Genomic DNA, 144000 nt, shown 5'->3' with positions numbered 1-144000 from the left:
GCTGGGGGCAGAGTTGGGGCGGGGCCGGGGCCCGTGGAGTGTCCTCTTTTTGGACACTTAAAATATGGTAACCCTATTCTAGGGCCAAGCTCCCTCCGTAGTGTGTCCCCCCCCCGCTCTATGGAAGATGGGGTAAGTGGGGTGCAGGGGGGAGGGGGAGACACCCTGATATTAGCCCTCCTCTTCCCCCTCCCCCTCTATAGAAAGCGGGAGTTTCTGGGAGCAGCTCCAAGGCAGAGGGCAGGAGCAGCACATGGCAGTGGGGGGAGGGACACAGCTGAACTGCAGGCAGCTGCTGCACAGAGAACTTAGGGCAGTGAGGAGCTGATACGGGGAGCTGATATGGGGGCTGCTGGTCCACCCTGGTTCCAACCACCCCCAGCTAGCTGCAACAGGCTGCTCTTCCTGCAAGCAGTGGACAAAACAGGTGGCTGCCAAACAATGTTAGAAGGAAGCATTTCACATCTTTAAACAAGCATGTTCCCTAATTGATCAGCAACTTAACATCGAAACAACGTTAACCGGGACAACTTTAAGTGAGGAGTTACTGTACTTCCTGTAACAACTTAGCACTCAAGCTTCTTTTCCTTTTGTGATTCCTAACCCAAACCAGTTAACACTCCTGAAACACCCAAGCAGACATATTCTTAAGTCAGTGTGTGTTCCTTCTGGGATAGTGGCCTTACTCCAGTGCTGTTTCGCTGCTTGTCTGACAGTACTGAGAACACCTGCCACCTGGGTTACATACCTAGGGATTAGTACACCCTTCAGTAACATCAGCCCCATCCAGTAATTTTAGCAGATGATCTCATACCTGAACTTCATATATGGCATGTACACCATGGATAACCGTACACTAGTTCTATAGGTTATCCTGCCTAAGGGAGGCAGGACATCCTAGTTCTATCAACTGGGTGTCTACAAAAAAATGCCAACACATCTGTCAGTATATGGTGAAGACTTTGCAACAGTTTGTCCTACTATGGGTGGTAACGGTGGGGTGCAGATCTTATTTATCTCCGGCAGGTCACAAGCCTCTCAAAACAACTCAAAGTTTTGACCCTAGTTGATACAGAAGAAGTGAGGCATACCATACTGGCAAACAAATTGCTCAACAAGTATCTTAGCAATTGTTTGTATTTCTTGATTGGGTAGTGGATAAGCTTCTGCCAACTTGGAGAAGTAATCAGCTATTACAAACACATACAGACTGCTCTTCTAAGATACCAGGATACCTATAGTCACTCTGTTGAGAGGACAGATCCCAAAAATGGAAAACATATTGCTTGGCGTGTAGCACTAGCCATTTTATGGACCCTGCTGGCATAGAACTTCACCTACTCTTTAACAGACCTGCACCAACTGGGCCAGTAGTACTGACTCTGGACCCTTGGGACTAGCTTCACTATTCCCAAGTTGTGACACGGTGGTGCCTAGGGCAGCCCTCACTAGAAATGACAAGGTCAGGGCAGGCTGCAAAAGTGAGAGCAGGTACTCCCAAGACTGGTAGGTAACACTGAAGTTAAACTCAGGACTGAAGACAAAATGGAGATGATGCAGCAGGCCTTTATAGTCCTTCTGCCATGTTTCTGGTACTTCCTTTGTTCCAAACACAAACTCATAGCACATGGCATTGAAAAGCCTTAGAGATCTCTCCATAGGCAGGCCCAACAGCTAATACTGATAGCATATGTGCTATGCCAACCTACTATTTGTAATATTGTATTTTGACTTAAGTAAGCTCCACAGACAGCAGTCCTGAAAACCTATTAGACCTTTCAGAATGGGTAGACAGACCCAGAGGGGTATGTTGATACAAAGATGCCTGACTGGACCTACACCTGGAGCAAGAGTTACTGATCTGGAAGTTGAAGGCATTGGAGTAGAAGGGCAATCACGCTTAATTAGTGGTCTGAAAGGGACTGGGACCTGTCATTTTGAAGATATTACATAGTAACAAGATTGGGGGACACTTGTGTGATGCTGTATGGACTATGTGGGACACTTTATGATATTGTTCATGCCAATATTATAAAACTGCAAGGAATCTAACCAAATATGTCATGTGAGGTATCTGCGAAAATGTTATAATCGGCCAGGTATGATAATCTTGTTTATATGTTTGTATCACCTTTGTATTATGATATAGATATGTATAGTATATCTGTATTCCAAACTTGGCCTGTGTTTCTGGGTGACACCACCGGATAGATTGGCATCAGCACTAGGCCTGCTTGATGGCCCATCGACGGACATCCGATGTACAATGATCCTATTGAAGGAGCCAAGGACTACAACTTATGACTAAGGCTACGTTTTAGTCATGGGTATTTTTAGTAGAAGTCACAGACAGGTCACAGGCAGTAAACAGCCCATGACCTGTCCATGACTTTTACTATATGCCCCTAACTAAAACTTGGGCAGGGGTCCGTGGGTGCTCTGGGGGGTGGCTGGGGGGCACTGTGGGTGCTGGGAGGGTGGCCTGGGACCCCTGCTTGTGCTGGAGGGAGGTGGGCAGGGGTGGGCAGCACCACACGGCCTGGGACCCCCGCTGGTGTTGAGGGGAGGGAGGGATGGCAGGCTCCCTACCCAGCTCCACATGTCCCTGCAGCTCCTAGGGGAAGGGAAGGGAAGGCCTGGAGGGCTCTGTGCACTGCTCCCACCACAAGCAGCTCCCGTTGGCCTGCAACACCAGTGGGGGTCCTGGGCTGTGTAGTGCCAACCCCCCCCCCCCCCCCCCAGCACCCACAGTGCCCAAACAGGACAAGTTTGGAATACAGATTTCTGGTAGACAACCCTATTTTAGGCCTTGTCTACATCACACAGTTTTGTCAACAAAAATCAGCTTTTATCGACAAAACAGTTGAGGTGCGCACACCGAAATGCTCCTGCCACCAATGTAACTTCCCTGCTATGCTGATATAATAAAACCACCTCAATGAGACACATAGGGCATATGTCCGCAGGAGCCATGAAATTGACAAGAAAGCCAACTCCCAGCTCCCCAGCCAGGCTCTGCTGGGTCTCTGCTCCAAGCCGGGCTAACACACAAGTTCCTGGCTTGGGCTGCCTCGCAGGCTCCTCACTCCTGCCTGGAAGAGCCCTGAGCTGGCCGAAGCCGCATGCCCGGAGGAGCCCCAGGCTGGCTGAAGCCACCCACCTGCAGGAGCCCCAAGCCTCCCCTCTCCATGCCTGTAGGAGTCCCGGGCTAGCTGTAGCTACATGGTGCCTCCCCTCCCCGGACCCAACCCGCACAGGGGAAAAGCGTCTGTGAGAAGACGCTTTTGATATGCCCCATGCAGGTTCCAGGTTGGCTGAGGAGTCAGGTATGTGCCTCCTCAGCCACCCTGTAACTTGCATGGGGCATAATAAAGCAAAAACTTCAGCGCCAACCCCCACAACTGGGGGTCTGGCGGCCACGGCCTATTATAGAGTAGAGCCTACCTTGGCCTATTATACCCGCCGCCCATATGGATTCTGGGTGTGGCTCTCCTTGCCAGAGCAAAGAAGCCCCTGGTGGCTCCTGGCTGGGAGCGCGGAGGTGAGAATCCCCGCGCCGCTGCCCCTGGCTGGGAGTGGGGAGGCAAGAAGCCCTAGTGGGCAGCTGGGCTCTCAATTGGCTCTTATGTTGGTGGAAGAGCTCCTGGTGAGAACACACACCACCGACAGAAGGAGGGTAGTGTGGACATCAGCCATTGCAGTAATTAATGCAGTGGCTCTAAATTGACCTAACATAGGTTGACTTAAGATTATAGTGTAGACATAACCTGTGTCTCATGCACATATTTCACATCTTGTTTACCACTGAGATGGATTTGGATTTTACTCTTACATTTTTCACAGTTAAACTCAAGACATTCTTAGCAAAAGTCTACATATTCTGCATTGAGAGGACAGCAATTACACCGCTACCTCAATATAACATGAATTTGGATATAACGCGGTAAAGCAGTGCTCCGGGGGGGTGGGGCTGAGCACTCCGGTGGATCAAAGCAAGTTCAATATAACGCGGTTTCACCTATAATGTGGTAAGATTTTTTGGCTCCCGAGGACAGCGTTATAGTGAGGTAGAGGTGTACAAGAAGAATCAGAATTACACTGCTTAAGATCTTCAACTGCTCCTCTGCCAACAAGATTTACTCTTCCCTCCGAGACTCAAACTGTCACAATTCTTTTCCAGCTGGAATTCCACTATTATAAATCAATCAGTGTTGCTATTTAGCAAAATAGATTTCTAACACTTCCAGAGAGTACTAGAAAGTGATGAATTTTACTGGAAACTGCCAAATGATTGCTGCTATCTGCATTTCACAAAAAGCTTACAATAATACACATCTTTGCAGTCCAGTAAATAGAGGCTATAAGAATTGTTGGTTCATATTTCCACCATCAGCAAGTAGTTTCCCTAAAATTCGTAGGATAAAAGGAGGACTATTACTGAAACATGTGTTAAATTATCTTCCCCTAAGGTTGAATGAATTATTTTTTTTTATACATTTATTTACAAAATAAAAAGTTAGTCAATAGTACACAAAAATTAATTTCATCTGTCTGAATAGCTTCATATATAGGGATAGCTCTTGCACAATGTCAAGCCAAACCATGTTTTTTTGTTTTGTTTTTTAAAGCAGCAGCAGTTGTGACATACACAGTACAATTTGATGTGGAACACCATTTGATATTTTAATATTATGAAGATAATGCCATTACACAACACTCTGCACTATATTTTAGCTAGTTACTTCAAAAGGTTCCCTATGTCACTCTAGCCAGTCTGTGTGCTCAAATTCAGCTGGACTTTTGAATATAGCTGTAAAGTTATTTCCATCTTTTGATTGCCATTTGCCAATGTATTTACACTCCTGACATATGGAATTCTCCCCCCCCTTTAGATTGTGTTTTATACAATTCAAACTCTGAAGATGTGCTTCTTTGCACACAGGCCCTAATGTCCCAAAATACATATACTCAATCAGGAGGGATTTGGGTGACTCTAAGAATACTTCCACCACCACATCCATTCCCACACCCCAGAAAAGGTTTAGGAGAACAGATGAGCCTTGCATTGAGCTGAAGTTGAACAGATTGAGTCTGTTCTCTGCTGAATTAATGGGGAAAGCAAGTTCTACAGTCAATGACACCTATCTGAAAATGGCCTGACTGAACCCCTTTATGATTAACCAAGGAACTGAGAGCTTGAGTGCCTGAGATGATCTCAGCTGGCACGGTATTATAAAAGGACAGAGAACCTGAGGTAACCAGACCCAACCCAATTAAGTGTTTTTATAGATTAAAACCAGCACCTTATATTGCTCTCAGCAATGTTGCCTTCTGTACCAGCTGAAGTACGAGTGCTCTTAGTTTAGAGAGGCAAGATAGGTGAGGTAATACCTTTTATTGGACCAACTTCTGTTGGTGAGAGATAAGCTTTCAAGATCCGTGTAAGCTCAAAAAACTTGTCTTTTTCACCAACAGAAATTGGCCCAAGAGATATTATCTCACCCACCTTGTCTCTCTAATATCCTAGAACCAGCATGGTTACAACACTGCTCTTAGTTTAGCAGTTTAATTCTGTGCAAGCAAATTGCAGTAATCCCAAAATGACAAAGCTATGGATCACTGTGGCAAGATCCACATCCAGAAGAAACAGCAGCAACCTTCTGGACAAGCATAGATAATACTCTTGGTCACTGCCACTGTGCCGGTACCTGGTTGTCAAAAAATCAGCAAAGGATCCAAAAGAACGCTGTAGGGGAGTGGTTTACCTTTCAAGTGTCAGTCATACATCTGCACCTCAGTTTCCCTACTAGTCCGGCCTTGTAGGCTGTCATGATGCTTTTGACCCAGCAGTTAAAAGTTCAAAATCCACCAAAAACACAATCTTTCAGTCTTCCCTGCATTCAATAGCTAGCTCTTCACTCCTAATTATGCAGGGCTCTCTCCAAAGGCTATACAGTAGCTGAGGCAGTGTGAAAATACAACACAGACTTTTTGGTGACCTTTCTGTGTTAAAGTAGTCCACTTTGCCCCTCGTCAGGCTCTGTAGTTTGTTACCTGGGCTCAACAATTCCTTTGCCCTATTGGAGCAGGGCTAAGGGAGGATGGAAGGAAATCCTGGGACTCAGCCCCTCGCTAAATGCAGGTGTCACACCCCAATGCCACTCTGCTTATGCCTGCCTGTGTCTCTTCCTTCTCACATCACCCCTTCTCTGGCTCTTTCTACATCTTGTCCTGCTCTTAGGCTGCACCTGGCTCCACTCCACTGCCACCACCCTTGTAGCTCTTTCCCAACTCTACGTCTGTCATTGTGGAAAGACCAAACTAGGTCTTATTTCCATCCCAGCCTGCTTCAAACTCAGTCCCAGGCTCACCGTATGTAGTCCCAGCAGAGACAGGATTTCTCTCTGGAACTACGTTTCCTAGAGTTCCTCTGCCTTTGAGGGCCAAATCCCCACCACCAGCTGGGCTCATGGCACCCATTCTTAAAAGGGTCAGCATGCTTCAATACAAAATTCCAGATTACTCATTTGGTTAATAGGTTTGCTTATTTGATTTGATGAAGCATTGGATAGCTATACCGGTGTTTCTCAAACAGTGGGTTGTGGGCCCCAGGGGAATCACAAAAGGCAATCTGGGAGGTTGAGGCACTGAAAATGTTATTAGTCATGCAAAGAAAATCTCACTCCCTGTCCACCTTTATCCTTCAAAGTCAAGTATTCTCTGTCAACTTCTCGAAATACATACACTAATTATATAGGCTTATAACTGATACTTTTTACTCTCACTTTCATAAGTAAATACAAGGAGGTAATGAAAATATTTTACTTTGAGTAAGTCGTCACCAATCTGAAAAGTCTGAGAAATACTGAGAACCACAGCAACAGAAAAAGTGCTCTTAGGTAATCAAAACCAAGAGGCTAGCTTCTGGGAATATGCTTTGTCAAGCAGATTAATGGATCAACCATTAACTTGAGAGTGACTTTGTATTCTGGTTGACAAAAAGTCCAAACTACCAGATAAGAAAAACTGCTGCCATAAAAAAAATTGTCAGTCTACTAAACAAAGAGAAAAAAAACAAGCTATTTCCATGACAATAGAATTGATTGTATACACATCTTCTTCTTAAGACATGTCCATCAGTCACCACAAATGGGAAAAAATGTAACAGAAAACACAAAAAAGCCTATCTTACTTACCTACAATCTATAATTAAAGCTCAGGGATTTTTTAACTCCAAGTTTAAATATTTTTGCTTAAATGAGACGTGCAGGGAACAAAGCAAAAAGAAGAATACAAAACCTTTCAATGTGCACAAATAAAAACATCCATATTTAGACACTTTAGTGGGGTCAGTATCCAAATACATCAACACAATCAGCACCCTAAAATCACTCAATCCAAGTATGGAGAAGATCTCTAGTTTACAGCGTTTTTATTCTCAGCAACAGTTTAACACACGTCAACATACTGCATATGTACATGAGCAATGGTTCTAATACACAAAAATATGGCATGCTATGTACATGAATTTAAACTCTCTATGCTTTTATCATTATCTGAGGGACTGAGACAGAATATTGCTCCCAAATATGATCAGTTAACTATATCTCTTCCATGAAGTTTTACAAAGATTCTTTCAGTCTTTTCAAATGATACAAAAGGGTTTTGTTTTTAAAAAGGATAAAATATTGTCCACATTTTTGAAATTTCATACAGTCTTAAACAGCACAGCTGTTTTTCCACATTAACAGTGGCTTGCTAGAACATTGAAGAAATGGAAAACTTCATCTTTATCCAAGACTGCCACTTCAGTTGAACATTCGGTACATTTGACTGGATGATATACTTCCTCCTCTTCCTGATTTGCTTGCACAGTGGTGATCTCGTTGCTGTGTTTCATTTTCTTATGCCCTTTCTTTATCTTCTTGTTCACTGGGCCTTTGTATTTTAGAACCTCTTCTTTGTTAACTGAGCAGTTCATCACAAACATTGCTCTGTACTGTGTTTTGTAGGATTCATGTCTAGGAAGAAGAGAAGAAAATGCAATGGTCATATTCTCTGATAGAATTCTGCTTCCACAAAACTGGTTAACACTGCTGAAGGTAGGATTGAAGACAGGAAACACCAAATCAAAGGACTAGCAGCCTGTCAAAAGTGAAGTCTTATAAACAAAATAAAAATCACAACTACAAAAGCCAGGAAAATGTAGCGTTTCTTTAGTTTTGAAGTTAAGCTGTTAAATAAATAAATGCTTATTTTGATGAGCATCCCTGAACTACATAGCTATATTACTATGGAATCATGAATGATGATTTATGGCTAAAAATGGGACAAAGATTAGAAGCCAGAATTTGAATCATCATTTGCCCCAACATGAAATATTCAAAATCATTTTAAGCCTGTCATTTCTCATGATTCAGATCAGTCCAAAACGAATTTTGTTTTTCAGAAAAATGTTTATGAACCGCAAATCTCATGCCAATGTAAATTTAGTATCTTAAATTGTTAAATATGTGAGCTAATATATTTACCCTAGAAAGATCAATTCATATCCAACCTGCAGGACAGCTTTCAAGGAAGGGGTGAAAACACACACACACACACACACACACACAGTTTGCCTGTTTCCATCCTAATAAAATTCTGTTTTACTGTTCCTCAATTCATCTCCATGCTGTATGTTCCCAACTCTTTCCTGCTAAAATGATCCCAAATCTTTGCATCTGTTATTCAACCATAAACCTGACCCAGACATACCTCGCTTCTCTCATTCAGTTTTGGCTTTCAAAGACCTTCTCAGTATGAACAGTGACTTCCTCCATTTTAGCCAAGCAGTCCTTTCAAAGCCTGAAACACCAGGCAACTGCCATTAAGGTAAATAGATAAGAGAGCTCAACACTTCTCAGGACTGGGCCTTTGTGAACATCATTATACGGTCTCTAAAATCTACATCTCAAGAAGAGTGTGCAACTTTTGTATGCAGCACAGAGCCCAAAAGGAGACCAAGTGAGAAGTACAAAGTGTAGCAGATGACAGCCAACGGTTCAGAGAGGAAGGTGTTAATTTCCCCCCCCTCTCAAATTTGTGTTTTTGTTAAGATTTCTCTCTTCAAAATCTGGGATAAGGTGGGTACAAACTCAGTTACAATATTAAGAAAATTAACTCCTAGTGTCAAGGACATAAGACTAGGCACCAAAGATCATTATAACGCTTAGGATAGTGAAGTCCAGATGAGTTAAAAATAATTTGAACACTCCAGGAAATTGTTTTGGGCAAGAGCAGAGGCATTTTCCCGCAACCAGTCAAACATGAACCCAGTACCTTCATCTCAATGTTCTGTATTCGCTCTGGAATACTAGTTCACTGTGACCCAATATTCTTTCATATCATCATCATATTGCTAGGGATATTTACTAATCTGGTTGTGACTACCACTTCCCCCCATATTCAAACTCTTGCTTAGCTGAAAAACTATCAACATACCACAAAGACTGAGTATCATTTGAGTATTTGATCATTTATTCATTCAGAGGTTGAGCCAAGCCGCTAACAAATTGACTGAAAATACAGCTGACTGACTGGTTTGCAAAACAGACAGGATCTTTAAGATTAACACTTCTGAAAAGCATTAGATATAGTGCAAATCACTGTCTCATAAATATTCAGTGCATCTGCAAAACACTCTTCTACGTATTGCTTATTTCCATACTGGTCCCACCCCGATCTCTGTACAGAAAAATTCTAGATTTGCTACTGCTGATCCAAGGTGAAATATAATTGCATGCATGTGTTGAATCCACACCTTTACTTCCATAATGACACATCTGCTCTGTTTAAAACTAATAAGTGTAAATTACATATTTCACTGCAGCTGAAAATAAGACATTACAGAAAGATCACTTCATGTTTATGGTTCAGTAATTACCTCTGACAGTCAAAGCACAATGTAGTCATGCAAGCAGGGCAGTTCAAAACAGCATCACTGTTTGGAATGGCTGGAGGTTTGGACTGCTGCTGCTGAGTTCTTCTTATATTTTGGTACCTTCCAAGAAGTAAACAAACAGGTGAAGATATCCATCCCTACAGGTTAGGCATCTAGACTGAACCTTAAAGCTATATTTACAACCACACCCCCGCCTCCCCACAGCAAATGTTTGATACCTCCTGGAACCCTGCTCTCCCAATCCAAATTTGCTCAGGATTTTGAATCTTAACTGAGTGTGGATTTTTGGATCATGATCCTTTGCTCTGCATGAAGTAGGGTGCATTTTTTCTAGGTATAATCACCACAAGCCATTTAATTCTGCTTTCATCAGTTCTTGTTAAGCTGCAGAATCTAGTTTTCCTGCAGTCCAAAGGATTTTTACTTCAAACACACCCCCAAAATCCCACAGAAAAGAAGCGCCAGGCTCTTTCAATTTTATCCAAACACTCTTTTTCTGCCTCACTAAATTCCAAGCCTGTCAAAAACAAAAATGCATTCACACTAAACACTGACCTATAGCTAAACAATCTGGTGATCAAAATAGGCCAGGACATAAAAAAAAAAATATTAGATGTCACCTAATCCTGCAAGGTCACTGTATGTGGAACGCCCTTTGACTTCAATGGGAGTGCTACACATGGGTGACTTGCAGGATCAGGCTTTTTTTTTTTTTATAAAAAGAATAAAAATATAAAGCAAATGGGGTGGTAATAAAGAAGCACTTATAATCATTACTTTCTCTGGTGAAATTTGCAGGGTCAAATCCTACTAGAACTCCCATTAAAGTCAGTGGGAAGTTCATGTGGAGTAGGATTTGGCCCTAAGTAAGTACCTACAGGTTCAGAGCATCACAAAAAGGGACCTGTAAATGTGGATAAGTGAACACTGTATTAAAACAAGCTTTTTTATTTCATATACTTAAAATGAAACTCTGAATCAACAAAACAACTTTTAGACATACTGCCTTTATAGCACAGTCTTCTAAATTACTCGGCATATTTAAGAATATTTTTAAGGGTTAAAATGTTTACAGCTGCTTACCCTCGTCTCTGAGAGTCCACCCACTCTTGGTCTCGATCATCTTCTTCTGGATCATAGAGTAGCTCATCGTTAGTAGGAATCCGGCGCTGCTGATGTCTCTTTTTTTTCCTGGCCGCCTGTGTACCTGGGAGATTTGTGCGAACATAGTTGAACTCTACCTCCCAAATAACATGATCCATTGAACGGAGAACTATTATCTATTTCCGGGGTCCACAACCTTTTTCTTTCTGAGCCCCCCACTCTCCAACATGCTATAAAAATTCCATGGCCCACCTGTGCCACAACAACTTTTTTTCTGCAAATCCAGTAGATTAAAAGCCGCCGGCAATCTGGACAGCATGCAGGGCAGTTGCCCAGGGCCCCATATCACAGAGGGCCCTCACGAAGCTAAGTTGCTCGGGCTTCGGCTTCAGCCCTGGATAGTGGGGCTCAGTGAGTCTAACGCTGGCCCCTCTCTGGTTTATTTTGGTGGATCCCCTGAAACCTGCTTGCAGCCCCACAGGGGGCCTGGGACCCCTGACTGAGAACCACTGATCTATTTAACTAATTAACCAAAGTGACAGTTTCTACTTCATTTTTGCTGTGCTACAATCACAAATAATCCCCATTAAAACAAAGACTTGGATCACTCTCTTCTGCAGAACACTGCCAGAGAAGGATTAATGCAGAACCAGGCTATACAAATTACCACCTCTTTTTCAGAATTTTGATGGTGGTGTGAGATGACCTACATGCCCCCAACCTAACCACCTGCCCTCAAGACCCTCTCCAGCCACAATCCCTGACTCTAGGGAGGACTCTTCAACGTCTGGAGCAGGGTATATTGCTGTAGAGGTAGCCAACTCTTTCCTCAGTCATTTACCTACTTTATCTTCATCCTCCGAATCAGAGTCAAAATAAATGTCGTCATAGTACTTTGTAGTGGTGACTGTTCCAGCTTGTCCAGTACTTGAGGAAGTACCTATTTATGAAATTATAACCAAATAAAATAAGAAAGCACCAGAATTAGCCATCATGAGCCCAATATACAGAAACAGACTATATCTCTAAGAGTGAATTCAGGACAAGGGATCACCAAAGGCACATTCTCTGTAACTGTTTGAAAAAGCAACTGCGATCCCATTCTTATGCACATGTGTAACTTTACCCTGCGAGTAGTCCCACTGAAATCAATGCATGGATAATGATATGGTTAGTTTAATATTTAGAAGATTTAATAGCACTTACATAACAATTTATTTAGAGGTAAATTTAGACACATTAGTTGGGAACCTGTCTAAATTGAGACATATCACTTTACACCAGTAACCCACTAGCTGATGTGTCTAACTTTATCTTGAAAATAGTGTTATGTAAATGCTATTAAAACTCCTAAATATTAAACTGATCGTACGATGCTCCATGCACTGGCTTCGATGTGACTCTACACACTGCATAAAGTTACACACACTGAGGTCTTTGCAGGATTGGGGCCTAATTTATAAAATGTACCTACATCATCTTCTCTAGGCACAGATATACCAATCATAAAGCAACTAATGGACATAATGTCAGCTCAAAAGGATGGTCAGAGTATAGTCCGGGGTGAGCCATCATTTGCAAATGATGGAACTCTACCCAGGAAAGTGTTATATGGCCTCTTTGGTAATACAAAGATAATTAACTGGAAACTATGCACAGGTTCACTTCTGTCCAGTTAACTGAAAAAACAAGATTTACTTTGCTGAAATGTCTGCAAATCAAAGATCCTGTTTAAAATGGACCTTTTAATAGGTGACTTGGGAAGGTAATTTTGTAACAGGAACAAAGAAACACATGTTCTCCTCCACAGTAAGAAACTAATCCCCCTGGCCACTATGTCACTCTGAATCTTAAAGAACAGAAATATATCTGAGGGAAGCATTCTGGAGATGGACAGCTTTGGCTATTCAGAAGCAGCTTTTAGTCCTGCTGTGAGAGAGATAATTATACTCCCAGTTCATAGACTAGCTTTCGAAATATTTATCATCAGTGTTCTGTCAAGAGGCTAAGGTTTAAAATCTTTTTTTTTTGCCTGTTAACACATTTTGATTTTAACTAGTTTCAATCTGATAGCTTTTTGAGAAAATAATGACACTGTTTGAAGTGCATGTTATTCACCCTAATTGATTACATTCAAATATACTCCTCCTAACAGTACCAATTTCCCTTAGAAAAGCACAAAATGGAACTGAACATTGTTTGCTATAACACGATACATTAACCAATACCAACACTTTAAAATTGTGGCACACCCAGGGACTGAGGTTTACTAAGTTCAACACATCAAACACTATTCCTTTCCTTCTGAGAAGGGAATCCTTGTAGCTGCTTTGGATGCCTTAAAAAGCATCTGATTTTCACTTAAGAAGTCTTCTGAACATTACAAGTGCTCAGAGAGAAAGCAAAGCTTTAAAGCCTACAAAAGCAGCTGTGAAAATTGCTTAAAGCCACTAAGGTTAGACCAGCACCACTAAGCTTAAAAAGTGGCTGTGTATCTAAAATGCTAGTCAAAGACTAGAAACATTTATTCTGTGACAGCCATGGTAAACCACAGATGTGTAAAAAGCAACAGAAGGTCCTGTGGCACCTTTGAGACTAACAGAAGTACTGGGAGCATAAGCTTTCGTGGGTCAGAACCTCACTTCTTCAGATGCAAGTGCTCCCAGTACTTCTGTTAGTCTCAAAGGTGCCACAGGACCCTCTGTTGCTTTTTACAGATTCAGACTAACACGGCTACCCCTCTGATACTTGACGCCACAGATGTGTGTGTCTTGGAACAAATATTTGTAGCATGTCCAGATTAGCATTTGCAATTCTGTTAGTTAACACAATTTAATCAGCAATCAATTCACTCAAGTTAAAACAGAATCACAAACTCTACTCTAGAAAAACCCTTTAGTGTAGCTTTACTCTCCAATTAAACTCTTCTAGCTCTGGGGGCTCCTGGGCAGTAAGCAATTTCTTTTTCACTTTGTAACATAAGTAGTAGTTTATTTTTACTTCTTTCCTCTCCATTGCCAGTAGGTGACCACTTCCTAGAGCCCCATGTCATAGGGGCTAAGTCCCATATGTCAGAAGTGGCGGCTGACAGCTCTCAAGATGATCTGCAGCAGATGGAGGGAATCTGCTGCAGATGGAGGGAATCTGCTGCCTGTTGTTCCTTCTATGAGCGGGTGATCCAAATCCTGGCAACATCAGGGAGCCACTGGAGGCAGGGGGAGAAGTACAGCGACAGCCTCCCATGTACATGGAGGAAGGGCAGGATGAGAACAGGACTGGAGATCCCCTAAAAAGGAGCAGTGGACCAAGGAAGGCAAGCCACTAAATGAAAGAGCAGAAGCTCAGCAAGACCAAGAAAGGAAGAAAAGTCCTGGAAAGTGTGAAATGCCCCATTCATCTAAATGAGCATTGGGATATTGATAGTAGTTTAATTTAAATGGCTAGGTGAACTATTTAATTGCTGATCATTTTAGCACAGATGTCCAGCTATGATTATCAGTGAACACACCCATAATCAAACTGAAGGGTCAAATAATGCATTAACTCAGCCACCCTATAATTGACTATTGTATAGAAGAGCAGATACTAAAACAAATATATTTACCTGTTTCTAGTGACTTCCACTTGCCCTCCATAGTTTTCATGGTGCAGTTTAGTTCCGCCTCCATTTCCTTTTGGAACTCATCTTCACTTGAAGATTCACTTTCTCCAGTAAGGCACTCCCTTATCAGTTTGCGCTTCTGATCGGGAGTGCCATATAAAAGCACATCCACTTCATCTTCTGAGCTATAGGATATTTAAGTATTAAAATCCATTATTATTGGCTTAAAATATCAACCTCTCTATTGATGCAATAAAAATATCTTTTGAATTGTTCTGAAGTATTGGAACAAGTTATCTGTCTAATGACTAGACATATTTTACCATTTTAGTTGGACAACTGCTCCATTTTGGCCTATATACTAAGGCCACAATCCTGCAATTGACAGTGAAGTCAGTGGGTCTGTGGGTAAGCACAACAATCTACCTATGCATTGTAAAGTGGAGTCTTAAATATTTCAGTTTAAACAAAAAACTACTCTGATTGTAAGTTTAAAAAAAAAAAAAAAAAACAGCAGCAAGCTTTGAAAAAAAGTCCTAGAAAATTATGTTTCCTTTAAAAGAGGAAATTGCATTTGAGTGAAATCATATACTATTCACCATAAATTACAGCCTGCCTCCCTTCCAGTATATGCCCCTTGTGCTTCATTTCTTGGCAATGCACAGCAGCAGTGCAATAAGAAACTTTTTTGTGTGGTGACACAGTGTGGGAATGAAGGAGTCAACAGTGCACAAGACCATTTTCAAGAAGTCTTTATGAGAATGTAAGACTTGTGTTCCTGTAGTGTTCTTGCAATGAACCATGTATGCTTACTTACACTGATGCAATCACAATGCCAATAAACCTATAAATTTAGTTTTCAAGGTGTTACAAGGCACTAGAATAATCCAAAACAAACACTGAAAATAAAATAAAGTAGGACTAGAAACTGAAATGGGAATATAGATAAGCTTGGCAGAATTCTATTTTTAAAAGAAATAATTTCAACAGCTAATATGGATATGTACTTTTAAACATTTTTCAATGGAGACATTCACAGTTGTGCAAAACTATGGGTTTTAAGGGTTTATTATCAATTTCAATTTTTACAGTGGCAAGAAATGATGGAGGGATCAGATTTGAGATTGAAAGAGGTAAAGCGTCATACGCAGGTTGTTTCGGCAGAGCTGTAAACGAGAACTTTATGCAGCATTTGTTACATCACGTTTTATGCTCATTAAGGTGGGACTCTAAGAAGTTCTCCTGCAGCAGCTCGCACACTTTGCCTGCCTGTACATTCCGGCTATTATCAATGGAAATACTTTACGCTGGGCGTGTGGGGGCCGCAGTCTGGAACTTTATTAGAAGAGGAGAGTAAAGAAGCAGAGTCTTCGCGTGACTCCTCCGAGTCCTGCCCCGGCACTGGCCTGTCTCTGCCTGCGTCAGTCATGGGGACGCCAGGCCCAGTCAGGCTCTGCGGGGGGCTCTCTCAGCGCCCCCTCCCCGGGTCGCTCGGTACCTGCTCTGCCCCGGCTCCTCATCGCTGGGCTCCTCGATCACGTAGGGATCATCGTCCTCCTGCAGGCGGCTCATGGCGACACCCAACCAGCTCCCTCTCTGCTCCGGCCGGCCGCTCCGCTCGGTGCGGCGGCAAACTCGGTCCCCAGGCCCGGTCCGCCCGGAAACCTGCTCCGCCGCCCGCTTCCGCTCCTGCGTCCCGGCCTTGCTAGGCCCCCGCGAGCGCTGCGGCCGCGCCCAACAGGCCCCGATCCCCGGATCAAGGAGCCCGCCCACCTCCGCCTGCCTTTTATGCCAAGCGCACGAGCCAGCACGGGAGAGCCGCGCACTGATAGTGGCCAGTGCACAGGGGGACGGTGCAAGCCCAGTGCCAGTTAGTGCCATAAACTGCCCTTTACAACGGCGCAACATCCCCTCCTCCCTAAATCCCTCAGCGCTGTGAAAAACTTCACGCTGTGGCTAGGTCTAGGTCTAGGTCTACACTATCCGCCTGAATCTGCTGGTAGAAATCGATTTCTCGGGGATCGAATTATCGCGTTCGTCAGGACGCAACAATCGATCCCTGAATCGACGCGCTTACTCCACCAGTGGTCCAGGGGGATCCACGGAGGTCGATTTTGCCGCCGTCCTCACAGCGGGGTAAGTCGGTGCCGATACGTCGAATTCAGCTATGCTATTCGCGTAGCTGAATTTGCATATCTTAAATCGACCCCCCCCCCTGTAGTGAAGACCTGCCCTGTGACCCCTGGAGTTAGGCCGATTTAACCCGCTGTAACGGGCAGAATTCTTCCATATCAACCTACCTACCAACCACCTCCTGGAGGAAATGGATTAACTACAGTGATGGAACAAACACTGCTGGTGTTGTAGGAAGTTTAGAGGTCCTATTTTAACTATTTACTTTGTTGTTAACAGTATATGCTTTGTACTCCTTTTCTCCTATAGTCTGATTATAATTATGAGCGCCTCAGAATACAAACATAAAAGGCATGATCCCTAAAATGAATAGAATATTATTGTAGACACAACTGGAAATAATTATATGCACCAGTAGTCACTGGAAATGTTGATTTTCAAACTTGGAAGCTAAACAATCCAATACATGATGCAAACAGCATTTTCAGCATCAGCTCCTCTTTAAGGGCTTGTCTATATCAGGAATTTATACCTGCGTAGCTACATATCTGTACAATCCCCCAGTGTAAATGGCTGCATCAGAGTAAAGGAAGGCTTGCACTATGCATCTTACCCATGTTTGAAACCACTTCTGTCATGAGACCCAAAAATGATACATCAGTATGAACCCGTGTAGGAAATCTAGTTATTGGCATATTAACTCACTTCTGTCTGGATCTCCAACACAAAACCCCACTTATCCAAATCCATACTGCACTGCCAATTGTCCACAAAGCAACACAAGCAGCAATTCCAAGACTTTGGGAGTCATGAAGCAGATAACAAGGTATAGACCAGGGGTTCTCAAACTTTTTTTTTTTTCCCCCACAGACCACTTGAAAATTGCCGAGGGTCTCGGCTGACCACTTAATGATCTTTCCAAATGTTGTTTGTACTCTTAGCTAACTCTTGTAAAATGCTTTGGATAAAAACGCTATATAAAAAAAATTAACGTTTTTTTGTTCTACAACTATTATCAGTAGTCTTAACTTTCTAATGCGATGGATGTGCCCTCTCTCCCCCGCGGCAGCAGCCCCCGAGCTGGGGCTGGGAAGGACGGGGGTCTCTTCCTGGCAACTGCAGCCCTGGAGCTGGGGAAAGTCACCCTTCTCTGGCTGCCATAGCCCTGCACGTCCTAAATTCCCCCAACCCCCTCTTCTCACCCTACTGCCCCCTCTCACCTACCTCCTGAGGCCACCAGCTCACCTTACATGTGCGTCTTCTCCAGAGTCCAGGCACATAATAAGAGGACCCATGCCTGCACACACCATAGAATGGAACTTGCAGACCATAGTTTGAGAACCTCTGGTATAGACACAACAGAACCACAGTTCTGGAAAAAGACTCATGGTTCAAATCACTAACCAAAGACTCAGGCCTTGTCTACACTGGCAAGTTTCTGCACAGTAAAGCAGCTTCTGCGGTGTAACTACCACTGTGTACAGACTGCCAAGCCACTTAGTGCGCAGAAACTGCACAGTTGCAGCGCTGTAAAAAACCACCCCAATGAGGCGCGTACAGCTTTCTGCGCTGGGGCTACACCCTGGTCGATTACAGTGCTGCAATTGGCCCCCCCGGAGGGGTCCCACTGTGACACATGGCTAGAAAGGGTTAAACATCCTGCACAATAACCCTCAAAAGACATGTGGGGAGATGTGTGTGTTTTTGTGTATTTACATATGTATGAGTATGGTTGACAACGTAATCAAGTCCCTGTCTATGCTGTATTCTGATAATTCAGAGATCAAAAGAACATCCTAGCACAGGGGTCGGCAACCTTTCAGAAGTGGTGGGCCGAGTCTTCATTCATTCACTCTAATTTAAGGTTTTGTGTGCCAGTAATACATTTTAAGGTCTCTTTCTAAAAGTCTATAATATATAACTAAACTACTGTTGTATGTAAAGTAAATAAGGTTTTTAAAATGTTTAAGAAGCTTTATTTAAAATTAAATTGAAATGCAGAGCCCCTGGCCTCGTGGCCAGGAACCAGGCAGTGAGAGTGCCACTGAAAATCAGCATGCGTGCCATAGGTTGCCTACCCCGTCCTAGCATTTAAATAAATTGTAAACACGGGATCTCTCTGTATTCATCTCTTTTTGAAATGTATAGCAAATAATCTGTGAATGGTGGAGGAACAAGCAAAATTGCCTTAAGTTAATTCTATAGCTAAGTACCAGTGAGGACCTCTTTCAAAGTCATCCTAATTACCTTTTGTTCCCGGAAGAACTCCCAACTTATCAAAGAGGACATGAAATTGTATAAAAGATCCTTGGGTTCTGATTCTGTCATCAGATTTGCTTAAGCTTCATCAAGGGACATTTGAGTCGCAAGACTGAGGTCTTAGTTAGGGTGGTACGCCCTGACTATGATATTTGCACATTGGACTATAACCTATGAAGTGAATTCTAAAGGAACTCTTTGCAACTACAAAGCTCACCATCTCTGCTATGAATCTAAACCTCAATGAATTGAACTCATGGTTGTATGTATATTGATCTTTTAACCATTCTCTCTTTTTTGTTTTTTGGATTTCTGAGTAACCAGTAAGGTAATAAAGAAGCTGTTGTATGGTGGCTTGGTAAATCTAAGTATTGGAATATCCACCAGCTTTATGCAGAGTGTCTTCCCCATTCTTTGGGGTTTACCTTAATTGAATGACTCAGCTGGCCCCAGCTGAGACCCCAGTCACATGCACAATGCCTGTTCTTGCCTTTCTGGTCATCAGTCTCAGCACATCTTTCCAGGTGACCATGCCTGCTCCATGTACCAGGCGATCCTCTGTACTCTGAGCTGCTGGACCTCATCAGCATTTGGGGGAAAGGAGGCTGTCCAGGCCCAGCTGCGCTCCAGCCATTGGAATTATGATACCTACGGCCAGATCTCATGATTCAGGACAGAAAGGGGCCATGACTGGGACACACTGCAATGCAGGGTCAAAGTGAAGGAGCTGCAGAATGGCTTGGGCGGCAAACCGCCGCTCCAGTTCCACGCCTATGAGCTGCCGGTTATACAAAGATCTGGACGCGATATTCGCTGGCAACGCCACCTCCACTGCAAAGGTCACTGTGGATACTTCAGTGGCTCACATGCCAGTCAATAGTGGACCGAGCCAGGAGGAGGAAATCTTGAACAAGGATTGGGACCCAGAGGCAGAAGACGACTCGGAGGTCAGAGATGCATGCAGCCAGGAGCTCTTCTCTGCCTTAGAGGAAATGCAAACAGGAGAGGAGGCCCCTGGGAAAGTGGCTTTGATTTTAGGAAATCGCTAAGGCAAGTTGTTGGGAGCATGAAGGTTGCAGAAAGCAGGCGTGTGTCTGTATGATGTTGCTTGACTCCCTCACTTCATAGGAATCTGCCTCAGAGATCTCCACAAAACTCTCATGGAGACACTGGGCAATCTGCTATCACAGGTTCTTTGGCAGAGCTGCTTTGTTTCTTGCACCATTAAGGGTAACTTTCCTGCACCACTCTGCCGCGGGGGGGGGGGGGGGGGGGAGGGAGACCATTGCTGCACACAGGCGAGCTGCATAAGGGCCAGGGCGGAAGCCGCAGTCTTAGAAAAGACCCTTCCTTGATTCCCTGTTCACTCTCAGCAGCAAGATATCTTCCATAATGAACACAGCCTGTGGAAAATACAATAATGATTATAAGGCCCCCCCCTACAGTGCTGGCTCTCCCCAAGAGCCACGTGCCCAGTGTGCCGTACGGTCCTGGAACCTGATTTTTCCTGCCGCTGTGGTTACTCACCATTTGGGGGGTCTTGTGGCTCATGTGTGCTTGCCTGGGGTCAGCCAGTTAGAGACAGGTATGTGAACAATGGCTGTGTTTTAAAATCACTGAATCCGTGGTCTCTGTGTTGCAAACAATACTGCTTCTGTAAATGCTCTGCATTTTGGCTTCACAGATATGACCTTGGGAGTTCAGCCTCCCTCTTTATCGCTGGTTGAACCACTGTGCAGAATTAGAAAGCGTCCACGAAGAACTAAAGAGGACTTTCCGCATGATGTCATGATGCACTCCGTGGCCGAAAAACAAAAATTGAAGGAGTGGTGGGACAGCGAGAAGAGGGACCGACAGGAGAATGCAACACACCAGAACGAAGCCACGGAGCAGCTCTTAAATTTTATGGAGTGCCAAGCGCACACGCTCCAGGCACTATAGCACTGCAAACCGAGCAGCTCCACGCCAGTCTTCCCCTGCAGCCACTGTCGCAAAACTCTTTCCCAGGCGCCCCCCCACTTCCCCAAGACGCTGCCTCCTCCTGGGGCCCTCCCTTTCCCCATCCCCCTCAGTGCTGATGTGCTGTTTTGTTGGTCTCTCTCCTCCAGTTGATTTTTAATAAAAGAGTTGTTTTGGTTTGAAAGCAATCTTTATTCCATTAATTGAAAGCAAACAGAGGCCTTTCAAAGCAACAGGCACTTTTCGTAAACCTTCATAGTGCATTGTTTGCATCAATCACAATCACCTACTACCATTACAAGCATTGGACTCCCAAGCATAGCAACAATTAGTGGCTTTTAGCTTCAAATTGCTGCCTCAAGGCACCCCTGATCCTTATGACCCTGTTCTGTGCCCCTCTAATAGCCCTGGTCTCTGACTGTTCAAATTCAGCCTCCAGGTGCTGAACCTCAGCGGTCCAGCCCTGAGTGAAGCTTTCACCCTTCCCTTCACAAATATTATGGAGCGTACACCACACGGCTATAAGCATAGGAATACTGCCATCGGCCAGGTCCAGCCTCCCATATAGGCAGTGCCAGCGGGCCTTTAAACGGCCAAAAGCACAGAACAGTCATTTTGCACTTGCTCAGCCTGTTGCTGAACCGCTCCTTGCTGCTGTCAAGGTTACCTCTGTATGGCTTCATAAGCCACAGCATTAAAGGGGTAGGCAGCGTCTCCCAGGATCACAATGAGCATTTCGACTTCCCCTAAGGTGATCTTCTGGTCCGGGAAGAAAGTCCCTGCTTGCAGCTTCCTGAACAGGCCAGCGTTCCGAAAGATGTGCGTGTCATGCACCTTTCCAGACCAGCCTGCGTTAGTGTCCATGAAATGCCCACAGTGATCCACAAGTGCCTGGAGAACCATAGAGAAATACCCTTTCCGATTAATGTACTCGGTGGCTAGGTGTTCTGGTGCCAGAATTGGAATATGCGTGCCATCTATCACCCCTTCACAGTTAGGGAAGCCCGTTTGTTCAAAGCCATCCACAATGTTATGGACGCTACCCAGAGTCACAGTTTTTCGGAGCAGGATGCGATTAATGGCCCTGCACACTTCCATCAACACGAGTCCAACGGTTGACTTTCCCACTTCGAACTGGTTAGCGACCAATCAGTAGCAGTCTGGAGTAGCCAGCTTCCACAGTGCAATCACCATGTCCTTCTCCAATGGCAGGGCAGCTCTTAGTCTCGTGTCCTTGCGCCACAGGGCTGAGGCGAGCTCTCACAGTCAAATGAATGTGGCTTTCCTCATCCGAAAGTTCTGCAGCCACTGCTCATCATCCCAAACGTGCATGATGATGTGATCCCACGAGTCAGTTCTTGTTTCCAGAGCCCAAAGGCGGCATTCCACTGTGGTCAACACCTCCGTGAATGCCACAATCTCGTATCGTAGCTATTACACGTGGCGAGATCAATGTCAAACTACTCTTGTCTTTGTAGTTTAAGGAATAACTCCACTGCCACGCATGACGTGTTAGAGAAAGTGAGCAGCATATTGGTCAACAGTACAAGATCCATTCCTGCAGTCCGAAGAGGCAGGACGCGCAGTACACAAACCATTGAAAGATGATGCCAAATGTGGAAGGAAGCACAGAGATTTCTGGGATGTGAAGCAATGCATTATGAGGCATTGTGACAGGACCCAGGAGGCCCCACGACCCCCTCCGTCTTCCCACAACTCTTAGCAGCAGAAGAGGAAGAGCTGCTCTGTGGGATAGCTGCCCAGAATGCACCGCTCCGAATACCGATGCAAGTGCCACAAGTATGAACACGCTATTGCGCAGGCAGCTGACAGCGTGAACACACATCAGCGGTTTCCCTTCAGCACTCCCTGAGTGGCAATGTAACTCTGCCAGTGTAGACATACCCTAAGGATCCAAAGTCAGTAAGAGTCACAGCCCAAAATTTTGGTCAGGGGAATGTGACCCTCCTCTGTCATTCCTGCCACTCCTTCATGTCCAAATTGTTGTTTTTGGGGTTGTTTTTTGTTTGTTTTTTTGAGACAGAGCTACTTGTGTTTAACCAAGAAGGGGCGAATTACAACACTGTCTCTGACTGCCTCCCCTGCTTTCTAAACTCATGCTTTTGCCACTCCTCTTCCTCTTTCCTACTAAAAAAAACGAACTCTCTTTAAAAATTACTTTCCTCTAGAATGGTAACCAAGTCTGAAACAATGTTTAAGTGAACTAGACGGTACCAGCAGATAGATAAGCTAATAAACCTTCAAATTTAAGTGAGAAGAGTTATTGGAAGAGTCTAGCAGGAAGCAGGGTCAGTCCAATCCAACAATTTGCTTCAGAGGACGAGTGGAGAAAATGCTGATCAAATTAACCAGATTTGCTACAAATGCCTATTTAAATTATTATAGATGATACAATGACTGCATAGTTTTAGAAAAAAAAATCACTGATTTCACAGTTTATTTTACAATAATTGGGATTAGTCTACAAGTTAAGGCAAACATACTAATGCATTTGCTTTTCCTTTTAAATCATAATTATAAAGATTACATAAAGTTCTCCAAAATTTCTAAGAAATGTTCATTATTTGGAAAAAATCATTAAGATGCTTGACACCAGGACATGGAAAAACTAAGACAATGCATACAATGCTTTATAACAACAATATTCAAACATCTAATGGCAATATTTAATCCATTTGAACAATGCATTCAAATAGGCAACTTCAGAAATTACTTACAAAGGTAAATAAGATTGGCAGCCATACCATAATACTATTCATAACATGAACATAATTATATTGGCTACTTTCACAAAGAAACAGGACATTTGATTTCTGAACAATGAAAGCATACAATGATTAAATAAACGTGTGTGTGAATACATGTGCATAAATGAGTATGCTGTTGCTTCATATAGTCTGGAACTGCTTTCAGGAGTCTTCACTTTTTCAGATAAGAGGAGCTTATTTATGCATACTTTGCCAACTGATTTCTCCGGTGAGATGTAAATCCCTATAAAAGTCATGAAAACAAAATCCAGAAGAAGGCAGCCCTTGTTAGTGGATGGACAGAGTGTTTTATGTGTCTCCATTTAACACTGCCAGGCAGCTCTGCAGCAGCTGCAAGTTACCCTGTAGAAATAAAGAAAAAGACGACCACATTTCCCTATTTTCTGAGGTATAAAATATTTTTAAAAGAAGATAAAATTACTTATTTATTAAGCAGCATGGATAGTTATAAAACATTTGTAAAATATTTTTGTTTAAGCAATTTTCATCTTTTAGAAAGATCTGTTGAACATAGCAAGCCGATCTCAAGGAACTGCTAATCAGAAATTTTGAGATCTAGTACACTTTCTGAATTTGGTTACTTTAAATAACTTCTCCACTACATCTCATGTCCTTCCCATACATATCTCAACAAAAGTCTATTTGTGATACAAAACACAACAAATTCACCATAGAAGTCTGTCGTCGTCCTTTCTTTTACAGTTAAATTCTCAGTTGTGAAAGGATGACTGAGATTTGTGTGGAAGATATTCTTTCAGATACCCCTCACTCAAAAAAGACAGTAATACTACTATTGTCAGATTATTCCCATAACAAAATTATTCAGGTAATACATTGTATATAAGTAAAAATAAGCTAGACAGGAATTTCTTTGAGATATTTATCTTGGAGCAATGCAGAAAAACAGAATCAATTAAATGCCCTAAACCAATGATTTAAAGGGTGGTCCTATCCTAAAAAATTACAAAAAGTGGCACCTTATTCCTCAGACATGTTCCATGTGTGTTATCACTTTGGTAGTGACAAAATAAAAAACTAACTTGTTAGCACTGCAGAGAGAGCAGCTATAGGAGAGTGGTTATAAGAACTATTAATCAATTTTCAACTGCAAGGCCAAATCTATCCCTAGTTGTACAGATGTAAATAAAAACAAATTGGCGTGCAAAATCTTCATTACTAGTGATGTAGAAAGCAACAAACAACTTGAGTTTGTACTCCAATCTAAAACTGAAGAGTATCAGCAAGAAACAGGAATTGGTAAGAATGATCACTCTAATATTCCATCTAGTTCAATACAAGATGGACAGACAAAACCCCATAATGCACAATTATACCATGGAAAATGCTTCTTGATCCCAGTTAGTAATGAACATATACCCTATCAAGCATGTGAACTGATAAATTTTATAGTTTTAAATTCTGTTCTTAGTCAAATCCAAGTCTTTCTTGGTAACTATTTGCTTCTGTAACCTGTAGCAGTGAGTTCCATCACTTTATATATGATCTTAATTTCAAATTTGATTTTTAATATAAAGAAGCTTTTGATATGTAAAAAAAAGCTCTACTGCTTCTGTTTAACCTATACGATGACTAAAATTCTTGCACCTCTCCAAAGTAAGCAGTTCAATTATGTATAAAATACTTCATATAAAAAAAAAATAATCTCACAGCCATCCCACACTGTTTATTTTGTTTCCTTTGCCCTTCTTTGGAGAAATGGAACAATCATGTCAGTTAAAACTCCAAACACCAATCTTGTCTGATCCTTTACCCCATCCATCCTCCACTCACTGGCAGCAGTCACCAGTACTCCACAAGAGAAACTAAGGCTAGGTCTACACTACCCGCCTGAATCGGCGGGTAAAAATCGACCTCTCGGGGATCAATTTACTGCGTCCCGTTGGGACGCGACAGTCGATCCCCGAATCGACGCTCTTACTCCACCAGCGGAGGTGGGAGTAAGCGCCGTCGACGGGAAGCCGCAGAGGTCGATTTTGCCGCCGTCTCTACAGCGGGGTAAGTTGGCTGAGATACATCGAATTCAGCTACGCTATTTGCGTAGCTGAATTTGCGTATCTTAAATCGACCCCCCCCGTAGTGAAGACCTGCCCTAAGTTTTTCCTGTTGTATATATGAATTACACCAACACAGTGTTTTCTTATATCCATCCTTCCAACCCAGGTAAGGTGCAGGGAGAAATCACCTATGTTGCTAAGTCATAGGGACCCAGGAGTCTGAGGCTCATGTTAGTAGACTGATCATGGCAAAGGTTGATCTTTGCCCAATGCTGGAAAGGTGAAAGAGGTAGAGTGGAGCCTATAGTATGCTGGAAGAATAGACAAAATGTGTGTGTACTGTATATGGATGGCAATACATGAGAGATTGTGGTCTCTGGCCTGCAACAGGTGGATCTAGTTGCCAGCCTGGTATATGTAAAACATGTAAAAATAGAGGATTTTGGATTCCAGCCCTTCTACTGAATAATTAACAGGCAATCTCTCATCAACATGGGGAAATTATGTAGGAAACTCATTAGCATTAATGTTAATTAAATCCATGCATCAGTGGGAAAACAGATCCATTCAAGTTTAAGGAAATCCCAACACTGCCATATTAGAATGCATAAGTCACGTCTGACAAGTGGTACACTACTTAACTTTTCTGATCTGTGGTGATGGGCATTTTTTCCCCTTTAAGAATAGAACAAGTTTCATATACTAAGAACAGAACAAGTTTCATATACTAAATCTTTCAGATACTGGGTGGCAGATGAGGAACACATCCCTCATAACCCCTATGTTTGGAGAAGACAACAAAAACCTGTATTATTGTAAGGCATACATGTCAAAACTGGGTTTTGTCCCACCTTACATCCACATTTGAGTATCTAAATTTAATTGCCAGATCAGGATTCTGTAATGAGTTGTTGATTGAACTATGTAAGCTGCACTTAAGTTGCATTGTTTATCCTCACCAATTCCAGAGTATGATCACCACCTTGTTTATGAACTGTAGTTCAAGTTCAACGTTACAGAACTAAGATAGTTTTAAAGTGGTAACCAGGTTTACATGTGATTTTCACATGAGATAGCCAAACATTAAATACAGACTTCCACACTTACAGCTCAAGAACGTCTATATGCATAATATATTGAACTTGCGAACCAAGTGAGTTGCGAGAGTTGCGAATCGAGTGAGCTGCAAACAGAGGGAGTTTGCCTAGGAATCGAGCTATGATGAGTGTCGCACTGGGGGGCTGCGTTGTGAGATGGTGGGGTGAATATCTGAGTGTTTGTCTGCTGTGACCATTTATCTGACTGGTGCTAGTTGCAGGGACTGTTTGGGTGTTTGTTTAAAAAGTGTGACTGTTTGACCATGTGGGTTGTTTGTTGGAACAGCATTTCATAGTCACTATCACTGTCCTGGTCACGTGGTCGATAATAGATCCCTACTGTTATATTCTTATTAGAACATGGAATTACTATCCATGAGATTCTATGGAACATGTGGATTCATTTAAGATTTTTACTTCATTTGATTCTACATTTTCTTTCACATATAGTGCCACGCCGCCCCCCCCCGGCATGACCTATTCTGTCCTTCAGATATATTTTGTACCCTGGAATGATTGTGTCCCATTGATTGTCCTCACTCAACCAGGTTTCTATGATGCCTATTATATCAATATCCTCCTTTAACACGAGGCACTCTAGTTCATCCATCTTATTATTTAGACTTCTAGCATTTGTGTACAAGCACTTTAAAAACTTGTCACTGTTTATTTGCCTGCCCTTTTCTGATGTGTCAGATTCTTTTTTATGTCATCCATCTGCCATCCAGATCTGGAAACTCGAGAAGTGTGCTGCTTGGCTGGAGCTAGAATTCAGGATGTGACAGAGCGTCTGCCAAGACTGATCAAGCCCTTGGACCACTACCCCTTCCTACTTCTCCACGTGGACACCAATGATACTGCCAAGAATGATCTTGAGCGGGTCACTGCACACTATGCGGCTCTGGGAAGGAGGATAAAGGAGTTTGAGGCGCAAGTCATGTTCTTGTCCATCCTCCCTGTTGAAGGAAAAGGCCCAGGTAGGGACCATCGAATTGTGGAGGTAAATGCGTGGTTGTGCAGGTGGTGTCGGAGAGAGGGCTTTGGATTCTTCGACCATGGGATGTTGTTCCAGGAAGAAGGATTGCTAAGCAGAGATGGGATCCACCTAATGAAGATAGGGAAGAACATCTTCGCAGGCAGGCTTGTTAACCTTGTGAGGAGGGCTTTAAATTAGGCTCACCAGGGGATGGAGACCTAAGCTCTGAGGGAAGTGGGATACTGGGAGGAAACACAAGGAGGAGGGTGCAACAGGGAAAGCCTCCTGATTCATACTGAGAAAGAAGGGCAATCGTCTAGTTATCTTACGTGCCTGTACAAGAAAGGAAGAAAGGAAAGCAGCAGAATACAGACCCTGGACTTCAGAAAAGCACATTTTGACTCCCTCAGGGAACTGATGGGCAGGATCTCTTGGGAGTCTAACACGAGGAGGAAAGGAGTCCAGGAGAACTGGCTATATTTTAAAGAAGCCTTATTGAGGGCGCAGGAACAAACCATCCCGATGTGCAGAAAGAATAGCAAATACAGCAGACAACCAGCTTGGCTTAACAGGGAAATCTTCGGTGAGCTTAAATACAAAAAGGAAGCTTACATGAAGTGGAAACTAGGACAGATGACTAGGGAGCAGTATAAAAATATTGCTCAAGCATACAGGGGTGTAATCAGGAAGGCCAACGCACAATTAGAGTAGCAGCTAACAAGTGTTGTGAAGGGTAACAAGTAGGGTTTCTACTGGTATGTTAGCAACAAGGTGGTGGTCAGGGAAAGCGTGGGATCCTTACTGAATGGGGGAAAGCAACCTACTGACAGATGATGTGGAAAAAGCTGAAGTACTCAATGCTTTTTTTGGTTTGGTCTTCACAGACAAGGTCAACTCCTAGATTGCTGCACTGGGCAGCACTGTATGGGGAGGAGGTGAGCAGCCCTCAGTGGTGAAAGAACAGGTCAAGGACTATTTAGAAAAGCTGGACATACACAAGCCCATGGGGCAGGATGCAATGCATCCGAGGGTGCTGAGGGAGTTGGCTGATGTGATTGCAGAGCCATTGGCCATTATCTTTGAAAGCTCGTGGCGATCAGGGGAGGTCCCAGACGATTAGAAAAAGGCAAACATAGTGCCCATCTTTAAAAAAGGGAAGAAGGAGAATCTGGGGAACTAGAGACCGGTCAGCCTCACCTCAGTCCCTGGAAAAATCATGGAGCAGGTCCTCAAGGAATCCATTTTGAAGCACTTGAGGAGAGGAAAATTATCAGGAACAGTCAACATGGATTCACCAAGGGCAAGTTATGCCTAACCAGCTGATTGCCTTCTATGATGAGATAACTGGTTCTGTAGATATTGGGGAAAAGCTGTGGACATGATATCCTTTGACTTTAGCAAAGCTTTTGATACGGTCTCCCACAGTATTCTTGCCAGCAAGTTAAAGAAGTATGCATTGGATGAATGGACTGTAAGGTGGATATGTCTGGATCGTCAGGCTCAATGGGTAGTTATCAATGGCTCAATGTCTAGCTGGCAGCTGGTATCAAGCAAAGTGCCCCAGAGATCAGTCCTGGGGCCGGTTTTGTTCAACATCTTCATTAATGATCTGGATGATGGGATGGATTGCACCCTCAGCAAGTTCACGGATGACACTAAACTGGGGGGAGAGGTAGATATGCTGGAGGGTAGGGATAGGGTCCAGAGTGACCTAGACAAATTGGAGGATTGGGCCAAAAGAAATCTGATGAGGTTCAACAAGGACAAGTGCAGAGTCCTGCACTTAGGATGGAAGAATCCCATGCACTACTACAGGCTGGAAACCGACTGGCTAAGTGGCAGTTCTGCAGAAATGGATCTGGGGATTACAGTGGACAAGAAGCTGGATAGGAGTCAGTGTGCCCTTGTTGCCAAGAAGGCTAACGGCATATTGGGCTGCATTAGTAGGAGCATTGCCAGCAGATTGAGGGAAGTGATTATTCCCCTCTATTCGGCACTGGTGACGCCACATCTGGAGTATTGTGTCCCCCCCTTTTTTTTTTTTTTTTTTTGCATACAGATGTGGTCTCATCTCAAAAAAAAAATATACTGGCATTAGAAAAGGTTCAGAAAAGGGCAACTAAAATGATTAGGGGTTTGGAACAGGTCCCATATGAGGAGAGATTAAAGAGGCTAGGACTTTTCAGCTTGGAAAAGAGGAGACTAAGGTGGGATATGAGAGAGGTATATAAAATCATGAGTGTTGTGGAGAAAGTGAATAAGGAACAGTTATTTACTTGTTCCCATAATATAAGAACTAGGGGCCACTAAATGAAGTTAATGGGCAGCAGGTTTAACAAATAAAAGGAAGTTGTTCTTCACACAGTTAACCTGTGGAACTCCTTGCCTGAGGAGGTTGTGAAGGTTAGGACTATAACAGGGTTTAAAAAAGAACTAGATAAATTCATATAGGTTAAGTCCATTAATGGCTATTAGCCAGGATGGGTAAGGAATGGTGTCCTTAGACTCTGTTTGTTAGAGGGTGGAGATGGATGGCAGGAGAGAGATCACTTGATCATTACCTGTTAGGTTCACTCCCTCTGGGACACCTGGCATTGGTCACTATCAGTAGACACGATACTGGGCTGGATGGACCTTTGGTCTGACCCAGTATGGCCATTCTTATGTTCTGGGCTCCCCCCCCCCCACTACAGAAAGGATGTAGACAAATTGGAGAGAGTCCAGCAGAGGGCAACAAAAATGATAAGGGGGCTGGGGCACATGCCTTATGAGGAGAGGCTGAGGGAACTGGGCTTATTTAGTCTACAGAAGAGTGAGGGGGAATTTGATAGCAGCCTTCAACTACCTGAAAGGGGCGGGGGGGTCCAAAGAGGATGGAGCTAGGCTGTTCTCAGTGATGGCAGATGACAGAACAAGGAGCAATGGTCTCAAGTTGCAGTGGGGGAGGTCTAGATTGGATATTAGAAAAAACTATTTCATTAGGTGGGTGGTGAAGCACTGGAATGGGTTACCTAGAGAGGTGGTGGAATCGCCAACCGTAGAGGTTTTTAAGGCTGGCTTGACAAAGCCCTGGCTGGGATGATTTAGTTGGTGTTGGTCCTGCTTTGAGCAGGGGGATGGACTAGATGACCTCCTGAGGTCTCTTCCAACCCTAATCTTCTATGATTCTATTAATTTACTTTCTCGCAGTCACAAGCTACACAAACCTGCATAGTTTAGAACTGTCTGGAGGTTTTCACTTGTCTAAAAAGGTACCACAGAAACAGCTTTACCTTCTACTGGCAAAGGAGGGTAACAATAATTTAAAATTCAGTTTTCCCTTTAGATGTATATCTGGAATTTACATAATCCCCTTCCAAAAATTTAGTTCCAGAGAGGGGGCACGAGGCCTCAGTCACTCCCCATCTCACTGATTCTGAGAAAGATAAGGCTTTGAGGTACAGTGGACATTATTTACAAGTCTACAGAACTTTTCATGAAAATAAGTTCTTATTCATAATTCCAGCATTTGGGAGGAAGGTTTAAACAAACAGCTTCTGGTATTCAGTCAAATAGTAAGGAGATCGAAAGCCTGCCCCATAATTTTAATAGAGTGACATACCCTTAAAGTTTTACTGGTCCCACCACTGACTTTATCAAAATAAGCCTTAATATCAAAGCCTCCTACCTACTTCATGAAGCGTCATTACTGGGGTTTGTTTTCTCCCCTCTCCCCCACACCATTTTAACAGTTCCTTAAAATGAAAATCCACCAGAGCCAAAAAAAGGATCTCTTATTAAAAGTGTTATTTGGAGGTCTGAAGCAGGTTTTTACCAGCATTCCATTTTGCCAGTGACTGTATGACGTATGCCTATTATGACCATTCCAGAGATAGCAATCTAAAATCTGAGAGAGGCAAAGGCAGCTTGGTCAGAACATTTCCACTTTGAATAAGCATCTCTTGACCACAGCCAAAACTATTTATATGATCATTTTGAAGTTTTAAGTTTCCTTTGGATTGTCCTGAAGTAGTCAACTGCAATCATTTGATTCAACAGATCAGAGGAGTATCTAAAAATTTAAAGGTGGTCAACAGAAGCTTAAAGGTAAATAATATAACTAACTACAGTATCTTGCTTCAGCTTTAGTTTCTCTTTCATATTCTGTCACATTGTTAAAACAAAATTAGATTATGCAAGGGCATCATGAGTTATAATAATTTCCTGAGACCTAAAAGGAATGCAAAGTGCATTAGCATTTTGTGCCACCAGACAGACCAACAAGCACTAACAAGCTGAATAAAAGAATTGAATTAACTAACTTAATCTAAGAATTGGTTTTATTTCACAACCATAGATCAAGTTGATCAGAATTTTCTATTATGCATTCCCTTGCTCCATTAGCAACGCTGTCTGCAGATCACATCTCTAAAATACAGGTATTATGAGCTTTGCAATATTTGACAAAGTAGGACTTGGATACTATCCAAAGGAGTAAATAGAGTGCTAGAGTTGAGAATGGAAAACAGAGCATTAGGTCAAAGACAAAGTGGAGTCTGAATTTATCAGTTTTTTCAAAGGTCTGAATCTGTGGCTAGCATCAGCATTACTGTTCCCTGGAAAGAATGAATGGAAGTGAGGAAATCTGGGTAACTAAATCACTGGAGAGGGAAGGAATTTGCAGCATATATTAAAGCAAATAGTACAAAAGGAAGTACTACAGACTCATGACTACGTACAGATTCCAAGCAAACGGTCTATGCTTAGAATTCTAAGTTCTTATAGACTAAAATAAGAACTCAGTATTTGGATGCACAATGTCCCCGATTCCCATCTCTGGTAAATTAAAAGCTAAAATTTTACACCATTCCCAAAATACACAGCATCTTTTGGACAAAGTGAAATGAGGACATTCAGGGCACTCCCTGGGTTTCTGTGGGTGACAGAGGCCCACTGCTGCCAAATGGCTGTTTAATACAAGCAACTCCTGTCTGAGACCTGACAAATTTACCACACCACTCACTAGCACAAGGGTTGGCAACCTTTCAGAAGTGGTGTGCCGAGTCATCATTTATTCACTCTAATTTAAGGTTTCGCGTGCCAGTAATACATTTTAACGTTTTTAGGTCTCCTTTCTATAAGTCTGTAATATATAACTAAACTATTATTGTATGTAAAGTAAATAAGGTTTTTAAAATATTTAAAAAGTTTCATTTAAAATTCAATTAAAATGCAGAGCCCCCGGACTGGTGGCCAGGACCCGGGCAGTGTGAGTGTCACTGAAAAATCAGCTCACGTGCCGCCTTTGGCACGCATACCGTAGGTTGCCTACCCCTGCACTAGCATATCATTTTTCAGAGATAGTATGTGAAGTCTCTACTGAAAGCTTGTAACCTATCGATAACCATTGCGAGATGTGTGTATGAGTAATATTTAAAGGAATAATGTAACTACATTGAAAGTTATTCCTTACTGTCTTCAAGCAAAAGTGAGTCCCCAGGGAATAACATGCTCTGGGAGGGCCCATTAAAGCAGGAAGGAGCTGTCTCCCTCCCTGGCTAGCAGAGTACGTACTGTATTGCTCAGTTGTCTACCTTTGCACCAACCCAGAAAAGTCAACGGAAAATCATCAAAGAAACTATAATCATGAAAACCACTTGAAGTGAAAAGGAACAACGGGACAGTGAAGGGATTGCCCTCTCTGTGAATAAAGATAAAAGACTGATTCAGTATGGGGGAGGGCGGGGGAAAGGAGGACACTCTAGACCCATTCACTGAGGAGGTACCTTGATAAGCAGGGTTGCTTCATGAAAGGCTGTGTCCTAGGCCTTGGCTACACTGGCAATTCACAGCGCTGCACTTGTTGCGCTCAGGGGTGTGAAACACACCTCCCCCCCTCCCCCGAGCGCAGCGAGCGCAGCACTGTAAAGCGCCAGTGTAATCAGCGCCTGCAGCGCTGCACGCTCGCACGCAGCGCTGCAAGCTATTCCCCTCGGAGAGGTGGAGTACTTGCAGCGCTGCGAGAGAGCTTTCGCAGCGCTGGCGGCGCGACTACACTCACGCTTCACAGCGCTGCCGCGGCAGCGCTGTGAATCCGCGAGCGTAGTCGAGGCCTTAGCTACTTCGGGCTAGCAAGCACTGTAAAAGACTGAACTTTGAAAATCTACTTTATTAGATAGGAAAGGTAACTATTAATAAGTTTAGGCCTTCGTTTGCATTTTATGATTTTGTTTCGTATGTATCCACTTGTTTCCATCACTCACACTTGTTCCTATTTGAATCGCCATTCTTTCTTAAGTTTCCTTTTGTTTTACTATAATTGAACTCAAGTGCTATGTGTGATACAGGAGCGGTGGCCTAACATGACACTAGTAAACTGGGGGACACTGTTCCTTTGGGAACAGAGGATCTGGGATTTCTGTGGGTATTCGGTAGTCAGAGACTAGATACCACAAGGAGACACTTGGGCTTGGTCTACACTACCCCCCTAATTCGAACTAAGGTACGCAACTTCAGCTACGTGAATAACGTAGCTGAAGTTCGAAGTACCTTAGTTCGAATTAGTTCGAACTTACCTTGGTCCACACGCGGCAGGCAGGCTCCCCCGTCGACTCCGCGGTACTCCTCTCGGCGAGCTGGAGTACCGCAGTCGACGGCGAGCACTTCCGGGTTCGACTTATCACGTCCAGACTAGACGCGATAAGTCGAACCCAGAAGTTCGATTTCCAGCCGTCGAACTACCGGGTAAGTGTAGCCAAGGCCTTGGAAAGGACTTGGGAGCTGGGGTGCATCTATCGTCAACATGCAGAGTTGGTATAACCCAGAGGAGAGTGCTTGAGTGGCGGACAGGCTGGCTGTGTGAGGGAACTAACATCCAGCTGGCAGAAGAAAAACTCCCTTGCACTGGAGGCAGAGGGTAACAAGGTGACTCTCAGTCCTGGGTGCCCCAAGAAGCATCACACTCAAACCAATATAAAAAGAATTTTTTAAAAAGGCTAAATGTGAAAGCCATCTGATGCATAAGAATTAAGTGAAGCGTCCCACATATTCTAGTACATAAATACATATTCTGAGTTTAGTTTAAGATGGATGACAAAAGGATAAAGTAATGCAAAGTTTACTTAAAAATTACATTTTAAAAAGCCATTTCCCCTCTCAGCATTAAAAGGGCATCCAAACTGAACTGTTTTACATCAAACTGAAATATCCAAACCAATTTAAACAAAAGTTGCATGGATGTACATTTTTATAGATCTACATACACTCTTGAATTTCAAGGGTCTATGCCTAATTTCAGCCTAAAATATTCAAAATAGATCCCCTCAGAAATAAGGTTTTAATGGAATCTGTGGCAAGTACAGACAACGGTAACAGTTGAATAATGTGAATTCTGAAGGAACAGATGGTTCAAGATAGCTTTTCTGGAAAATCCCTTGGCATAAGACATTATAGCCACTGTCTGCAGCTTTGTCAAAAGTAGTAAGCTATTATCTCCATAAAGACCAAAAAATAGTTGCTCAAATGCATTTAAATGACATTTAAGGACAGTGCACTTAGGTTCTTTTGGGGAAAAATAATTCACCTCCTTAACACCATTTAGCATGTTCAGTAAATTATCTGTAACTGAAGTTTCTTAGTCAACATCCTATGCCATTGAACTAAAAGAAACCAAGGCTCAAAGGTATATTCAAGAATCTATACACAGATCTTGCCTCAATGTCTTGCTCAGTGACAGACTTCCTGTATGAGCTTCAGGCATACTTTCATACCTCATTGGGGGGACTGAAAGGATAAAATCCACTAATAATGGAGAAGGAAACTCAGGTACTATGCTAATGAGAGTCATACCGGTATCTAGACAGATACTATAGGCAGCGATACTATAGTCAATGCATGAGATTTTCTATGGGATAGAGATGTTCAAAAAGCACCGAAGGCACTTAGAAGCACAAGTCCCATTGAAAGTCTGTGCCTGCACCCCTATTCTCCATAGTTTACAACTTTATAAAAGTTAGCCTTTCAGCTGAAGCTGCGTATGCTTCATATCAGGCCGACTGAACTTTTTGGAGGTGGAGAGTACATTACATAACTCAGAAATGACCAAACTGATCTTATGCAAGTATATACACAACATGGAAAAACGCTTTGTATTACCTTAGCATGCTTCAGTTCCAATTCTGCAAGTTCCACTAGATTCTTTCGGAATGCAGCAACTCTTCTTGTTTTAAAGTCTACAAGTTCTGTAAAGTATAATTTAGGATTCCATTAAAAACAGTGTCAGTGCATTCAAGCATTACAACACTTTCCTCTTAGGATGGGGCGGGGGGGAAAGAGGGGAAATCACAAGTTTAAGACTAAGACCACAACTTGGACTCAGAGCTATTGCAGCACTGTTAGGGTATGTCTATATTGCAATTAAAAACCTGCGGCCAGTCTGTGCCAGATGGCTCAGGCTCAGAGTGTTCAGAGTAAAGGGCTATTTAATTACGGTGTAGACGTTCAGGCTCAGGCTGGACCCCGGGCTCTCCAACCCTATGAAGTGGGAGGCTGCAGCCCGAGCCCGACATCTATTCTGCAATTAAACAGTCCCTTAGCCAAAGCCCCTCAATCCTGCGTCATCTGTCATGAGCCTGCTGTGAGTGTCTAACTGCAGTGTAGACATACCCTTAGAAGAAGCTATTTAAAGTGTGATTGTGCTGGCTTCTCTTAACCATAATTTTCATATATGTGAAGCTCTTTTGGAGTCAGATAGCAGCGTGTCCCTTTAAAAAAAAATTAAAATATTAAATTTAAAGTAGGGCTGTCGATTAATTGCAGTTAACTCACACGATTAACTCAAAAAAATTAACTGCGATTAAAAAAATTAATCGCGATTAATCGCAGTTTTAATCGCACTGTTATATGATAGAACAACAACAATTGAAATTTATTAAATATTTTGGATGTTTTTCTACATTTTCAAATATACTGATTTCTATTACAACACAGAATACAAATTGTACAGTACTCACTTTAAATATTTGTATTAAAAATTATATACACTGTAAAAATGATAAACAAAAGAAATAATATTTTTCAATTCACCTCATACAAGTACCATAGTGCAATCTCTATCGTGAAAGTGCAGATTTTTTTCTTACATAACTGCACTCAAAAACAAAACAATGTAAAACTTTATAGTCTGTAAGTCCACTCAGTCCTACTTCTTGTTCAGCCAATCGCTATGACAAACAAGTTTGTTTACATTTATGGGAGATAATGCTGCCCTCCTTATTTACAATGTCACCTAAAAGTGAGAACAGGCATTCGCATGGCAGTTTTGTAGCCAGCATTGCAAGGTATTTACGTGCCAGAATGCTTAGCATTCGTATGCCCCTTCATGGTTTGGCCACCATTCCAGAGGACATGCTTCCATGCTGATGACGTGCATAAAAAACATAATGTGTTAATTAAATTTGTGACAGAACTCCTTGGGGGAGAACTGTATGCCTCCTGCTCTGTTTTACTGCATCTGCCATATATTTCAGGTCATAGCAGTCTCGGACGATGACCCAGCATGTTGTTCGTTTTAAGAACACTTTCACTGCAGATTTGACAAAACGCAAAGAAGGTACCAATTCAGAAATCTCAGATAGCTACAGCATCTCGACCCAAGATTTAAGAATGTGAAGTGCCTTCCAAAATCCGATCGGGACGGGGTGTGGAGCATGCTTTCAGAAGTCTTAAAACAGCAACACTCCGATGCGGAAACTACAGAACCCGAACCATCAAAAAAAAAAAAAAAAAAAAAATCAACCTTCTGCTGGTGGCATCTGACTCAGACGATGAAAATGAACATGCATTGGTCTACACTGCTTTGGATCGTTATTGAGCAGAACCCATCATAAGCATGGACACGTCCTCTGGAATGGTGGTTGAAGCATGAAGGGGCATACAAATATTTAGCCTATCTGGCACGTAAATACCTTGCAATGCTGGCTACAACAGTGCCATGCGAACGCTGTTCTCACTTTCAGGTCACATTGTAAACTAGAAGCGGGCAGCATTATTTCCTGCAAATGTAAACAAACTTGTTTGAGTGACTGGCTGAACAAGAAGTAGGATAGAATGGACTTGTAGGCTCTAAAGTTTTACATTGTTTTATTTTTGAGTGCAGTTATTTTTTGTACATAATTCTACATTTGTAAGTTCAACTTTCATGATAAAGAGATTGCACTACAGTACTTGTATTAATTGAAAAATACTATTTTATTTTTACAGTACATTTATAATAAAAAATAAATATAAAGTGAGCACTGTACACTTTGTATTCTGTATTGTAATTGAAATTGACATATTTGAAAAATTGGAAAACATCCAAAAATATTTATGTAAGTAGTATTCTATTTTTGTTTAACAGCGCAATTAATCGTGATTAATTTTTTTAATCACTTGACAGCCCTAATTTAAAGATTAAATTCATTCTTCTCTTTTCCCTCCATCACTTGCCCCAGAAACTTGCCTTCACTCATGAGTGAAAGCAGGCATGTGAAGGGTTCTGCAGAGAATACCAGAGCAAAATTAACTTGAAGAACAGATGAGGCAGGTAGCCTAAAGACAATGTGCTTGTCAGAACACTTCAGGGGCTAACAGGATCTTTGGAGAAAGAGCCACCAACTTTGGCAGATTTATAAAGCCAAAGAATTTTAGCGACTGATGCGGATGGGGAAGCAAGGTGGGTTCTAAGGGCTAATTTAGGACAGGGGATGCTGACTGGGTCAGAAGACCATTTCCCTAGGCCAACCTTAACTCAAAGGGGGAAAAAGACTTGCAGAAAGGAGGCAGCACACTGAACAGTCTCTTCTCCAAAGGAGGAGCACCTTTCACCCACCAAAGCTGCTTCATTTGGGACAGAGCTCCAGTACTAGCATCCCCAGCAAAAAATTCCCCTCACTGGCTCCTCTGTTTCTGACCTATAATCACCTGCAATGAGATGTGGCAGTCAATGAAAATCAGCACTGAAGTGGCTAGGCAGAGTTGTGTAAGGCCATTTCAACAGAGCTTGACAAAATTATATTTGTCTTCATTATCTGCAGCCAGTTTTATGCATGTCAAAACAAATGACAACTTAGTTACTTGTATCTTGATTTGAGGAAATTCAGCCATTTAAGCATCATATTGGTACCAGAAAGACCATTAGTCTTTAATATTGAAGGAAAATACTGTTAAATGTCCTCAGATAAGTCACAAATAAATACAGATTAACAGCAGAGGAAATTCAGAGCAGTAAACATATTCTAAATGTTTGAAAAATTGAGGCTATTCAAGAAAACAGATTTTTTTAAAAGTGCAAATATAATGTGTGATCAAAGATTGCTCAAATACCTTGTTTTGCTGATTCAGATATTTTTTCAAATTTCTGACAACATACTTGCTGAGTGGTTTCAGCTTGCAGCACATCTTTATTTTTTGCTCTTGCTTTATCCAATGCCTTATTAGCATTTTCATAATCCACTAGTGACCTAGATCTTCTATATAGGAGATCCTGCAAAAACGAAGTATAAGACTGTATAAAATCTACAATTACCTACTGTTGGATATCTTCAATTTTAGCCCTCAGATCAGAGCGTAGACTACCTTGTCTCAAGATTTTCATTTTATTCCTGCTTGTTAAGATTATTCTAACTTTAGTCATGTGAATATAGCAAAACAGATCCTTCCACCCCAGCAACAAAAAGGAACATAGAAATTCCCACATCGGATCAGACAAGTGGTCTCATCTAGTCCAATATTCTGTCTGACAGTGGCAAACACTAGAAGCTTCAGAGGATGTTGCAAGAAACTCCGGAGAAGGCAGGTATGGGGAATTCCATGTCCTCCCAGAAGATTAGAATCAAACTATTGTTTAGAAATAGTACTAGCCTTGTAGGAGCTGGATTTTATAATGTACTATGAGAATTAATGTATGATTTGATTTCATCTGGTCAGCCACCCTTTTTTGAATAGCAGAAAGGAATGACAGACCAGAGCAATCCTTATGACTAATTATGGTCATCCTTTTGTTTTAGAATAAGTTATAGAGCTACCATGGTTTCCTATATGTATTACAAATTAGGAAGTAAGAGACAGGATTCTCTATTGTGTCTATGTTAAGTAGATTAGAGGAACGTTGAAGGCCTGGGTCTCAATGTAAATTGTCTTGGTTATTGATTGTAAAATTTAGCAAGGTTTAATTTGCAATGCCCTGTTGCTCAATATAAAATACTACTGTTTGTATTCTCAATCTGTTTGTGTGAATGAGGAATGTATGCATTAGAAAAAGAAAAGGTGTGAAGGTCATTGTTATAGCCAGAGTCAAGGAAGAAGGAGTGAAGAAACTTAAAAGTACATCAAAGAATCATCAACACGCATCCATAATGAAGGGCAGATTGACGACCCTGAGGTAAAGGCTGGCACCCCTAAAGACAATTGATTAAATCGGAAGAAAGGACAGGATGACCCTCTCGGAGGTGTATTGGAATGTTTACGCCAATTAAGAAGTAACCGGTCACAAAGTGACAGCAAAATCCATAGGCTTCAACAAAGAAGAAAACCTATAAGAACAGGGTGCTTTGCCATAGGACTTTGGGTTCGTCTTGCCACGCTCCAAGAGCATCGGATCGCGACCGATAGAAATTCGCTCCTCTCTGCGACCAATCTGGCTGGCCACTAGATTGATCCAGACTCTGGACTAGTAACGATAATCATCACTGCGAGGGAGAGGGAGAGAGAGAGTGTGTGTGTGTGTGTGTCTGTGTCAAGCATATGCTAACTGTGGTATTCTCAATAAATGCTGTGGGTATTTACCTTCCTCTAGAAAGATTCCGTGTGCTTTGTATGAGCATAACAGCCTTCTGTATTAAAAGAATGTAAGCAGCCTCCATCACCACCACCACCACCTTTTTCTGAATGTGGACAATTTTGTAAACTGCTTCTTCAGACTGTTAGAAGGAAAACAGTCTCCTCCAACACAAAGCAAACAGTTTTGGAACCAACTTTGCCTATAATAAAGTTTTATTTAAATTTGTTGTTTTAATTTCAATGATTTTAGAGTATATGAAACAGTTGTCAAACTGTATGACTAATTTTCAATTAAGCGCAACAGTTAGAATAGTTTGTGAATTATAAGTAATTTACAGAATTTTTCAGTCACTCCTTCATTGCTTCTAAATCCACAAATGATATTTAGCCTTGCAGATGGGAGCAAACAAAATTTTAACCACCATTTTCTTAAGAATGAAGATCCAATGTCATACTGGGGGAGGAGGGCAAAAATTCACAGGCTGGAGATTTTAATATTTTTCCTAATCCACTGAATTAGTGTAATTTACATTCACTTAGGTGATCCCGAAATAGTGCACTACTTGAAAGAGTATCTCATTGAACATAAAGCACATATTCACCTTAGCAGCTTGTGATTCCCTTAAATAGTATTTCAGAAGGTCAGAAAGCTTAAGGTCTTCATCTGCAGATACCCGTGCCTCTATTTTCTGGAAGGGAAAAAAAAAAGTGATATGCCCTTCTCAAAACATCTGGACTCCAATTTTTCATTTGTTTGATGCAAGTACAGATGCAAATACTCGCAAAGCAATAGTGCATGACGCACACAGATATTACCACTTTCAAAAAAATCAAGGTTTTTAGCATAATGTGCTAGTTATGCCTGTTTATAGGAATGTGCTAGGTATGCCTGTTTGTCTTATAGGAAGCCAGTTTTTAACAGGGACGTTGTTCCCACTTTCAATGGCATTTATTGTATACTGAAAAAGGTAGAGAAGTTCAACCAGCCTTAGAGGAAAATACACATTCTCATCATATGATCTCAACAGAACATCAAAATTCTGTCTTAACTCCATAACAGCTATTCAAGTGCAGATACTCTTCAAAGAGACCAATTCCACTGTATGAACTGTCTGGAAAGATCAACCAGTTCTGTACAGTTGCTGGCACCTACCTTCATCTCCGACATCTATAGTGTTAAAATGTTATTCTCGTAACACATCCAGCTTTGACCAAATCAGTAACTGTGTTCAAAAGGTGCACTCATGAAGTTGAATCTCAGTGATGAGAAGGCAATAAACTGATTCAACAGTCTTTGAATAAAATATGTACCTAATACAGTATTGCTGTACCCGTATGTAGTTAACAGAACAGAGTAAATCATTTATCTGAAGAAGCATTCCTGATTCGGAAAGTCTTCATTATTCCATATCTGCATAAACCAATAGGTTTTAAAACATTCATGTTTACTAGCTATTTACATAACTAATTTGCTGACCTCTCAAATGATTGTTACTCAAGATCCCAACTCAATATTTTTTAAATTTCCTTTTCCATTAGTGTCCTTTCCACTCAATCTACTGCACTATACTCTTATTCCTGATAGCATTCTCATGGGATAGTATAACTTGGAGGCAATCTTCCTGTATGCTCTTTCAAGTGCAAGTCTTTTAAAATCACTTGTGTTGCAGTAAGACAAAAACTTTGAGCACTTCTTAACATTTTGGAGGACTAGCTCCCCTTACCTGGCAAAACTAATGTCAGGCCACAAGGTAGATAAACTATATTCTTTGAAGAGCTCTGTGTAAGCTTGTCCCTTTCACCAACAAGTGGTCCAATAAATATTACCTCGCCCACCTTGACTCTCTTTTACCCTTTCACACAGTCTACAAAGTCATTTTGAATGTAGTTTTATTTAAAGACTAAACATTTACTTTAAAAAGCAGTTTGAAAATCCTAACACACTATCTTCCTCCTCACCACTGCCCAATGCTCAAATACTTATAATAAAAAACTCATAAGCTGATCAAAAGACTACTGACTCCAAGATACTAATTGTCAATATCATGGCACAAACTGGGATATATTATTACAAACAGAAGTTTACATCTAAAAATTGATTTAATGATACATACCCTTGTTTTGTCAAATAACTCTGATACCTTCAGAAAAAACCTGGGAAGGAAACAGATACGTATTATGACTTTAATGGTTTTCAGTTCAATTGCCAAACAATGATCTAAATAACCTGATCACAAAACCAAGATTTGGTACTGCACTGGTGTATAGTATTACCAGAACTGAGGTGAATTGACAAATCTCTGTACGTTACCTTCATATATAGCTCCTTCCTGCAATAATGCCAAGTACAACTGATATGCTTAAGCCTTCATTTTCACAAGCAAGTTTCACAGAACATTTTTTAAATTGCCTATGTTTAAGTGTGCAGAGTCCAAGAGTACAATTTAGTTCAGAATATCGAAAGACCATTCAACGTATTGGACACAATTACCAAAAGCTTGAGTGAGCACAAGTCTCCATATGGATGCATACTTCTTGTTTTCAACTCTAGGGAAAGAATGGGGATCCACAATGATGCCACTTTTCATGATCGCTCTGCTGTGACTATGACAAAGCGTGCATATACCCAGATCTTAGACATGCTCTTGTCATGCCTTACAATCTGCTTGCTATGCATATAGAAATGGTCAGGGAAGAGAAATAAACCATTCTTTTGGATGTTATTCTTTCTTATGGACTCATTCCATTTCGATAACTGAATAGACATCCACCCTGGGTAGCAATCTGTCCCATAATTTAATCACTTTTAATAAAAATCTTACTTGCACATATCTGTGGAGTCCTGCGTTCCTAATGTATATAATGAAGAACCAATTCTATTACAGTCATCTGCAACACCTAGAAAGAAAAAAGGACTTAAGATTAAAATAAATCTGTTAGTCTTTAAGGTGCCACCAGACTCTTTGTTGTTTTTGTAGATACAGACTAACACGGCTACCCCCTGGGACTTAAGATTGAATATTTCTCTCTACTCTTGTATGAATATTATTTCAAGAAGCACAAGTTATTTTTTCAAAACTGAATGCTTTTCTAAAAGATATGCTCTAGTTCAATCAGGAGTTATGGGCTTGATGCAGGAATTACAAGATGAAATTCTGGGAAGCAGCAGCCCCAGCTCCCTAGCTCCATGCATTGCCTCCACTCTGCTCCAAGCCCCAGTTCTGCAGCTCCATTGGCTGGGAACTGCAGCCAATGGGAGCTGCAGGGGTGGTGCCTGGCTGCCAGCAGAGGCAGCATGTGGAGCTAGGGAAGCTGAGGGAGGGAAGCCCCCTCCAGGTAAGCAGCAGCCCCAACCCCAAGCCCACCCACACCCAAACTCCTGCTGCTGTGCAGCAGGGGGCCCAAGACTGCCCCAGCAGCAGCCAATGCAACTGACCCAGGGATTGCCCAAGCGGCTCCTGGGCCAGCCAGACGGGGATGCTGCAGAAGTCACGGAATCCGTGACTTCCGTGACAAACACTATATACCACGGTGTGGACACAGCCTGCTTTTCACTGCAGCATGTAGCTACACCTACCCTACATACCCCCACCAGTGGTGTGCCTTTCAGCTTTCAGATATTTGACACAACTGGAAATTTCTTGACTCACTTTACCTTGAGAATATAAGAACGTTAATATTATTCTTGTTCTGATGGTACTTCATTACAACAGATTGCAAAAAAAGATATAAAAAGTTTGTAGCATAGACCTTGTATTAACAGATTGATTTTTGGACCACCTTCCCTCTGACTCAGTACTGTATATCAGCCTATAATAGCTTATATAGCAGAGTAATATTCAGAAATTATGTATTTTAATCAATCTAAATCAGTGGTTCTCAAACTTTTTTTTTTTTCACGGACCACTTGAAAATTGCTGAGGGTCTCGGCGGACCACTTAATGATCTTTCCAAATGTTGTTTGTACCATTAGCTAATTATTGTAAAGTGCTTTGGATAAAAGCACTATATAATAAATAATAATAATAATAATAATAAAAGGGTTTTTTGTTCTACAAATAAAAGCACACAACTCGTATTTTAGTATCAGTTGTCTTACCTTTCTAATGTGATGGATGTGCCCTCTCTCCTGCCACAGCAGCCCATGAGCTGGGGTTGGGAAGGAGGGCCATCTCTACCTGGCAACTGCAGCCCTGGAGCTGGGGAAAGTCGCCTCTTTCTCTGACCGCCGCAGCCCTGCATGTCCCAAATTCTCCCCACCCCCTCTTCTCACCCCACTGCCCCCTCCCACCTGCCCCCTATTCCCCCCAAGGCCACCACCTCACCTTACATGTGCATCTTCTCCAGGGTCCAGGTACCTAATTCGTGGAGCCACGCCTGCGCTTGGTCCATGAATTAGGGGGGTGGCCCTTCATTCTCTCATATGCAGCCGCCCAGGTGTGCACCTTAGAGGGAACTATCTGCGGACCACCTGAATGGAGCTCGCAGACCACTGGTGGTTGGTGGACCACAATTTGAGAACCTCTGGTCTAAATGATATTTTAGTGTAGCTTAACAGCTGGAAGTGAGACACGACAACTCCCCTTGCGACACTCCAGCTCTCTGGAGATCACTAGTAAGCACTCCACAGACCACGCTTGAGAATTTCTGCAAGATTCCTGAGGTCCATACTCTACTCCCCTAGAAAGAACTTTGAAGGAACCATCAGTCCCCAGGCTCCATTTGATTGGACTGGCCACTACGATACCTCAGAGTCTTGAGAACCATGTGTTTCTCAACCATTAGGATCTATGAACCTTTGATCTCTTGAGTTTGGTCAGTCTCTTGCTACCAGACCCTCATATTTTTGTGGTACATTGGAAATAAAATTAGGAGAGTTACAGATCCTGTCCTGGTCCTAGACAGGTAATAACCACGGGCCTTCTTGATGTCATCTAGTATGGCATCTAACCTCTGCTAGATGTGAGTAAAGTTTAGTGAAAAATACAAGAAAGTTAAGGGTCTAGTTAAAATGGAAACTTGAAACCACTTTAGACAGGAATTTGTAGTCAGGACACAGGGCCATTCTTACGGAACATAAGTCATAAGGGCCTGGATCTCACTAGCAATCTGGGCTCTTAACGCAGCTATGCAGAATGCAATCTTCAGAGAAATTGTACGAAGACAAGTCTGACAGGAGTTTGAACCAGGACCTCCATTAGCTTCATAAGTACCGGTTTCAGATCCCATTAACAAAAGTGGTTCACACAGAAGAAGGATTACATGGAGCAAGTCTTTGGCAAACTGCATTACTGCAGGGTCAGCAAAGGTCAACAGTCTATGCACTAGAGAGTGGAAAGTTGAAATGGCAGACAGATGAAGGGTGGTAGCTCATATTTTTGACATATATGTAGCAGAAGACCCAAAATCAGAAGTAATGGAAGGCCATTTTGGATCTACTCTTTTCTGACTTGCTCAGAAGGAAAATCCCTTCCATTTCATCAAGTAGGTTTTCCTGATCAACGGCTTCCTGTTTTCCAATATAACCTCTTGACTTTGACAAAATACTCAATCTAGTGTTCCCAGAAATCCAGAAGTCTAGCTGTCAGCCTAAGAAGAGAATCAGAATCTGGGTGAAGAATCTTGCCCTAATTCTGAGACAAAAGTTCTGGTCAACTGGGATGCAAGATTTGCAGTTCGGTTCTCAGTTCTAGGACAATGGAGAACTGAAATTGCATAACTCAGGCTGGAACTAAACAGCACCACCTTGGGTTGCAAGTCTCAAACAGTGAGCTGAGGTAAGCACCTCAACACACTCCACAGATGTCAATTACTATTACCAAGGGAGGCATATGGAATTGTCCTCTGGCAAGAAAGCTCGGAAATCCAATCCCCACCTTTGTGCTGGGATTAAAAAGGACTCTGTTTATGTGAATCCCCAAGAATACTGTGCTTTTCCTAGGGCAGAAGACACTCCCTATGAAGACCGAACTCTTATAAGCCAATCACAGTTTACAGCAAATATAGATGTCCTTTCCCCAGTTCTTCCCTGAGAAAGTGCTACTTTGAGCTACTGCAGAGGTGCGGCTGTCACCAATCTTTACATCTTTAACATGGGCAAAAACAGGGACTTCACCCACTTTTGCGAGGCCCGTAAGCAGTCACTTCTTGCAAAGGGTCTTTGACATTACAGTGCCCTTTTAATGCAGATTCTACCAGACTCCACAGCTTGCTCCTTAAGTCTCTTCCAACAGCAGTTTAAAGATGACCCTACTAATCTTTTCAAGTTTCATAAGAGAAAGCAAGATAGATCAAACATCTATTCAAATTGTGACCGTCTCCTAGTTACCAGACATTGCACATAACCCTCAGTGACCAGTGTCAAAGTGTTTTATGAAGCGCAAGGCTTGAAAGGCCTGCCTTCCTAGTCACCTCACCATGGTGCCATTGTGTCAGCAGACCCTAACAAAAGGGAAAGAAAAACAAAGATAAAACAGAACCATACTGAAAAAGGATGGTATGGTAGTGCAAAAGAGCTGAGCCCCGATGACACTTGAAAAAAATATGCAAACACTGGGGGAAAAAAGAGCTACTCTTAAAAAAAATCCTATTTAATTGTTCACAAACAAAAATACCTAGAGAGGATAAGGACAAACCAACCCAATGAGGGATGCATCAAGAACACTGAGCTGTGCCATCCCTCTGCTCTTTTAGCAGTCTGAAGGACACAAGTGGGTCTATGCCTGCTTTTATGCCCTTGGAATTCACTGAGTGGAAGAGGGTGGGTGCACACATGGCCCCAACAAACACTGCTTACTAGAAGTTTCCAAGCTGATTAATACCAATGGCACCTTCCAAGACTGAAGCTGGGCAATTGCAGAAGGAGAAATGTATTTCCTTCCTGAACTTAAGGTCGCCAATAGTCCCCAAATTTTGGCATGCCAAAATTTCCCAAACCTCTCCACTCCCCTACATATTATGACTGCCACTTTTGGTTGAAGCAGCATAGATGAGTTTGAGGTTGAGTAAAGAAATGTAATTTCTTGTGTGGCACAAACTGAATCCAGGTAACTGCAGGCAGATCTAAAGTTCTCCCCACAGGTTTATGACAGAATTTAATCATGAATGTAGCTGTACCACCCACCTCTGCACTTTAAAATTCATAAAATTTAACTAAAGGTTAAATACATGTTTCAGTTATCCCCAAAAGAGATGGTATGAAGACTCAAACTGTCTCCAGTGCAAAAGCAGATTATTCTAATTCCAATTGGCCTAGTATAGCATTAGCCATGGGGAAAACGGCACTCTCTGCAAACTTGTGTTTTGGTGCCCCAGGCCTCCGCTGCCTCCCCCGATCCACCATTCATTGCCCCAGCCCCCATTGCTTCCCCCGCCCTACTCCACATCACCCCTGGCCCCCGCTGCCTCCCCAGGCCCCGTTGCCTCCCCCCACGATTGCCCCAAGTTCCCTTCCAGGACCTTGCACTCCAGGCCAGCTCTGTTCCTTGCCACTTGACCATGGCGTCCACCCAAGCATTAGTTACACCCAGAGATATATTATTCCAAGATCTGATTAGTCTTTGGTCCACCAATGGCTATTAGCCAGGATGGGCAAGGATGGTATCCCTAGCCTGTTTGCCAGAAGCTGGGAATGGGCGACGGAATGGATCACCTGATGATTACCTGTTATGTTCATTCCCTCTGGGGCACCTGGCATTGGCCACTGTTGGGAAGATACTGCCCTAGATGGACCTTTGGTCTGACCCAGTAAGGCCACTCTTATGTTTACTTCTGCTTGCATAAAGACATTTGTACTCCCTGAGAATTTTACTCTTCCTTGCATGTGAGGCAAGTTATCAATGGAAGGTCATTGCAAATCACAAAGAAATAGAAAATTTTCTAGTGTGTGCTACAATTAATGGGGCTCCCCCCCCCCAGAGAGCAGAAACTCACTTTTGTGTGATCTTGTCATTTTATCAGATTTGCCAGAAGCATCTTTAACTCGGTTATGGTATTCTACAAGGAATGTTCTTTCATGTTCAAAGAAGTCATCTACATCCTAAAATACAAAACAGTATTTAGAACACCGATTCAGCTGTCTATAATAATGACACATAAAATTTAGTATACAATCATGACTGTGTACAATTAAATACTTTATAATACGTGTAAGTGAACTCTGTACTTATTTTGTAAAACACCCTATATGAAAGTCAGTTTCTATTTCACTAACCTGCCAAGTCCTGCAAGATTTGATGTTTGCCTGCAATGTTTTAGGCTTTATGATAATAGGTGTTGCACCTACCTAGAATCCTGAACACATGGTTAGCAGACAGGTGAAAGAAAAACTGATTTTTAAGAGGTGGTGTTTCATAATGCATTTGTAATTTACTAGGGCGGTTGTAATAAGTACCTTCCACCTCTAAGTCACCAGTTCTATTATGACTCAAACCAGCAGTGAAGGAGAAGGTTCATTACCATCCATCTGGTTAGTGAAATAGTTAGATATCTGGTCTCAGCTGCAGTATTGCATCCAGTTCTGGGCACCACACTTTGGGAAAGACGTGGACAAATCAGACAAAGTCCAGAGAGAGCAACAAAAATGATTAAAGATCTAGAAAACATTACCTACGAGGAAAGATTAAAAAACTGAGTTTGTTTTGTCTGGAGAAGAGAAGACGGAGGGGGGATACAACAGTCTTCAAGTATGAAAAGGTTGTTATAAAGAGGAGGGTGATAAATTGTTCTCCTTAACCACTAAAGACATGACAAGAAGTAATGGGCTTAAATTGCAGCTAGGGAGATTTAGAATAGACAGTAGAAAAAACTTCCTAACTGTAAGGGTAGTTAAGCACTGAAACAAGTTGCCCAGGGAGGTTGTGGAATCTCCATGATTGGAGGTTTTTAAGAACAGGTTAGAAAAACACCCATCAAGGATGGTCCAGATCAGTGGTTCTCAATAAGGGGTACGTGTATTCTTGGGGGTATACAGAGGTGTTCCAGGGGATACATCAACTGATCTAGATATTTGCCTAGTTTTACAACAAAAAAAAGCACTAGCAAAGTCAGTACAAACTAAAATTTCATATGACTTGTTTATACTGTTTTATATACTTTATACACTGAAATGCAAGTATAATATTTATATTCCAATTGATTTATTTTATAATTATATGGTAAACATGAGAAAGTAAGCAATTTTTCAGTAATAGTGTGCTGTGACACTTCGGTATTATGTCTGATTTTGTAAGCAAGTAGTTTTTAAGTGAGGTGAAATTTGGAGTATGCAAGACAAATCAGACTCCTGAAAGGGTAGTCTGGAAAGGTTGAGAACCACTGGTCTAGATCAGTGGTTCCCATACTGGGGTTCGTGAACCCCTGGGGGGGTTCGCAAAATGTTACAGGGGGTTTTCAGGAAAAACATTCCCTAATGGCGGACAGAGCTGTCCCTAGGGACCCTGGGCAGCACGGGTCACCAGCCCAGAGCTCCTGGACTTCCAAGAGCTAAGCAGATCAAAGCAAGCATATCTATCACACTGAGGAGATTTAAACTTCAAGACTCCTTATAAGAAATGGAAACGGAGGTAGATATTTTTTTGCTGTTTTTAAAATTAAATAGACAGCTAGTATTGTTTTTAAAATTATTATGAAGAACAAGTTTACGCTTCGTTGTGACATGCGTTGTTTGCCTGGACTGCTCAAGACCTGAATGTTTGTGTAGGAGGAACTCTTTGAGCTGGCTTCTTAAATACCTTCCTGCTGTTTCACATCTGATACTCTTTGATGAAACCTAGATGGACCATTGTTCTGACCCCATACAGTCATTCTTATGTTCTTAACAAAAGCAGGTATCAGAGTTATTCATTGGGGGAGGGAAATGGCCCTTACCCATTCCACCCCCCCAACACACATACCCACCAAAAAAAAGGCTGGAGAAGGGATAAAACAGTGAATGCCCTCCCTGTGAAGCAGCTAGATAGTTCTGGAAAGTGATTGGGGTAGGGGTGGGAGGAGATCCAAAGCCTCTTTCCAGCAGGCAGACATGCAACTTTAAGGGCATGTCTTCAATGCCGGGGTAAGTTGACCCAAGTTACGCTACTCCAGCTACATGAATAACGTAGCTGGAGTCAACGTAGCTTAGGTCAACTTACGCCGGGGTCTTCACTGCACTGCGTCATCGACAGAAGACGCTCTCCAGTCGACTTACGTTATTCTTCTCTGAGAGCTAGAGTACCGGGGTCGACTGAAGACCGTGTTGCCACCGATTTAGTGGGTCTTCATTAGACCCACTAAATCGACACCTGCTGCATCGATTGCAGCAGCGTCAATCTCCCCATAGTGAAGACAAGCCCTAAGATTACAATTCCTACTATCCAGAAGAGAATAATATGAATGATGAAACCTCCAGAAAGGGTCTTCTCAGTAGTTAGTGTTGCAAGAGGCTAGGCATCTTATCAAGTTGCTACACCTGGGCTTTGCTGGTGCGGCCCCAAGTCCCTCCACCTTCACCTCTTTTGTATCTACCTCTAGCAAGTGTATAATACATTTGTGAAGCTCTGAAATGTACTTGGCATGCATTTGGTGTTTGTCTCCTTTTGTAAACATATTTGATTTCAGTTCAAAGAGATACAGTTTCAAAAAATTACTAAACATTTTATTAACATTGCTAGAGATGAATCACCTTTACTCCTGAAACAATGACACCATCTGCTGATTTAACCATGTTTTTAAAGAAGTCTTCAAGTTTCTCTTTCTTGTTTTTCCCACGAACACTCAACTGAAAGACAAGTTCACATCTCAAGTTAGCATGTTCTCTGAAGACAATAAAAGCAGTGAATTCATTTTTGCACTTAAAGGAGCTAGAAATTATAGTAGAAACTGCAAGTCTTGTATCAAGTTGATTTCTGTTTGCCTAGCAGTCCATTGTATAAATAATGTGGACGATGCACCAAGTATCACTACGACATTTTGAATTGTACTAGTTATTGACCAGACTTCCTTTAATATCTAATGTGAGTTTTGGGAAAACATGCAACTCCATAGTATTTGGGAAGAATACTGAATGTATCTGTATCATTTCAACTACATTCATTCTCAAATGTCCTCATTTTTTACACACAATGAAAGGAAGCTACTGACAAGTTAGCTAATGCCACTAGGTTCTGCTCTTCCTTTGCTGCTTACAATTGCAAATTACTTCATCTTCAGGAACTTCTAATCCAATTCCTCCATGCTTCCACTGAAATCATCCTTCCCACACCATCTCCTCACATCCTTTCTGTCCACCTAACTTTCCAGATCTGTGTGGCCAGAATTCCTGTACCAGCTGTGCGTCTTCTGCAGCAAGTACTGAGTTGACCTTCTATATATCAAAGAACCAAAAGTCATGTTTCAAGTTAACAAAAAAAAAAAATCAATTACCTGAGGTTTGGTTTTAATTTTATTTTCAAATTTTCAACATTGAAGGTAGTGCAAGATATATACACCTCTACCCCAATATAACGCTGTCGCGGGAGCCAAAAAGATCTCACTGCGTTATAGGTGAAGCCGTGTTATATCAAACTTGTTTTGATCCGCCGGAGTGCACTGCCCCGCCCCCCCGTAGCGCTGCTTTACCGCGTTATATCCGAATTCATGTTATATCGGGTCACGGTGTAGTTACAATTAGTTATTTTAAAAAGTAATTGAGGCACCACTATTTAGACAATATACACCATCATCTCAGAAATAGGTTTTTAGGCAAGTTACAATACATAACAGCGTCCACTTCACTAGCCCAATATTAGGATTCCAATTCCAACGCAGTATGAAGACAGCTTGTATTGGTTACTTCTCCATATATCTAACTAGTTTAGCGATCATAAAACTATTCTGCTTCTCAGAGATTTTTGTCATCTTGGCATAATATTTAACAACCATGTTAAGCTACAGATTATTCCTCAGTATAACAGAACCTTTTACCCATCATAATTTTTAATCAAAGAGTTACTGTTGGAATCCTGTCTTGATGAGAACTAATCACACTCAATTTTACAAAACCGTGATAATGGCAGTTTGTTTCATCATGCTCTCTCTTTCAAAACACCTGAAATCAATCAAGAGAATGGGTGAGAAAATATCTTCTTGAGCCATAGCAAATGGTGACTGATTAAAAAGTGTTGCTAGCCTTCCATAAATATTTTTTATGACCGGGCTACAGTTCAAAAACTATAAATTAGGTCCTGAATACCAATTTCCCAGATGGCAGAAAAATGAACTTTGACAGGGCCAGCTAATTTAATTTCTTAAATTCTAAATCCAAACAGGTTTGATTAAGGAATCACTGTAAATTATTTCGGGAGATAAGTGTTCTACCCATTTTCAATCGTATCATGAAAGTACATCTTGATTACTTTTGCTATTGAATCAGTTTTCAATACTCACATCCTGATTATATTCCAAGAAGACATGGAAATTTAAATCTTTTCTCAAGATAGGATGTGCTGCCACACGACACAAGAACACTTCATGCATTGCAACTGTCTTCTTGAATATTGCCAGATACTCACTGGAAACAAAAAACAAGTACAGTGACTACACAATAAAGAATAAAAATTCCACCTGAAACAATTAATTTTTGATTAAGCCAACTGCGGAAATTAGAAACATCCTCGTACACAGACAAAACTAAGGAGTGCTAAAATATTTTACCCTAACCTTTGATGTACTTGTTGTTAGTACATTATGTGGTATTTAATGTGTGCACTAAGAAGGTAATGTTAATACATGGAGAAAAATTTAATCCTTTATCATATTACATAAGCAGACATATAGAGATAAATACAACAAATATTACAGGTCCTTTAAATGAGGATACAAATTCCATCTCTATGTTAGTTCCACTGGAAGTATAACCCCATTTAGCCTTCCCATAAACTAACAAGATGCAAAACTGTACAACACAAGCAATCACATAGCCTATTCTGAATAGTCCTTCCTCTATCGCCATCTTGCCTGTTTGCTCCCCTCAACTCATTTGTCTGTATTTTGTCCATTTAGCTTGCAAGCTCTTTGGATCAGGAATCTTATTCCATGTCTAAAGTGCCTAACACATGTTGGGTTCTATATACACGGATCTTTTGCTTAATTTCACTTTTAGAACAGTCGTAAAATTTAGTACAGTAGAACCTCAGAATTACGAACACCTCAGAATGGAGGCTATAACTCTGAAATGTTTGTAATTCTGAACAAAACATTATGGTGGTTCTTTCAAAAGTTTACAACTGAAGAGTGACTTAATACAGCTTTGAAACTTGACTATGCAGAAGAAAAATGCTGCTTTTAACCATCTTAATTTAAACAAAACAACCACAGAAACAGGTTTCCTTATCTTGTCAAATCTTTTTTAATTCCCCACCCTTTTTCTTTTAAGTAATTTATGTTTAACACAGTACTGTACTGTATTTGCTTTTTGTTTTGTCTCTGCTGCTGCCTGATTGCATATTTCTGGTTTCTAGTGAGGTGTTCTTAACTCTGAGGTTTTGCCATATATCAAAAGCCAAGTTAAGTCAGTTGCCCAGTTCAACCAAACTAGGTTTTAAGGCAATAATTGAAGCTTAGTTTATGGTGCAAACAAAAGATTAATCAGGAGGAGGAGCATCTACTCTTATCAATACTAGTTTACTACAGTTTATTTTATTTTATAAATTCAATTAACTGACATGGTTAGTAAACTGCATTGATTGTACAGAGATAAGAGGAAAGGGGCTTCTTTTATTCCCCCTCAAGTTAACAATGAAATGGCTTAGATAATTGACACACTTGCTTCCACTACGTGCAAGGAGGGATCATAAGATTTACATACCAGCAAACCAGCAGGATCAGTGTTGGGAGGTGTTTGATCTCTGTGAGAGCAGTAGTCATTCAGTGAAGACAAAAAAGAAGGATGCAGAGGATGGAGGTGGCAGTAGAAGAAACCCCAAGGTTTCTGTGTTATCCAACCCCTAACCAGACCACAAAAGAATCATGATCAGGGCCGCTGGAAAATCACAGATTCTTCAATATTTATTGTGCTCTGCTAATTTCCAGTTTTCTGGCGTATGAAGTACAAGTGTATATTTCCTCTGCTGTCAAACCATCTCTTGCACACCAGTCTAATACAGTACTTTTAATACACTAGCTCACAGCAGCTGGATGCTGAGAAGTGCTAATTATTTTCTTGCCAGTTCAGTGTTTTGGAGAGAAGTAATCTAGTAGCAGTGTAAATATACACATGAAAACTGAAATCAGGAAGGGAGGAGAAAGAGCAAAGAGGTCCATGGATGAGATAAAAGAAAGGGGATGGAGTAAGGAAAAAGACTTTCCTATATGACTCAACACAGAGTACTAAACCTTACAACAAATCCTCCAATCACTATCAACTGCATAACCAGGGAAGTCACTATTTCCAAGAAACTCTCCTACTGTAAAATTATGTATTCCCAATAAAAAAAACATGTCAGGCAGTTACCAAATTTCCAGTTCTGCAGAACAGAAGTTTGATAATTGCACATTAACAACTAACTACTGTGGTTGTACAAGGTCCTATTAGTTCACACAGATGTGAGAGCTCTTCTGCCACGCCTATGTCTGTCACTAATAGTAACTAAAGCTAGAAAGTAAAATTTGCATTTTTAGTTATTACTAGGGCACATGCAAAGAAAGCAGCTCAGTCCATATTCATGGTGAAACAAAAGGTTTATACAAGTACATAGTAAAAACAGAAAAGCAATCAAAGTCTGATTGAAACTGCCTTCATAAGTGATCTGTAAAGGAAAAGGTTAGTTAAGATCTAATACCTCACCTCTACAGTTTATTTTTGAAGGATTCTTTGTAAAAACAAAACAAAAAAAGCTAACTTTGTTTTCCATTTTCAGTGTGTATTTTTATTACCCTTTTATACAATTCCTACAATTCTGGGCAATAATTTCTACAATTTTCCTGATGGCTCTGATCATGATCATTATGATAACACTGGTTACGTGGTAACTGTGGATGCTCAAACCTGCATCTTCCGGAAGGGATCACTGTTGTGAAATGATTAGAAGCATGGAATAGCAGAGAGCACTAAAAGGCCATTGAAACACACACACACACACACACACAGAGCACTGAATAAAATATACATACGCTTCCAGTTCTTGTTTCATCTTGGTGAACTCTTCCTTAGTCATCGATCCTTCTCCTTCTCCAAGTTTCTGTAGTTTTTCCCTTGAAGCATCAAAATCAGGCCTAGGGGGTGCCGGTGGAATCTGTGAAATGAGTCAGAGTACTTTTGAATTCCTCACCTTCTTAGTCAAAGCTACAGCCCTTCAAATAAGGGCACAGTAATGCCTTGTCTACACTACACAGTTTTATTGACAAAAGTCGGCTTTTGTCGACAAAACAGTGGAGGTGTACACACTGAAAGACTCTTCCCGCCGACGTAACTCCTCTGCTATGCTGACATAATAAAAATCACCTCTATGAGTAGCATAGAGCTTTTTGCGACACAGTTAGAGCGATGCAGCATCAGTGTAGACACCTCAGCTGGTTATGTCACCTTAACTGGCCTCCAGGTGTCCCACAAAGTCCATCATGACCGCTCTGGCCAGCGGTTCAAACTCTGCTGCCCTGAAGGTACACAGATATGTGCCCCTCCCCTGTTTAAAGGCCCAGGAATTAGTGAAATTCCTCTTCCTGTTTGCTCAGTGTGGACAATTTATACAGCATCTTCCCAGCTGACCATGCTGGCTTTATGCAGCTGATGCTCTCCCGCATGGAGCACACTAGAGCTGTTGGATCTGCTGAGTACATGGGGAGAGGAGGCGTCTATGCAGTCGCAGTTTTGCACCAGTCAGAAATTTTGAAAGCTACGGGCTGATTGCTAGTGGCATGCAGGAGAAGGGGCATGAAAGGGACACACAGCAGTGTCATGCTAAAATCAAGGAGATGAGGCAGGCGTACCAAAAGGCAAGGGAGGCCAACCATTGCTCTATAAGGAGCTGCATGCCTCCTTGGTGGCGACCCCAACTACATCACCAAGAGCCCCATGGATACTTTGGAGAGCAGCCAACGGACTCGACCCCAATGAGGAAGTGGAGCTGGAGGACGATGTGGAGTACTGGCAGGGTCGTCCAGTGGTGCAGCAAGTCAGGACCTCTCCGCCACTCCAGAGAGGTCTAGCCAGTCCTAGCACTCCAGCTCTGCATCCTGCATGCCAGGAGAGGGGAGCTCCAGTAAGTGCTCATTTTGCTTTGATACTGCATGGTGAGAGGAGATTGAGCTCTCATGTACTTTTTTATATGGTAGGGATGGATAAGAGAGAAATTAACAACAAAGCCCCATCTACGCAGTGGGGTCACACCAGAAAAATTTGTTAATGTACACAGGGATGTCCTGGGAATCCTTCATAGAAATCTCTAGGAAGCTTTCCTGTAGGTATTCTGCATTCCTCTGCCGAAGGTTCCTTGGGAGACCTGCCTTGTTTCTCTCCCTGCTATACGAAATTTTGCCGTGCAACCCAGCAATTATTTCTGCAGGGAACAGAGCGGCACACAGGCGAGAGGCAAACAGAGCTGGTTTGAAGCCACACACATGCAGAAGATGCACCCTTAGGAGTGAGATATAAGATTTGATTACGCTAGCCTGTGAAAAAGGGTACAAATATTCAGAATAGGCTCGCTGGACACTTATAGTAACCCACTTCGCAAACCACCCTTTGTCCCTTCTTGCCCATTCTCCCTTGCCCACCCCACCCCATAATCGGGACTCGTGCTGACCTCTGTGTTAGCCATGGGACAGTGAGTAAGAGGTGTGTGTACATTTTGTGATTCATGGCTGGGAGCACATTCATAATACTGTGTCTGTTCATTGTTTCTTTGGCTTCTGCAGATGTGCCCTTGAGGACCTACTACTCCAAAACAGCAGAGTGCCTCCATCAGATAAGGCAGCAAGCCAGGAAGAGTAAGGAGGATATAGAAGAACAGGAGTACTTGTGGCACCTTAGAGACTAACAAATTTATTAGAGCATAAGCTTTCGTGGACTACAGCCCACTTCTTCGGATGCATATAGAATGGAACATATATTGAGGAGATATATATACACACACATACAGAGAGCATAAACAGGTGGGAGTTGTCTTACCAACTCTGAGAGGCCAATTAAGTAAGAGAAAAAAAACTTTTGAAGTGATAATCAAGCTAGCCCAGTACAGACAGTTTGATAATAAGTGTGAGAATACTTACAAGGGGAGATAGAGTCAATGTTTGTCTATCTCCCCTTGTAAGTATTCTCACACTTATTATCAAACTGTCTGTACTGGGCTAGCTTGATTATCACTTCAAAAGTTTTTTTTCTCTTACTTAATTGGCCTCTCAGAGTTGGTAAGACAACTCCCACCTGTTTATGCTCTCTGTATGTGTGTGTATATATATCTCCTCAATATATGTTCCATTCTATATGCATCCGAAGAAGTGGGCTGTAGTCCACGAAAGCTTATGCGCTAATAAATTTGTTAGTCTCTAAGGTGCCACAAGTACTCCTGTTCTTCTTTTTGCGGATACAGACTAACACGGCTGTTACTCTGAAACCTGTCATTATGTAAGGAGGATATGTTTCACAAAATGCTGGATTCAACAGATGCAGCACATAGCCAAGCCAGAGCATGGAGGGAGACAATCAATGAAAGACTCAGGCTTGATAGCCATGAAAGGACACAGGGGCAGGAGCGGATGATAAAGTTCCTGAAGGGCCAGACAGAGATGTTGAAGTCCCTTATTAACCTGGAATCTGAGCACATCCATGCCCAACTCTCCCTCCCACCACTACAGAACTCCAGTCCATGCCCTCCCCAAACTTTCCCACCACATTTCTCGCGTGTTCCCAGTCCCTCACAGTACTCCGTGCATTCCACACGTAGGGACTGATTTTCCAACGAAAGCTGGAGTTACACCCAGGTGTGAGAGCTCTACCGTGAGACTGTTCCTCGTTTTCATATTCCCTATTTGATCAAAAGTTTGTTTTATCCCATTATTAAAGTTGAGTCTTTGAAATAAAATGAGTCTTTATTTGTGATATACATACATCGCTCAAACACAGTGGCTGTAAGTAGCAATATTTGCTCCTTGCAATTAATGATCAGGAAGCAAGCACTACAGGCAGCAAGTAAACATTACCTGGCCAAATGCATCATATAAAGATGCATTACTGGGAATCACTGTCAAAATGCTCCTTCAAAGCCTCCCTGATTCAAATAGCCTCCCGCTGCACCTCTCTAATTGCCTTTGTATCTGGCTGCTCAAAATCAGCAGCCAGGCGCTTGGCCTCAGTGGTCCACGCCTGGGGAAATTCCCCCCCCCCCCCCCCCACACACACACACTTCACAAGTATTATGCAGAGTACAGCAGGCCGCAATGACCATCAGAATATTATCCTCATTGAGGTCTAACCGGCCAACAAGACAGTGCCAGAAACCTTTTAACCGGCAAAAGGCCTATTCAATGGTCATTGAGCACCTGCTGAGCCTGTTGTTAAAGTGCTCCTTGCTGTTGTCTAGGTTCCCAGTGTAAGGCTTCATGAACCACGGGAGCAAGAGGCAGGCGGGTCTCCAAGGATCACTATGGGCATTTCCACATCCCCCATTAGAATCTTCTGGTCTGGAAAGAAAGTCCCAGCGCGCAGCTTTCTATACAGTCCAGTGTTCCGAAAGATGCATGCATCATGCACGTTCCCTGACCACCCCACATTTATGACAGTGAAACAGCCATGGTGATCCACCAGCACCTGCAGGATCATGGAGTAGTATCCCTTTCGGTTGTTGTACTCCATCACAAAATGGTCACGGGCCAAATTTGGGATATGTCTTCCATCTGTCGCCTGCCGCAGCTAAGGAATCCCATTGCCTCAAAGCCATTTATTATTTCCTGCACATTACCAAGAGTTACAGTCCTTCATAGCAGGAGGCAATGAATGGCCCTGCACATTTGCATCACCAACCTCCCCCCGGTGGATTTTCCAATTCCAAACTGATTTGTGACTGACCGGTAGCAGTCTAGAGTTGCCAGCTTCCACACAGCAATCACCACTCCCTTTTCCACAGTGAGGGCAGCTCTCATTCTGGTGTCCTTGCACCACAGTGTTAGGGCAAGCTCCACACACAGTTCCAGGAAGGTGGCTTTGCGCATCCAAAAGTTCTGAGGTCACCGCTCGTCATCCCATGCATGCATCATAATGCAATCCCATCACCCAGTGCTTGTTTCCTGAGCCCAGTACCAACACTCCACTGTGGCAAACTGTTCCGTGAATACCAGCAGCAATCTTGAGTTATTTGTTTCCCTGGCAGACAGCAGGACAGACACCACTGATTCACTCTGTTTCGCAGCCCATGAAATACTGCAGTACCAGCCACGTTGCGTTCATAATGCTCATCACCAGAATGGTCAGCAGCTCAAGATCTATGCTGTCAGGCAGAGACAGCAGGCACAGAGTTTACAAAGGCTGCTGAAAAATGGCACAAAATGAAGTAGGAAGCCCATGGAATGATGGAACGGAAAGAACTGCATCACAGGATGGCGAGCATGTCCCCATGATTCACCGCGATCGGTTCCTAGAACTTCCAGTGGCAAAAGGTGACAAGTTGCACAGTGGGATAGCTACCCATGATGCAATGCTCTCTCTGTTGATGCAAGAGCAACGACTGTGGACGCACTCAAGCCAACACAAAGAACACTATGTGGACGTGCTCCACCGATGTTATTAAAGTGATTTATGATCGTCGACTTAACGCTGTGGTGTAGACATGGCCTAAGTTGCTTAAAACTTTTTAGACCTGAACTCCTGCTGTTCTCCTCCCTGCTCATCGTTAATACCCTTATGGCCAAAAGTCACCTGATGAACAATTTATGGAGCATACTAGCCCAATGCCCCATTTTCAAGTCATGGTTTCCTTTCATATTACTAAAATGTTATTTTCTGGGTCCAAAAATCTACTTACAGCTGGCCTTATGAAAATTAAACACCATTTCTGATTCACTTAATTAACTTCTGTTAACTATTCTGATGTTTCTTTTAAACAAAGGGGACATTGTCAAGGTATTTTCAAAAATTGTTTTAATGCCCTCCGTTCATATTTTCTGAAAAAGCATGAAATTGGAGTCATTTTTCTACCATTCATTGCACACTAAGTTGTTATTGCTAGGCTGCTGGCATTAAAAAATACATTTGTTGGAAAAGAGATACGAACTTCACATACAGTAAATAAAGATACAGTAGGTAAAGTTTTGGGCCATTTAACCTTTCAATTATTTTATAATATGGTGCACTAAGTTAAAACAATTCATCTAAACTGTTCCTGAATTACTAAGGCTATGTCTACACTATAAGCACTATAGCAGCACAACTGCAGCTATCCTGCTGTAGCATAGACACTTTCCACAGAGACAGAAGGAATTTTTCTGTCACTGTAGTAAATCCACCCCCGTGAGAATTCTTCCATCCACCCAAAGGTGTCGATACCAGGGCTTAGGTCAGTTTAACTACATTTCTCAGGGGTGTGAATTTTTCAACTAGACTGTACACCAGGAAGCAAAAGTATGCTGAAGTCTAAACATGTTAATATAAACTGTTTAAGAACAACTTCTCATTTCACTTTAAGCCCTTACTATGCAACTCAGAAAAATTAATCTCAAAGCATTAACAAACCAGCAACCAGCTGACAAAGGGCTGGTCTACACTGAAAATTTACATCTGAATAGCTAAGTCTCTCAGGAGCATGAAAAATCCACACCCTTAACAAATGTAGCAAGGTCAACCTAACTCGGAGTGTAGACTGCGCTAATTCTTCCATTGACCTAGCTACCGCCTCTCAGAGAGATGGATTAACTACAGAAACAGGAGAACCCCTCTTGTCGCTGTGGTGAGTGTCTACACTAAAGCGCTGCTGGTGTGCCTCTATCATATTAAGTATAGACATAGCCTAGGATAACAGGTTTATTCTTCTCAAGTACCTCTCACCTCTTCCATTTCAGGATTAAAAATTAATATGATCAGATTTGTGATCAATTAAAATGGTGCATCAGGATGGACAATGTGCATAAAAGTATTAAACAAAGATTTTTTTTCCCTAAAAAAACCCCAATATTTTAGTTTTGAATGCTTTTAAAAAACCTTCAATTAAATGTGTAGAAGATATTATTTTGACATTATCAAAAAGATAAACGTCAAATATTTCCATTTTAAATCAATGTATTGATGTTAACGCTAGCTGCATTTACAATTACTTCTTTCATCATGTAACTAACTACTTCGGAGACATCCATTCCCCGAAGGCCTGAAATAAGTCCAAAGAGGGAAGTCCTCTAAATTATGTATTATGTTTTCTTTGTCCTACTTTAAACCACATTTACTATTTTCTTTGAATTAATCCAAAGTGAAAATTGATTCTACTCCTCCTAGAGTAGAAAATGGATTCTACTCCTCCTCCTCCAATTAGTAATGGAACAAAATTCCAAGAGCACTGATGACTTTACAGCTTAATACTGAACTCTTGCCATTCCAGCTACAAAGGAAACAAAAAACTCAACTCAGCAAACAATAAGTTAAACATTAATTCCTGAAAACAGGAATGCCAAGTTTCACAGTTCACGTGTCTTCTATGTTTTAATACGTTTTAGACTAAACGACACAGATGCAACATTAAGCCACTCAAAATTCTTGGAGCAAAGACGAGACAGGCACAATGCAAAAAAACATGTTATAACGAAGATTACACTGGCTCACCTAAGAATTTGTTTCAACATCTGACTTTGTGAAACTGCCTAACGCAATGTAGTAAAACTTCAGGGCCTGATTTTGAGAGAGGAAGAGCACCTATAGCACCTATTAGCTTTAAATGATATAGTGCTCAGTACATGTGATAATCAAGTCCTCAGTCTACAGCTTTTTATAAAAGAACAAGACAAATAAAATGAAAGGTTTAGAATACTTACGATGTAGCCTGCATAGTCTTCATTTTCAACAAAGGAATCATGAAGCCAGATAAACTCCTCGTGTTGCCGAACAACAGAAAATTCATTTTGTTTAAAATTTGGTAAAGAACTCTGCAAAGAAGGGGGCTTTTTTCAGATTTAAGTATTCAAATGTTTACACTACTATATCATGTTCTATAATCTCAATGCCGAAAAGTAGTCTAAACTAGAAGAACAGTAAAACAACCTTAAATTCTACTAAAAGTAAGCTGCATCCTGAGTAACAATTTATCTTCTAAATGTTTTGTAAAATAAAAGTAATCTATTTTATAGTACTAACATCATGAAACGACAGTACCAATATACCATCAAATCAATCTATAAGTTACTTAGAATATTAAAAAGTAAACCTGAGGCAGAACACACTACTAGCCTGAAGTACATTGTTCAAGTCTGGAGTGAATAATGGAGAAAACAATGTACACCACACCGAGGAATACAAGAGTGTGATGGCTCCAAGAGTGAAAGGCTCCAACAGCAAGCCTGCCACTAATTTAACAAAGTAAGTGTGGGAATCACAAGGCAGAATACAATAATCTATAGAGAATCTCAAGTAAGTTCTTGTAAGTAAGTTATGGTTTTACCTTTTAAATCAACATTTTTTGAATGTTGAATTTTCTTTGTTGATTACTTGAGGCTGACAATGTATCTTGAATGACAAACTATTACTTTCTCATTTTTTAGTTAATTTATTACAATTACACATCATCCAGATACAAGGCTGGGTTTACCTTGGTATGAACAGTGAATTTCACTTTGTCCCTCTCGCTAAGAGCATCTGAAATATCCACTTGCAGGGCAGCATCAGTCTGGAGATCTACATTTATTGCTCTAAGCTAAACAAAGAACATCAGTTTAGACTTAATAAAAACTAAACGAAAATAGCACTTCATTTCTCATTCAGCACGAGCTGATACGGCACTGATGGGCACCCTTATAACACAACGGACGGAAAGAACAAAACTACAAAGTGTAAAAAATATAGCCATTGAGAAAACAAATCCCAACCCACATTTCTTGCAGTGCACAACCATGCATGGCCATTTCATCTATTATGCTTCCTTGTTTGTGCCCTATTATTAGTATTTGCATTTTTCATTGTATATTGTTTGTTAACTTGCTCACAATTCAGAAAAGCAAAAGACACTGTAAATTTTAAAGATTTTGAATTCTAAACAGATGGATTTTTTTCCGAAATTTTACATTATTTTATTATTTACTCACATCTCTAAAGAGCATGTAATATGAATGGATAACTTTAAAGGTGCCCTCAGGGGGGAGAGGGACAGTTTATGCTTTTTGTTTCTTTATGATAGTCAAAGGAATGATTTATTTTTAAAAAGTCTTTTCAATTTTTTTTTTTTATTTGAAACTCTCATCTTGTCTACCTTAGAGAATATGGATAGCCAGAGATGTGTTGGGATTATCACAAATACTATCCATCTCATTAACTGACATGATAATATTTTTATTCAGACTGCATTAAAACGCCTTTTGTTTCTGACATCTATTTTTAACTAAACACCCCAGGCCTTTAGTTATGGGCTGAGAAAGCAAAAAAAATTACCTAAGAAATCCTCCAACTTGCCAGGAAAAGCCAGACTTTACACTACTGATACTGGTAAGGTAAAACAAGCTGAGAATTTTGAAACCATACACTTTCAGACCTTTGTATAGAAGCAAAATGGGCACAAACTCAAAATTTTATGTATGTCTACTGTAGGTCATGTGTAGAGTGGCTCTAATTTGAGGTTTCAATAAGTCAGCCTGAAGATTCTCACAATCTACTAAGAGGAAGTGGATCTAAAGATTCAATTTAGGCCAAATTTTTCAATAGTTAAGTCTGGACCCACAAAGACAAAATTCACAGTCATGGCAGAAACTGTGGATCAGGTGCTTCACTCGTTCTAGGGAAAAACTAAAGCCAGAAGAACTAGATGGGGGACTTCAAGTTGAGTGCTGTGGCTAACAGCTCTCCCTCCAGCAACTAAGTCTCTCAGTAGGTGCCAAAAAAAAAAAAGAAGAGTCTGGGCTCCGAAGACAAGAAGGGGGTGAACAATGGCTACTGCCTTGCCTCTGGATTGTATACTCCCCCACCCACAATGGCAGAATTCTGATTAAAAAAAAAAAATCTTCCAAGAGTTACTGCTGTTCCTCATCTGGTAGTGGTAGAATAAAGAGGTAAGAAGGAGATCAAAGGAGAAGCAGGATCTAAATCAGGGGTGGGCAATAATTTTCACAGGGGGGCCACTCCACGAATTTTGGTAAGTCGTCACGGGCCACACATTTCTACTCTATTAATGGAGGGGATGTGGGGACTGAGAGGGAGTTTGGGTGCAGGAGGGAGCTCCAGGCTGGGGCAGAGGATTGGGATGCAGGAGGGGGTGCAAGTTCTGGGAGGGAGTTTGGATGCAGGAGGGGGTTCTGATCTGGGACAGGGGTTGGGGTGCAGGCGGGGGTGCGAGGTGCAGGCTCTGGCTGGGAGGTGCTTACCACAGGCAGCTCCCAACCAGCAGCGCAGCAGGGCTCAGGCAGGCTGCCTGCCTGCCATAGCCCAACGCTGCTCCCAGAAGCAGCTGTGGCTGACTGCTGCTGGCACGGCTCTGCGTGCCCTTGGGGGGGGGGAGGGGGCAGTAGGTCTCCGTGCGTTGCCTGCACCCGCAAGCACCGGCCCCGCAGCTCCCATTGGCCAGTTTCCAGCCAATGGGAGCTGGGAGGACTGTGCTGGGGCCGGGGGCAGCACACACAGCCACCTCCACCCACGCCAGGGGCGCGCAGAGATGTGCCAGCAGCAGCTGGCTACTTCCAGGAGTGGCATGGTGCCACGGCAGGCACGCAGACTGCCTGAGCACCCCGCTGCACCGCAGGACTTTTAGCGGCCTGGACTCAGAGATCGCGAGGGGGCAGAGGAGGCTGGATTGAAATGTTAGACAGGCCAGATCTGGCCCGCAGGCCGTATTTTGCCCACCCCTGTTCTAAATGCTACTACCCAAGATAGTTGAAGTTGCACTTTAGTTTCTCCAGGAAAACCCAGATTTCCAGGTTACAGTCCCATCCATCAGTGTGAGGTTGGAAGTCCAATCGCACTGAAGAGAAAATGAAGGGAACTCTGAGATGAGCACTCTATACCGTTTCAATGAGAGTGGATAATCTAGAGTTATATCCTTAATTCACCCTGTAGATCATTCATAGAATAAAGTAATTTAACACAAAATCTCTCCTCTAGTCCCTGCATGTGCAGGATATATGTCTTGAATATGCTGGAGTATCTGGAGGACTGTGGCATTAGTATCCTTTTTCTTTAGAGATATAGGTCTCATGAAACTTATAAAAATTAAAAAGGTTTATGCATAAGCAACACTAATATCTACTTAGATGCAAGTCTCACCTTGTGCAATTCTGCAAAGCACAGGAGACTTGATTAAATAGTATTTATTACTGCTGTAAATTCACATTGAGGTCTGAATCAGAATTCTCATTCAAGGTTTCAGTTCCTTAATTATTGCAAGGAACAAACAGGCACCCAAACATTTTAAAAGTATGAAGGTTACTTTGAAACCTTCTCATGCATCATTATCTAATTACGCCATCGATAATTTTTAGTTATTTGCAGTTTTATATTTGTGATATCCATTTTTAGCTATGAGACAATTGGCTATTTTGTTTTTGTAGTTTCTGCTGAAGTGTCAGGTTTTGTAGCAAAACATCCTTTCATACTATACCCACAGAGCAGCTTTTTCATAGAAAATTATAAAGACTGCAAGTCAAGTGGCAAAGTCCAAATTTCAAAATGGTTATGAAAATACTATCTCATGCTGTGTCACTACCAACTCTGTAGCATGTAAAAACAAGTGTATCATTTTCTATGGTAATCTCCTTAATGCTATTAATAGTTAATTTGCAGTACAGTGGGTAAAAGACAAGTTTGGGTTATTCAAATAATACTTCTGTAAACTGACTTGCATGATGACAGAATGAAGAAAAATCTGTTTTGTATAGTTTAATGCCAGAAGGGACCATCAGATTATCTATTTTAATCTGACCTCCTGCATATCACAGCCCATTAAATTTTACCTAGATACTCATATTTTGAGTCCAGTGACTTTAGCTGAACTAAATTTAGTTCTCAGGAGACTAAACTGTTGTGTGCTATAGGCAGAGAACAAGAGAGACCAAGGGCTTGTCTTCACTAGAAGGATAAATCGACCTAAAATACGCTATTCCAGCTATGTGAATAACGTAGCTGTAGTCGACATAGCTTAGGTCATTTTACCCAGGTGTCTTCACTGCACTGTGTCGATGGGAGACGCTCTCTGGTCGACTTCCCTTACTCTTCTCAGACCGGAGTCGACCAGAGAGCGCTCTGCCGTCGATTTAGCAGGTCTTCACTAGACCGTCTAAATCGCCCTGAAGTGCCACCAATCTCTGAGGCCTCTGCAATGGCAGGGAATTGATTAGGCAAAACATGCCCAGTTGATCCTAGCAGGTGATCTACTCCCTATCCTATGACAAAGGCAGAAAAAAAGCCAATGTCCCTGCCAATCTGTACTAACTTGCTTTGTTTTCTTTCACCGTCTTTCCAAAGAGTCACACAAAACTAAAAAGGGTGCAGTGTAGACTTCTAAGGTTCAGTACAACAGTGATTTATACAATGCTTGGAATACCAAAGCAATTTTACTTTTATATTTTTTCCACGACATTAATGTCAAATGTAACTTTCTCAACACAAGCCACTATTTTAAGGACAAAAGTAAATAGGACAATTGCAAACAGTAAGAAAACACTGTTGTGATGGATGGCTTGCCCAACAGATACAAATGTACTTCCTCTACAAACCTTGGAGAGTTTAACAATATGTTAAGTTATGCTACGTTGCTTGCCTGGCAACAGGACCATTTTCATTTGCAAAGGTAATGAAGCATTCTATAAATGGTATCAAAGACAATCAGAAACCTGAAGGAACTTTGTGAGCCACTGTGCAACAAGAATAAATTCTTTGTATTTTTGGGTATTGACTCAAAAACAATGCTGTCATGCCACAATAGTGAAGAAATTGCCCTACTCCATACATCACTACCTGCAAGAAAAAATTACTATCAACAGATGGCTTATTGATAGAGAGGGGAAGGAAAAAGAAAAACCTGGGCTATACTGCAGACTTTCACAGACATGCGGAAAGTCTAAACCAACAGGTTGTGAAAAGCACTGGCAGCCTAATTTTAGGGTGGGCATGCAATTATGCCAAGCGGCACATAATGTTTCTATACATCAATTCATACTTTATGGCCACCTAGTAGAACTTCTTGTAAAGCAACTAAAATCAGTTACAGAATCACAAAATAAAAGCTAGTTTCTCTACTTTGAGCACAAAAAAAAACCAGCTTTTATTTAAAGTAACTGGAATACATTGTGGAGGCTGAAAATAAGAGTAACTGCTCTTGGGGTACCTCAGAGAGAAGGAACCTGACCTCAGAAGAGGTTGGGTCAAGAGTAAAGTATCATCTTGGGCTGTCTCTCAAGGTCAAAGTAGGTTTCAAACACTACTGTGAGGAAGCTGGCACAGTCGAGTCAAACTACTTGCGGAATGCCAGGTCTTGTTATGTCATATAATTTACAGTAACATCTACACATCCATTGTTAAAAAATTAAGAGCACTGTTGACATGACAGTGTCTGAACTCTACAGAGGGAAGGGGGTGGAGATACACAGTGAGGAAGTCAATTAATTTAATCAAAGGCTGGTGTACAGTCCTTCACTAGGGAGTGTGGGATGACCTGTGCAAACACAGGAAGGTGATCAAAAAGAAAAAAGGCCCAGGGAAATTCCAACTTACAAAAGAGCACTTGTTTTTACTATTGCCACGGAAAAGGGCTGCTATGCTTTTTAAGACTCAAATAGCTGAATCTGAGGCCAGGTCTACACTACAGACCTATATCGCTATGTCACTCAGGGGTATGAAAAATCCACACTCCTGAGCAACGTAGTTATACAAATCTAACCCACAGTGTAGACAGCTTTATGTCAATAGGAGAGCTTCTCCCATCCACATAGCTACCACCTCTCACGGAGGTGGATTAACTACACCAATGTGAGAAGCTCTCCTATTGCTGCTGTACATGACAACGAGCCCTTCAGAATAGCTTGCCTGTGCTCCTTTCATTTATGTTTACATTATGATCAACTACCGAGAACCTGCAAAGAGGCCTGGTAGTTAATGCTGGGAATTTAGATTCAGAATAAATGGGCAATAAAAAACAGGGTCTGAAAGTAACATCAGCTGAAAAGTTAAAGGAAGGGATGGTGATTATGTTGTTTTGTAATAATTATTTAGCACCGGATGTGAAAGGAAGAGAAAGAAGAGAGGCTCCTACTGGCCACTTCAAAAGGTATACTTGAAGAGCTGCTTAGTCAAGACCCTTGACTAACATATTTTTAAACGAGACAGTACTATGAACTCATTACTACAGGAGCTTGTAGCAGTAGTGGGAGGGAAAATATAGGATTTTCCAAATAAGATCAGTCTACTGATATACAAAGACCTGCAACTATGGCCATTATCTAATGCTTCAGAGAAGGGCAACCTATCTATTACTAGAAATATCACACACGTTCACTCTCTCTTGCTTCTGCAGTGGCTGGCATTATAAGTGCTCACTGATCATTCTCCCCACCCTCCCTCTCTTATTTACTCTGCATTTTTCTGTAGGAATACTAACGAAGGCTCTACAATACACTTGCCAAACAGTGCAAGTCCACAAGAGTAATAATCCTTCCTGACCTCTTATTAACTACATTTTATGCTTCAGGACCAAAACCAATTAAATCTTAACATATATGCCTACACACTGTTATTGGTCAAAATTACTTGTCGCCCTTTAAAAATCCAGCCACAGAACTTAACTTTATGCCAGATGTGTCACATATATGATGTGCATGATGTATTTTTGTGGTCTACATGGCAGTTTCAGAATCTCAGCTTTCATTTTAAGAAGTTCCTAATTTTAATGGGGTTGTCTAGATTAGCTATCACATGCTAGCTAACCCCAAACCAAACATGACTTTTCCCCCTCAATCTGGCTGGTCAAGGTCAATTCTTCCTAAGAGACTGACTTAAGGCAAAACAATATGAACAATGGTTACACCAGTTTAAGTGCATCTACATTGCATTTTTCAATCAATCTAGTTAAACTGGTACATTTTTCTAGTATAGAGAAGGTCCAAACAGGGAAGAGGAAGAGAAACAAAGGGCAGAAATAGGTGCAAGCCCAACGGTTAGAATATTTTCCAACTGATAGTGAACACAACAATGGAGGTACTAAACTAATCGTAAATAATTAAGTAACAAAAATTCTGTTACTAAAAGTCCTAGTTGCACACAGACTGTGGCACGAACCTCCCATTGTTATCAGTGGGAGGTCTGCTGTAGACTGAAAAAATAAGATAGTGTTAATTTATTACCTAGGCCCTGGCCTATAATTAAAGATGGAATTCAGTGCTCTCCATCAAATCTGTCACCCCTGCTCAATGTAATAGAAGATTTAAGAAGCATATATAGGAGAGAAGAAAAGATTGAGTGAGAACTATACAGATGCAAAATATGAATCTCCTAAAATACAAATAAACCTGGATTAAGCTACTTTTAAAAAAAAGCTATTTAAAAAAAAACACATGTGAGTGGAGGGAATAGAGGAATATAAACAACAGGCTAAAGTATACTCGTTAAACTGTGTTGTTTCTATCCTGACAAGAGAACAATCCCAAACCATAATTGCATTTAAAAACCATCAAAACAAATCAGTGTCCGTAATGGCATTTAGACACCCGGACCGTTATGGAGAAGAGGAGTTATGACCAGGGTGTACAACTGGAACTAAGATTAAGGTAAAATGCACACAAAAAGCCCAAGAAAAAAACGCCGCCGCCACCATATACCCACCCCATACCCCAGTGTGAGGGGCCCAGGAACTCGCAGATCAGACCCCACAACCCAGCCACAGGGGCCCCGGATCCTGCAAAACAGAACCGCCCCCACCCCGCCAGGGACCCTCAGGCCAGAGCCGCCGCCCTCCCCCGGGTGCCAGGCGCCGGCAGGGCCCGGTCCCAGGTGCCAGCGGCCCGGGAGCCCCCGGGACAGGTGCACTTACTCCTCTGTCCTCTTCGGAGAGGAAATCTGGGCCGTCGTCCGAGCCTTCCTGCTCCGGGGGGGGGAGACAAAGCGCACAGGTTAGTGACCCGACCACACGCCCCTCCCGCCCGACTCCCAGCGGCGCCCAGACACCCACCATCATGGCTGCTCCCAGCGCGCCCTCCCTCCGCAAGCGCAGGCCCAGCCCGCCAGGCAGCCCGGAGCCGAGGGGAGGGGCCGGACGGAGCTAAAGCGGGAGGCGGAGGCGGAGCCAGTGCGCTCCTCGGCCGGCCCCTCCGTCACGCTGCAAAGGGGGGACGGACCCGGCGCTCCCGTGGAGAGGAGCGGGGCGCTGAGAGCCTCCTTGGGGTATGGATCAGGGGCGTGGCTGGGGCTGGGCAGGATCTGGGTCTAGGGAGCGCTGAGGCGAGGCTAAGGCCTCCATAGGCAGATAGGCGGCAGTCCTTACTGCTTACCATCGCTGTAAAAATGTACACCTTAGTTCCAGTCTGGCTTTGTCTAACTTTAACTGTGGATCATATTCTACCTTTCTCTGCTGGACTGACAAGCTTATTATTAAATATTTGTTCCACCTACTGACTATAAGCAAGTCACCATTAGCCTTCTCTTTGTTAAACTGAATAGATTAAGATCTTTGGCTTGGTCTACACTACCCCCCCCCCCAATTCGAACTAAGGTACGCAACTTCAGCTACGTGAATAACGTAGCTGAAGTCGAAGTACCTTAGTTCGAACTTACCTTGGTCCACACGCGGCAGGCAGGCTCCCCCGTCGACTCCGCGGTACTCCTCTCACCGAGCTGGAGTACCGCAGTCGACGGCGAGCACTTCCGGGTTCGACTTATCGCGTCCAGACTAGACGCGATAAGTCGAACCCAGAACTTCGATTTCCAGCCGTCGAACTAGCTGGTAAGTGTAGCCAAGGCCTTTGAGTCTGTCACCATAAAGCGGGTTTTCTAATCCTTTACTTTGGCTCTGCCTTGAACCCTCTCCAATTTAGCAACGTCCTTCCTGAATACTGGTCACCAGAATTGAACAGAGTATTTCAGCACCAGTGCCAAATATAGAGGTAAAATAAACTTTCTGTTTTTTACTTGAGATACCCCCTTTTTATGTATCCCAGGATTGCATTAGGTGTTTTGGCCACAGCATCACAATGGGAAATCATGTTCAGCTGATAATGCACCACAACCCCCAAATCTTTTTCAGAGTCACTGCTTCCTAGGATAGCATCTCCCATCCTGTAAATATGGCCTACATTCTTTGTTCTTCAGGTCAGGTTCTCCCTCCACCCCAAGTCATCTTTTCTCAAGATTAAACATGCCCAGTTTGTTTAACCTTTCCTCATAGGTCAAGTTTTCTAAACCTTTAATCATTTTGGACTTAGTACACTGCAGAATGATACAACCTTTTTCACAGCTGCATCAGATTGTTGACATATTCAAATAGTATATGAGCAAGTATTTAAAGACTGAGTCATAATACTATGCACAAAAGGCAGAGTTAAGGTGGCTCAGAGAACGTCAACTGGCATTTCCTGACTTTTGAGGGTTTAAATGTGTAATCTTAACTTTCTGTTCAGGTTCATATACTGTGCTCAGCGCTATGTAGGGTGACCAGATGTCCTGATTTTATAGGGACAGTCCCAATATTTGGGGTTTTGGCTTACAGAGGTGCCTATTACCCCCACCCCACCCCCTGTCTGGGCACCCTAGCACTATGGTACCTGAGGTAACAGAGGCCTGATTTTCTGAAGTGCTGAGCACTTGCTACCCCTACTGAAGTCAATAGCAGCTATGAGTAGTTTTTATTAATAGAATATCTGAGTTTTTAAAAGAATAAAGAAATTATATAAACTCAAACTGTTGCCTAGCACTTGCAGAGCATCCTGTTTTTTGTAAGCTTCATACACAATGGGGAAGTCTTACATGACATGAACATATCTGCACCAAGTGCATCAACTTTTTATATAATTTCCTACATTTCTTCAAATGAAAAATGAAGAAACAAAGACATTTATCTATTTGTTGGACAGTACCAGAATGTTTTGTACTGTGCAAAATGTGAAACATGAGACAAGAATCCTTGCCTAAGTCCATGCAATATCAGATGGAAAGAGGCAGTACTGCAAGGAAATACTGCCTCCTTCCCTGGCACCTTCACTCAGTGAGGGAAAGGAGCTAGACTCACTATGTATTTTCCCTTGCCCTGTTGACCGGTGGAAGACTGCAATGGACAACTTCCACCCAGGGTGCTAATGTTTAACCAAAAACTCCCACCCACAGGTGCTGGCTTCCTCCAGGGCCTGGGAGTGCTCAAGCGCCCGCTCTGCCCCCAGCCGCTGCCCCAAACCCCCACCCCACCCTGCCTTTTCCCACCTTTCTATTGATATCTTACATGACACCTTTTAGATACAAATTATGTTAGTGAGTTGGGGTACACTGACCTGGTAAGGCCAGCTGAAACTCATTACCAGCTACCGATAAGCCCCTTTCCCTCTTGCATTGCAATGCTGTAGGGTCATACCTACCCCTCAGCCCCCACATTATTTCTGCTCCCCCCACAAACACACATTCTCCCCTTGCTCCTCAGTGCACCGATGCGCTTCACTCCCACTCCAACGCATGGGTGACAGCTGCAGAGTTCTCCCCTTTCCATGTCTGGTGTTCCAAGATGGATGAGGGAGGAGCAGAGAGCAGCCTGACCCATTTTTCAGAAGAAAGGAGGGAGGGAGCAGAACTGCCAGCCTGCCAGGCTCTTTCTGTTCCCTCTACCCACCCTTGTGAAAATGACATCAGCTCCTTCCTTTCCTCCCCTCCCTCCCCAAAAACTCCTGCCAGGAGAGCTCTGTCTGCATCCTGCAACAGTTCTGATTGGCTGCTCTTCCCCAGAAGGTGAGGAAATGCGACAAGCAGCAGCCTGTCCATTAGCCTGCCCCTGCCGTGTTACACTTGTGCTGGGTGTTGGACATTATAGGTATGGTGACCATATTTCCTTAAACTAAAAATGGAACACTGGGTAAGAGATGGTCAGTGCTCTGGGAAGGTTACTTACAGTACACAAAAAAAGATAAGGTAGTTTCAGATATTTTCTATACAATTTATCCGGCATGTGGGAATTGGGGGGTGCGGGGTGCTGGTTAGTCAAATATTCTGGTTTACTAAGAGTTATGCTTACCAATGGAATACCAATTTTCAAATAATTAGAATATAATAAAATGAATAAAGTATAAAAGAGTATAGAGGTACTCACTAATCCAGTAGTAGTAATGCACTGCAGAGTGGTTGGTTTCTTGAAGCGCTTACGTGTATACCGGTAAAGTTTTCTATACAGTAGGTTATCTTATGACACTACATATCACTATGGGCAGTGCATGACATACACCCAGATAACTAAAAATACACTTAATAAAACTATACTGAACATAATTTAATCTTTCTTTGATGATTCAGAAGGCACTTCACAATCTTGCAGTGCCTTGGGGTCATCATTATCAACATCAATTATAATTGTAGATGTAGAGGTGTAGGAGATTGGGCTGAATCTGTACTGACCCTATGACACACCCTGGAAGCTGCTTTTTTGAATAAATCCCTGATATCAGCTTGCTTAATTGTCTTCTGCCTCTTTTGCATAAAAGTAGAGTGCAGAACATGCAATTGCATAACCTCCTGGCTGCTTTTCTGCAAATTTAATTATTGAATCAAAAACTGAAGAAGCCTTTCCCCAAGTTCTTTTGTCCTCTTCACTAAAATCTTCTTCTTCACTGTCTCTATCAGTATCCTTTGACTTTTCAGGATTTAAAACATTCTCTATTATTTCTGTATCAGTAACAGTATGTATCACTTCAACCTCCTTGTCAGCCTCAATCCATTCTTATATCTCACTTTCATGACGTTTGTTGATGGGGTGTGAAGGAGTATCCTTCACCATTTCAAGAATTTGTGCTAATGTATTTTTTCTAACTCTTACTTTAAAGCCTTCAAATTCCTCCTAATCAGAAGACACTTCTGTAAATATAAATATAACACCAGGCCACAATTTTCTCCAAGCTCTCCTTTAATATTTCACTTTTAACAGAATTCCAGGCACAAGCAACATTAAAAATTGCATCTTTTATGTTATAATGAGATTGAAAGTCCTGTATCTTGCCTTCATGAATGATAAACTCTCTCAGGAAATCTCTTCTGTAATAAGCAACAGAGGGTAATAACATTCTGTAATAACATTTCATATTCTGGATAATGCCCTGGTCCATAGGTTGAATCAATGAAGTAACATTGGCAGGCAGGCAGATGGTAAAAATATTACCGGACACTAACTGTGTTTCATGAGGGTGAGCTCTACAATTGTCTAGCAGTAGAATAGCTTTGCTATCTTCAGGTAAGCCTATTTTTCTAAAATGTTCTTTCACTCTATGATGAAACCAATCATAAAAAAATTATTTGTCCATCCATGAATTACCTTGCGCTTTGTAAACAGGCAAATGTGCAACACCTTTGAAAGCTCTAAAACAATTATATTTTCCAATCACCAAAAGTTTTATTTTATGCGAGCCTGCTGCATTAGCACACATAAGAACAGTTAGTCTGTCTTTATTCTGCTTAAAACCAGCAGCACTAGATTCACGTGCATCTGCTAGGATAGAATTTGGCAAGCATCACCAAAATAGGCCAGTTTCATCAGCATTATAAATTTGTTCAGAGGGTAGATCATGTTCAGCAATTAAATTTCTAAAAAATTCACAAGATTTTTCTGCAGCTTCATGGTCAGCTGATTTATGTTCACCAGATACAGGTAGCTTTCTAATGCCATGACAAAGTTCAATACATGAAAGCCATCCGTCAGAAAATGCACATGGCTCAGACAATTGCATTTGCTTATAAAAATCTTTTGCCTTTTCAACGAGCATTGGGCCAGAGATAAGGGCACCCTCCGATCGCTTCAATGAAAACCATTAATATAAAACACTGTCTAGCTGCTCTAATTTAGGCATACGCAGAGAACAGCGTTGTTCAACAGCTTTATTTGACTCATAACTAGCAAAAAATTTGAGCAATTTTCCTTTCTGAGCCTTGATGTCGTATATCGTGGATGAGCCAACATTGTACTCTTGCATCAAAACATTCCTATTCTCGCTCTCTTCAAGTTGTGTACAAATATCTATTTTCTGTTTTAATGTCAATACAACTCTCTTATGCATCTCTCCTTTGCTTTTTGTTGGTATTTTGGATGCTATAATGGTAGGGTGGCGTTGATACTTTACGATAAACACAGGACAATACACTGAGTAATAACCGGACCGATCACAATGGCAGATACAAAGAGAAAGAACAGCATTCAGTTCTTCTCGGCTAACTCAAGCATAGTCCGACTGCTTTCGGAAATACTGAGGTCCCGAATAGCTTCGGCATCGATTCCAGTTAGCTTCACCATCGGTCCTGGTTACTAGATTGAAGATTAGGGTTGCCAACTTTCTAATAGCACAAAACCAAACATCCTTGCTCCACCCGTGCCCCGTCCCTTCTCTGAGGCCACACCCATGCCCTGCCCCTTTTCCGAGACCCTGCCCCCTGCTCACTCCATCCCCCCTCCCTCTGTTGCTCACTCTCCACCACCCTCACTCACTCGCTCATTTTCACCGGGCCGTGGCAGGAGGTTGGAATGTGAGAGTTTGTGAGGGCTTTGGCTGGGGGTGTGGGCTCTGAGGTGGTGCCAGGAATGAGGGGTTTGGGTACAGGAGGGGCTCCAGGCTGGGGTGTGGGACCAAGGGGTTCGGCATGTGGGAAGTGGTTCCAGGCTGAGGCAGGGGAATGGGGTGTGGAAGGGGGTATGGGCTCTGGGATGGGGCTAGAAATGAGGGGTTCAGGGTGCATGAGGTGGATTCGGGCTGGGACAGGGAGTTGGGTGCAGGAGGGGCTGAGGGTTCTGGCTGGGGGATGCGGGCTCTGGGGTGGGGCCAGGGATGAGAGGTTTGGGGTGCAGGAGGGAGCTCCAAGCAGGGGCTGAGGGGTTCCGAGTTTGGGAGGGTGTACGGGGCGTGGACTCTGGGAGGGAGTTTGGGTGTGGGAGAGGGCTTGGGGCAGGGGTTTGGGGCATAGGAGGGGTTTCAGGGTGCTAGATCCAGGCGGCTTTGGGATGGGGCTGGAGCGGAGGGGTTCAGAGTGTTGGAGGAGGCTCCAGGCTGAGGCAGGGGGATGGGGTGTGGGAGGGGGTACAGGTTCCGGGCTGGGGGTGTGGGCTCCAGGAATACGGGTTCCGGGCTGGGGGTGTGGGCACCAAGCAGGGGCTGAGGGGTTCCAAGTGTGGGAAGGGGTATGGGGCGTGGACTCTGGGAGGGAGTTTGGGTGTGGGAGGGGACTTGGGGCAGGGGTTTGGGGCACAGGAGGGGTTTCAGGGTGCCAGATCCAGGCGGCGCTCACCTCAGGTGGCTCCCCGCAAACAGCGATATGTCCCTGCTGCTCCTAGGCGGAGGCATGGCTAGATGGCTCTGCGCACTACCTCCGCCCACAGGGGCTGCCCCCGCAGTTCCCAGCCAGAGTCAGCGCTCGGGGCAGGGCGAGGGCAGCGCACAGAGCCCCCATGGCCGTTCCTCCATCTAGGAGCAGCAGGGACATGTCACCGCTTCCAGGAAGAATCACGGAGCAAGATAGAGAGCCTGCTGGCCCCACGCTAACCGGACTATAAACCGGACTTTCAATGAAGATCAGAAATGCCGGTTTGTAGAGCTTTCTGGTTGGTAAAGTACCGGATAACACAGCTTTTACTGTATGTTCATATATTTTATAGTTTCATATATTTTACTGACTATTCAGTAGTTACTGGCATTGTTCCTTGTCTTGCTGCTGCTCTTCAGGGTGCGAAGTCTTGCAGGGCTGACCCCCCAGAATGTTTCTCTCCGCCCCCTAGGTGCGTACACCCCATAGTTTGAAAACCTCTGGCTTATGGTGTTGAGATAAGTCATCTCTTAATTGATCCATATACTTTTATTTATTTATTTTTTGCTGTATCCTGGATGGTCTGAACAATAAAAATAGTTTTATTACAAGTAGAATAGTCTATTTAGAATAGTCTATTCTGAATAGCATTCAAGTCATCAGTTGGCAACTGCAAACAGGACAAAAGCCCAGTTTTCCCCAAAAAAGTTGTGATGTCTGGGACAGAGCTTAAAAAGCGGACTGTCTCAGCACAAATGGGACATAAGGTCACCCTTATTATAGGAAGGAAGCCCAGCAGTGGCAAGCTGGCTGGAGCAGTGACTGTGAGGAGCTAGAGGGGAGCACCAGGCAGCCAGAGGCTTGTGGAAGATCCAGAGAGGATGGTCTGAGATTAGCTGTTTGGGATAAAGTAGGGAAGAACCCTGGGTGGTGGGTATAATAAGCCAGGGAAGACTTAGCCTACCCTGGTGCTGCTTCCCACCTGCCACCGGGCACCTGGGCCACGGTAACCCTGCCCTGCTCTTTCCCCAAAGCCCCCACCGCCTGCTGCTTCTGCTGCCTGTCCGCCATGTGTCCTCCACTCCACTCCACTTCCAGAGGTCCCCACTGCTCGCAGCGTCCCTCCTCCTCGGGGACGGGGAAGTGAGGAGGGACATGGAGAGTCAGTGGTGGGTAGGGGAGTGAGGAGGCTCAGCCTGGCGCTGGCAGTGGGGGCCAGCAGCTTGGCCATGGGAGGAGGCTGGTGATGCGGGGGGGGGGGGGGAAGCCCAAAGGCTTGGCCCGGTGTGGGGGCGAGCGGGCCAGGGCTTCCCTGGTCAGGGCTTCTCCTGTTGGGTGGGGTTCGGGGCTCCGGCATGTAGGGGGCAGGGCCAGCAAGCTAGCCTCCCCAAAGCGGGGGTTCACCCACTGCCCATGGGAAGAACCCAAAGTGTTGACTGGATTTTATACTTAGCTAGAGGACCAGTTTCAGGAACTTCTCCCCCCTCCCGTGTCTATCATCCGAAGGAAAACTGACAACGGATAGGGTACAAAAGCAGGGCCGGCTCTAGGCACCAGCAAACCAAGCACATGCTTGGGGTGGCACAATTTCAGAGCCGGCCCTGAAAACAAGAACAGGTTTATTGGACAGACAACAGTTAACAAGGGTAAGAATAACTCAGGTAAGTAAAAGGTAGGTAACTATAAGGACTCCCAAACCATAATCGAGAAAACAAGGGAACCAAATACAAAGGGCATGGGCTGTGACAAAAAGGGCTTAGCTCCCTTCCCAAGGTTGACCCCAGGTAGGTTAGATGGAGGACAAATGAGTCTCTACCGTATCCTGCAGCTTTTTCCATGACACTGGCACGGCAGGACTGGCTCCGGACCCAATCCAGATGGTAAGGCAGGTGGAAGGCAGGGCCTCTGTCACAGGCTGATGGAAGCTCTGTCTTGTTCTTCTTGCAGCTCTTTTTCCCTGCATTGTCGTGGGTGGATGTCTGAGACAGGATTAGAAGGGCAGATGACTGTTCATTCTCGCGTGCAGGTAAGAAACCTTCGCTAAAACCCTATACATGGTACTAATATCCACCCTTCAGGGTAAGGAGTACCACACTGCAACACTCTGCCTCTCAGATGGGCAGCAGCAGCACATTCTGCCTCCAGGATGGGCAACCCCGTATGACAGACATGCTGACCCTTTTATAACGTACGGTTGCTGGGCAGATTACAGATCAGGTGATCTACCCAATTTCCCACCTTGGGGCAAAAAGGGCGCCTAAGGTGTAACAGGGGCTGAAGAAAAAGGACAACCAGTATGGATTCCCTGTTGTTAAAGAGATCCAAGATGATGTAAGGGAGATAACAGTAAAATAAAAATTTTCTCCCTACAAAAGGAGCCGGGGGGGGGGGGGGGGCAGAAGGGAGTGATGAAAAAGAACCTATGAAGGGTGAAAGCTGAGCCCACAGGGTGGGCAGAAGAGTACTTGAAATTACAGCAGAGACAACAGACCCTTCAGGAAGGACAAGCTGGGCCCAGTTTGAGACTGGGGCAAAAACTTTCTGTTTTGTTGTTTTGGACTTAGATTCCCCAAAAAGCGCAAGTCAATATGGTTGCCAATTTTGGTTGGATGTATTCCTGGAGGTTTCATCACAAGACAATCTTTAATTAAAGATTCATCTTTAATTCCTGGAGCCTCCAGGACAATCTGGAGGGTTGGCAACCCGAAATAAGTCAGCAAAGCAGCCCAGATGGCATTGGTGACTGGGTGGATTCACAGAAGACTGAGGGAAAACTGAGGCAAACTGCTGCAATAGCCCACTATGTCAAGAGCGGGACAATAAGTTATAAGTGATAAGATTGTGAGAGTTGGCAATATGTAGTGTGGTGAACTTGCTGGAAGTGAATCAGCTATTTCTCTTTTCCATCTGCTCAGGAGGAAGATGGGTGGCCAGCAAGGGAAGATCTCATGCTATTTAGAAGGACAGTTAGGAGGAGTTGGTCATAAAGGCAGAATATCTGGCACCTGGGTGGTGTGTTGTGCTGAATCCAGTTCGAGGACTGGGATCCATCAGGTGTTAGGACCCATACAGCTTTAGAAGCTGAAGCACCTACAGCATTTGTCTCAGCTGTGGTATAATTTGGCACGCCACCCAAAGGCAAAAATTGGTGGGTGCTCTGCACTCACCGGCAGCCAAGCTCCCTGCCCCAGCTCACCTCACCTCCGCCTCCTCCCCTGAGCACACTGCATCCCTGCTTCTCCCCCCAGCGCTTGCCACCGCCAAACAGCTGTTTTGCAGCATAACAAGCTTCGGGAGGGAGCGGGGAGGAACAGAAACACAGCGTGCTCAGGGGATAGGGTGACCAGATGTCCCGATTTTATAGGGACAGTCCTGATTTTTGGGTCTTTTTTTTTATATAGGCTCCTATTACCCCCAACCTCCTGTCCCGATTTTTCACACTTGCTGTCTGGTCACCCTATCAGGGGAGGAGCCGGGGAAGAAGTGGGACTGGGGCGAGGATTTGAGGTAGAAGTCCAGTAGGGGCAGGGAGGAGGCAGAGTAGGGGCAGGGACTTTGGGGAAGGGGCGGGAATAGGGGAGGGGCGGGAAGGGGCGGGGCAGGAGTGGAGTCGGGTTGAGGCTGGGGCCTGGGCGGATAGAGTACCCACCAGCATCAGGAGAAGTTGGTGCCTATGACACCACCCGAGGACTATTTCAAGACAAGGGTTAGCGTAACATAGCACATCAGTGACCCCTTGAGGGGCAGATATTTACATAAAACACCAGAGCTAGAATTTAACCGAGGTCTCCAGGATTGCAGTTCAAAGAACTACCATGATGTTACCCCTTCTTTTTCAGTTTCATATCACTGACTGTCAGAGAGGTGTAGTGGCTAGAACTTCCACTGATCATTCAGAACAGTTCTGCAATTAAGCAAGTTGGTCTTGCAGCATCTCTGATTTGTGCTCCTTATTGCTATGCATTGAGCATGGATCAATACATGCACAACATCAATACATACATGCGAAACTGCATGATACTGTTCATGCTACTAGGTTCTGCCTTTGGTAACAGAGTACAACCTCACTGTAACAAATCCCTGGGGATTCAAGCCATTTGTTCGTTATAGTCAGGGGTTGGTTATAGTGAAAGATCCCTGCCAGGGGTGGGGCAACATACACCTCAAACTCTGCAGTGGGAACTGAGAGCTCCTCTGGCCCCACAGAGATGCGGGGGGGCTGATAGCTTCTCTGGCCCTGGGGCAGCAGGAGGGGATGACATAAAGGAACATGTTTTCACCAGAGAATTCAGGAATCAAAGGAAAATGTTGAATCTTTTGTAAAAGTTTTTCATGCATTGGCTGAAAACACTAAAATATATCAGAGATAGGCTGGTTGTTGGTTTAACAGACAAAAGCCTCTAATAGCAGTTAAGATAAATCTACCCACAGCTACACAGATAGCAAATCAGTCTGAACTAGTCAAACATCACAACAAAAGGGAGAAGCAACTTGAAAAACCTGAAACTAGTGTAGAAACAGTAAACCAACACAGCATGAGTGCTAAAAATCATTATCATAAAAGCCTCGAGGATATGAAGAAATTCCAGGCAAACTACAAAGTCTATCAGAATAAATGCACAAGATGAGGAAAAATTCATATCCCACCAAATGTATGTTTAGCCAAACAGACCAGGTATAATAAATGCACAAAATATGGACATTTTGCAGCTGTTTGGCATACCAAGGCAGTCAAGGAGTTGACTAATATTACAGACAATCAAGAGCCATTGTTCCTGGGATCTATCACATGTGATTACACAGTCTACTTGGAGAGTGAAACTGAATATTCATGGAGTCAGCAAGAGGAAACAGGACAAATACCTCCTTTTGGGAAAAAAGATGGGACAGCTGGGACAGCGCTTTAAAAAGGGACTGTCCCGGCCAAAACGGGACGTATGGTCACCCTATGGATAATAATTACCCATCTTTGCTTTGAGATCTTCAGATGACAGTATTATATTAATGCACATTATTCTTGAATTTAGAAGATTATCTCCTTCAGTGTCACTATTCTCTGCCAATGGTTTCCCTCAAGTTGGAGTAAGCAAGAAAGCCATTATTACATTTAATTGACATTAGACAGGCATTTCTGCTCCCTCTGCCCCTGCTTCTCTCTCAGACATGCAAGGGACCTCATTAGCAAAATGGCATATTGGCAGAGGCAGGGATGGTGGAAGGACTTATGAGGGACTGTCCTGGTGGTATATAAGAAACCTCACCTGGCTCAGAGACATCATCAGGAGAGTTCCAGAGGATGGCTCCTCTGAGAAGTGGAGCTCAAGGGATTCCAGACAGTGGAAACCCACAGCAAATGCAGCTTTTGAAGTGGAATTGGCATGCTGCATCTGCAATCAAATCCCAAAAGTACAGATGTCCAGCAGGAACAGTTATGGGCCCCTTCCCAGCCCTGCAGAAGGTTAGCAACCCCACAGACACATTCCAAAAGGAAGCAGCACAAAGCAAGCATAGATAAGCTCTGGTGATGGGAACCAGCACTGCAGGTAGCCATGGGGCAGAGCCATTCTCTAGGTGGGAAGAGAGGGACCCAAGTGAGAGTTGGCTTCCTTCCTTCTGTATTGATAAGATGCATACTTGATAAGGACAATCCCAGGTTTTCAAACCCTGTCGTGAGGAAATATTGCCCAGGGCATTGGCCTTCCCCCACTTCTGCTCTTTTAATAACCAGCTGATTCTCACTGCTTTGTTTTAAAAAGCTCTATCGGCAGCTGCAGGGGGAATGGTGGCAGAGTGCTGATGACAGAGAAGTAGTTCACTTCAACTGAACATGGCAGAATAGCCCTAATGCAGTGTTTCCAGACTTGGGATACTGCTTGTCCAGGGAAAGCCCCTGGCGGGCCGGGCCGGTTTGTTTACCTGCTGCGTCCGCAGGTTCGGCCGATCGTGGCTCCCACTGGCCGCGGTTCGCTGCTACAGGTCAATGGGAGATGCTGGAAACGGCGGCCAGTATGTCCCACGGCCTGCGCCGCTTCCAGCAGCTCCCTGGAGCAGCGAACCGCGGCCAGGGGGAGCTGTGATCGGCCGAACCTGTGGACGCGGCAGACAGGGCCGGCTCCAGGCACCAGCCGAGCAAGCTGGTGCTTGGGGCGGCAGATTGAACAAGGCGACATTCCGCCCAATCATAGGGCGGTATGGCCGCTCTTTTTTTTTGTTCCGCTCTGGCGGCCCTGTAGGGGGCAGCGGTGCGGAGGACGGAAGCGCCCTGCAGCAAGCCCAGCAGGGCAGTCCTCGTCCTTCCCTCCCCGCCGACCAGAGCGGAGCCCTTCCGGCAGGTGGCAGGCGGTGCGGTGGGAGGGGCCGCATGGCAGCGCCCCGCTGTAGCCCGGGCTGCCCCCCTTCTCTCTCTCTCTCCCGCCCGCTCCCGCCCCCACCCCCGCCACCTGCCCCTGCACCTGCGCACAGATCACAATTTTTTGTTTTTTGTTTTTTTTGCTTTGCCGTTCTGGCCGACCCGTTTTTTTGTATTGTTTTGTTTTTGCTTGGGGTGGCCAAAAAGTCAGAGCCAGCCCTGGCGGCAGGTAAACAAACCGGCCCGGCCCACCAGGGGCTTTCCCTACACAAGCATCTTTCCAAGTTTGGGAAACACTGTCCTAATTACATGGATTAAGTACACCTCTATCCTGATATAACACTGTCCTCGGGAGCCAAAAAAATCTTACTGCGTTATAGGTGAAACTGCATTATATCGAACTTGCTTTGATCCACTGGAGTGTGCAGCCCCGCCCCCCTGGAGCGCTGCTTTACCGCGTTATATCCGAATTAATCTTATATCGGGTCGCATTATATCGGAGTAGAGGTATATCTATTGAGGAGCTAGAAAGCAAGTAATGGTGAGGGAGCAAAGGAAATGTATATTTGTTAGGAAAGAATTTCTCATTATAGTGAGGAAAAAGGGAATTTAATTCTAGCAAATCCTGTAAGGCAACACTTTGGGCAATGCTGGGGGAATAGAATGCATATTGTAGCTCTACAGGGGTCTACTCCAAGGTGTTCCGAACTGGGGTGATATTCATGCCAATTTCAGTGATATTTGTGATGGGTTGGATCACAGAAACCCCCTTGGGAGCTGCCACCCGATGTGCAAAGACTGCCCCTGCTCCTGTTTTCCCTGCCAGCTCAGGAATCCAGCACCCTGTCTTGCTGAGCCAGACACTCCCATCTGCTCCAACAAAGACCCAGGGTCTGAATTACTTGCCCCAAAGCTGCAGGTTTATCTGAAAACAGCTCACAGAAGTGTGCTTGTCTTTAGCACTCAGATGCCCAACTCCCAATGGGGTCTAAACCCAAATAAATCCGTTTTACCCTGTATAAAGCTTATACAGGGTAAACTCAAATTGTTCACCCTCTATAACACTGATAGAGAGATATGCACAGTTGTTTGCTCCCCCAGGTATTAATACATACTCTGAGTTAATTACTAAGTAAAAAGTGATTTTATTAAATACAGAAAGTAGGATTTAAGTGGTTCCAAGTAGTAACAGAACAAAGTAAGCCACCAAACAAAATAAAATAAAATGCACAAATCTATGTCTAATCAAACTAAATACAGATAATTTCACCCTTAGAGATGCTTCAGTAAGTTTTTTCCTCAGACTGGACACTTTCCAGGCCTGGGCACAATTCTTTCCCCTGGTACAGCTCTTGTTCCAGCTCAGGTGGTAGCTAGGGGATTCTTCATGATGGCTCCTCTGTCCACTTTGTTCTGTTCCACCCCTTTATATATCTTTTGCATCTTTGTCCCTCTCGGTTCCCCTCCTCCCCCACTGGAAAAGCACCAGGTTAAAGATGGGTTTCAGAGTAGCAGCCATGTTAGTCTGTAGCCACAAAAAGAACAGGAGTACTTGTGGCACCTTAGAGACTAACAAATTTATTTGAGTATAAGCTTTCGTGGGCTACAGCCCACTTCTTCGGATGCATAGAATGGAACATATATTGAGGAGATATATATACACATACAGAGATCATGAAAAGGTGGGAGTTGTCGTACCAACTCTGAGAGGCCAATTAAGTAAGAGAAAAAACTTTTGAAGTGATAATCAAGATAGCCCAGTACAGACAGTTTGATAAGAAGTGTGAGAATACTTACAAGGGGAGATAGAGTCAATGTTTGTAATGGCTCAGCCATTCCCAGTCTCTATTCAAACCTAAGTTGATTGTATCTAGTTTGCATATCAATTCAAGTTCAGCAGTTTCTCGTTGGAGTCTGTTTTTGAAGCTTTTCTGCTGCAAAATTGCCACCCTCGTGTCTGTTATTGGGTGACCAGACAGGTTAAAATGTTCTCCTACTGGTTTTTGAATGTTATGATTCCTGATGTCAGATTTGTGTCCATTTATTCTTTTGCATAGAGACTGTCTGGTTTGGCCAATGTACGTGGCAGAGGGGCATTGCTGGCACATGATGGCATATATCACATTGGTAGATGTGCAGGTGAACGAGCCCCTGATGGCGTGGCTGATGTGATTAGGTCCTATGATGATGTCACTTGAATAGATATGTGGACAGAGTTGGCATCGGGCTTTGTTGCAAAGATAGGTTCCTGGGTCAGTGTTTTTGTTCAATGGTGTGTGGTTGCTGATGAGTATTTGCTTCAGGTTGGGGGGTTGTCTGTAAGCGAGGACAGGTCTGTCTCCCAAGACAGATGGATTCCAGTTCAGGTGACATGATCACATGTCACTGCAAGAGTTCAATACCTACTTGCCAGCACACACATATACAGGAAGACTCACAGGTAAAACACAACCATCTGCAGACAATGGTCCTGGTTAATGGGTGTTATCAAGATTCCAAACCACCGTTAATGGCCCACACTTTGCATAATTACAATAGGCCCTCAGAGTTATATTTTATATTTCTAGTTTTAGTTACAAGAGTGGTACATTTATACAAATAGGATGATCACACTCAGTAGATTATAAACTTTGTAATCATACCTTACAGGAGACCTTTTGCATGAAGCATATTCCAGTTACATTATATTCACTTATTATCAAGTTTTTATAAAGCCATATAGACTGCACAACATCACAATATTAATTAGCACAAGAAAGTTTTTATCATGGAGATACAGAAAATAAAAATTCTGGAAACTAAAAGGAGGGGGAAATGGAAATAGACAATGGATAGAAGAATGAAAAGAAAATACACAGAGAGCAACAAAATTTAAAAATGGAAATAGGCAGAGGTTAAAAAGATTAATTAAAATAGGAAATGGCTCTGAAAAAGCCCACAACTGTTCAACTGAATCAGGAATCATCCTGCTATGCACTAGCTAGAATCAGAAATCATCATGGCATTTACTAGCTAGTTTACCTAACTATATAATATTATCAGTGTTACCTCACCTTTCTGTCTCCTTTTCTGTATCATACAGCGCTAAGTATAATGGGGATCCTGTCCTGACTAAAGTCTCAATGTTCTTGTGACAGAGTGCTGAATAGAGAACTACTAGCTGACTCAACACTCAGATCACTTAAGTATTAATAAGTTCCCCCAGAAAAGGCTAACAACAGAAGGAGATGCAAATTACCTTGCAGATGTTCCAACAATTCCACTACCTGGCATACTAATCCCTACTATCTTGGCAAGCTGAACAACAGAAAAACATGCAGAGGTTCATGTGAGAACAAGTGCAGGTGCAGCAATAATTACTCCAAAACGTGGAGAGTCGTGCCATGGGGCATGGCAGTTGAGCAAAGGGGGTTGGCCTTTGTAAGATGGGCTTTGCGGACAACCCTGATGCTTTTTTTTGTTCCATTTGTAAGGGGAGCTATTAGAGCTGGTTGGGACAGAGGACTGTAGGTCTTCCACGTAGCACCTTACTTGGTGGGGAGGCTCAAATGGCTTACATGGCCCTGAGTGACAAATAGGTCCGGGACTATGATATTCTTAAGACAGCCATACTAGACCAAGTGGGCCTGTCTACAGAGAAATACCTGCAGAGGTTTTGAGCTGCTTGATGGACTGAATCATTTGCCCAGAAGCTAACAGATTGGGCTACCTGCTGGTTAAAGCTGGTTACTCAACATGTGGGCGAAATTAGGGACTCTGTTTTGAAATTATAATTTCTCCAAACCCTATTGAGAACACTAAGTGTGGGTCAGGCGGCATCAACCAACAGCACTGAAAGTGGTGGTCAAACTCAGAGTTTGTGGAAGCAGACTTCCCCCAAAAGGGGGTGTCCATTTAAGGGACAAATCCAGGAAAGAAGGGTGGAACATTTACAGCAGTAAAAGCTGAAGAGAAAAGAAGGGAGGCGACAAAAGGAATTACTTGGGGGAATCTGGAAGTTGTATGTTACGAACATGGGCCTCAGGGACATATAAAAAGAGACTGCCACATATGGACTGGAGGTAGGTGGAGTTTTGTGGTTGGACTGTGACACTTAGGGAGTAGTGAAAAAGAAAAATGCCAGCTGTCAATGTAAAGGTGGGGAGGAGTTGGGAGAGAGGCATGTTGGACACTGCCTCAGGGTGTTTGCTGAAAAAATTTGGTAAAACCCCACTGGATTCTGCTAGAGGAGATGCTGAAGCTAGACTGCATCCATGGAGAAAGGAAACTCTGCCCAATGGTCAAGATACCCCAGAAAGTCCAGGGGCAGTTCAGGTGGAAGCAGGTTGGAGTAGTGTATAAGTTTTCCCATTTACTAGTGATAGGGACAGACTGGCGCTCCCTTCCCATTTGGAAAGAGGGCAGGCATCTGGGGTCCACAGCAGGAGGAAACAGAGTCATTAGGGATGAAAGCTAAGTAGTGGAGCCAGAGAACCTTAGACAGCAGAACACAAGCCATGGGGGAAACAAGGAAATTGGAGATTCCCAGGGGGAAAGAGAAGTTGCAAAGCACACCTTTCGGGGGTGCCTGAATGTAGCGGATGGAGATGGGCTGACACAGGAATGCTAGCCACCAGACCAGGGAGATGAGGAACCTTGGGATAAATTGGTAGTACTAGGAAAACTGGAGACAATAGATAAAAAGGACCATGTGAGTGATAAGACATGCCCTGCCTCAAAATAAAGAGGATGAAGATGGGAAGATTAGGTCCCCAAGTTTCCCCTAGTGCAAAGACCAGCAGGCTAAACAGAATTGTGGGGACCACCCCTGCCCAGGAAAAGGGGGACTGAGACAAAAAGACCAAACACCTCTTATAAGGAAGGGTGAGCGCAGGTCAAAAAAAAAGAAGGCCATGTGGAAAGAGAACCCTTGCTCTTAAACAAGGGTAGGGAGGTGTGTGATAGAGTGCTGAGAGCCAGTAGTTAACACTCTGATCACTTAAACATTAATTAGTTCCCCAATAAGAGGCCTGATGGAGGAGTGGAGTATTTATTTACCTAATCAGCCTCCACCAGTCTGATCAGGTAAGGAGCTAGTTATCCCATTAGCTGAGAGGGATGTTAAAAAACCCTGGAAGAACATGAAAGGGGGGAAAGACTAGAAGAGCCAAGAGAAAATAAGATCTCACTTCCCTGAGATCTTATTTCATCTCTCTCTCTCTCTCTCTCTCCTGAGAAAGGTCTGCACCATGGGATCTTGATGGTCGTTTGGCGGCGATACAGTAGAACCTCAGAGTTATGAACACCAGAGTTACAAACTGACCGGTCAACCACACATTCATTTGAAACAAAGTATGCAATCAGGCAGCAGCAGAGACCAAAAAAAAAACACGAACACAGTACAGTACTGTTAAACTACTTTAAAAAAGGGGGAAATTAATTTTTTTTGACAAGGTAAGGAAACTATTTCTGTGTTTGTTTCATTTAAATGAAGATGGTTAAAAGCATTTTTCTTCTGCATGGTAAAGTTTCAAATCTGTATTAAGTCAATGCTCAGTTGTAAACTTTTGAAAGAAGAACTATAACGTTTTGTTCAGAGTTACGAACATTTCAGAGTTACAAACATCCTCCATTCCCGAGATGTTTAACTCTGAGATTCTAATAAAAATAAAACTCACTGAGGTGCTAAAACAGAAAGCATCCAAGGCTGTTTGTGTGAGATCTCAGGACAGGCATGGAGTGTGCCCTATTACAGAGCAATTGTAATATAATAACACTACCCAAGTTTAATCCTTGTAGTGCAGATTTGGAAACATTCTCATGCAATGACCCTCAGTGTCAATAGATGGTGCTATTGATGTAATTTTTAATGGCACTTACTCAGGCAAAGGGAAAGGTCTCCAATTTAACTTTGCAGAGTCATACAGTACATTAAAATGAGGAGTGTCATACTCCCAGAAAGTTAGAAGCCACATAATTTAGGGAATGTTTAGGTTTTAATAGGAAAACAGTGAGAGATACTATAGAGCAGATGTCCACAGACTTGTAGAAGTTCCCATTCCTTGGAGTTATGCTATATAGTAAAACTTGAGATACTCAATGTGAAGACTTTGATATTTATGAATGCTGCACTTCAGTTATTAAACTACTGAAATATTTAAAATGGTTTGAATAAAATGGTTTGTTTCACAGACCTGCCTCTCGATTTCTCTCCCCACATTTTTCTACCACCAGCTTCTTCCTTGTTCCTCCATACAATCTCATTGCATTACAATCTGTTAGTGTTAGGTTAGGTGCTCTCAGGTAGTACAATGACAGACAGACATCTGTCATCTGGAGCAATTTTCCTGTATCTCAACACCTTACTGACTCTCAGTTTCATTTCAAATTAAAATCTTTTCCCCTCCTTTCCTCCCCTTCAAGTGCTGACTTTTGCTATTTTCATAACTACATTATTTAAGATGCCATTCCAACAAATGCTGTATTCTTTTGTGCTAGGGTATTAAATACAAAAGGAAAGATGAATCACTAATAAATATTTGCCTTTAATTTTCAGTGACAAAACAGATGTTTAGTGCTTTGTTGACAAGTGGTGAAAGGGCCAGAGAGGCATGACAAGTACAATATCTTATTACACCAGTCTCAAAATCCCATTTGCCTGTGAAAGCGATGCTATGCTGCCAGACCAACTTTCAGCAGAAAAATGGTCCCAAGCCAAAAAGATCCTTATTTGCAAGCTCTCTGGGGCAGGGACTGTCTTTTGTTTTAAATTCTGTGGGAGTATTTTTCCCCCTTACACAGATAATTCCTCCTCATTGGCTTCTCACTCATTTTGCACCTTATTTCCTCTATCTCTGAATCCTAACAGCAGGCAGTAGAACCCCTGGATTGATCTGAAGGCATGGGATATCTCCTAGCTTGTTTGTCCTAAGTATGTCAACAACAGTACAGCTTCTGGCTTTTTGGCCGCCCCAAGCACGCAAAAAAAAAAAAAAAAACCTACGGCGCAGCTGGAGCGTGGGTGCAGGGGGACCAGCTGGGGGGGGAGAAGAGGGAGGGAGCGGGCGGGAGAGAGAGAGAGAGAAGGGGGCAGCCAGGGCTACAGCGGGGGCGCTGCCACGCGGCCCCTCCCGCTGCGCTGCTGCCTGCTGCGAGGGCTCCGCTCTGGTCGGCGGGGAGAGAAGGAAGAGGACTGCCCTGCAGGGCGCTCTGGTTCTCCGTGCTGCCGCCCCCTACAGGGTGGCTAGAACGGAACAAAGAAAAAAAAAGGCGGCCATGCCGCCCTAGGATTGGGCAGAATGCCGCCTCGAACAATCTGCCGCCCCAAGCATCAGCTTGCTCAGCTGGTGCCTGGAGCCGGCCCTGTTCACAAGCCTATCAGACAATATGTCCTTTGGCTTCTTAGATTGGCATATGTTCCCTACCTGCCCTATTACCTTGTGAGACCGTCCTAAGGAAAGTCTCACCTGAGAACCACCACGCCTAAGCGCAGATTGCATTGCCCTTTTCTGATCTACGTTTTACCAAGAAGGCAGTAAAAGGGCTGGGTTTGAGCCCCCACATCCAGCAATGAAGCAACAGGCAGCTAAGTAAATTGTTGAATGGTCTGGTGATTTTCCTGAGATATACACGCACTAGGCCAGTAACCCTGTCAGAGAAGGAAATCAGGTTGGTCTGGCATGATTTATTCTTGACAAATCCATGTTGGATATTATTTATCACCCTATTATTCTCTAGGTGCTTACAAATTGATGGTTTAATAAATTGTGATACTGGAACAATTAGGCTGACTGGCCTATAATTCCTCAGGCCCTTTTTACAAAGATAGGTGCTATGTTTGCCCCTCTCCAGTCCTCTGGGAACTCACCCTCTTGCATGAGTTCTTGAAGATAATTGCTGAGGGTTCAAAGACTGCTTCAGCAAGTTCCTTAGTACTCTAGGATGAATTTCATCTGACTCTACTGACTTGAATATTTAGATAAATTAGATGTATTCTTTAACCTGTTCTTTCTCTATTCTGGTTTATATTCCTTGTCCTTGGATGTGTTAAGCATCCTGTCACAATTAACCTTTTTTAGAGAAGACAAGTAAAACAGGCATTTAAAAACTCAGCCTTCTTGGTGGGTACTCATTACCCTCCTCCCCCAGTAAAATATCTGGTTGCACAGCAGTCCAATTAGAAAAGAATGTTGGCTCCAAACTTGTTCCTTTCCATGTGTTATCTTCACAGTGAGGGGATTTAGGACTGAAGTGAGGATTACTCAAGGGGAAAAATGGCTGAAATCAAGAACAAAAAATATAACATGGACAATAAATTTTAAGAAAATCTGGCCAACTACATGGTGGGAAACAGGCGCTTGATCTCAGACTCCGTCTTCCTGAGCTGACAATATGCAACTGCCTGTTGATTTTTAAGATGTATCCCATACCCAGATACAGTATACCAGAATCCACTGAGTACAAATTAGAGAATGGGATAAATTTCACTCTTGCTCAACCTAGGCTAACTCAAGAGGGGCTAAGCTGCCCAGAGTAATTGGACTAGCACAGGGGTGGGCAAACTTTTTGGCCCGAGGGCCACAACTGGATATGGAAATTATATGGCGGGCCTTGAGTGCTCACAAAATTGGGGGTGGGAGGACATGCCACTGCTTCTGGGAGCCATGTGGAGCGGGGCAAGCCCCTCACCCCACTCCTCGGTGGGAACTAGAGGGCCAGATTAAAACATCTGGAGGGCCGCATGTGGCCCTCAGGCTGTTGTTTGCCCACCCCTGGAGTAGTAGCACAGAGTGTTTTGTATTAGTCACACAGACTAGCTGTGTTCTGACTGCATTATTAGCTCCACCATCAGCAGCACATGAGCTGCAGCACGTGAGCTTCAACCCCTACCCACTGACAGCCCAGCTCCCTTGAGTTTAAAGTACTACATAACTCAAGCTAGAGATTTTTATGTGTGGACAAGAGCTGGGTTAGAGGAAACACTTAAGTTAACTGCAATGAAGACAAGGCGCATTAGTTTTACTGTGAGGTAAACTCACTGAGATCAGCCCTATACCCCTGTCTAGGCCCACCTCAGTGAGTTTACAACACTTTAATACAAAAGTGCCTTGTTGTCACTATGTTTTTACCTCAGGATAGGTCACGCACAGTAGTTACTCAAGGTTTAAAAAAAAAAAAATAGGCCTTTTTAAGCCGGGGTGGGCAAACTTTTTGGCCCGAGGGCCTCATTGGGGTTGCAAAATGGTATGGAGGGCTGGGTAGGGAAGGCTGTGCCGCCCCAAACAGCCTGGCCCCTGCCCCCTATCTGCCCCCTCCCACTTTCCACCTCCTGACTGTCCCCCTCAAAGCCCCCAACCCATCCAACCCAACCTGCTCCTTGTCCCCTGACTGCCTCCTCCCAGGACACCCCCACCCCTAACTACCCGCCCAGGACCCTGCCCCCTATCCACCCCCCACCACACCCCCATCCCCTGACTGCCCTGACCCCTGTCCACACCCCTGCCCCCTGACAGACCCCCCAGGACTCCCATGCCCATGGCCCTTGCCGCCATAGCCACACTGACATTTTAGTGCACTAGCACATGCCTGACTGTCCATGCTGGGAAGTATATTCCCAGCTGAAGTACAGACCTAGCCTCTCTGAGCACCTCTCTGCAAAGGAGCCCTGATGGCCTTTTATCAGGCCCAGGTGCTCATTATTTGATTAACTGCCTAGATGGACTTTTACCCTTTAAAATAGCTCCTCAGAGGTAGCCTGGGCCTGGACTCTCCTTAAAGGGGCCACCAACCTCACAACAGTGAGACTAAAGTGTTCAGTATCTAGGACTCAGACATGTACTCCAGGAAGCAAATGGGAGTGTTGTTACTAACTTCAGTGAGTGTAGGGTCAGGTCTCTAGAATGAAATTTGATTATAGTTAAGGCTGCATTTTTGTCACATTTCTCTGTGAGGTCATGGACTCTCTGATTTGCATGTTTTTAAAAAAGTCCATGACTTTTGATTTAGGGAATTTTTGTATGCCAGTGGGTGGATCTGACGGTGAACAGCTAAATCAATTTCAGTGAGAAGTCTGAGTGCTGCCAAGTTAAATTCTGAACTGCATGGGTAACTAATAGAGAGCAGGAGCTCAGCAACAAGTGCTACTGCAAAGAACCAGGCTAGCATGCGAACTTTTCTTCCTGCTGGGTGGAGAGGTTTCTCCTTCCCAAGGCATAAGAAAAGAATTCAGAGCATTAATTTGGTTTTTAGAAAGGTCAGCTCTGTTATGGCAACTACTCTGTTCAGAGCTTTACACTGTTATCATAACAACAGTAGAGTTCTAGGGCCAGACTGTACTGATATATAGGAAATGTTCACATAAGGACCAGAAACATTTTTTGACTAGCGTGCAGTGTTAGACTCCTATGCAAAAACATGGGGCTCAGCTGCCAGAACCTGCCAGAGACCAAGCATATGGAGTTCCTGTACCTCTTCATCAGGTCTTGGCCAACTGTCCAACAATATGGTTCTGTGCCAATTATTATGCAAGTTAATAAATAAATAATGTAAGCAGACTGAGGTAGAGCTGTGTGCAAGGAATAGCCCTGCATGCAAAATTCTTAGAAATTCACTCAGCCCAATCCTGAAAGACGTTAACTCCTATTAAAGTCAATGGGAGTAGAGGGTGCTCAACATCCAGTAGGGTTGGGCCCACTTCCCTCCTATTGTGTGCTGTGTTAGGCTACATCTACACTACAGTGGGGATTCGATTTAAGATACGCAAATTCAGCTACGTGAATAGCGTAGCTGAATTCGACGTATCGCAGCCGACTTACCCCGCTGTGAGGACCGCGGCAAAATCGACCTCCGTGGCTCCCCATCGACGGCGCTTACTCCCACTTCCGCTGGTGGAGTAAGAGCGTCGATTAGGGGATCGATTGTCGCGTCCCAACGGGACGCGATAAATCGATCCCCGAGAGGTCGATTTCTACCAGCCGATTCAGGCGGGTAGTGTAGACCTAGCCTTAGTCAAAGAAAGCTTCAGCACTGAAAATGGGAATTCTGCAAAGACCTGGGAAATGGAATTCGGATACAAGCTAAAACCTGATCCTGCAACCCTTAATAATCTTTACCTACATGAGGGATCCCATTTATTTCAGTACGAGTACTCATATGAGTAAAAATAACATGAATGTATCCTTCCACCCAGGGGATCAGATCCTCAGCTGGTGTAAAGCGCTATATGTATGTTGATTTATGCCCAGTGACAAGCAAGCCCTGCATGCACAGTTTATAAATTATACTTGTATTACAATGATCTGGAGTGAGAGACCTCTTATCTTAACTTCTCTTTACTTAACTTGTCTCTTGCTCAGAAAATTCTATTGTTATTTCTCACTTGAGGGGGCAACTATGACTAAGTTACTGAATAAAATCCCATATATTTGCCAAATCTACATTCCTTCCCATTTGCCACCTTTTAAGGCAATGCTATTCTTGGAATTTGCACTTGTAAGAATCCCACCATGAAAATCAGAGGATTAGAATAAAGGTGGAGAACACTTAATCCTAATTAGAAGTGCATTTTATTTAGACTAGCAAGAGACAATACAATGAGCTTCAAATTAAATCTCAGGAGAAACCTTACCCTTCACATCTCTTAAGATAAAATAATGATGTAGCATTTACCAATCTACACTTTTATATCACTCTCCTCAGTATGGCTCCTGATATCTAAATCCAAAAGAGGTACTGATTTACACTATCTAGGAGTCTGACCCGTCATCTGTGCTGACATCCTTTGTTAATTCTTGACTTGGCTAATAATTGTAGCCCTTTTCCCTGCTCATATTTAAACAATATGCTGTTAACAATCAACAGCTAAATCTCCTATCTAGTAATGCCTACTTTACATTATAATGTACATGGATTTCAGCCCAATAAGACTTAAGTATTATATTGCTGTACAACACCACATCAGCTCTTGCAAGCTAAACAGAGCCAAGGCAAATCAGTACTGTACATATATCAGAGACCTCTGAGGAAGTACAGCAGAAAGTTACACTGGTGATTTAGTGATATGCTTTCCTCTAGATCAGGGGTGGGCAAACTACGGCCCTTGGGCCAGGTCTGGCCTGCCAGTCATTTTAAGCCAGCCCTCGAGCTCTTGCTGGGGAGTGCGGTCTGGGGCTTGCCCTGCTCCAGCCAGGGCGCAAGGTTGGGGGCCGTTCCATGCGGCTCCCGGAAGTCGTGGCATGGCCCCCCTCCGGCTCCTACATGCTCCAATGGGAGCCAGAGAAGGGACATGACGCTGCTTTCGGGTAAGGTAAGTGCCACCTGGAGCCCGTCCCCATGCCCCAACCCTGTGCCTCACCTTGATCCCCCTCCCATCTTCTGAACCCCTCAATCCCACCCCAGAGCACCCTCCTGCACCCCACCCTGGAGCCTGCACCCCCAACCAGAGCTCTCCCCCCACACACACACCCCAACCCCAATTTTGTGAGCATCCATGGCTCACCATACAATTTCTATTCCCAGATATGGCCCTCGGGCCAAAAAGTTTGCCCACCACTGCTCTGGATCCATACTGAGCCAATGCCCCAGGCTGCTGGAGGGACTACCTTTCAGTTTAGACATAAAATGTCCTGTTTGCAACCACTAAAAATCCCATGGCACTTTTCATATGCCTTGGGCCATTGGCCTCAGTGCACAGCCCCAATTTCAATGTGGGCAATTACAGTACATCTATCTAAATTCCCCTTGAAGTTTCATTTTTGTATAGTGGTCTTTTATCCTTTCTATTCTAAACTGTTCTGCTGCATTCAGCCTCACACTATAATGACACTAACAATTCAGCTACAATTCTTGGTACCATGTGTTTTCTTACTCATCAAGATACTGTAGGTTTTAACAACTCCAAGATGTCTGCTGAATAGGAAATTATGGAAGTCTGCTACATAGTGCAAATGACTTCTGCCAGGGGTTAACAGCAGCAACAAGGGCCAGCTCCAAATAGCTAGGTGTCCCTCTCAAAATTAACAAACACCATCATCAGCCAGAAACAATTGGATGAAACCTCCGCAAAATATGGCATGGACATCAGTGCAGAGAAAACCAAGCTGATGACAAACAAATGTGATGGGATCAGCTCACATATCACTGTCAGTGGACAAGAGCTAGCGACAGTGAAACAGTTCAAGTATTTGGGGGCAATCATCACTGATGAAGGATCCAAGGCAGAAATTCGGGCAAGAACTGTGCAAACAACAGCACCAGTGGCAAAGCTAAAGCCCATTTGGAGGAATAAGAACATCTCTCTGGAATCCAAACTGAAACTGCTGCACGCATTGGTCATCTCCATTTTTCTGTATGCATACGAGACAGGGACCCTTTCAGCAGAACTTGAACGGAAAATACAGGTGGTAGAGATGAGATGTTTCTGTAAAATCCTGGGCATCTCCTACTTCGACCACATCACTAATGAAGAGGTCCGCAACATCATCACCCAATGCACTGGGTCATATGAAGATCTCCTGACGACCGTGAAGAAGTGCAAGCTGAAGTGGTATGGCCATGTAACAAGATCATCTGGCCTATCCAAGATCATCCTCCAAAGGACAGTTCAGGAGAAGACAAGAAGAGGTAGACAGAAGAAGAGATGGATTGACAACATAAAAGATTGGACAGGAATGGACTTCGCAGAGACTCAAGCACTGACACAATCGTCAGGGGTGAAGACAATTGGTTGATTGCTCATCAGTGATGGTGCGCCAATGACCAATGTGATTATGGGAGTGATGATAATTAGCCAGAATTTCTGGGATCACTAAATACATTCCCTGGGCATTCTTAATAGACAATACTTTCCTACCCTCAAGCACTGAGTCTGTGTATGAAACAAGGAAAACTTTACAGGAGAAAAAGGAATACAGAAAATACAGCAACAATCTATATGAATGATAAATAAAACACTGCCCCATGGTAATTTTGGCAATGATCAATCAACTCAGTTTCCACCTGCCACTGTGAACATCCAATAGACCAGTATTTCCCAAACTTGGGACGTTGCTTGTGTAGGAAAAGCCCCTGACGGGCCGGGCCGGTTTGTTTACCTGCCGCGTCTGCAGGTCCGGCCGATCGCAGCTTCCACTGGCCGCGGTTCGCTGCTCCAGGCCAATGGGAGCTGCTGGAAGTGGCGGCCAGTACTTCCTCGGCCCACACCGCTTCCAGAGCTCCCATTGGCCTGGAGCAGCGAACCGTGGCCAGTGGAAGCCGCGATCGGCTGAACCTGTGGATGCGGCAGGTAAACAAACCTGCCTGGCCCGCCAGGGGCTCTCCCTGAACAAGCGGCGGAACAAGTTTGGGAAACACTGCTAGACAAATGTCCTGTTACACATCACTTCCCCCTTCGCTAACCCCCATTCATGGCTTGGTGTTAGTGGATAGTGTGGTCTCCGAATCCCCGAGGTGCCCTCAGGCAGGCCTGTCTCCTGGGAAGCTCTGCCTGGTCCTGTCCTGAGGCTCTACCACCTAACCCAGCTATAGTGGTTTCAGCCAGGGGTTCTGCAACAGTTTTTATAGTGGGGGTGCTGAGAGCCATTGAACCAAGCTGTAAACTCTCTATATAATGGAAACCACTTCAAGCCAGAGGGTGCGGCAACACCTCTAGTTCCAGCACCTATCGTTTCAAGCTTTATTTAGCATCTGGGTTCAAGGGGCCTCACTGGAGTTCACTAAGCTCTGCTGCTGTTCTCTGAAGTTTTACTGAAGAGGCCTCCCTGCATTGCACCCCACTGCAGAATTGCCTCTTCTTGTCTCTGTTGAACACCCACCTCTGTTGAACAGCCACCTTTTCCTGAGACAAAGGACTTACACTTTTACAGCCAAGTCCTCAGTCCATGTTGGCTCTCCTGCAAAGTCCTTTCAACAGCACGGGATCCGCAGGGGAGAAAACCAATAGCATAGATGGTCTTTGAGCAGAATCTTCACTACAAGACAGGAACTATTTTCCCCTTTACCAGTTCAGTTCTTCTACCTAACCAATTCTGAATTTGTATCCTGTTACAGTAGCTCTGACAGACTATCACTGAAGGAACTCTTGGTAGAAAGCTTATGCAAATGAAGCTCTCCCTGTAGCTGTACTTCTTGCTATTCACCAATAGATGGAGCAGAGAGCTCCTTCCCCTCTGTAGTTTCTCTCCATCTGGAGTTCTGGATAAATAGCTTATGCAGAAAAAAACAGCTCTGTGGCCATTCTTATCTCTGTTCATCAAAAAATGGGAGAAGAGAGCTCTTTATCTTATAGAGCAGCCAACAGGGGTAATCAATAGGAGGACTGCAAGGCCAAATCTGGACCGCCAGACACTTTTGAATGGACCCCAAAATCTTTTTATCTACTTGTTATCATTATTGTTATTTTTTTATTATTTTCTCTGGAGTCTGAACTTTGACTATACCTTGACCAAGAAATTTGGACCTTGACAAAAAAATAGACAATCCCTGTTCTAGAGCTTCAGGTCAAGGGCTTACACTTGTGAGGCCGAGGAAATGTAGACATATAGGGCCATATGCCTGAGCCCATTACAGCTCCTTTTAGGCTGCTGTGGCAGCTCAAAGGGGCCATAGAGACACCTTAACTTGTCACCTGTTATTTCCCTGTACATAGAGGGAATCCTTAATTAACCTTCTAGAATGGTTTTACACACACACACTGCATTCTTAAAGTAGGGGTCATGGAGAGGGAAAGGGGTTGTAGCTGGTGAGCCTTGGCTGTTGGAATAGCCCTTTGGGGCAATAGACAGACAAATGAAGTGCAACCAGATTCTGTTGGTTCCAGGATCAGAGAGCTGGGAAAAAAGCAACCGGCGTGTACACACATACATACATTCACCTTGGTCCTACACTGGCCCAGCTTGATCAGAACAGAGAATGTGGTAGGGTGACCAGACGTCCCAATTTTATCAGGAGTGTCCCGATATTTGCTTGTTTGTCCCGCGTCCCGACTGATGTGCAGTCAGGACACTGGACAAACAAGCAATTTTGCCTTCCCGGAGGGACTCTCGCGCCCCCCACTCTCCCCTGCCTGACGCCACCCTCTCCATCCCCCATTGGATCCCTCCCCAAATCCCCGCCCTGGCCCCGCCTCTTCCCCAAGCACGTGGCATTCCTCCTCCCTCCCAGGCTTGCAGCTGTAATGGCGGCGCAAGCCTGGGAGGGAGGGGTGGTGGCACGGCTTCCACTTCCTGGAGCTGGTGAGTACGAGCTCTGGCACCGGGCGGGCAAGGGGGCTGCTCCCCCAGGAGGGAGACGGGGGGCTCCGGGGTTCCGGACCCCGGCAGTGGCGGGGGAGAGCGGCTCGGGCAGGCCATGTAAAGTTTATCTGCTCGAGGGGGACCCCGGCTGGCTCCTCACCCCTGTAGGGGGGGTAGCGTCCCCGCCCTGCACCAGCATGTCCCGCAGGCCAGATAAGAAACAGAGTCCCCCCCGCCCTCCTCGTCCTGGCTCCTCGGCTAAGCCTCCCCGTCTCCCTCCTGGAGGAGCAGCCCCCTTGCCAGCCCCCCTTGCCAGCCCGGTGCCGGAGCTCGTACTCACCAGCTCCAGGAAGTGGAAGCCGCGCCACCACCCTCTCCCTCCAGGCTTGCACCGCCATTACAGCTGCAAGCCTGGGAGGGAGGAGGAATGCCGCTCAGCTGAGGAGCCACGACAAGGCGGGAGGGGGGAACTCTGCTTCTTACCTGGCCTGCAGCGGCTGGCGAGACATGCTGGCACAGGGGGGGGACGCTACCCCCCTACAGGGGCGAGGAGCTGGCTGGGGTCCCCCCCCAAGCCAATAAACTTTACATGGCCCGCTCGCGCGGCCCAAGCCGCTCTCCACTGCCGGGGTCCGGAGCCCCGCGCCTCTCCCGCTTGGCTGCGCTCCAGCGGCTCCTTCCTGGTGGGGCAGCTGGACACGCCGCATGTGCCCGGGGCCTGCTAATTCCCCTGGCCCCTGCAAAACGGCTTTTTTTTTTTTTTGTATTAGACTGAGTGATGTGAACACATGGAGAGAGATTATCTCTTCTACTCCAGCCCCTTTATGCTGCAGCAGTGCATAGGGGCCATACAAATCTCAGGTCTGGCCATGGGAGAAGTTCCCCTGTGCAAGACCTGAACAAAACACAGCTGCAGCCTGTCTTATGAAGCCCATTCTGCAAGCCCGAACCAGACGTGGTGTTGGAGGCTGGAGTGGCAGGCCATGGATGGGAAAGGGTGGGGACTATAATGGCAACATGAGCAGTGGCTACATTTGGGCCGGGTGCCACTTTAACACCTGCAGCAGCCCAGAATTGGGAGGATGCAAAAGTGGCTCACAGCCACTGACTGCCCTACAACAAGCACTCTGTGGCCTGTGAGTTTTGTGCTGCACCTCTCACCCCTGAAACTGCATCACAAAATCTTGTCCCTGGAGTTTAGAATGAGATGGCCATGTTTAAGTGTGATCAAAGACAGTGTTTGACATCTGATCTCTGGAAATAAAAGGTTACCACATAGTGACACCAACCCTTAAAAATATCCTATATCTTTTGACAAGTAAATCTGATTCTTTTTTAAAATGAGAATATGAGCCCTGCAACCAGAATGCTAGCAAGGTCTGTCTAGAAGAATAGGTTAATTTGTAGTACAGTATTTATGCTATAATCACTGAGTTCACAAAGATGAGGTGAGCTCATGCATATATGGAACACTGTAGGCAGAATATGAAAGCTGACGATGACAAATGTAAGTAGGCCACATGATAAAACTACAGCATTTTTTATCAAATTTCATATATTTAAAGAGAAGCCATTATTAATACTGCACATTAACAAAACACCCTTTTGGTCAAAAAAAAAAAAAAGTAATAATAATCCTGTATTGAAACCATATATGCTGAGTTTTGGCCTGAAATGCATTTTTACCTTGTCATAAAACTCTGTAAATCAACGTTCGAAGTGCACCAATGCACACAAGGAAATAATTAGCACTTTGAAATATGTACAACATTAGCAAATTAATTGTCCTCACCCACAGTATACTCATAATTTGTCCTTCTCCCCCTTAATTTCCACCATAGTTTTCCAATACTCCCAGCCCAAAATTCAGCTCTGCAATAAGCAGGAATAACTCCCATTAATTTTAATGGGAGCTGCACCTACTTATGCCAGTACTGCATTGGTCCCTACAGAATACTAGATTAATATATTTTACACTCATTTTGCACACCAATTGAATGCCAAATAGTTATTATATGGACTACTTTGCCAGTTACTCTTGTTTTCTGACCATTTTATGGCAAATATGTAACTTATAGTTCATTGTTCAAACCACCACTGCGTTTGGCCAATAGGAACATTAACAGAAAGATTCAGATAGTCAAATGAACTGATGAGGAAAGCAAAAACTAACCTTTCAGTCATCATAAGAAACATTACCCTCTGAATATTCAAAAATTGTATGTCATGCCGTACATGGAGTATGCCTGCCTATACCCATAGACACAATGGTATGGCAAGATGCCCAATCTTTGAAATGCTCACTGTCAGCACTTCAGAATCTGAAGAATTTAGTAAATTTTACATTGCTGCTCTCAGTGGGGGAAGTTTAACCCAGATGGGGCTAGAAAGGGTGGAGGAAACAACAGGGATGTGAAGTCATGCAAGTGACTGCCTGCCTGCCTTAAAAACTCAATCTTGGACCTTAAAGTTCAAAGGGTTTTTACCTGGCACATGCAACACCACCAGCAACTGAGATTCTATAGACGAAATTCCATCTCAGTTACACATGTGCAACTCTATTGTCCCTGGAATAGAAATTAATTAATTTCTGATGATGATATGCAATCAGAAATAGGACTGGGCCCACTCTCCTGTAGTTGTATTAATTCTGCAGTGCTAAGACTGGTAAAAAAATATTAAACAGTTACATTTTTCACTAAAGCAGGCACACTGTCACAAGCTGATAGACAAAGTATACATCAGAGTCCTTCCATCCACCACTGAAATGCAGCCAGCTCAGGAAGGCAACAGCATCTGCATCACAGAACAGAGTAACACTTCACACTAGTTTCAGACAGGTAGAATATCATCTCCACATGAAACTGCAGGGGCAATTTAGGGAAGAAAGGAATTTTCCAGTTTGCTCAGGAAACAGAGGCTGAACTACTCCACTCTTGCAAAAAATGCTGTGTATGGTTAAATAACCACAAGCAGGCAGGACCTTGGTTTTACAACTAACTTGAGATGATCACAGTGAATTGCCAACATTGAGTACAATTTTCAAATGCACATGAGGCTCTCAAGCCTAAAATCCATTGACGTTCAAAGTGTATTTTAATTTAAATCTAATCTAAAATCATTTTTTAAGGTCAGAACAAATATAAGTTGTAGTAGGCCACAAACCACTTTCACCTTCAAAACAAATAAGTTTCTACCTCTTGTGTTTGTAGAGAAAAACGTGGAGACCTGAATTAAGTGCACTCTAAGAACTCAAAAACCAGAAGGCAAATAAAAAACCCCAAAAACTTATTTTTAAAAAATCTCTCGATTTTTAAAGCCAATCTCATGATTTTTCGGGGGACATGACTTGTGTTTTGAATGCCTGGGGTTAGCAATGCTACTTGCAATACGACAAGGCCCCACATACCTCACAGCAACCTGGACCTACATTCTGCAGCAGACTTGTGGTTTCTGTAGCACTCTGGTGTGGCAGAGTGGAAACTCTGTAGCAGCTTCATTTAAATTTTAAAATAAGGAGGTTTTTATTGAATTAGATGTGAAGATGAATCATGCAATTGGTACAGTTGACCTTTGGGTATTTTATGTTGGTGTTGCAATTTTATTTTACGCTGTCTCCACATTTTCATTTTTTAAGTGCTGCAGAATTTTGTACTGACAACACAACTGCAAGGCAGAAATTATCAGGGGCAAGCTGCAGGGTTTGATGGTTGGGTAGGGAACAGCTAAGGCTTTTGGCACTTGGGAAGGGATAAAACATGGTCCGAAATTGTAGGATAAGCACACCAGCTCGATGTTTCTGCTAAAATGTCCAGCAGCTAAATAGTTAACAATTTGACATTTTAATGGTCCTATATGGGCTTTAGAGTTAACACCCTGTGAGCTGAATGGGGCAGTTTACACTCAGAGCTAATGTTTCATGTTGTTTGCAGACTCAGCTTGGCACCTCTGCATTGATTTACACTCAGTTTATATTCTGAAAGCTTTCTTCTCAACTGTAAGGGCTAGAATTTATTTATTTAAGTAAAGCTTAGATCCAGGAGCAAAGTTCTGCAGGAAGGAGTTTTTGCAACATCTGCAGGGACTTTGCTGTGTGTTAGTCTTCAGTGGGGTACATGGAATGTCTCATGGGGAGGGAACATGTACTATGTGAGATGATAGGTAGGATGCGGGTAGGCCATAAAGGCCCTTGAAAGTGAAGACAAGCAAACTTATGTTTGATTCAACAGAGAAGGGGGAGTCAATGGAACAATGCAAAAAGAGGGGTGTCATGGTTAAAGTGACAGCTATGAAAATAAACTTTGCAGCACCATTATGAATGGATATGAATGGGGCAAGATTGCATTTTTCAAGGCCAGAGAAAAAGATGTTGCAGTAATCAAAACGTAAGATGGAAGTCTAGACAAGAGTTTTAGCTGTGTGGATGAATAGGAAAGGCTGTATCTTAGAGATGTTATGGAGAAAGAACCGCATGATTTAGACATAGCCTGGATGTGAGTACTTAGAGAGAGATCTGAGTTGAAGATGAAGCCCAGGTTATGGGCCAGAGAGAAATGCAGATTGGTGGTGTTCATAGAATGGTAAGAACATAAGAATAGCCATAGGGGGTCAGACCAAAGGTCCATCTAGCCCAGTATTCTGTCTTCCGACAGTGGCCAATGCCAGTTGCCCCAGAGGGAATGAACAGAACAGGTAATCATCAAGTGATCCATCCCGTTGCCCATTCCCAGCTTCTGGCAAACAGAGGTTAGGGACACCATCCTTGCCCATCCTGGCTATAGCCATTGATGGACCTATCCTTCATGAATTTATCTAGTTCTTTTTTGAACTCAGTTATAGTCTTGGCCTTCACAACATCCTCTGGCAAGGAGTTCCACAGGTTGACTGTGCATTGTGTGAAAAAATACTTAATTTTGTTTGTTTTAAACCTGCCGCCTATTCATTTAATTTGGTGACCCCTAGTTCTTGTGTTATGAGAAGGAGTAAATAATACTTCCCTATTTACTTTCTCCACACCAGTCATGATTTTATAAATCTCTATTATATCTCTCCTTAGTTGTCTCTTTTCCAAGCTGAAAAGTTCTAGTCTTATTAATCTTTCCTCATATGGCAGCCATTCCATACCCCTAATCATTTTTGTTGCCCTTTTCTGAACCTTTTCCAATACATCTTTTTTGAGATGGGGCGACCACATCTGCACGCATAAGTACGCACAGCACATTTCATTAGGGTATGCACCCAGGAATTTTTTTTTTTTTTTTTTAAAGGCGAACATTTATTGAATACTCAATCATAAAGGACATTATTTTTATTCATCAAACTAAAGAAACTAAAACTTAACTAAACTTAATTTTTTTTTAAATTAACAACTAAACTTTACTTAAAAAATGAGACACAAAATACCAAATTTTTGCTGTAGTGATAACCAGGCGTATACAAAGATACAGTTAATTTTCATGATCTTTATCTTTAACCAGATAATGAGCTAACCCAAATTGATCAAAACCGATTAAGGTTTCTTCATCTTCCTGTCCTAGAGAATGAGACATTGCTCACCAGGTGTTATGGACTTAAATTCCTCAATCACATCATTGTAATTAACTGACAAAGCCAATTCTTGTTCAATGTACAAAATCATGAGTGAGTCGAGGCGCTGTTGGGACACTGTACTTCTTAGTTTGTTTTTTACATGTGCTAGTTTCGAAAAGGTTCTTTCACATGAACAGCTTGTAACAAGTAAGACTGCAAAGCATTGAATAGATTTGTAAAAGGCCTGGACCATGGAAGACAAATCCAATTCCTTCAGCCAATCAAGCTACTCTCTGGTGATGTTGTAGTGCTACCTTTAGGAACAGATCCAGGGCCGGCTCCAGGCACCAGCTTACCAAGCAGGTGCTTGGGGCGGCCACTTCGGAGAGGGGCGGCACATCCAGCTGTTCGGCGGCAATTCGGCGGACGGTCCCTCACTCCTGCTCAGAGCGAAGGACCTCCCGCCGAATTGCCTCCGCAGATCGCGATCGCAGCTTTTTGTTTGTTTGGCTGCTTGGAGCGGCCAAAACCCTGGAGCCAGCCCTGAACAGATCCACCATAACCCCGAAGCAATCCGACTTCAGCTTCAAACTCATCCAAGGACACTTTAAATTTGTTTTTGTGGGTGAATACCCACTTTGTATTCACCCACAAAAGCTTATGCTCCAATACTTCTGTTAGTCTATAAGGTGCCACAGGACTCTTTGTCGCTTTTTACAGACTAACACGGCTACTCCTCTGATACTTTAAATTTGTTGGCAATGATTCTCATATCGTCCCTGCCAATGTCTAAGCTCAGCAGTTTTCCCATTGCAGTCACAATTTTACAAGTCTTCTGTTCAAATTGCTGGTCAATGCAGGTAATCATTGAGTCTAGGGGTGGGTAAAATGAAGTTATTCTCTCCTGCTCCTCTTTTGTATCAAAGTGATGCTGGGACTCAAACACGCTATCAATACGAGTGGACGTTTTTCTCTTCTTAACTGGGGGAATCAATATATCATTCTCTACACACATTTTCACACTGTCATTGAAAATAGCTTGAAAATATTCTGGGCCACTTCTCATAGCAGCCAAAGAGTTACGCAAGCTTTTCACCCCTGTCATTGCAGTAAGTAAGTTGAGATCTGGAGCTTGAAGAGCCTTACTCACTTTTACCACCATCTGGAGAATAGGGGCATCATGTGAAGGGCAAAGATGAACTTGAATGAATTTAGTTCATGGATAAGGCCCCTGGCTTTTATTTTAGCGTAAGCAAGGCGAGTTGTTTCGATAATCTCTTGTAAAGTGATGGAGTAGTTTTGTTTTACAGCAGCCACTGCTTCTGCTCTGCATGCCCATCTTGTGTTTGCCGGTGACTTCAAAGTCTTCAACTGGGATCCTACTTCTTGTGAAATCTTCTCCATTACTGCATGTCGCACAGGACTCCCTTCCATGAAGGCATAAAGAGTCTCAATAACACCAAAAAAAATCAAAGACAGTTCTGTTTTGTTTACTCGAAGTGCATACATCTACTAGGATGAGGTTTAAACAATGCACATAGCAGTGTACATAGAGTATTTCACTGTTTCTTTCTTTACATTTTATTTGAACTCCCGCAGTACATCCAGACATAGTAGATGCGCCATCAAAACAGACAGACATCACTGATGACCAGTCAATTTTAAGAATGCCAAGGACATCATTTAACTGGTCAAAAATAGACTGAGCATTGTCGAAGCCTCAACTGTTAATAGTCTCTGAACAGACACAAAATGTTCAACTGGACTATGGTTTTCATTGTCAAAATACCGCACCACAATGGACATCTGTTCATGGTGTCCACAGTCAGTAGTGTCATCGGCAATTATTGAGACCATTTTTCCATTTAGTGAAGACACAATCTTTTGTTGCACAACGTTGTGCAAGGCCACAATTAAAGCATTTTGGATGCGATTACTCAGATAGGTAGCGTTTCGAGGAGATGTTGCACATGCTTTGCCATTACGGGATCATATTTTTGGAGCATATTGACAAGATTTAGAAATAAACCTTTCTCAAAACTGTCAGCTTTTTCATTGTGACCCCTGAATGGTCTTCCACCTTTCGCCAAACACAGAGCAATGTCAATCAGTCTCTCCATTACACTTCGGTTTTGGCACCGTTCTTCTTCTTGTTTAGACAGATAAGCCTGCTTGCCCTCATCCAACAATACATCAATATTGTTCACTTCATTAAAACTTGACCATGAAGAACAGCTCAACACATGAGATTTTGACAGTTGGTGGTTTTAAAAACATTTGTTAGCCCTATGCCAGTTTCTGAAACCCTTATCAATAAATGCTGGATCAGTGTGACCTTTGTTTGCTGCATCATCAGAGGAGAAGAAACGGCAATAAAAGCAAAATGCTGCGTCCTTTGATGGGCTATATTCTAACCACCTATACTTTTCATACCAATCGGACTGAAAACTTCTTTGTTTATTTCCTATTTTACTTCTAGGAAACATGCTCAATCTAGGCTGATAAGGACCTCTAGATAATCGAGACTGGCGTTCTAATCTATTTTTTGGAATATCAGACCGGGTCATCAGATGGAATGTTTGATGGCTTTGAATAGGAACTACACTGACCTGAACTAAGAGACAAAGTCTGTTTCTGTTGGTCATTACTCAGTTTATTGCACACACTGGAACTGGTGACGGCATTATCTTCATGTAAATTCTTAACCGAGGAGTCCGAGGTATTTGCACTACTATCAGCTCATTCATTATAATTCAATTTGTCTGCTCCTTTTCTTATCTTAACAATGAACAAATCCATATTTTAAAATTAAAAGGGGGTATCATACAATTGAATTAAAATGTAAAGCCACGGGCTTGTTATGCTAGTTCAGTAGAGTACTCATGACAAAGATTACAAACACTGTAGACACTGCACTTGGCACGCAGCTGCTTATATAGGTCAAAGAATTTTCTAGAATAGTAGTTGGAGGGGGAGGGGAGGACCAATGGTAATGTGGCGCCGCAGTAGTGGGGACGCATGCTGCAAGCAAACGTGGGCTTTCCATACATTTCTACAACATCTATATTATGCAATTCGGCGCTTATTGCATAATACAACAGTCCATACTGTGGCAAAGTACCTTCTTCTCCTTAGCAGGCTCAGTCCTTTTTAGCCTTGGAGACCCAGGCTTGGGCAAAGCAAATCCTTGTAGGTAGCACAGGGTCTGGCTATTCCTTCCCTCAGTCAGTCCTTTGTGCTTGTTTATCTTCCCTTCTGGGGACAAAGTGCGGTCTTCCTTGCTGGAAGGGTTCAGAGCCTTGCTGCTCCTAGCTTACTGGCAGCTTCCCTGGTTCTCTCACTCTCTCTCCCCCTCCTTCCACGCCAGGGAGGGTTTAAAAAGGTCCCAAGCAGTTGGAGCCAGCTGAACCTAATTAGTTCCCTGGTAACCCCTTGCCCAGCTGAACCTTATTTCCCCATGGGTCTCTCTCATCAGTGGCTTGGGAGAGGCCTTTTTAACCCCCTGGGACTGATTACTACCCCCCCCCCGGGTTTGCCACAATACTTTAAAACTAAAAGACCATATCATGCGATTAAATTAAAACGCAAAGCCATTTTTTTTTTTGAGACATTAGGGTTTGCCTGGGCACACCCGGCACACCCCGTACGCATGCCTATGTCTGCACGCAGTATTCAAGAGGTGGGTGTACTGTGGATTTATATAGAAGCAGTATGATATTTTCTGTCTTATACCCTTCTTAATGATTCCCAACATTCTGTTCACTTTTTTGACTGCTGCTGCACATTGAGTGGATGCTTTCACAGAACTATTCACAATTACTCCAAGGTCTCTTTCTTGAGTGTTAACAGCTAATTTAGACCCCATCATTTTATATGTATAGTTGGGATTATGTTTTCCAGCGTGCATTACTTTGCATTTATCAACATTGAATTTCATCTGTCATTTTGTTGCCCAGTCACCCAGTTTTGAGAGAGCCTTTTGTAGCTCTTCGCAGTCTGCCTGGGACTTAACTATCTTGAGTAATTTTGTAGAAATATAGTGGTGGAAGGGATCCCAAGAGGTCATCTAGTCCATCCTTCCATGCTGAGGCAAGACCAAGTAAACCTGGACTATCTCTGACGTGTTTTGTCTAACCTGTTCTTAAAAACTCCAATTATGGGGGGTCTACAGCTTTTCTTGGTAACCTATTTCAATACTCAACTATGCCTATAGTTAGAAAGTTTTTCCTGATATCCAGCCAGAGTCATGAAAGCCAAGGGAGGACAAGATTTCAAGAAGATTTCACAATCAATAGTGTCAAATATGGCTGGCAGGTCAAGAAGAATGAGGTGGGAACAGGTTGTTAGAAAGTCTGGTGAGAGCAGTTTCAGTGGCGTGCAAGAGGCAGAAGATGGATTGGAGAGGGTCTAGGATGGAATTGGAGGAGAGGAACTCCAGAAAGCGAAGATTAAAGGGAGATGGGGCAAAAGTTGGAGGGGCAAATGGAGTTGGGGGAGGGTTATTTTAAGATGTGATTAAAGCATATTTGTATTATGAGGGGAAAGAGCCAGAGGAGAGAGAGATTAAGAAGAGTAAGGAAGGGTATGACAGTGGTTGTGAAAGAGATCAGGGAGATGGGATAGGGTCATAGAGAACAAGTGGAAGGGCTAGAAGAGGAAAGCAGATGAAAAATGTGTCTATGACAGGGAAGGAGGAGAGAGTTGAAGTAAAAAAAAAAAAAAAGGCAAGCCAAGCGGAGGGAGAAGATCACATCGTATTTTGTCAATTTTCTTTTGGAAGAAATTGGTAAGACCGAGAAGTGGAAGCTTACATCTGTTCAAAGTGGGTATAAAATGCTACCATCAATGTGAGTATAGAATTCTGATTTGATAATATTTTGCATTCCCTTTGCATAGGTGTAAATTTGCAATGTGCAAGGCAGATGAGAATCAGGCCCACTAAATATACCTGACTTCAGGGGCAAAAGACATCCTAGCACCACAAGTGCTGTCATTTATACACCCTTTTCCCCATATCCATCATCAGGAAGAGTAAGACTGATGACATTAAACTAAAGTAATCCCTGAAGAATAAAATGGAATTATTATTGTGATATGGAATAATACCCTATATGGAGGATAGCCATAGCTGTAAAAAAATACGATTCAAAAAACACTCCTGAATGAGATGTCCAGGAGCCATATCTGTCAATTGTGAATTATCTTTTTTATAAAATACATGTGAAAGCAACAAAACATTCATCACATTTATAAATATTCTATATTTATCTGTAAGCCTTGAGGTTCATAATAATGGAAAGTGATCTCATATGTATGCCAGTAAGTATTTACAATATTCATCTCTCACAAATGCCAGTGAAGGGGTGATGAGGTGGTCTATGATTATGTCAAGATTAAGAGCTACAAATATTAATAATCCCACTCCCACTGAGTGCTCCTAAACACTCCCAGCAAATCCATTTGTCCATTTTCCTTAACTAACTGAGTTTGATCCTGTATGAGGAATGAAATGTCTCAACAAAACTGGGTCAAGTATACAATTTATTTTTTCCTACAATAACTCTGTGCTTTGAGAAGTGCAATTTCAACTCTTCTTCACCCTAATCAAAGATATTATGTCAAATGGGAACAAGAGAATTTGGTTTATAAAAGTCACTGTGGACGATATCTACTTTGAAAAACATAAAACCAAGACCTGTCTTTGAAAGTTGGTTTATTTTCCAACTTGTTCATATAAGGCTCTTCAAAAATGCAGTATTTGTGCTAAGTCTTCTTCATTATGTCACAAACTGTTTCCTTTTAATTTACTTTAAATAGTTGAATATTACAATGCATGTCCCAAAACAATTTTATTTGAGGCATGCATTAAAATTCCTAAAGGAAATAAGTGCTTTGGCTACAAAGCTTATTCTAGCATAAATAAGACAAAGCAGCACAAATTTTAAACCGGTAAGCAGTCTAAGTGGATTGGGGAATTACATCCAGGTGTCAAGAAGTAAAATAATTTTCTGGGATCATCAAAAGGTTTCAGTATGGTTATAAAACTCCTTCCTTGAAAGCAGTCTAGTCCAATCTATAATTAGACTACAATGTGATACAAATGCTGTGTGACAATACATAAAACAAAAAGCTTTAAAGGGCAACTGAACATTGTACAAACCTTAATAGTGAAAAGTGTACTTAAAAAGCCAGTAATTTTATGCTAAATACGCACTTAATATGTTTACAAGCTTCATGTTTATTGTACACTGCAGCACAAAAATGTTTGTCTGTTCAACAGGGTTGATGTTAGTACTGCAAAATGCTTTTTTGAAAAAAAATCCTCATGTTTTTGGCCATTACCCACTAGCCTTCTTCTGGGCACCATTTAAAGAGGCATCTAACAGCAGTTGTATATGCACACCTAACAAACTGTTGATGTAAGAAAAATGAATCCAGTTATTTTCCCAGCTTTGTCATTACAGTGTTAAAGTTTGTTACCATCACTAAAAAATGATAAAAATGGGGAAAGTTCCAGGTTTCTTTAATACTTTCAGACAAAGAGTACATAAAATTCACTAATCCTAATATATTTTCTTCCATTTTTTGAATATCAGTCTCATATTATAATAGACTAAACCAGTGGTTTTCAACCTTTTTTCATTTGCGGACCCATAACAATTTTCAAATGGAGATGCAGACCCTTTTGGAAATCTCAAACATAGTCTTCGGACCCCCAGGGGTCCACAGACCACAGGTTGAAAACCACTGGATTTCACGGAGTCTCTAAAAAAAATACTGATATTGTTAAACTGGGGTTTAGAAATATTAGTTAATTACATGTTAATCCTTTTAACTGTTATAGGGTACTACAGAGACCATTGCTGAGTCAGAAGGCATAAGTACATGTATTATCATGAAACCATGTCCCCATAATATTTGTCTGGGTTTACACTAGATTGTTTTAGGAAATATCTCACTATTGTATTTCCACCAGTAGTAGCAATAGCTGGAGTTCTGGTTCAGAGAGGACTCAGGTGACTGTCAGCAATTTTACCACTGCATCATCAAGACTTGCTCTGAGCCAGTTTAAATGACATAATAGTAAAAACACCACTATCACCACCAATAGCGGTGTATTGGTGGTAATGCAACAGCTGGAGATTTCCCAAAAGAAGTCTAGTGTAGGCATCGCCTACCCCATGACATTCTTTCACAGCCCGTGCCATAGCCAGACAACCTCCACCCATATTCCCACTGGTTTTCTTTTCTGGCATACGTGAGCGCCAGCCAGCATTTAGGCCTTTCACTGTAATGCTAAATATCAGCCAGAGGAGCCACACTAGGAGAAGTGTGTTGACTGCAGGTAACGCCTGAGCTATAATTTGGCCATGTTTTCCATATTGTAATGAAAAACAAAAAATAATTGCTTTCTCTCCACCCCCTGAGGAAACACGGAAGGTTAAAATTCCACAACTTTCGCAGATAGATGGATGACTAAGGGAAACAGCAACATTAAGTGAGTCCATCTATTTATATGCCCCTGCTCACAAGTGATCTTTCAAAGAAAATTGTGTCCCAACAATTTCCATGAGGAAGGAATTCTTTATATATTGCTGCCACACCAATCCAGAATAGGTGGCCCAGGATAGGTAATTTATCAGCTAATGAAAGAAAGAGAGAGCAAATCATCTGGTCTGATCCTAATGCTCTGAACCTCCTCAGCCCTTTTACCAACATCTGTAACAGACACCACACATCTGAAGGAGTGCTGAACTTTCAGGAGAGGCATCCCCATAGCAAAATTGATGCCAAGCTGTAAAATTAAAATTAATGGCATTTAAACAATTGCTGATTTTGACAATGCTGATCATTAAGTCTCATTATGCTCTAGCTAGCTGGATTCTGAGTGTTGAACTGGCACTACTGAAATTCAGACAGTTAACGTAGTAATGGGATTGTCAGAATTATTGAAGGATTCCATATCTAAGTACTACTTTTCCTGAAGACACATGCGGGCATTTTGGATTTGTCCATGCAGATATAGAAAACTGGCTAGGATCAAAGCCAAATGTTTTGTGAAGCACCCGTAAGAAAAATGGTCAGCATTATGACCCTGCTGGCTGCTTTGCTCAGCCTCTTCAGAGAACCTGATGTTTGGCCAGCATGTAAAGTCTTCTTAGCAATTTTAAGACTTCCTGCTAGGTCTCTACATATTCTCTGGGTTGGGCTTGTGTTACACACAAGCTATAAGGATCTGAGAAAAGTTTTGCCTGGAATAAATGAACAGCTAGAGATGGAATACTTGCTATGGACAGCAGCAATGACATTCAATAGTCATTTAGGCTAATCCCACAAGTGTATTTCCTATGGATGTTCCACAAGATGCCTATCTACTTCAATCACATAGTATAAATATTTTTTTAGGAACTCTAGTTATTTGTAAGCGAGTACCAAGAATTTATTTTGGTGTATGAAAGTAAAAAAACCCAACCTTTTAATAAGAAATATTACAGATAAAAGTACTCTTAGTAGTTCAGAACGACTCTCAAAAAAACCAAAACCAAACAAGCAAAAAAACCAGAATTTGCAAATACATAAGGATTAATGCCCACTGATGTATCAGCATTATAAAAAAACTGCAGTTTATGCTCCCAAACACATACAGAAGAATTTGTACAGGTAATGAATAATGTGAGTTAGAAGGCATTACATGCTTAAGTCACATTTAAGTCAGTGGGTTATTGACCCTAAAAAATGCCCACAAATAGCTTTGTCACTTGGAATCTTCTACTAAAGAACTGTAACACTTCACCATAATTCCTAACATCACAAGTCAGCTGTTACATGTGCTTTCATTAAGAACTAGGGCATTTTAAACGACCATTTAAACATAACTCAGGTGCATGTAGTACAAAACAACACCCGAGGCTGAAAGATGGGTTGCTATATATGGCTTCATATTTATCAGTAGGATTAGAAACAAGATGTTGAATTTTTATAGAGAATTTCATATGTACATTGCATACATAATGAGCACTAAGTGGGGATACATACCTTGTGGAATCATTGTCTATGAAGAGGAGGAGCTGTTTTAAAGCTGAACTGACATCAGAAAATAAGTACATCCTTTTTTCTCTCCATTAACCCATGTTTTTATTTAATAAAGTTTTTGATGGGTGTATGGTTCTCTGATACAAACTGCTTGTTCTAAATCTCCCTCCCCCTTTCTGTATCATCTTTTCTGCATGTAAGTTTGATTTTCTATAAACAGACAAAATAGAAGAAAAGTGCAGTTCCCACATTAGTCTTAATAGGTCACATACAAACAGTGCAGCCGCTTATGAGAGGAAGCAGCAACAAACTGAGTGCTGGAAGTTTTGAAAAAAAAAATCTTTTTCAAGCAGATGTGTGATCTGCAGCTGCATGCAACTGAGAATCACTGATGCTTTTAACTTTCTGTGTAATAAAGCTACTATACTATAGCTATTATACTAGAAGTATTACAGGTATCGCTCGTTAGCTTTTCTCTATTCAATTGTACAGAGTACAGTTGCAAAAAGGACAGGGGAAAATAGACACAAAGGTACAAGCATGAAGATTTATAGAGCGTGGTGGGCAGATGGTGGGGATTTGCAGTGACACAGCTGATTTTAAAAATAAGAGGGGTGGAGGTGGAAAAAGAGACAAACATGGTTATGGCTACACATTCCTAAGGTCTGTTCACTAGAATAGGGGAAAAAAATTAAAGAGGCAGGGTTGTTCAATGTTTTTCTCCCACCCATTTGAATTGATATTTAGGAGTACTTTAACAAGGGAGGATCTGCAATAACTTGCAATTTCTTCACCATCCCTCCTCCAACTCCTTCAAAAAAAGTATCAGGGAAATTAAGTATACAATAGGAGTAATAATGGTGCATTAAGACTGAAAAATTAAGCACTCAAAAAGCAAAAAATTCCAAAATATAGGTTGCTGACAGTGTTAGTGCAACCATATAGCACAGATGTACTTAATGTCATCCTCTGTTAATATACATGAAGTTATTGACATATGGTACAAAAACATGTGATGGGGCCACATTAACACTATAATAGCAACCTTATTTGTTTGAATTTCCTGACTTTCAAGTGCTTAGTTTTACTATTACACAGTAAAAAATTTTTTTTCTATTTTATGTATTAGATGGTGTAAATAGGATAACATGAAGAGCTGGGAATACAAATATATTTCATTACTTTAGATTTAAGATTGTGACATGGAAAAAAGGTCAAAAATTTGAATATAGCACCAAGCACTAAGTATACATAATACAATCCTAATATAATAGAACATCTTGAAATAGCCCATATTTGGTTCTACCTATTTGTCAAAAATACTTAACTTCAGAAAATGAGCATTGCCTTGTTTAGCTTGTATTTTATGAAAATGTACATTCGTCGATGTCCAGACAGAAGGCCTGTTCAGATAGCTGCACTGTACATTAAAAATCAATTTTTAGTAAGAGCGGCTGTCTACTAGAGGATCTAATCTTATTAATTGTAGATGCCTTTATTAAATTAATGTTCTGCCATTTAAGCTGTTTCTGTGTCTAGAAGCCTTGACATGAAGAGACGAGGTACAGACAGCTATATATGAAGAATGAGTTTCTTTCATCTGTCTATACTTATACATTCCCATTTTCCCCCTCACTTCCATGTCTATCCAGTATGTCTCTTCAAACTATCAAAAGCAATTTGATATTGTAAATTAGTTGCAAACTACCATTAAAAAAACCCAACCCCACAGGAAAATCAAGGGAGCAAAAAGTAGTACTGAAATTATTTTGCTAATGTCTATATAATGCACCCAAAGCTTTTTCTATGGGGTGAGTGAAAGGCATTTTGTTGGTTGCAGAGAAGAGAATTAGTGGGAAAATTATGAAATGGGAGGCTCAGAGCATGAATATTTCAACTAACAAGTTCTGTAATTTTCACATGCTGCATATATTTTGTTTGGCTGTTTTTAATCTATTTTCTAGTCTATTAGCTAGTCTATTATAGTAGGAACGTCTGTTGTCCCTCTCTCATAACACGAGAGTAAGGGGATATTCAATGACTTTATAAAGGGGAGAATTCAAAACTGATAAAGGAAATACTTCTTCACATGGATAGTCCAATCATGCACTAACACATTACCACAGGAAGTCATTGAAGCCAAAAACCTAGCAAAATTCAAAAAGGGATTGATGTTTATGTGGCTATCATAATACATTTTTTGGAAGGGCTATTAAACCTCATGCTTTAAGCCTTAGTCATCTAACTATTAGAGACAAGGATGAGATCTAACATAGGGAACAGATTATCCCATCCACCTACTATAGAGTTCTTAAACCTTCCACTGAAGCATATTGCACTGGTCAATGCTGGACCTCAGGTTTGATGCAATGTGGCAATTCCTACGTTCCAGTGTATTTAAGGTTGCAAACTGTCTTTTATTGTCTTTGTATAGCACCTAGCAAAATGAAGTCCAAATTCTGATCAGAGAATCTAGGTGCTACCTGTAATACAAATAAACAGAATATTACCTGCAGCTAATTTTAGTTAGTTTTATTTATTCCAGGTTTTCTGAATCAGAAAGATTTTAAAAGTAAATTCAGTGGTTAAGAGAGCGGCTATAGTGTCGGCCCTCGGGCAGCACTAGTGCAAGTTTCTTTTCAATACACAGCCATTAACCAGAGGGACTGAGGAGAGGTGAAGTCAAGAACTGAATGGGCATGAATACTAAACTTTGGCTGCAATTGTCATAAGGTTGCCACTTAATGCAAAGATGGGCAATGATTTTTATAGAATACTATTGCTTATTTTGAACAAGTTACAGGGAGGCAAAAGGCTCTTTTTTCAGGTTCTCTGTGCCAGGTTTTAGCCCAAGTGGATTTCTAAAATTGTCAAATTGCATCTGATACCAGCTTAGTGGTTTTACCTAACAGCACCCCATTTCTTATGCATACTTTAAGAGCTGCCTTGGACATATACTTCAGCTACTCTCCCTAATTCCTGGCTGATTCTCCCCTTCCAGAGAAGTTAACCCCTGTATTGCATTTCCAGGCTCTCCTGAAATAATTTGAAAGCATGATCAAATTGAGTAGGACAAGTGATTTTTAAAAGAAAAGATACCATTTCTGCAAAAGCTACTCTCAAACACTTTTATTTAACATTCCTTTATCAATAAATTAACTGAAGCCAAGATACCCCAAAGTCACATAGACAAAAGAGATACATAAGATATTCAGATTGAGAGGTTTTCCTTCACTTATAAATCACAATGAGGCCTTCACCATTTTGAACAGTGACAGAAAACAACAGCTGACAAACGAGTTTGGAACAGATGCCAGTTGTCTTTCATTTGTTTTAGAATTCAATCAGCAGTGGTTCTGTAGCACTGTTTTTAAAAGTAGGATATCTATTTACTTAATTGGACTTCACATCGGTCAATACTGTTTCAAGAACAGATTAAAGACAGACTGAACATCTTTGATGCAAAAGTTGTTTTAGTTCAGGGCTCTGGACCTTATGTAAACACAGTCTGTGCTTAGATTTTATATGTATTTGTCTGGATTTTGAGTCTATTATATACCTCAGCTAGTTTAAAAAAAACCAAACATATCCTCTAATATTCCATTTTGAAGAAGCCACAGACATCCTTCTAAGACTATTCACAAACACCAGTGACACTGAGTAGCAGAGGACAATGTAAATTTAAACACAGTACTTATTTAAATTGCTGACTAAAATGGAATTTCAATTAAAATTTAACATCTTAATTTTAAACTGTTTTGATATCTAATGAAGTTGTTTGTATAAACTGATTTGTTTACAATATAAAGGTATTTTGTGGCGTAGTATATGTGTTGCAATGAATGGAGATTAAAAATACATTTTTAATCTCAGTTCATTACAGTACCATATATTAAGCACACATTGGATTCTGAAATTAACTAGGCTCTGCACACAAGGTGTATAATTGGAAATAAAGATTGAGAAATCAAGAAAGATCATTGTAGACAACTCCCATGCATGTCAGTTATTTTTCAGCTTCAGTAAAAGATACTTGAGAGTTTTGTAGTACAAAAACCAAAATTCATTAACATGTTTAACAAGTCAGTGGTCAGCATGCTTTGTTAAACTGCACTGTAGCAGAATTTAGCCTACATAAAATAGGTATCAAAATGAAATGTGTAAATTTTAGGGACAGCTGGAAGCCTGAAATAAAGTCTTAAAGTTGCACAGGACAAGAGATCCAGACTACAACATTGCTAGGTCATTCAATTTACAAAGGTGTTTGCCATTATCTGCTCTGCTTTTGAGAGGGTTAAGGACTGAAAATAAAAACTCAACATTTAAAACTTCATAGTTCTACTCTGTCTTTTAAAAATAGGGTAATGATAAAAGTATTTCTTCTAGTAGCATGTACATTTCAGCTGTGATTGGCTGCCTAATAGAGTTCCTTTATGCATACCAGTAAAATCATGTCCAGTTTTGCCATTTGTGGATAACGATGACAAGATACAAAAGCATGCGTTAGCCATAAATAGCTCTGGCTAAGAGAGGATTGCTCACACTGAGCAGATCAAATTCTCTATAAGGAGAGCAGTATTTGGCTTTTAGCCAAACCATGTCCCTGATGCAAGACTCAGTAGTGGAAAACACTTTCCATTTCTTTTTGCACAAAAATTAACAAATTGAACCATTCATTTAGGATATTTCTTACACTGAGTCAGTGTTCCTGCAGCATGTATAGAAACAATGAAGATTTAACTATTCAAACCCTGTAACTCACTTGTGTGAAGGTAAGATCTCCCTGCCATTACACATCAGATTGGAAACAAATGTTACAGCCACACATTACTGACATATAGAACTTCAGGAGAATTCAGGTAAAGAAATACGCTGAATGGGTAACAAATTCCTACATTGTAAACTTCAGATACAAATGAGTTATGGATCGAACGCTCCCTAATAATGGCAGCTTGTTTACTTAAATGGTTATAAACTGGGAAGAGGTCCTTTATCCAAATCAACAGAATAGAACAGTTAAATTACTGTAAAGCAATGTCTAAATTATGACTAGGGCAGAAAAACTGTTATTGAAGTTGAGATTAATGATTGTTTACCTTTATAATACTTTCCATAGACGTTAAGTTATTCAAAATATGCTTAATTTAAACATACTTCAAACTATATTTTCCAATGAAAACAAGGCAACATTCTGTAATAAGCCACAAGTTTTATTGCAACGTGGCCAGGTTTTTTTTTTTTTTTTTGATCTCAAAAACAGTGTTCCATTTAAGGCTCTTTTTATACAGAAACTGCCATCATGACTGATGTTTAACAAAACAACTTTAGTGTTGCAAGACTCACATGGTAAACATAACTCCTACTCCTGTTCAGTAGTGTACATTCAATGGAAAACAAAAGGCATCAGAACAGCTACTTCATTTATAAAGATATGCATGTAACAGGAATGAAAACCGATGTACTACAATTGTTTGATGACACAGTTACAGCAACTTAATTGGCATTTCTTGGGGGGGGGGGGGGGAAAAAAAAATCAAACATATTACAAAAAAGTGCTTTAAATGCATAGTGTTGTGTGCTGCCATGTCACAAAAATAGGCTTGTCAAGGCAGGTGAGGTGTGAGAATGCACAAGAGCCTCATGGAACTGCAATCAAGTGCAACTGTAAGTAATACTGAATAGAGTCTACCATCTGACCAGTGGATAATACTTTCAAGGCATTCAATTAGCTTACCCTTTGCTGTTTGCTAGACTATTCACATTAACTATCACATTCATTGTACAGGTTGCACGGAATGCATGCAACGTCAGTTTTGGCTAAGAGTATGACATGAAGGCATTCCTTGGGGTTTACATAAAACTACCAGGATTAAAGAATCTAATGGCAATCACTGGCAGACAGTTTAATTTAATGACATCTCCTTCAGGTCTGTAGACAGGTGAATGGAGGGGGGGAGGAGGAGTTATACTATTCCAATTGAACGAGCTGCAGAAATGGAAGCTCCTTAGATCCAGATGGCACTTGTCTGTCTTTCTATAAGGGTTTTCCTTCAAGTGAAACTACCACATTGCCTCCCAATTTCTCTCCAAGTGTTGAACGGTCCTTAATATCATCCAAACCATTTACTTGCCACTCATGTTTAATACCTGAAAGACAAATGGATAAAAATATATTTGTTCAGTCCCTCAACACTGAGAAGAACTGTAACTGCTTTGTGGAATATCAGAAGCCTGTACCTGTAAACTTCTTTTTAATGGCATCTTTAGAGCTTGCGTAGATCATCTTGCTTTTTAAAGGTGCACTTTCTGGAGCCCTGTAAAGGCAAAAAGTAATTATTTAACCCATTGATATTAGAAGGAAAACGTAAAGAATTTTCAGTTTTAATAGCAAGCTGATTTCACACACCAGAATATAAATACCAGGTCTTCTTTCTTAGACTCCTTTGTCTCGTACGTGGCATCATACAAAGCATATCGGCAATCATTCAAAGGTAACAACTTCACAAAGGATGTGTAGGGGTCTTCCACAGTATCGCCAATATCACCAACTAATATCTGCTTTGTTTCCTCTACAATTATCTGTTTTTTGTCATCACTTAAGCAGAAAAGAACTGCTTTCTTTCTTTTTTTAATCTCTTCTGGGGTTGAAGATTTCCTTACTTTCATGTCATTAAAAACCTTTATAACTTCATCATTCACTGTTACTCCAGAAGCCTGTAAATGAGATGAAGGGAATAATTATTTAAATGCAAAATGACCAACATTGACTATGGGGAAGATAATATCTGATACTAAATAAAGAGAAATCTACTCTACAAATTCAGAACAAAAATTTTACACTAAACCTGAACACTCTAGAAACAAAATGATGTCAGTGGGGTTGTATCAGATATAAAACTGTACAAAATTTCCCCCTAATTTATTCATTTCTTTATCTCAGCATCATCTCCTTTTGAGTTATTGATCCTAAATAACTGGGTTTCCATTGCACATATCAACCAATTATCTATTAGTTTATCATATATTTGGCTCAGCCAGGAGTGGGTTTTTTTGTTTATTTTGTGGGGGGGAGGTTTATTTGGAACAAATGTAATACCAGCAGTTCATATCCAGTAGTGTAATGATTCTAGTTTTGTTGAGTGATGTAAGGCTCTAGAAGCAGTAGAAATGCCTTCTGAGTTGTGTCAACTTCAATGTTATGTTTTTAAAATTCCTTGCTTTTACTTAATGCTGATGCACACACACAAAAAAAAAAAAGCCATTGCAGTTTCTACATAAGGAAAGTACAAATTGTACAACACACTATAGTAGTTCCAAACCATTCAGAACCCTAACCTAAAACAGTAAGGAACAATATACTGAGAGAGTTGATAGCAAACTCCCTACAAAAATTTTAGCTTGTTACTTACAAGCTAGCTAAACACATCCTTGTTTTCAGTTCACTATATTCTTTATTAAAACACAGCAGATTCCAAGGTATAGCATGCTGTTTTCAAGAAACCAGGTAAATAACAAAATAAAAAACAACAACCCAGGTCCTTTTGGAACATAATCTGTACCTTTTCCTAGTTTAATTATAGGAAATACATTTTGTTTGAAGAAATGAAGGTTTTACTAGCCCATCTCCACTATTAAACTCTGATTTGCTTGCAAATTCTTCTTATTAGAAAGATGGTTATGTAAACCTTAAAAAAAGCTTAACTGCCACTGCACTGACAGCTCTTAGCCTGCTCACTCCCAATTCCCCCTCTGAAAGAGGAGACAATGCAGCTCCATTGCCCTCTCTTCCCCTCTGGAAAGCGATCCAGGTTTCTGGGGGAACTGCAGCTAGTGAAGTCAGTCAGACAGGACTGACTGCTCCCTGAACGCACCCTGCCCACTTCAAATAATCCGTTCCTCAGCCCCCAGCTCTGCCACATGATATCTGGCAGCACAAATTCCCCGTGCGGTGGGGAAATCAAGCAGGCAAGGCCGGGGGCCCGAGGCTCTGCAGCAGCAGGGTCAATAATACCGCGTCCTCCACGGAGAGAGTCGCATTGAGCCAGAGGCGATAAGCCTTAAATCCCCACCACCAATCTCCCATCCGCATCGCACCCGACGGGCAGACCCCAGCCACAGCACCGCGGGGACCCTGCCCCTGCGACCACAGCAGCCCCCGCGGCTCACTGGCGGGGTCCGCCCCCCATTGTGAACTCAGGCTGGGACCAGCCCTCCCTTCACACACACACCCCGCCCGGAGCGCCGCATCCCGGCCGGCGCCCGTCCGCAGCGGCCAGGCTGCAGCCCGCGCCGGCCTCCCGGGCTGAGCCCCGCAGCCCCCACACTAAAATTAGATTAAAATGGCCGCTGAAGGCCTCAGGGCCTGAACCTGGGCCCGGACCCGCTCAGCCCCTCACCCCGCCAGGCCTCCCTCCGCGGGCCCTCACCGCTGCATTGCCCCGAGCACGCCCCGCCCTTACCATGGTGCCGGGTCCCTCTGGCGACGGCGGCTGCCTGCAACGCTGGGATGCTGCTCGCACGGAGCGCGCAGGGGGCTCGGGCGAGGCGGGCGGGGGGACGAGTCACATGGGCGCCGCGGCCGCCGCCTTCGCCACCACGTGCCGCGGCGACCCTCCCAGCCCGCTCCGCAAGGGGGGAACGGCCCCTCCCTCCGCGCGCGGCCAGCCGGAGCCAGGGGGGCAGCGCCTGTGCTACGCCACCCCCTCCCCGCCTGGAGGCCCTCAGCGGGGTATTGACCTCCCAGCCCAGCCCCCCAGTACCTTGCGGGGCATCCCTACACCCAACTAGCTGGGGCCCCTGAGGGGGACCCTCCATATCCCCTTCCCAGCCCGGGGTCCTCAGGAGAGCAGTCACCTACGCAGGGCCCAGCTTGGGGCACACCCCACATCCACCTACCCCGTGTCCAGCCCGGGGCCCCGAGGGAGGCCTCCCTGTCCGGGGTACCCCTCACACCCACCAGGCTGCCCTCAACTATTGCCTCCCCCACCAGACTCTTGTACGAGAGCGATATCGCACATCCCTTTCCCAGCCCCGCGGGAGATGCCCCCTCCACATCTTCCATACGGATCTAGTGATCCCCGATCCCCTTCTAGGTATTATCGCTCCCCCCCCTCTGCGGCACTACACTGCGCCTTCCACAGACATCCCTCCCCTTCCCTTCCCCGCAGTCCCTCTTAACTGGCAGAGACAGGGGAAAGCTGGCTCAGAGACGAGCATATTGTAGCGGACTCCATCAGAGCCTTCCCTTTAGCAATGATTTGCCGGTGAATCCATTCCAAGACTCAGCACGGGGCTTTGCAAACAAGAAGTGGGCTGTAGCCCGCGAAAGCTTATGCTCAAATAAATTTGTTAGTCTCTAAGGTGCCACAAGTACTCCTGGTCTTTTTACTAAATAACCCGGAGTGCACGCTGGTGGGAGTAGCGGGACACATAAAATGCTCTGTCTTGGCCGCTGGAGAGCGCTTGCTGTGTCGTCCCCTTCCGCTGTCCCTGTAGTGCTGCTGGAGCCAGAGGGATTGGAGCTCGGGGTCCCATTGCTACCGGAAATGTTCCGAGTAAAGCAGGTTGGACATTTTGTCAAAAATGGAAATTAACTTTTTCAACATTTTTCATTTTTTTTTCCAGTTAGCTTTCTCCCACCCTCCTGCGCAGTTGTGAGTAACCATTGTAGGGTGACTGGAAAGTCCTAGCTGGCCTTGAGTCTGTTACTAGTTAAAGCTAAAAGGAGTGGTACTCAGTTGAATTTTAATTCCTAATAACCCTTAAGGACAAGATTTGTCTAACGATGGGGGACTACCATGAGTTTGGTGGCACAATAAGATGACAACCCTAAATAGTGTACACAGTCCAGCCTCTTAAACTCTGCAACTTCAGATCTCACCTAGTTTTTTTTCCAATCAGATACTTGGAAACAAACTAAAGGGGGGGTGGGGAGCCTGGGGCAGTTGCTATCTTTTTTCTAGACATTTTCCCAAGAAACCTGGGCTGCACTGGCGAAATTAAAAATAAATTACATATGTGCGATTTTGATCTTTGTTTTGTAGTGTATGTTAAAGTTAATGTCTTGGGTAATGTCATGTGTCTTTTTTAATGTTATGACTACGTTTATAGTTGTTATTATTATGGCCCTCTCCAGAAAGTGCCAGACCTGTTTGTAACACATGCATATTGAAGGATTTCTTTACTTGATATACATTGCTACCATCACCCAGTTCCTGTTATTTTTTCAGGACAGAGTAGCATTCCCCAATACCCTGCCTGAGCTTCTCTTTTAAAGTATATTATTTTTAAAGGGGATAAAATAAAACAGTTTATCCATTTATATTTCCTTTACATGCAAGAAACACTTCAACTAGTTAATTAAATATGTTTATTTAAACACAATAAAAAAGAAATAGAAAATATATGTTCAAGAAACTCAGAAACCAGTATCAGATAAATGGGCAAAGTTACCCCCATACTTACTAGCCAATCTAGAAAACAGAAACTTGCTCTTCAGTAATAATAATGCTTGGCACTTATGATTCGCTTTGGGTATTCAAAACTCTATACAAACAATTTATTATTTTCTCCCCTATCCTTTATAAATGATTGTGCCTTTATTAAAATGTCCCAATCCTGTAAATCCATGCTCATGTGAATGGTCTGTACTCACGTGGAGACGCTCACTGACTTCAGTGTGACTGTTTGCACATGGACCACTTATAGACTGAATTGTATCCTTGACTTATTCAGCCATGCCGCAAGTAAGGTTCTCCATTCCACATGGCAAAGTGAGATCTTCCTAGACTTTGGGTCCAGGTCTAGTGTGGAGCATGGTCCCTTACTTTGGATACTCCTCCCTATGAGGAAGTGGGGCCAGTAAGGCCTGGTCTACACTGGGTGGGGGGTTCGACCTAAGATACGCAACCTCAACTATGAGAATAGTGTAGCTGAAGTTTACGTATCTTAGGTCGACTTACCTCGCGTCCTCATGGCACGAGGTTGACTGCCGCTGCTCCCCCGTCGACCCTGCTTCCGCCTCTTGCCACGGTGGAGTACGGGAGTCAACGGCAGAGTGATCGGGGATCGATTTATTGTGTCTACACTAGATGCGATAAATCAATCCCTGAAAGATCGATCACTACCCGCCGATCCGGCAGAGAGTTCGGGATTGGACAGAGCCTAAATTCTGTCCCATTTTCTTCCCCGCACTCTCTTGTTGACCGGCATAATGGGGTTGGCATGAGTTGAGAAATAAGCTGTATCCGTTACAGGCTTACAATAGGTTACAGTAGAAGCGCAGAGTTACAAACTCCTTGGGAATAGAGGTTGTTTGTAGCTTTGAAATGTTCAGAACTCTGAACAAAACATTATGGTTGTTCTTTCAAAAGTTTACAACTGAACAGTGACTTAATACAGATTTGAAACTTTACTACACAGAAGAAAAATTCTACTTTTAACCATCTTAATTTAAATGAAACAAGCACAGAAACAGTTTCCTTACCTTGTCAATTTTTTAAAAACTTTTCCTTTTTTTTTTTTAAATACTTTATGTTTAACACAGTACTGTACTATATTTACTTTTTGTTGTTATTGTCTCTGCTGCTGCCTGATAGCATAATTCTGGTTCCAAATGAGGTATGTGGTGGATGGGTCAGACTGTAAGTCTGGTGTTCATAACTCTGAGATTCTACTGTACTTCTCCCCAGCAGCAATTTCTAAGGGGATGTCTACACTACTTGCCGGATCTGCTGGCAGCGATCGATCCAGCCGGGGTCAATTCACATCTAGTCTAGATGTAGACGTGATAAATCGACCCCCGAGCGCTCTTCCATCGACTCCTGTACTCTGCCCCGAGAGGCTTAGGCAGGGTAATAAGGTTTAAAACACAGAGGATTCCCCTCTAGGCAAAACTTCAAAGTTACAAAAAACAGGAATAAACCTCCCTCTTAGCATAGGGAAAATTCACAAGCTAAAACAAAAGATAATCTAACACATTTCCTTGCTATTACTTACAATTTGTAATCTTAGATGCTTATTTCAGGTAGGGTTTTAGGAGATGTGTTTTTCCTGCCCTGGTCTTTCTCTCTCCCAGAGAGAACAACAAAGAGAGCACAAACAATCCACCCCCCCCCCCCCCCCCCAATTTAAAGTATCTTCTTCCTTTGTTGGTCCTTTTGGTCAGATGCCAACCAGGTTATTTGAGCTTCTTAACCCCTTACAGGTAAAGGAGGGATTTTATGCTACCCTTAGTTGTATGTTTATGACAAGTCCCAACATACTCTAGCAACTCAGTCCAGGGACTTTTACCAGACTCCTTTATGTAGATTTCATTTCACGGTAGTGCTAAATAAAATGAAAGTACAGTTTACACTTCTATATCAACTTCTATTTAAAGGTCTCAACACTCTAACAACATTAATTAAGCCACACGACACCTCTGCATAATAGGTATTACAGTCCCCAGAGAGGTTAGGTGACTTGCCCAAGGTCTCCAAGGAAGTCTGTATCAGAGCCAGGAATAGCTCTAGACTCCAGTTCTGTGCTTTGAACACAAGAACATCCTTCCTTGTTAGTAACTGTAGTGTGCTGTACTGCAGCAGTTTCATCCTGGCACTAGTGCTCCTCCCCATTCTGGAACTTCTGTGGAGTTTATTGTGGTGATGTTGACTGATATTTCTACACTGTGTTAGAAACTTGTTTTATCATATTTTAAATGTCAATGTGTATATTCTCTAATTTCAGGTGAGGGGGCTTCAATAGCAGAACTGGATCCATTCAAGACAACAGGAATTGCTGAAAATGATCTTGTGAAAAGAAAATGTAAGAGGAGACACTGCATTTCCAAAGGATCGTATTTCTGAAAGGTACAGTAATATGTGGCATATACAGTATAATGGTAATAAGAGAGTCAAAGGGACCTTTAGAAAACTTCAGCTGGATCAGGGGAAATTGCCAGTTTGTTCTGGATAAATGGACCATAATACTAAACTGTTTTTACAGTCAATAATAATAATAATGCAAAAAGCAACAAAGGGTCCTGTGGCACCTTTGAGACTAACAGAAGTATTGGGAGCATAAGCTTTCGTGGGTAAGAACCTCACTTCTTCAGATGCAAGTAATAGAAATCTCCAGAGGCAGGTATAAATCAGTATGGAGATAACAAGGTTAGTTCCATCCGGGAGGGTGAGGTGCTCTGCTAGCAGTTGAGGTGTGAACACCAAGGGAGGAGAAACTGCTTCTGTAGTTGGATAGCCATTCACAGTCTTTGTTTAATCCTGATCTGATGGTGTCAAATTTGCAAATGAACTGGAGCTCAGCAGTTTCTCTTTGGAGTCTGGTCCTGAAGTTTTTTTGCTGTAAGATGGCTACCTTTGCATCTGCTATTGTGTGGCCAGGGAGGTTGAAGTGTTCTCCTACAGGTTTTTGTATATTGCCATTCCTGATATCTGACTTGTGTCCATTTATCCTCTTGCGTAGTGACTGTCCAGTTTGGCCAATGTACATAGCAGAGGGGCATTGCTGGCATACGATGGCATATATAACATTGGTGGACGTGCAGGTGAATGAGCCAGTGATGTTGTAGCTGATCTGGTTAGGTCCTGTGATGGTGTTGCTGGTGTAGATATGTGGGCAGAGTTGGCATCGAGGTTTGTTGCATGGGTTGGTTCCTGAGTTAGAGTTGTTATGGTGCGGTGCGTGGTTGCTGGTGAGAATATGCTTAAGGTTGGCAGGTTGTCTGTGGGCGAGGATTGGCCTGCCTCCCAAGGTCTGTGAAAGTGAGGGATCATTGTCCAGGATGGGTTGTAGATCACTGATGATGCGTTGGAGAGGTTTGAGCTGAGGACTGTAGGTGATGGCCAGTGGAGTTCTGTTGGTTTCTCTTCTGGGCCTGTCTTGTAGCAGGAGGCTTCTGGGTACACGTCTGGCTCTGTTGATTTGTTTCTTTATTTCCTTGTGTGGGTATCGTAGTTTTGAGAATGCTTGGTGAAGATCTTGTAGGTGTTGGTCTCTGTCTGAGGGGTTGGAGCAGATGCGATTGTACCTCAGTGCTTGGCTGTAGACGATGGATCGTGTGGTGTGACCGGGGTGGAAGCTGGAGACATGAAGGTAGGCGTAGCGGTCGGTTTTCGGTATAGGGTGGTGTTAATGTGGCCATCGCTTATTGGTACACAAGCCTGTTCCATGTTATCTGTGGAATGTTCCGGTATAGTGTATCTTGGTACCATGTTTATACTTTAACTATGCGAGGTGAATATATATTTATGCAACATCAGCCCTTTTCTTGCCAGCTTCTGTGAGTAGGGCCTGCCTCTGTCTCACAGCTTAACTTTGCTTTATGTTAGCAAAGTCTTAACCATTACTTTAGTTTGGTTCAGGCCTCAGGCCTCATACTGGGCCTTCATTAGGGCCTTCACTTACTACAGTGTACTCAGCAACTGGTTCTTCACTTGTTGTTATTATATGAAAGGGGAGTAAGAGATAAAGCTTTGACATACAATAGATACATGATTTTGTGGCAATTCTTTGTATAGGGACATATCACCAAAAATAGACCTACACCAACAGTTACTACAATAGTGGGTATGTGATAGGATGTACAAACTTCCCACTGGAGAAGAAGGGATTAAGGAGCTGCTGTGGGCCTAGGTGGCCCTGTCCCACCTCACCTGCACAAGCTGGAGGAAGAGTTTAAAAAGAGAATTAGAGTATCTCAGTGGCAGGCAGGCAGACAGAGGAGGTGAACTGACCTGTGCTCTGAACTCCTGGGAAGGAGCAGCACAGAAGCTTTTGCTGCCTAAGGTGATACTGACCTGACCAAGCCAGCAAAGGAGGGACTGGTGACTTTTGGAGGTCAGAAACTTTATTTTTGTGTTCAGTTCTTTACTCTGTGGGAAGAAGGGGCATTGCTAGGAAGTGATCCAAGGAGGCTGCTACATAGCACCCCAACATGCAGGGCTTAGCTTCCTGTCACTGAGCCCTGGATCAGAGCCATGTGGAGGTGGTGAGCCCAGGCTCCCCTTCCAACCCCTAAAGAGGGAAGACTCCAAGATCTTGACCCAAGGGGGAAGACCTGAAGCCCTTGCTGACTTCCACTTTGTTGGACTCTTTGTGAACCCCAAAAGGGGTGGACTTGAACATGTGACCCTGCCCGAGGGCTGAGTCACTGAAGGACAGACGATTGCTTGAGAAAGGGGAATGCCCAGGAGGAAGACAATTTGCCATACCTGTGCCTGACGAATAGGTGGCACTGGCAGTGAGAGTTCCCCTTCGCAGGGTGCTTAATATTCTTCCTAGTAGGATCTTAGTAACTGGTTCAGGTGTGAGAGCAGCACCCAGAGTTGTGTATTCAAGGCTGTTTTTCTATTTTTTGTTGTAGCCGTGTCGGTCCCAGGACATTAGAGAGACCAGGGGGTGAAGTAATATCTTTTATTGGACCAACTTCTGTTGACTTGAAGAAGAGCTCTGTGTTAGCTCAAAAGCTTGTCTTTCACCAAAAGAAGTTGGTCCAATAAAAGATATTACCTCAGCAATCTTGTCTTTCTATTTTCTGAAGTTATGTATTTAACATCATTGTGGGTCAGATCTTTCTTTCATTGAAGAGAAGGGTTTTTGGTTTTGTTTTTGTTTTAAATGGCATTTGATCAGATCCGGACATTGTTATATTCTCCTTCTGATAACCTTTTAGCATATGCTGAGGTTGTGTTAATGCTGGATGTTTCCAAAATGTAGGGTCATTTTGTAGCTGACTAGGTGCACAGCAGGGAAGCGGATAATTCATACACAGCTACACTTGCAGTTCCCTGTGCTAGGAGGGGTGTTGGGACTGTCCCCCTCCTCCTCCCATGATTCCTGGGGTGCAGCCCATCCCAACAGGGAAGGCAGTAGCCCTGCCTTCCTTCCACACTGGCCTGCAAAGCAGAATCAGTGCACAAGGGGGAGTATGCTGCATTCCCTGGGGACACATAGCAGTAGGTGGGCTTTCTGTGCATGCTGGGGAACTAAGGGAGCAATTTTGCCTTCCAGAGACAACATTCCTCCTAAAGCTTTGCTGAAGTGGTATGGCCCTACCCTGACCCTTTTTCTGGGCTGTGTGCAATGTACACAATCTGGCCAATAATAATTGACAACTCTCCACATTTTTATAGTGCCTTTCTCTGAAGAATCTCAAAGTGCTTTATGAAGATTAATTAAAGTTCTACAGCTGAAAAGTGCTTTTTAAAGCGCTAAGTATTATTATTTTTAATAATGAACTCAACCTCAAAATACCCCTTTGACTTAGGTGTCTATCTGAGCTATTTGTAGTTAGAGTTGGAAGACATTTTTTTGGCGAATAGTATATATGCTGAAAAATACATTTTGGGGGGCAGAGAAACTATTTGCAAATTAAGGTCGAATTCAGTGAATAGCTTTGCCAAAACACCAACCCCAAAAACATTTAGGAAATGTTAAAAACAATTCGTTTCAACATTTTCAAAAATAACCGTTTGGACATTTTTTTTAAACATTTTTTATGTGAAATGTCATTTCAAATTGAAGTTTCATTTCAAAATGTCATTTTGCAATGTTTCATTTGACCCAAACAAATTTTATTTTTTTCGTTTTGGTGAGGAAAAAAACCCCCCAAAAAACACCACTTTCAGTTTAAAAAAGGTGAGATTCTCATATAATACATGATTTCAGGTTCTGGGACAAAACACCAAATATTGTGAGATTCATAATAAAATTGTGAAAGTTGGCAACAATGTTTAAGAAAGCACTTCTAACTAAATGGCTCTCTGTTTCTCCATGTGTTGTTTGTCTTGACATAACTATGTACCCCCAGACAAATATTTTTGGCATAATTAATAGTTAAAAACTTCATCTTCAAATTTCCTCATTCATCTTAAATCTGAAATCCTAGACCTCTACCAGACTAATTAACTGGTTCAAAATGATTGAACATTGCTTAAAGTTAATTAACATGATAGTCATTTTGTGACAACTTGGTGTAAGTGTTCTGAAAGAAAGGCATGTTTAAAAGGATTTTAAATCCCAACTAAATGTACTAGAACAGCTCTATAGTTGCTAAACTTCATTACAGGTTTGGAGTGTGAAGGGTTAACTAGCTCAGAACAGGCTCAAAAAGAGCACATGGGGTTGCTCAAGGTCAACTCAGAAACAAAAACTGCAGAATGGAAAAAAAAAAGTGTGGCATGGGAGTGTGACAGCACATGCCCAAATAAGGAGAGGAAGAGGAGGAGGAGCTGGCATATTAATTAATTGAGAAGCTTCTGGAAGCTATATGAGGATCTTATACAAAATATAGAGGTGGGGGGATGAGGTGTTATATGTATGTCAGGACATGTAAAGTTTTCAGGGGGCACAAGAAGGAGAAAGCCAGTGCAGGGCAAAGAAGCAGATGAAAAACCCAAAGGAAACTAGAGTTTTCCTATGGAATCTATAGCCACACAAAAAGCAGGAGAAGTGGAAGTCAGGAACCAGCCACTCTTTAAGCAGGAGGCAATAAGGTGTTCAGAAAACACCAGACTGCTTGATTGCAAAAAAAAAAAAAAAAAAATTTGCTAAATTTGTCTTGTATGTTAATTGCTAAAACATATATTCATAATTATTTGGTTATTGTTCAAACATCCTAAAATGTGCTAGGTAACTGTAATGGGATTCACTCACCACTAGGGCACCCTGTTATAGCTAGGTCTGGGGAATCCACTCTCCTCTGGTCTAGCACAGGCACCCCCTTTTTTCGCTCACTCGCCCCATGGCCCATCTGACTCTCCAAGGCTTGAGGGGCTCTTTCTCTCTCACAGCCTTCTGGCTAGGTCACTGTAGTCTTCCCCTTCCAGAATAACAAAGTCTCAACAGACAAGCTGTCTGGGTGCCATTCAGGCAGTTTTCCCATTTAAGACTGTGCCACTTTCCCAGTGTCTGGTAAGGGAATCTGGGCATCCCTTCTACTCCAAGTTCCTGCCCAGGGACCCTACAATTAGCAAGCAAGGTCAACCCTTGCTGTCATTTCCCTAGGTTTCTTCCTATTCTGCCCTCGGCTAGCTTTCTTCTCCACCACCTCTCTGGTTATACACTTGCCTCATCAGGGCCTCTGCTCCTCCCTGGGTTTCCTCCTCTCTTTCCAATAGGCCCAGAGAGTGACTGCAGATTTCCACACCACAGCCCCTAATGCTCTCATTTCCAAGCTTTATACAAGCTCCTGCCCACATAGGCTCCATCTTCAGTTACTGCTTGTCTGCCAAGCTTAAAAATCTTTCCAGCTGCAGCCTACTAGATTAATTAGCTTCTTCCAAACCACCTTATCCCCTTCAAGGGTAGTGTGGGGTAAACCTTCATCACACCAACTAACGAAAAGCTGTGCTCCCTACATCAAAGATCATATGGTCTGAATTTAGCACAACAGAAGATATGAGTTAGTGATACACAAAGGGGAAGGGATTAAGGAGGATAGGGATGATCAGTAGTATGATCACATTCATTGAGGCAAGTACCCTCTTGAAAGTCTAGGTACATTTGTATCTTATCCTTCCCCTCCCCCCACAACCCTTATTGTACAGGTGAGAGGTCAGAAACGAGTCTATAGAAAGGAGTTGGATGAGGAAAGTAAAGTAATTCAGCAAATATGTTTGGAGAAGTTGTCCCAAACATAAGGGGTATGGTTGAAAAAGGTACAGAGATATTTGTGAGAGGAGAGCAAGGGGGATATCGAGTGTGGCGTTATTCTTCCATTCGTACTTAATACATATGATATTTGGGGAAATTCTTAAAGAGCATAAAACATTGCTAGGAAACAGAAGAGGAAGTGGTAATTTTGAGAGAGACAATATACAAGGGAGTTCTTATTAATAACATAGACCAATGGTCTGTCTAGCCCAGTATCCTGTCTTCCGACAGCGGCGGGTACCAGATGCTTCAAAGGGAATAAACAGAACAGGGCAATTTATCAAGTGATCCTTTCCCTGTGCAGTCCCAGCTTCTGGCAGTGAGAGGTTTAGGGACACCTAGAGCGTGGGGTTGTGTCCCTGAACATCTAGGCTAATAGCCATTGATGGACCTATCCTCCATGAACTTAAGTAATTCTTTTTTTTAACTCAGTTATGCTTTTGGCCGTCACAATATTCACTGGCAACGAGTTCCATAGGCTTGACTGTGCATTGTGTAAAGAAGTACAGTACAAACCTGTTTATGCGCTAATCCACTTAATGTGCGGTAGCGCCATGCCTTCCAGTGCTACCTATTTAATACGTGAGGGGGAGAGAGCAGCAACGTTAAAGTGCTGCTGCGGCAAAGGACCCTGCAGCGCTTTAAGGTCCCTGCCCCTTTTGCCTCCCCTCTCCCAATGGGCAGGGGGCCAAAGGGAGCAGCTGTCCTGGGGCCGGCGATTTAAAAGGGCCCGTAGCTCCGGACGCTGCTACCGCAGCAGCGGCGTCCAGAGCTCCAGGCCCTTTAAATCACCATGGGAACCCCAGGCGGCGCAGACCAGGCAGCCTGGAAGGGGTGGCTGGGGGATGCTGACCCCCTAGCCCTGCCCCTTCTGCCCAAGGCCTCGCCCCTTCTGGGGGCCAGAGCCGCCCCCGCCCCGTACCAATAAGTTACTTTCACCCCTGTGTAGTAATAATAATAATGTTTTTATTAGATATTTATTTGAATTTATATTCTTGCAAAGCGCCGTTATCAGATAGGCCTGCAGTATTTGGGATGCTGTGAATATGTATGTAAGCCTAGATAATTATACGTGTGTGTATATATAGATATCTTAAGATATTTCAGCATGGCCCTCTTAACCCGCGGTCGTGATGGCTTGACTCCCGACATCCGCACGTAAATGGGTCTGTACTATACTTCCTTATGTTTCTTTTAAATGTACTGCCTACTAATTTCATTGGGGACCTCTGGTCTTTGTGTCATGTGAAAAGGTAAATAACACTTCCCTATTCTCACACCATTCGTGAGCTTAGAGAGCTCTATCATATCCCCTTTTAGTCGTCTCTTTTCTAAACTGAACAGTACTAGTCTTTTTAATCTCTCCTCTTATGGAAGCCGTTCCATATCTCTTATAATTTTTAAAAAGCAACAGAGGGTCCTGTGGCACCTTTGAGACTAACAGAAGTACTGGGAGCATAAGCTTTCGTGGGTAAGAACCTCACTTCTTCAGATGCAAGTAATGGAAATCTCCAGAGGCAGGTATATATCAGTGTGGCGTTAACGAGGTTAGTTCAATCAGGGAGGGTGAGGTGCTCTGCTAGCAGTTGAGGTGTGAACACCAAGGGAGGAGAAACTGTTTCTATAGTTGGATAGCCATTCACAGTCTTTGTTTAATCCTGATCTGATGGTGTCAAATTTGCAAATATAATTTTTATAATTTTTGTTACCCGTCTCTGTACTTTTTGTAATTCTAAGGTATTTTTTTTGAGCTGGGGTGACCAGAATAGCAGGAAGTATTCAAGGTATGGTCGTACTATGGATTTATAGAGTGACATTATGATATTTTCTGTCTTATTATCTATCCCTTTCCTAATAGTTCCTAACATTCTGTTAGCTTTATTTTTTTTTTATTGCCACTGTACATTGAGCAGATGTTTTCAGAGAACTATCCACAATGTATCCAAGATCTCTTTCTTGAGTGGTAACAGCTAATTTAGATCCCATCATTTTAATGTATAGTTGGGGTTATGTTTTTCAATGTGCATTACGTAGCATTTATCAACATTGAATTTCATCTGCCATTTTGTTGCCCAGTCACCTTGTTTTGTGAGATCCTTTTTAACGCTTTGTGCTCAGCTTTGGACTTAACTATCTTGAGTAATTTTGTATTGTCTGCAAACTGTGCCACCTCACTGTTTAATGCTTTTTCCAGATAATTTATGAATATGTTGAGCAGCACTGATCCTGGTACAGATCCTTGGGGGATCCCACCGTTCACTTTTCTCCCGTGAAAACTAACCATTTATTCCGATCCTTTGTTTTCTATCTTTTAACCACTTACTGATCCATGAGAAGACCTTCCCCCTTATCCCATGACTGCCTACTTTGCTTAAAATTTTTAGTGAGAGACCTTGTCAAAGTTTTCTGAATTTCCAAGTACACTGGATCACCTTTTTCCACATTTGTTGATCCCCTCAGAGAATTCTAATAGATTGGTGAAGCATGATTTCCCTTTACAAAAGCCATGTTGACTCTTTCCCCTCCCCCCACCCCACCCCCCCGTCCCCCAACATATTGTGGTCATTTATTTGATAATTCTGTTCTTTACTATAGTTTGAACCAATTTGCCTAGTACTGAAATTAGGCTTACTAATTGCCAGGATCGTCTCTGGAGCGCTTTTAAATAAATCAGCAGCACATTAGCTATCCTCCAGTTATCTGCTACAGAAGCTGATTTAAATAATAGGTTACATATCACAGTTGGTAGTTCTGCAGTTTTGTATGAGAGTTCCTTCAGAACTCTTGGGTGAATACCATGTGGTCCTGGTGACTTATTACTGTTTAATTTATCAATTTGTTCCAAAACCTCTTCTATTGGCACCTCAGTCTAGGACAGTTCCTCAGATTTCTCACCTAAAAAGAATGGCTTAGGTGTAGAAATCTCTCACATCCTTTGCATCAGTCCTAACTTCAAAGAATTCATTTAGCTTCTCTGCATTGGCCTTGTCTTGCTCAAGGACTCCTTTAGCACCTCGGTGGCCCTACTGATTGTTTGGCAGAGTTTCTGCTTCCGATATACCCTCGAATATGTGGATATGGAAGTACGCATCCTGGAGGTCCAGGGGTGCGAACCAATCTCCTGGGTCCAGGGACGGAACAATAGAGGCTAGGGACACCATATAGAATTTGCAGCGAACCAGAAACTGGTTGAGATTCCGCAGGTCGAGGATGGGCCTGAGCCTGCCTTTTGCTTTCGGGATCAGGAAATACCGGGAGTAAAACCCCTTGCCTGGAATTCCCGAAGTACCCTCTCCACCGCACCCAGGGTGAGGAGGCGCGTCACCTCCTGATTTAAAAGGAGGGCGTGTTCTGGGTCCCCAGGGACATCCCGGGATGGAGGATGGTGTGGTGGGGGTGAATCGAACTGCAGCCTGTACCCCTTGGAGAGGATACTGAGGCCCCACCGGTCCGACGTTATACTGGACTAATGCACTCTGAAGGCCGATAAACGGTTGCCGATAAACGGTTGCCAAAAAACAACTTTATTAACTGGGGGGTTCCCCTGGCAACAGGCCAGGTGGCCCCCCGCAAAGTCAAAAACGCCTCTGCCTCTTGCCCTTCGAGGGGCTGGGGCGTGGGCCCGAACGGGACTGGTGCTGTGACCTACGCCACTGGTCCCTAGGCCTCTTAGGCAGGGCTCGTATCTGCCCCTTATGGGGGGAGTAGAGGGCAGAGTCTGGGTTTGTCCTTGGGTGGCGGGACATACAGGCCGAGAGTCTGCAGGGTCGTGCGGGAGTCCTTCATGCCGTACAGACGAGTGTCCATTTGGTCTGCAAATAATGCCTTGCTGTCAAATGGCAGGTCTTGCATGAGGGACTGGGATTCCACGGACAGCCCCAACAGTGAAAGCCACGACGCCCATCACATGGAGATAGCAGAGGCCATCAAACGAGCTGCAGTGTCAGCTGTATCCGAGGCCGCCTGGAGCGCTGTTTTTGCCGTTGCCGCACCCTCGTCGACTAGGTCTCTGAATTCCTTCCTGTCCTTTTCTAGGAGGGAAATCTCGAATTTTGGCAGGGACCCCCACAAGTTAAAGTCATACCTGCTCAGGAGTGCTTGATGGTTTGCAACCCTGAGCTGGAAACTTGCAGAGGAGTAAACTTTTTTCTCCAAAAGTGGCCAGTCTCCTGGCATCCTTGTCCTTGGGGGTGGGTGCGGGCTGGCCGTCTCTTTCCCGGTGGTTGATGGACTCTACAACCAGTGAGTTCGGGGTAGGGTGAGTGTACAGGTACTCATGCCCCTTTGTTGGCACAAAGTACTTCCGCTCTGCCTTCTTAGAAATGGGTGGCAGAGAGGCCGGGGTTTGCCAGAGTCCGATAGAAATGTTGGCAACCCCTTGGTGCAGGGGTAGGGCCACATGGCCCGGTGCTGAGGAGGACAGGACATTAAAGAAATTGTCCAATGGCTCCTCCATCTCCTCAGCCTGGATCTGGAGGTTGGTGGCTATGTGTCAGAGAAGCTCTTGATGATTCTTAAAGTCCTCCTGAGAGGGAGGAGGTGGCGCCGCTATGGACTCGTCCGGTGCTGACGAGACAACAGACACCACCTCTAGGGCATCGGGTGGTACCGGTGGGTCGCACTCCACGTCCGGGTCCGGGTGCAGTGCCAGTTGTTCGGTACCCGAGGACTGTTCTCGGTGCCGAGGCGGGGATGCCGAAGGCGCTTGGGATGCCCCAGCCACAGAGCGGAGCCTCACTGGTGCGGGCGCCTGGGGCCACGGTGCCCACTGGCACCACTGTCCTTGCCATGGCGCCCCTTGCCATGCTAGGGACCTCAACCTCCGACCTGCCTGGGGAGGGCTGGTGGACGCCCAGCGGCGGCTTTCCTCGGGACCGGGGGCCCGACTAGGGCAGCACGCCCAGTACTGGCAGGACAAGGATATCGCGTGCTGCCTGAGCTGGCTCCGGCGTCAACAGGATTCTCATAGTCGGAGAGGCACGCGCAGACAGGGCCGGACTACTCCGCTCCACTCGAGTCAGAGGTCTGGGTCCCGAGGGGGATCATGGGCTGCCCAACTCGGGTCCGGCCCCACCCCTGTCCTTGTCTCGGCGCCGCTGGGTCTTGCCTTGCTTCTTGGCCGGGAGCGGTGCCGACTGGTGGATGGGGCTTTGCTCCACACCGAGGACGCGGTGCCCAGCACCGGGTCGGGTCGACGCGCCGGGGCCAATGCCAACTCCATAAGCAGGGCCCGGAGTCGGATCTCACGTTCATGCTTAGTCCGGAGCTTGAAGGACTTACAGATTTTACAGTACTCACTTATGTGATTCTCGCCCAGACAGCGAAGACACTTAGAGTGTGGATCGCTTCTGGGCATGGAATTGCGACAGGAGTCACACGACTTGAAGCCTGGGGCTCGGGGCATGCCCCGAGCCAGGTCACTAACTGTAGAACTACTAACTGTCAAAGATCGTACCGCTAAGAAAAGACGCTGCAGCAATGCTGGAGCACAAGTTCCGACTACCTTCACTGGCAGCAAGAAGGAACTGAGGGTGGGGGGAGTGCGCAGCCCCCTTTATAGCGCGATATAGAGGCGCCACTCCAGGGGTCGCAGCGGGGCTCCCCCACTACGGGTACTGCTAAGGGAAAAACTTCCAGCACCGGTGCACGTGGCAAGCACACATACCTACTGGGAAATACACATGAGCAATCACTTGAAGAAGCAACAGAGGGTCCTGTGGCACCTTTGAGACTAACAGAAGTATTGGGAGCATAAGCTTTCGTGGGTAAGAACCTCACTTCTTGCATCTGAAGAAGTGAGGTTCTTACCCACGAAAGCTTATGCTCCCAATACTTCTGTTAGTCTCAAAGGTGCCACAGGACCCTCTGTTGCTTTTTACAGATTCAGACTAACACGGCTACCCCTCTGACACTTGAAGAAGAATCTCAGTGTTTTTTTTTAATCAGACTAAAAAGCCACGGCTTTACAAATAACAGCAAATATCACAAGAGTTGGCAATACTGCGATCTGTGACTACCATTCTCACAGGGGGAGTGTGGTACATAAGCAGGGAACCAATAGAAATAGAACTGTCAGGTGAGTCAGAGAGCAGGTCTACACTAAAAATTTACATTGGCACAGCTGCACCGAAGTGGCTGCGCTGCTGTAGCGCGTCTGGTGAAGATGCTGTAAGCCAACAGGAGAGAACCCCACCTTCGCGAGAGGCGGTAGCTATATCGGCGGGAGAGCTTCTCTCACCGACCTAGCACTGTCTACATTGGGGGTTAAGGTCAGTATAACTGTCACTCAGGGGTGTGGATTTTTCACACTCCTGAGCAACGTAGTTATATACTGAAGTAAGTATGTAATGTAGACCAAGCCATAGTGCTGGGCAGGAGGAGAGCTGAAGGATCAGCAGGTGCAGGGAAGGGCTGTCTTTGATTTCCTTGAGATCTGTAGATTTTTCTGTGAGCTTATCTCCAAAAATAAGATGGTAACATCCAATATTAGTGGGGAGTTTTAATCCAAGAGGATATTATGATTTCATTGATTAGATTTTATTTCATAGAGAAAATAAGATTATTTCTTATGAAAAATTTAGCAGAGGGTTAGTCAGTTTCTTAAATTTGCAATCAGGTGCTTAAAAAATAGAATAAGAAAAACAAAGCTAGTTACAGGCTTTAATCTTAGAACCAGTTCTGTTCTCAGTTTCAGACGTGTAAATCTAGAGCAACTCCATGGACTTCAGAAATCAGATTTTATACCACTCTAAGTGAGAGTAGACTTTAGACTGAATTCTCTGTTGTAAATGAAATCATTTTTTGAACATATTCACCTTTCCAATAAATCAATAATGTGAGTGAAAAGTAGTCTACAAACAAAAATAGTTAAATCTCTCTCTCTTTATACAGACATATTTAATTTGCTCCTCAAACAACTATTCAGTAATTTAAATACCGGAGTCTAGTTTATTTAAAAAGATCTGTATATATTGCAAGGACTTGATCTAAAGCCCATTAAAGTCAATGGGAGTTTTTCCTTTGACTCTTGGGAGCTTTGGATCAGGCCCTAAATGGAAAAAAAATCTGTACAATTAAACAAAATGTAAACAATTAAAGCAGTTGGGGCCATGATGTATTTAAAGATTCTGGGCAAATAAGTCCACATTGCTATCTGCACATTAACAACACAGTATAGTTAGCATGTTACTTTAAAAATATTAATTTAATTTATTTACATTTATAAAAACCTCTATAGATGCCTCCCTTATGCTTTGAGGACCTATTACATAAATAAAATACACAATATAAACATCAATACAATATAAAGAATGGCTCATCCCATCTCGACACTTCTAGCAACTATAGTGAGGCTAATAAAGTCAGAGGAAGAACATAACATAAGGTTAAAACAAGTTCTGAATGCTACTGAGGCTACATTATGTACTCCTGGGGGAATTCTGCACCAAAAAATTAAAAATTCTGCTCACAATATTTTAAAATTCTGCATTTTTTTGCCAATATAATGCAATATAATCCAGCTAGTTTCAATTATTTTGGTAATTTATTTAAATTACAATGCAATGGATGGAGAATGGGAGTGGGGAGCATTGAAGGAAATCACCCCCCCCGTCTTATAGTAATATAGCTAGTATTGACCCTTTACTTCTAATTATTAGTCAACAAATATATATAGCCATATGCTCAGTGTTATATCACAGGTAACTGCAGAGCAAGTGAGGGCTGGGGACTCAAATTCACAAATTATACTGGCTACTGACCATCTCCAAAAAGGTCAGTAGCAAACAGTTCATGGAGCACATCTTGATAGGAAAATTTTTCAGTCCAAAAATTTAGACCATTTCTAATCACCAAAGCACCATAAGCATTTATAAGGGTAAGGCCGCACTGCCCTTTACAATAAGGCTCCTTTACACCACTCTGGCAATGTAAAGAAGCTTTAAAATGTTTATACCTGTTTTATACTCCTGGAGGAATTCACTAAAAACAATGGGAACAATTAATTAAGCAGGCAGGCTGCTACATTCTCCTCTGCCTGTGGGAACAGAGCCTGCCCCACGCCTACCTCCTCAGAAATACCCCAAAGCCCTGCCCCTCCATGCTGAGCGTGCTGCAATAGCAAGCAAGAGGGACAGAATGTGTGTCTCTTTCTCTCACACACAACTACCCAGCCCCCGCCCTCCGGGAGTGATTTACATCTCTACCGGCTGCTCTGGGTGCCCAAACTGACCATCTGCTCTGCCAAGGAGTGGGCACATGACCATTTTTGTGGCTTCCCCTTGCTTTTCCATCAGAAGTCATTTTTCTGCAGTTAAGCAAGAAATCTGTGGGGGCCATGAATTCTGCGCATGCGCAGTGACACAGAATTCTCCCAGGAGTAATTATGGCATATTACTGATAGAAGGTAGATGCAGAAAAAGTCAAAGTTCAAGTGTCACCACCTAAAAATGTATTAGAAGTAATGGTTCCCTGTGATGATAAAATTTTAGAGCAAATTCGTACCTAACTTATCCCCCACAGCTCATGCTCTGTATAAACAGATTAAAACAGTTTCTCTTTGGAATTTGGGTAAAGCACAGGAGTATATGCTTTACCATTGTCACATGTGAGCCCCTATGGTTGTGAAAATATTGTTGTGTGTGTGAACTAATGTAGGGTTGAGCCTATCAATACAGTTGTCATTTCATTTTGAGTCTAAGGGCTCAAATGCTGAGCTATCCCCATGGGAATAGAAGGCACTAAAAACAGTGGAAGTTCCACTGTGCAGGGTTAGAGTTCTGTGCAAGGGAAATCTAATGGAGCAGTTTGGTAATGTTGAGGCATTGCACAGAAGTAGCTTATAGATAATGATTAATGTAGATCAATAGGTTTAAATCCCTGTTAAGGAAGTGTACAGGTTTTCCAGTTGCAGCTATAATAGTTAATGGGCTATGGTAGAAGTAGTGGAGTAGCTACAATATTGCTTTGCCAACTCAGTATCAGGTTTATGGTTTCAAAATAAAAAAACGGCTACCCATTCACAGCACAAAACTGATTACTTTTGGCAGCTGAACCATCTTGTGAGATTGCACAAGCTTAAGCAGGGTTAGGTCTGGTTAGTAAGTAGCAGGGATACCTCCAAGGAAAAGGCATGATGCTGCAAGGAAGGGGTGGTTGTAATTCAATAATGATCACTCTTCCTGCCAAGTCTATACTTCGGGTAGATACAGGAAAACCTGTGGAAGATTTTTAGAATTCTTAGTATCTAGAGAATGTAGTGATTCGGCTTCATTACCCTCTTACGTTTTTGAAAGATGACCTCCTGAGGACTCCTGAAAAGGTGCATCCTGAGTTCTGTATGACCCAAGGGCCACCACAGTTGAATTGGCCATAAGGGCCATAGTTTGGAATCCCTGTTTCCAAGACTGGAAAAAGGCAGTGTATTATAGTTAGGACCTTACCAAATTCACAGTCCATTTTGGTCAATTTCACGGCCCTAGAATTTTAAAAATAGTAAATTTCATGATTTCAGCTATTTAAATCTGAAATGTCATGGTGTTGTAATTGTAGGGGTCCTGAAAAGGAGTTTTGGGGGTGTCACAAGGTTATTGTAGGGGCGGGTGTAGTATTGCTACCCTTACTTCTGCACTGCTGCTGCTGGTGGCGGCGCTGCCTTCAGAGCTGGGTAGCTGGAGAGTGTCAGCTGCTGGCCGGGAGCCCAGCTCTGAAGGCAGAACCACTGCCAGCTCTAGCGCAGAAGTAAGGATGGCATGATGTGATATTGCCACCCTTACTTCTGCGCTGCTTACTGCAGAGCTGGGCCCTCAGTCAGAAGCCGCCACTCTCCAGCCACCCAGTTCTGAAGGCAGCAGCGCAGAACTAAGGGTGTTCTAGAACTAAGAACTTCTACACTGCTGCTGGTGGTATGCTGCCTTCAGAGCTGGGCGCCTGGACAACAGCTGCCGCTCTCCAGCCACCCAGCTCTGAAGGCAGCACAGAAGTAAGCATGGCAATACCACAACCCCCCTAAAATAACTTTGTGACACCCCGCTCCCCCTCGCAACTGCCTTTTGGGTTAGGACTCCCAATTTGAGAAACACTGTCTACTCCATGAAATCTCTATAGCATAGGGTAAAAGCATACAAAAGACCAAATTTCACAGGAGGGAAGACCAGAATTCACGGTCTGTGATGCGTTTTTCATGGCCAGGAATTTGGTAGGGCCGTAATTATAGCGTACTGTAGGGCACTAGGTCAGGACTCAGGAGTTCTGTTCCTGATTCTGCCACTGCCTTGCTGGATGTCCTCTCCTACTCTTATTATATTGTCTATGTAGATTGTATTCTCATTGGGAGGGGGACTGTCTCTTCCGGTGTTTTTTTTACAGTGCCTGACAACAGGGGGCCCAGATCTCAGTTTGATTCTGCTGTAATACAAATAATAATGTTAATAATGAAAGGACTGACCACTGTCTAAGAGATCAGGAAACCAACACCATGAGCCAAGGAGGGGGAAGATCTATCCATATGAAGGACCTAGGTCTTGGATCTGTAAGGCCATGTCTGAAGAGGATAGATACCTTTGGATCTGAGATTCTAGTGGTGCTGAAAAAACTCTAGATAGATTTGACAGATCCTTCGAGAAGTCTTAGTTTTGAATAATTTCTCTTTGGACCTTGGAATCCAGATGCCTGAATTGGATCCAGAGAATCCTGTCTTGATGAGTGTTGAATCCAAGGACTAGCCAATTCCAAGGACCTGCTCAGTAAACGTTCCCCAACTTCCAGTTGGTGGATAAAGCTACCAAGCAAAACCAAAGAGCTCTTGATACAAACCTCACTCCCTTGTAGTACAGATAGACTGGGATCCCACGCTGATGAGCAAATGAGTGCACCTGGCAACCAAAAGACTGTATGCACGATCCAGGGGTTATGGGTTGCTCTGGGACAAGGCCAGATCCAGAGTGTCTTCTGTACAATGAGAAAATCAACTCTAT

At 43.1% G+C, this 144000-nt stretch overlaps 3 protein-coding genes and 1 long non-coding RNA gene across 5 annotated transcripts in view; 1 reads left to right on the top strand and 3 right to left on the bottom strand.

The window, feature by feature from the left end:
• Positions 1-7668: 7668 nt before the first annotated feature.
• Positions 7669-16321, bottom strand: EAPP (E2F associated phosphoprotein). The gene is made up of 6 exons (XM_034769313.1): positions 16147-16321; positions 14652-14833; positions 11889-11987; positions 11027-11150; positions 9926-10042; positions 7669-8021 (listed from the first exon to the last, which is right to left on the bottom strand). The coding sequence occupies exons 1-6, from the start codon at positions 16218-16220 to the stop codon at positions 7745-7747; spliced, it is 873 nt and encodes a 290-aa protein (XP_034625204.1). The 5' UTR covers positions 16221-16321; the 3' UTR covers positions 7669-7744.
• A 7119-nt stretch (positions 16322-23440) lies between these two features.
• SNX6 (sorting nexin 6) lies at positions 23441-71062 on the bottom strand. Its single transcript, XM_034768651.1, has 14 exons — positions 70959-71062; positions 70821-70868; positions 63408-63512; positions 62638-62748; positions 55801-55922; positions 53077-53200; positions 51335-51430; positions 48607-48712; positions 43497-43572; positions 42789-42828; positions 41277-41363; positions 39220-39379; positions 36010-36095; positions 23441-24130 (listed from the first exon to the last, which is right to left on the bottom strand). The coding sequence occupies exons 1-14, from the start codon at positions 70962-70964 to the stop codon at positions 24077-24079; spliced, it is 1221 nt and encodes a 406-aa protein (XP_034624542.1). The 5' UTR covers positions 70965-71062; the 3' UTR covers positions 23441-24076.
• A 46428-nt stretch (positions 71063-117490) lies between these two features.
• On the bottom strand, positions 117491-122991 carry CFL2 (cofilin 2). 2 transcript variants are annotated; one of them, XM_034768644.1, is made up of 4 exons: positions 122836-122991; positions 120783-121090; positions 120614-120690; positions 117491-120523 (listed from the first exon to the last, which is right to left on the bottom strand). In XM_034768644.1, exons 1-4 carry the CDS (start codon positions 122836-122838, stop codon positions 120411-120413), a joined length of 501 nt encoding a protein of 166 aa, XP_034624535.1. In that variant the 5' UTR covers positions 122839-122991; the 3' UTR covers positions 117491-120410. The 2 variants fall into 2 exon arrangements, with proteins under 2 accessions (XP_034624535.1, XP_034624537.1); XM_034768646.1 differs by lacking the exon at positions 122836-122991 and adding an exon at positions 121473-121575.
• A 29-nt stretch (positions 122992-123020) lies between these two features.
• LOC117876447 overlaps positions 123021-144000 on the top strand; it is a 43030-nt gene continuing 22050 nt past the window's right edge. Inside the window, exons 1-2 of the long non-coding RNA XR_004645494.1 lie at positions 123021-123939; positions 127103-127224. This is a non-coding gene — a long non-coding RNA (uncharacterized LOC117876447). The remainder of the gene's footprint in view (positions 123940-127102; positions 127225-144000) is intronic.

The sequence above is a fragment of the Trachemys scripta genome, chromosome 4 (assembly GCF_013100865.1).
Source record: "Trachemys scripta elegans isolate TJP31775 chromosome 4, CAS_Tse_1.0, whole genome shotgun sequence".
Classification (NCBI taxonomy): Eukaryota; Metazoa; Chordata; order Testudines; family Emydidae; genus Trachemys; species Trachemys scripta.
The sequence above is the reverse complement of the archived record's forward strand: the minus strand, read 5'-3'. Positions and strand labels throughout refer to the sequence as shown.

Coding starts and splice junctions, on each gene's coding strand:
- SNX6 (XM_034768651.1), bottom strand. Junction 63,513..70,820: donor TCTCCGAAGAGGACAGAGGA/GTAAGTGCACCT, acceptor TTCTTTGTTTAG/CTTAGAGCAATAAATGTAGA. Junction 43,573..48,606: donor AATGACAAGATCACACAAAA/GTGAGTTTCTGC, acceptor TTTTCTTTCTAG/GTGTTGCAGATGACTGTAAT.
- CFL2 (XM_034768644.1), bottom strand. Junction 120,691..120,782: donor GACCTGGTATTTATATTCTG/GTGTGTGAAATC, acceptor TTGCCTTTACAG/GGCTCCAGAAAGTGCACCTT. Junction 120,524..120,613: donor CATTAAAAAGAAGTTTACAG/GTACAGGCTTCT, acceptor TTTGTCTTTCAG/GTATTAAACATGAGTGGCAA.
- EAPP (XM_034769313.1), bottom strand. CDS start 16,220: ATGAGCCGCCTGCAGGAGGACGATGATCCCTACGTGATCGAGGAGCCC. Junction 14,834..16,146: donor GAGGAGCCGGGGCAGAGCAG/GTACCGAGCGAC, acceptor AATATCCTATAG/CTCAGAAGATGAAGTGGATG. Junction 11,988..14,651: donor GTGGAAGTCACTAGAAACAG/GTAAATATATTT, acceptor TTTCATAAATAG/GTACTTCCTCAAGTACTGGA.